General features: G+C 45.0%; 6 protein-coding genes and 1 long non-coding RNA gene across 7 annotated transcripts in view; 5 read left to right on the top strand and 2 right to left on the bottom strand.

Moving 5' to 3' along the window:
- LOC114688511 (cancer/testis antigen 55-like) overlaps nt 1-8,166 on the top strand; it is an 8,181-nt gene extending 15 nt beyond the window's left edge. The window contains exons 1-5 of the mRNA XM_028863091.2: nt 1-318; nt 1,162-1,346; nt 6,063-6,207; nt 7,050-7,162; nt 7,903-8,166. The exon at nt 1-318 is cut by the window's left edge and continues 15 nt beyond it. Of these exons, the coding sequence (XP_028718924.1) occupies nt 237-318; nt 1,162-1,346; nt 6,063-6,207; nt 7,050-7,162; nt 7,903-8,109 (732 nt within the window). The 5' untranslated portion in view covers nt 1-236 and the 3' untranslated portion in view covers nt 8,110-8,166. The remainder of the gene's footprint in view (nt 319-1,161; nt 1,347-6,062; nt 6,208-7,049; nt 7,163-7,902) is intronic.
- A 12,135-nt stretch (nt 8,167-20,301) lies between these two features.
- Nucleotides 20,302-22,162, top strand: LOC114688512 (mRNA decay activator protein ZFP36L3-like). Its single transcript, XM_037199153.1, has 2 exons — nt 20,302-21,475; nt 21,902-22,162. Exons 1-2 carry the CDS (start codon nt 20,623-20,625, stop codon nt 22,120-22,122), a joined length of 1,074 nt encoding a protein of 357 aa, XP_037055048.1. The 5' UTR covers nt 20,302-20,622; the 3' UTR covers nt 22,123-22,162.
- A 17,939-nt stretch (nt 22,163-40,101) lies between these two features.
- On the top strand, nt 40,102-54,346 carry LOC114688513 (synaptonemal complex protein 3-like). The gene is made up of 9 exons (XM_037199218.1): nt 40,102-40,241; nt 45,733-45,872; nt 46,481-46,544; nt 46,802-46,836; nt 49,064-49,181; nt 50,996-51,095; nt 51,522-51,620; nt 53,804-53,908; nt 54,031-54,346. The coding sequence occupies exons 2-8, from the start codon at nt 45,746-45,748 to the stop codon at nt 53,885-53,887; spliced, it is 627 nt and encodes a 208-aa protein (XP_037055113.1). The 5' UTR covers nt 40,102-40,241; nt 45,733-45,745; the 3' UTR covers nt 53,888-53,908; nt 54,031-54,346.
- A 4,077-nt stretch (nt 54,347-58,423) lies between these two features.
- LOC114688514 (cancer/testis antigen 55-like) lies at nt 58,424-73,375 on the bottom strand. The gene is made up of 5 exons (XM_037198805.1): nt 73,165-73,375; nt 64,940-65,001; nt 63,283-63,424; nt 59,937-60,049; nt 58,424-59,171 (listed from the first exon to the last, which is right to left on the bottom strand). Exons 1-5 carry the CDS (start codon nt 73,253-73,255, stop codon nt 58,980-58,982), a joined length of 600 nt encoding a protein of 199 aa, XP_037054700.1. The 5' UTR covers nt 73,256-73,375; the 3' UTR covers nt 58,424-58,979.
- A 9,360-nt stretch (nt 73,376-82,735) lies between these two features.
- LOC114688515 (small integral membrane protein 10-like protein 2A) lies at nt 82,736-83,095 on the top strand. Its single transcript, XM_028863096.2, has one exon. It carries the CDS (start codon nt 82,805-82,807, stop codon nt 83,039-83,041), a length of 237 nt encoding a protein of 78 aa, XP_028718929.1. The 5' UTR covers nt 82,736-82,804; the 3' UTR covers nt 83,042-83,095.
- A 1,309-nt stretch (nt 83,096-84,404) lies between these two features.
- LOC114688516 lies at nt 84,405-108,481 on the top strand. The gene is made up of 3 exons (XR_003733791.2): nt 84,405-85,856; nt 86,163-86,273; nt 108,280-108,481. It is a non-coding gene; the product is annotated as an uncharacterized LOC114688516 (long non-coding RNA).
- Nucleotides 108,482-111,768: 3,287 nt separating this feature from the next.
- On the bottom strand, nt 111,769-118,902 carry LOC114688509 (cancer/testis antigen 55-like). Its single transcript, XM_028863089.2, has 5 exons — nt 118,644-118,902; nt 116,938-117,122; nt 115,072-115,213; nt 112,774-112,895; nt 111,769-112,040 (listed from the first exon to the last, which is right to left on the bottom strand). Exons 1-5 carry the CDS (start codon nt 118,783-118,785, stop codon nt 111,834-111,836), a joined length of 798 nt encoding a protein of 265 aa, XP_028718922.1. The 5' UTR covers nt 118,786-118,902; the 3' UTR covers nt 111,769-111,833.
- Between the last annotated feature and the right edge of the window lie 23,018 nt (nt 118,903-141,920).

The following is a 141,920-nucleotide window of genomic DNA, read 5'->3' as shown; positions in this document are numbered from 1 at the left end:
TCTCATTGGCTGGGCAGTAGAAAGAGGTGGACTCTCCCTGGGAGCTTGAAGGGAGCTGCCAGAAGCCAGGGTGGTTCCCTGTCCCTGCCCATTTCAGAGGGCTGCCCTTTAGCTGGTCACTACCATCTCACAGAGGCTGGAGAAGATAAGTGGGGCCAGATCCTGAGATTCATAACATCAGGCTCAGTGATTCATTCGCAAGCCTCGGCATTGCCCAGGCTGGTGGTGACACCAGTATGCAGAGACTTTGGCAACGAATTTCAGCTATCTTTCAGTGGAAGACAGAGTCTGAAAAAACACCACAGGAAAAATCTGAAGGTATGCCTCTTGGAGTCCCCTCATTCTTCACTCAAGGAGACTCCTCAGAAAAGGGTCTCTCTCTCCACCATGAGGTGTTGTGGGACCCAGATGGCGGGAGGGACCGGCCGCCATCCTGAGTGGCTGTTGACCATGAGGGTGTCCCTGAGTTCCCAAGAGTTAGGCCAACACTGAACTGTGCCCCAAGCTCCCTTGGTGAGCCAAAGCAGGAGGGTGTTTGGACCAACTCAAAGAACACGTGACACAAGTGTTTGCGGGATGTACTGTCTCTGCCTTTCCCCTTACAAGAAGCCTTTGTGTATTCCCCAGAGAAGGGAACATCTCACTGGAGACTGAATTTGGCCTTGTTTCCCATGCACACAAGTATCTGAAGCCAGGAGGCAGAGTCAGTCTAAGGAAGGTACCACGAAGGAAGGTGGCCGGTTGTCCCAGCAGGATACTGGAGCCAGTTCCCAAAACATTACTTACCCATTATGCTCATGAAGAATAAAAGACAATTTGGAAACATGTCCTTACATCTGCACATATCTTTTAATGCTTGGTCAGAAATTAGAGCGTTGGTTATGCATTTGCTGCTGCTGCTGAGGCAGCATATACCAGCAATAATGGGAGTTTAAAGAGGCTTCCTGAGCAGGACTTGTACTCTTACTGGGACAGGCCACCCACAGATGCCGTGGAGGTGACATTCAGTGGTCACAATCTTAGGGCCCAGGAATGGTTGTTATGGTCAGAGAAGTGATGATATGTGCTCACATCTACACAGGGGCTCAGAGTAGGACTTCTGTGTAGAGACGGATTGCATTTGATATGAACCATTGTGACCTTAGTTTATCTGTGTCATAGATATCTCCAAGTTGAAGACTGTCAGAGGAATTGTGACCACCCTGTGTACCGACTATGGCTGGATTAATGAATCTATCTTTTTCAATACTGACATGTTGTGTGTCAAAGTCCCACTGAACACTGGGACAAGAGTCATTGCTCTCGTGGAAGAAAACGAAACAACTCATATCCAAAAAGCAATCAAGGTATGCCTGACTTCACCCAGAGTCTCTTGGTGTATTATTTACTTCTCTGTTGCTGTGATAAAATACCATGATGAGAGCAACTTAAGGAAGTGTGTTTATTTGTTCTTATGGTTCTAGAAAAATGAGTGAGTCCATCAAGGCAGGTAGGGACGGTAGGCAGCAAGCAGCAGGTATGGTAACAGAAGCAGGAAGCTGAGAGCTTACCTCTTCAAATGCAGTCTCAAAGCAAAGAGACACAACTAGAAATGTTGCTAGTCTTTACATTTTCAAACCTGCTTGCAATAAATTCACACCTCTTAAACCTCCCCAAACAGTCCCTCCATAGGGACCAAGTTTTCAAACACCTTGAGTCTATTGGGGCCATTCTCATTCAAAACACTGTGTGTGATGGGAATGGTGGTGCGGACTCAGGAAGGAGAGGAAGGCAATTTTCTCAGTTCAAGGCCAGCCTGACCTATATAGTGAGTTCCAGGACAGCCAGAGTTACATGGTGAAAACCCGTTTTTCCAAAAAGATTCAGAAAAGAGAAAGGAGTGGATGGAGGCCTGATTGGAAGGGGAGGAAGGAGGGGAAACTGTGGTCATGATATTATATATGAGAGGAAAAAAGAAAAGTGTGATACTATCATGCATTTTAGTAACACTTTGATCAAATTACATTGTAAATATGAATAAAAAATTAGAGATGTACAGTTTCTTGCTGAAAATACACAAAAGGGTTTCCTTGCTTTTCTTTTTAGACCATAAACGTAATAACCTTAAAACTTCCCTTCTATGTAAAAATAAAATTTTCACCAAAAAAAGATTAAGAAAATGTTGATGTATGGTCAAAGTTGACATCCCACTTCTCTGAGCTTAGTGGATTTGATGTTCTAGAATTTGAATGCAGTGATGCCTATTCTGTTTCTAAATATTTTGTATCAGTTCTCTTAATATTTGAAAAACATGGAAATGATTCTGTATAATCCTGCAACTTCCATCATATAGTGGCCAGCCATTTTCTATTCAGTATCCAAACTAGAAGAATTGATATGACAAAGACTGTATTGTTCACACTCTTTTCTATGTCAATTGAAGTGTATGTGTTTATTTACTTTAATTTTTTAGATTTCTTTTTATTATGTCATGTGCATGAGTGTTTTGCCTGCGTGTACATCTGTGTACCACGTGTGTTCCTGCTGCCTGAGGAGGTGCTGAGCCTCCATGTGGGTTCTGTAATCATCACTTCCGTTCAACTCTTTACATATTGATGGCTATTGTCAAATTACTCTTACTTATCTTGTTCCTATTGAGAGTCTCAACAGCAGGCCACAGAAGATACCTTTGCCAGTATTGGAAAACACTGGAAGACTGTTATTGTAAAATCATGGTAAAATTGAAAACTGGAAGCAGGCTCCTGATCTTATTTTGAATTTTTTATCATCTTAATGATAAAGTTATCATTTTCACTTCTTGTTCTTCTCAAACATAGATCCATCCTAGACCTTTCCACATTTGTAAGAATATATTTACTAGGAAAATAGGAATGTGTTCTCCCACTGGTTTTTTTTAAAACTTACAGTTTTTTGTTTTTCAAATATTTTAAAAATATCAAAAATATTATGTCATTAATGTACTCTTTCAGGAACATAGGTGAACAGATGTGTCTTTCACAATGTCAGAATTTATTGAATAACAATAAATTCATAAGACACAGTAGTTTTTTTTCTTTTTTTTTTTAGATTTATTTATTTATTATGTATACAGTAAGCCTGCAGGCCAGAAGAAGGCACCAGATCTCATTATTGATGGTGGTGAGCCACCATGTGGTTGCTGGGAATTGAACTCAGGACCCCTGGAAGAGCAGCCAGTGCTCTTAACCTCTGAGCCATCTCTCCAGCCCAACACAGTAGTTTTAATGGCAGCAATTTGCAAGAAAATCCTGCTTACTTTGGTAATCTGGACAAGATTACATGGTTTTTTTTTTTTATTTCAGTCTTAATTGCTATTCCTAATTCTCATATAACACACCACAATCAATATGTAAGTGCACAGAAAATACAGGTTACATGATGAGTACAACTGGTTAAAGAGGCTGGAGCAGAGTTTCAGGAGGTTTCAAATGGATGGATAAAATGTAAATGGAGTGGGGTCACAAAAGCCAGTAAATGAGTTGAAGACAGCCCTGGTTCCACTGTTAGGAGTCCCACAAAAGGACCAAGCTACACAACTGTAACATACGTGCACAGTGCCTACATTAGTCCCACGCAGGCTCCCTGGTTGTCGGGTCAGTCTCTGTGAGCCCCTATGAGCCCAGGTTAGTTGATTCTGTGAGTTTTCTTGTGGTGTCCTTGACCCCTCTGGCTCCTACAATCCTTTCTACTCCTCTTCTGCAGGATTCCCTGAACTCTACCTCATGTTGGGCTGTGGGTCTGCATCTGTTTTTCCATCAGTTGCTGGATGAAGCCTCTCTGGTGACAATTGGGCTAGGCACCAATCTGGTCACAGAAGATGGCCAGTTCAGGCTACGTTATCTGCTATTGCTTAAGAGGCTTAGTTGGGGTCATCCTTGTAGAATCCTGGGAGATTCCCTTGTGCCAGGATTTTACCTGACCCCCAAATGCACCTCCCTTTCCAGGTATCACTTTTAGTGTAAATGTACCATATTTTCTTTATCCATTCCTTAGTTGAGGGACATCTGGATTGTTTCTAGGTTCTGGCTGTTATGAATAAAGCTACTATGAACGTAGTTGAGCATGTGTCTTTGTGGTAGGATGGAGAATCATTTGGATTTATGCCCAAGAGTAGTGGAGCTGACCTCCAAACTGGTTGTAGAAAGTTTGCACTCACACTAGCAATGGAGGAGTGTTCCCCTTGCACCACATGCTCTCCAGAGTGAGCTGTCCTTTGTGTTTTTTATCTTAGTCATTCCGACAGGTGTAAGATGGAATCTCAGAGTCATTTTGATTTGCATTTTTCTGATGGCTAAGGATATTGGACATCTTTTTACGTTTTTCTCGGCCATTTGAGATCCTTGTGTTGAGAACTCTGTTTAGATCTGTACCCCATGTTTTTAATTGGATGATTATTTGGTTTGTTGATATCTAGGTTCTTGAGTTCTTTATATAGTTTGGAAAACTGCCCTCTGTCAGAGGTGGGGTTAGTGAAGATCTTTTTCCATTCTGTAGGCTGCTGTTTTGTCCTATTGATGGTGTCTTTTGCCTTACAGAAACATTTCAATTCCATAAGATCCCATTTGTTAAATGTTGATCTTGGTGCCTGCAAGATGGGTGTTCTGTTCAGGAAGTTGTCTCCTGTGCCAGTACCTTCAAGATTATTTCCCACTTTCTCTTCTGATTCTTTCTCCCGCCTTACTACATGGGCAGATGCTTAGTCTTACTGCAACTAGATATGCCAAGTTTTGTTGATACTCATGGGAGGCCTGCCCTTTTGTGAAAAGAAACAGATGAGTGAATTGGGGGAGGGCAGAGGGGAGGTGGAGGGAGGGACTGGGAGGAGAGGAGAGAGGGGAAACTGAGGTCAGGATGTAAAATAAATTTAAAAAAATAATTTTTCAAAAATGTAAATACAGTCTTTATTGGTAAGAATAGAAACTGAAACATGCTTTAGTGAAGGAGTTGTTTTTGTGCTATCAATTGTTGTGGACCAGGGAGTTTTCATCAAAAATACAGATGTATGTCCAGATGCAGAGGCAAAAAACAGAATATTCGCCAGGTTCAAGAGTGGAAAGACTGAAAGAAGACACCGAGGGTAATCAGAGGGGCTGGAAAAGGCAGATAAGTAGGCCTTATCACCAGCAAGGTCTGAGCTCAGCTGAGGATGCAGGGACTTTGTTTGGTTGTTTGTCCATGTCCATCCTTGGCTAACACATCAAGTGTCAGTTAACAGGTGAGTGGGGGCAATTGCCACCATAGTGATAGGTGTACACTTTGTTCTGTGGTTCAAATGGAGGGAGTTCCACCTTTCCTTTGCTCAGGTGTGTGTGATAAGTTCCTGGGCTTGGTTTTCCTTTGCAATCTCTTGTGATGGGGGTTATTTCTTCCACTTAATCTCCTGCTTCAGCACCCATGTCCAGATAGGGAAAAACATGTTCTCCCTCCTTGTTCTCCAAAATTGTTCTGCTCATTCTTGTCTCTGTCAACTTTATTCTGCTCCACTCCCATCTCCCAGCTAACCCATTTCTCTTCCTTCAAATACCCTGCAAAGCCCATTTCCTCAAATTACACCACCAATGTCAGTCTAAAAATTAATTTGAGTTACAGCCATGACTACACCTTGTTTAGAAGTATATTTTACACTATTGGATTTTGAGTTCCTGATAAGCAAGAGCCCTGTCTTTCTAAGGTCAGAAGGTGAGTTTGTGAGAGCATTAAACATAGGTGTGAAATTCACAGTTGCAAGGCACTTGCAATCCATGGAGCAAGCACAGACACAATTGATGTCATCATCTCAGGTCCATGGTGTATCATTAATGGGAAATGTATGGGCTAGGTTTGAGAACAGTTGCTTAAAAGATCTGCCACAGGAGTGCTATTTTGGCATGACTAATAAAGTCCATGTCTCTGACAAGGAGTCCTATGTCCTGCAAACACCCTTACAACTCTGTTAGGTCACCTCGTTGAAATGCTGTAGTTTTCATGGGGATTCCTTGGTAACTGTACAGTCTCCTGCCTGTAATTTTTATTTTATCTTCAACCACCGTCTCCTTCTCTTATAGGTGAAAACCATGACTGACCCTGTTGATGGTACTGAGCAATCAGAACTTGACAGAGAACTTTGTATTAAGTGTGTCACCTCGGTCACACAGGACAGCATCTATATTGACAAGGAAACTTCTTTCCCTGTCCATCTCTTTTCTGGAGGTAAGATTTATAGTTTTAAAAGCAAAGAGCAAGAGTGTGGGAAGTGTCCTTGAAATTGAAAGTGGGGTACAATTAAAATGGGGAAATGGGCAATATTTTAAATATCACATAGCGGTCCTGTCCCCCAGTGCCATTCATCATGCATCCATGTGGTTTTCACTACTCAATTGATTGGTTTGGCTGTTTTGATTTCTCATACAGGGTTCCTCTAAGTTATCTGAAACTCACTATGCATCTGAGAATTGTTCATGAACTTAGCAAACCCATCCCTGACTCTTCTGAGTGCTGAGGTCATAATCTTTCTGCCACTGCATCAGGATACATGCAAAATATCATCAATGATAACATCACACAAGTATAAGAGATTTATTTTGAAAATACATCCACCATTTCAGAGCAAAGGTGCAGATAGGCCTCTTTCTTTCTGTGTCCTCGTTCCAGAATATTCATCAGATAGGGTCTCATATTTTGTCCCTAGCCTAGGTACCAAGGTTGAAGCATGTGATCCTACTGTGTACCTGGCTTCCATCCCCAAACGAGATCTCAAAATGACCACTTGATGAGAAAATCCAGTACTCCTAGCTGTAACTTTCACTCTGAGAATCACAGTTTTTAGTTATCCATGTCTGTGAATAAATCATTGTAGAAGAACCAGTGTATAAAGGGCCTTAAGCGTCCCTTCCTGTAGGAAGATATTTGAGATGTCTGTGTAAGTATTTAGAAAAGTTACTTTACATTCAGGAAATGTTTGTCAGCATATTGCGGTGATGAAGGGTCTTAGGTATTGTGACATGACCTGAGTGCCATAATATTTACACTTCTAATGTTCTTGGTTGTTTTAGAATTCATGCCTTACAAAGGAGACTTGTTGCTGGTTGAGTATTCCATGAAGCCAGGCACTTCAAACATGAACATCCACACCGTGAGCCCCTTAAGCTCCCAGAATATGGATGAGGTAATTTGCTTCCATGTTGACCTTGTCATGGGTAGGTAGTTGCCTATACTTCCTTCCTGGTTACTTTTTTGCCCAGGATTTTGTTTGGTATGTTTGCTAGTGTATTCCCTGCCAAAGTGGACAAACTCACTGATTGAAAAGGAAATAAGCAGAAAGTAATGTAGAATATACACATTGTTAACTCCCAGCTTTTGTGCTTTACTTGACATTAGGGTGTTCTGTGAAAAACAGTTCAAATGTGTCTTGGCTGTGAGGCCATTGTGGGGAAACTTTGAGTGCACTGGGTTTGAGGTGTTCAGCCTGCTTATAAGGATGGGTAAGACCTTGTCTAGTACAGCCTGAGAATAAGATGTAAAGTCAGGGAGGTAGAGTAGTGAGGCCACATTGTGTAGCATGAAGATCATGTCTTCTCATCACAGGAGACAGAGTGTGAGGCCATATTGAATAACCTAAAGGGCATGTCTTCTCATCACAGGAGATAGATGTGGGTCCATATTGGGTAGCATGAAGGGCATGTCTTCTCATAAGTCACCCAATGTTTGTCTTATTTCTGTGTTTAATAGGAGTGAGGTGGAATGGTGACTCATTGTGTTGACACAGTACCCATGCATTCCCTGTGTGTCAAGGATGAGAATCAGTGATGGAGTGAAGGACCTGCTGAGTAGAGCCAAGGGGTTGTTGAGGGCCATCTGTGGTGGGTTATGCTTCTCCATACTCATTGCCTTCATTTCTCATCGTAGGTCTGTGTTACCAGTACTGATGGAAAAACTGGAGTGGTGGAATCCTGTATCTTTTTCACTGTGGATTCCCTCCAGAAGCCTACTGATTATACTCCAGGATTGTATGACATCGTGAATGTGGTTGCTGTGGACAGCATTCAACCACACTGTTCTTGGAGAGCGGTATCAATGACCCCAGTGGAAATGTATATTGACCAAGCCTTGTAATTCACAATTATTTCTAAGGCTCTGGGTTAATAAAACACAATGAGCATGTAATCCAAAGAATTGAACTATGACTCTTCTTTTAAACATCCTGGTGATTTCATTAGGAACATGAACTCATTTTAGGAAGGTACCTTGTTAATTCAAAACCATGCCCTATTGGAACATGATTTTAGCAAAGAAATAGTCCTGCCCTTAGGGTAGATGCATCATTTTCTATAAGCAGGAGCAGCTTCTGTGTTGCCAGTGTCCTTGTGGGCCATTAAGCAGCATGGAGAAGCAAAGCATTTAACTCAAGGTTCCAGGAGTGAGCAGGCGAATGTGACCAGGTTGGATTTAACATTACAGCAAGCCTTCTAGCTTGAGTCTCTCTATGCCTTTCCAAAGTTTTTTTCTCTACAATATCTTTTATTTCCTACCAGCTATTCCATTTGTTAAACTTAGTGTTTATCTTCGGATCCTCTTCCTGTGATAATATACCAAACATGCAAGTGCAGAGAAATGAAAGACCAGACTCAGGTCTACTTCAAACAGAAAGATGAGAGTACACTTTTAGTAGTCTGAGAGGTGGCACCTCCCAAAGTCCTTCCTATACTGAGGAGGACGTTCTGTGAAGTTAACTGGCCCTCCTTCAACATTTCCTGCCCTTTAGAAGGAATCCTGGACCTTTCCAACATCTACAGAGTGAAGGATGCCTGCACTGGGTTGCCAGGCCACCTGGACCAGTTTCCTTACATCAATACCTGGTGTAGTCTGGCCCTCTACCCACAAGACAGAGTTCAATTCCATGCCTCTTGGGTATCCACTGCCGTCCTGATCTCTAAGAGAGTTTCAACCCTGAAAAAGCCACCTATCTTCCAGTTAGAGGATCAAGATTTGGAACTTCCACCATCTACCCCTCCTCCTGAGGGTGGCCATCCCCATGCTCAGAATTCAGAACAAAGTGCCAATGTCTGCTTTGTATCCTGACTTCCCATCTGATGGCTCATGCCACAGCTGCCATTGGCCCCTTTTCCACAGACCGCTGGAGGGTATCCTCCACCTCAGTTTGCTTAAGGTCCAGGTCCCTGAAGGCTTCCCAGTGACCAGCCATTGTGTGACCTGTGCCTGTGGTGTCAAACTCCATGGCCAGCCAACCTCCAGGAGGACCGGATTCTCAGACCAGACACAGTTCATTATATTTATCAGCCATTCACCACTACAGATCTCCTGAACTAGTGACATCACACCCCACCATACTTAGAGCAGCCACAAGTTATGATCAAGTGTTGTAGAATATTATTTTGAGGTGTGTTACTTTTGTTTATGTTGCATTTGTTTTAACTCTGAAGCTGTGTTACTGTGCCTATCTAAAACACCTGGTGGTCTAATAAAAAGCTGACCGGCCAATAACTAGGCAGGAGAAAGGATAGGCGGGGCTGGCAGGCAGAGAGAATAAATAGAAGGAGAAAATCTGGGAGAAAAAGAAGAAAGACCAAGAGAACAAGGAGAGGAGGGTGTTGGGGCCAGGTCAGCCCCAGCCACCCAGCCAGCCATGGAGTAAGAGTGAAAGTAAGATATACGAGAAGAAAAGAAAAAAGCCCAGAGGGAAAAGGTAGATGGGATAATTTAAGTTAAAAGCTGGCTAAAAACAAGTCAAGCTAAGGCAGTACATTTAAAAGTAAGAAAAAGCCTCTGTATTTATGTGGGAACTGGGTGGTGGGCCCCCAAAAGAGTAGAAAAATCAACCAACAGCAATCAACCCCATGTCTACCATTATGCACAGCCACTAACTTACTTGGGACAACTGCCAACAGCTCCTGATTGCCCTTTTTACCTCCAGAGAAAAGAGTGTAGGGTCTACTAGGCAGCGCCTGCCTGGCTGGTCATTCAGGCATCACAAACACTAGTAACCTGAAGTGATTTGCCTACACCTTCCTTCCTGATAAGTGTCCCAAATGTAACCCCAACACACCAGAGGTCCTCCAGGCACTTCTAAGAATGATGAAAGTCAGGCTGGAGGAGTTCAGAATGGAGACTGTGGAGTCACAATCTTGGTCAAAATTTGAAAGGTCACTCAGTGCTCTGATGATTCCCTGCACCAATTGTATGACCAGCTCTGTGACAGTTAAAGACAGTACACCCCTTTTGACCCAGAGGCCCCTGTGCACTGGACAGTGGTCAACACAGCTTTTGCTCAACAGTTGATAACAGATGTTCACTGGAAGCTCCAAATGCAAGAGGGATTTTACAGGGATACATCCTGGGCAATTTATAGACATCACCATCAAAGTGGGTGTTAACTGGGAAAAGGCTGCAAAAAATGATGGTGCTCACATTGGGGACTAGAGAAAATTCAGCTTCCCCGAAATTCCTGCAACAGTTGGTTTCCATATGAAGGTTAAAATAACAGGTTTCTTTTCTGATAGCAGACATGAAAATTAAGATGAACAAAAATGAAAATAAAATTCTTACAGTCATTATGAGGTAATATGTTATTTTATTTTACTTATTTTTATTGAAAATAGATTCTTCTTGGCAAAGACCAACATAGCCAGGAGACTCTCTGCCTTCAAGATGCCTGGGTGAAGGAGCCAGTGATGGTGGTGTCTGGGCCTTGCTATAATTATGCCCATAGCCAGCCCTTACAGCAAGTCCGCAGTTTTGATCAACCAGGCCACACCCACCCTACAACTACCCAGTGCCTGTGCAAGATAATGGGAACATGCCTGATGTACCCAGCCACTCCCAGGACCCTCAGGCCCATACCTAGAAAGGCTGAAGAACCTGCAAATAATCCTGCTGATGGATGAGGACCCTTCCTTGTTGCCCCCCAATAAAAATGTGAAAAACAACTCCCCCCAAAAGGAAAGAAAATAGATTCTCCTCTCATACAATAAATCTCGTCCACAGTTTCCCTTCCTCCTTTCCTCTCAGCTCCCCACCACCTCCCCTCTCCTCTAGATCCACTCCCACTCTGTCTCACATAAGAAAAGATCAGATCTGCAAGAGACAACAAAACAAGATACAATAAGACCAGGCAGAAGCCCTCACACCGAAGCTGGACAAGGCAACCCAACAGAAGGAAAAGAGTCATAGGAGATTATTTTAATTTTTTAAAATTTATTGCCAGGTGGTGGTGGTGTACACCTTTAATCCCAGCACTTGGGAAGCAGAGACAAGTGAATCTCCGAGTTCGAGGCCAGCCTGTTTATAGAGTGAGTTCCAGGATGGCTGGGGCCACACAGAGAAACCCTGTTTGAAAAGCAAAAAAAGAAAATTACGTTTTGTGTGTATGGGTGTTTTGCATGCATGTATTTAGGAGTACCAAATGTGTGCCTGGTATCCTCCAAAGAGGCCAGAAGAGGGCACCAAATCCCTTTAGACCCTATAGTACAGGGGAATAATTTTATGATTCACAGTAGTTTTCTTTAAAACACATAGGGGCGAATACTCAGCATACAGAACTACAAATCAGCTGATGATGTAGCTCAGTGGTAGAGTGCAGTGTAAAAAACATGAGTTTGTTCTTCAGTGGTGAAAAATCAGCAATAAGCACCACAAATCCAAAGTTGATTTATGCAACTCACACAGTTAAGTCTGAACTGTAAAGTGAGCAAAAAACCCAATTAGGAGTTTTGAGAAAACAGGAACAAAGTCCGTCACTAACATTTTGCGAGCCTAATCTTAGGAGTGATTGGAGAAATACAAGCAAACAATGGCAGTAACAACAACAAAACTCACAGGGAGGGGCTAGGGAGATGGCTCTTTTGGCAAAGTTCTCGCCTTGCAAGCATATGGACTTAAAGTGGGAGCCCTAGAATCCACTTTAAAAATCCAGGTTGGCAGGCCAATGCTGGGTAGGTGGAGACAGGCAGAGAGATCCCTGGAGCTTGCTGGCTAGCCAGGAGAGTGGAACTGGTGACCTGCAGGTTCAGTGAGACCCTGTCTCAAGATTTAAGATGGAGAATGATGAGGCTATCCATGATTACCGCCTACACACACACACACACACACACACACACACACACACACACACACAGAGAGAGAGAGAGAGAGAGAGAGAGAGAGAGAGAGAGAGAGAGAGAGAGAGAGAGAGCACATATATGTACTCATAGGAACATGTGGGCACACATACTCATAATTCAGAATTATTTTTTACTTAGTGGGAAAAGTCACGTCTTTTCTCATTAGGATGCTGCAAAATCATCAGAATGTCATTTTTTTCTTAATCAACTTGTAAAATTAAAGTAGTCCCTGTAAAAAGTATGTCAGTTATTTTCTTTTTCTGGACACAAAGGGTACAAAAAGGGCCATTAAAATTATTTCCTTTTTTGGTGATTATACTATAATTACATAACTTCCCCCTTCCTTTTCCTCCCAATGTACCATCCCATAGAGCTCTCTTTGCTCTTTTCAAAGTTTAGCCTTTTTTTTTTTTTAACAGAGAACAAGTAGGAAAACAGTGAAAGCAAACAGCTTTTGGAGAAATGCCCTCGCTCACATAAAGTGCATACAAGACTGGTCTGGAAAAATGGCTCAGCTGCTAAGAGCACTTATTGCTCTTGCAGAGGACTCCGGTTCAAAGCTCCCGAATGATGGTCAGAACAGCTTCTTTATTAACCAATGGTATTCACAGACCATCCCACAGCACTAAACATTTTCTGAAGCATCAAAAATTTTATGAACTGCTATACTTACTGATGAAAATGTCCCACAGAAACATCTATAAAAAATGTGCTTTTCTGATTGGTTGATAAATAAAAAGTTGATTGGCCAGTAGCCAGTCAGGAAGTATAGGCGGGACAAGCAGACAAGGAGAATTCTGGGAGGAGGAAGGCTGAATCAGTAGTAACCAGACAGACACAGAGTCGGTAAGATGACAAGGTAGACCTGAGAAAAGGTACCAAGTTATGTGGCTAAACATAGATAAGAATTATGGGTTAATTTAAGTGTAAGAGCTAGTCAGTAATAAGCCTGAGCTAATGGCCATACGGTTTGTAATTAATATAAGCCTCTGTATGTTTATTTGGATCTGAGCGGCTGTGGACTGGGCAGGGCAGAGGAAAACTTCCATCTACCATAAAGTTTTGTAGTAATTAGTCAAGACATGAAATGGTAAATTGGGAATTTGACCTTAAATGTACTTCCTAGTTTATTAACACTTTATTCTGTTTAACTAAGCATAACAAGTCTGTATATCATTTCTGCAGAATCTTTCATCTTTGTATCCTTGGGATTTGTTTAGTAAGAAGTGTCTTTCTGTTTTAGAGTTTGGAGAACTCAGAGAAGAGCAGCTATGATCTGCTTACTAATGCAGAAAGTGAACTTAAAAAAATTTCAGTGTTTCAAGGCAAACTCATGAAGCAAACTCTAAAGTACACTTTGTCTTGTAAAACTTCAGACTAATGAAAGCATGAGTAACAGTAAACTAAAAATGAGATAACTGTTGCTGTCTCCTTCTAGGAGTGATTGCAATTATTTGGCTCTTCAATTTTTATTCTGAAGATTCTTTTAAGAAGGAACTTGAGTCAGAGTAATGAGACATAATTACAATGTTAGCTAAGGGCTATGTCTTTAGAATAGAAATAGTTTACATTGTAGTTCTTAATAATTAACTTGTTTCAGTGCAAGAGCCTCTTCATATTAACTTCCAAATAAAATCTAAATGACTATGTAAGTAGCAAATACTCCTTTGTACAGAACTTCCACACACTATTGTAGTGATTTTTTCCTTTCTAATACTGTTAATTAATTTTTATCAATAAAGATTAAATTTATATTTTGACATCAGTGTTTTATCAGTTCCCAAAGGTACGTGATACAAGTGTAGAAGGTTACATTGGTTTGATTTGATTTGATCTTGAGATATGCACTTATTGTATTGTGTGTTGTCCAGGAGGGTCTATAATGTCTAGGCTCAAGGTGATCTCAGAGTCCTATGTAGGTACTGTGAGATATATGTGTCTACATTGTTCTTAAGAAAAAAAAATTCCCTCTCTTTGACTGGACTCCTGGAGCTTGACCTGGTGTTTGGCTATGGATCTGTGCATCTGTTTCCATGAGTTACTGGATGAAAGCTCTATGATGACAGTTAGGGTATTCCCTGATCTTATTACTGGGGTAGGCCAGCTCAGGTACCCTCTCTACTATTGCTAGTAGTCTAAGCTGGGGTCATCCTTGTGGATTCCTGGGAACTTCTCTAGCACCAGATTTCTCCCTGTCCCCATAATGTCTCCCTCTATCATGGTATCTCTTTCACTGTTCTCCCACTCTATCCCTATGTGAAAAGAAAAGAAAAAAAATCCCACAAAATCTATCTTATAAACACTATATATTTGCTTACTTACCACAGCCTGCTCTGAGAAATGAAAATGTTTCCTGTTCAGTTATAAAAATTCATTAAAAGAATGCACATTTGTGTCTTGGAACAAACTAAACTGCTAACATGGTTAATGCAAGTAACAAAATTTATAAATATTGGGCTCTGTTTTCAGATAAATGACAACTACCCTTACTTAATGATTAAGAATACTTCACATGTGTCTTCGAACATTAATGGCTTAGAATGGTTTTTATTTTGATGTTCAGCAAATATATAGAAGCCTGATTTTTATATTCATTTCTAAGCTGTTAATTTTTATTTCTCATTTAAAACGTTCATAATTATACATAAAAAGGGATGAAAATTTGTTTTACCAAATATTGAGTATTTAAACATTTCTTTGAAATCAGTCAAACTTACTATTTTTCTAAAATTCCCTTCAGTGACTTAATCATTCACAATAAGACATCAAGTCTTTTCCTTGACTGCTGTCCACCTTATTTTTTGAGATAGAGTTTCTCACTGAACTTGGAGCTGGCTGTTTCAGCTCCACTGGCACTCCACTGGCGTCTGTCCATCTCCATTCCTCCAAGGCTAGGGTTACAGATGAGTGCTGGCACACTTAGCACTTTACTGAACGTGGGGTCCATGCTGGAAAATATAAAAATATGTTTTTAATGAACAGTGACAGTCTCTCCAGTTGTTATAAAAATAATACCCTATTTTATGCCATGAACTACAAACTACAAGCTTGCTTTTCTGCTTGCAATAGCGTCTGTCTCTCTTTGCCCTTTGATGCACATACATCTACAACCTTGCTTCAGTGGCTCTAGTATCATTCATTTAATGGGCTCACCAGAATTTCTCCAGACAAAGTCCTAGCTTTTAAAAATTTAAGCTATTCAAACTTCCTTGTTAATTATACCATACAAATGAAAGTTCTAGGGTAGCCAATAGTGGATTAAGAAAATGTCAACTCAGACTGCCAAGAAATAATTTTTAAAGAGAGAAGGTGGACATAGACATGGAATTTTGATTGAAGAAAAAATAAATCATAAACATGTAAATAATAAAGTAAATACATATAGTAAATATATAACAGTGAATGAGTTAATAAACATCTCTGATTGTTTCTGTTATTTTGGAAAACAATGACTAATGTAAGAATTAAATGGCATCTTTTAATGTTATGTAGCTGTCTCCCCAGAACTGAAACATTCCTTCCTGTAGGGAGGATGGCAGATCCTGCAACTCAGAACTAAAGAAAACTTACAAGTTTGGGGAAGCTCAGAAAGTGATAAGGTTTTCAGGGGCCCTCCCAAAGGGTGGGAAGAGATTATCCGGTGGGGCTGCCTGCAGGGTGAGAAGAAAGCTCCTGGGGACACAGCTTTTGTGAGTCAACACTCATGCTGGGGTGGGCTTCTCTCTGATGCAGCTGCATTTGGAGTCATTCATGTTCCTGTAAGAAACCCCAAGAAATCTTTGGTTCACAAGGGTAAACTTAGAACTGTTTCTGTCACTGATACCCTGTTTGGAGTAAACAGGCAGCTAACTGGTCCTGTTTTGAAACTTTCTATTAGCACTCTTTACTATCTGTGGATAAGATGCATAACTAATACTTGCTAGTACTGATCTGGCCCTGCTTTGTGGGTCCAGCCCCCTCATTCTGAGATCCACTGTATTCACCTAATTCACTTGGGCCAGACTTACTTGGACCCTGCTTTAATTTTTTTATTTTTTGGTTTTTCAAGACAGGGTTTCTGTGTAACAGCCCTGGCTGTCCTGGAACTTGCTCTGTAAACCAGGTTGGCCTGGAACTCACAGAAATTCGCCTACTTCTGCCTCCTGAGTGCTGGGATTAAAGGCATGTGCCACCACCTCCCCTCCGGGTGATACTGCTTTATTTATCACACCCATTTCTCATACCAAGGAAAGGTCTTGGGGCCCTGAGAGCATAACAAAATCACCTATTCCATCTGCCAACATGGAGACACTATACATGTATTGATCCACAGTGCATTCCAACAAAGGAAGGATTGGAGGTTCAGTGCCATCCCCCAGGTCAAGGGACAAATGATCCAAAAGATACACCTCTCTAACCTAACCTAGGACAACCAGTGTCAATAAATACTTTCATGTGTGTGTGCAACCATAGTTTATGATCAACTTTGTTGAGCCATTGGGAGGACTATGTTAGGAGTGGGCATACAGGCTATATGATAATTACATGTGTGAGCGGCCCTCAATTCAGGCCAGATGCACCCCTACTGCCCATTTTCACTGTCCCTACTGGGTACATTTCATGAGCACCTGGCCGGGAAAGTACAAAATGGTACTCCTTCAAAAGGAGGCTGCTGCAGCAGACTGTCAACTAGAGACCCAGTAACCTTGTTAATTTCAGTATCCTTACCTAAGAAAACTGGCTGGCAGATTGGAACAGGGCATGGACATAGAGCCTGTTATATTTCAAGAGTTTCTATCATCCATAAAGCCAAATCCAGGCCCTCTATTCTTTTTATGAGGAAATAAAAAGTAGCCCACTCTCCATCCCTACTATAACAAGAAACCTGTTTTTGGTCCTGGCAGAGACTATAGCCAGGCTCTAAAGGGCTCTTCTGGCCGTGTATGTGAGGAAATTGATATGGGAGATCAATGGCCTTGAGAAACTAAAGAATTGGATTCCTGCAAGCTTTATAATGAGACAGGATACTCCAGTCCTGCTGCTGGGGTTTGGCTCCTTAAAACTTCAATTATTGGAGCTGGGTATGGTGGTGCATGCCTTTAATCCTACTACCCCTGAGGCAGAGGCCTCCTGTGGGTTTGAGGCCAGCCCAGTCAACACAGCGAGTTCCAGGCCATTCAGAGCCACATAATGAGACCCTGTCTCAAAAAACAAGGGGAGCGGGAGGAGGGATGAGAGGGGAATCTGTGGTTGGTATGTGGAATGAATAAAAAATTCTTAAATAAATAAAAACAAAACAAAACTTCAATTATTGGGGAAAACAGCCCAGATTATACTTCCCCCAAACTGATTAGGATCATGTGTTGGGGCCTCTCACTACAGCTTTCTTCCTGCTCCCACTTACCAGAGGGGACCATTTGGAATTCTCAGTATTCAAGGAAAGAGAGACTCAAAGTAAATGGCATGCCCTACAAATTGTCAACTAGGAAGATAATGAATGGCTGAGTGTGAAATCCATTATTATGGTCCAGCTACTTGCAGAGGATGGGCCCTGAGGGTACCCTACTCCCATGTATATGTTAAGCCGTATTATCAGGGTGCAGGTTGTTGTTGAAAATATAGCTAATAAAACTGCAAAGGCCTTTAATATACTCTTGTCTGGCAGCTTCCTGGGAGAACTGAACATTCCACCCTGCAGGAAGCTCCTTAAGCAAGGAGGTTAACAACTCAAAAGAGCTCCAGGAAGCTCCTTAAGCAGGGAGGTAAACAACTCAAAAGAGCTCCCAGAAGTCCCCCAAACCGACCACACTCACTAGGCCCCTCCCTGCCAGAGGAAAGACTAAAAGCTGCGAGGAGTCCTTTGGAGATGAAAGGAAGCTGAGCTGCGAAGAAGAAGACTCTCAGAGGAGACCAGACCAGCTGCCTGGAAGATGTAGCAACTAGCCAAGCTGGAGCTGCCTTGCCTGGAAGAGGTTTCCACCAACTGAGGCGCCTGGAAAAGGCATTTTCCATCCTGCTGAGCTGCCTGCAGGCTGTGCAGTGTGCTCCAGGTTCTCCCCGGCTGGGGTGGACTCCGGTGAGGCAGCTGGCTTTGAGTCATTTCTACTCCTGTAAGTAACCCCTCACCTGTATTCCTGTAAGTAACCCCAATAATAATCACTGGATCACCAGGATGGACTTTGGTGGTATCTGTAGTTTAAATCTGTTATGGGCTCCCTATTTGGGGTGAATAAACACGTGCGTTTTGTCTCCCCAGGAAATGTTTTTTATCAGAAAACATATAATAGCCATGCTATTTAAGTACGCAGTTTGCCCCCCCCCCTTTTTTTTTCTGAGCATAAATACATTTTGCTCTGCTTGGAAAATCAAACACCAGAATCAGTTCAGTCCTACGATATGGATTCCAGGGTTCAAACTCAGGTTATCAGTTTGGTGGCAAGTACCCACTGAATCATTTAGTCAGCCCTAATTCTACCATTTTGAATGCATGTAGCTAAAAATCGGCCTTTATTATTACAAATTATGTATTTGTTTATTGTGTGTGTCGGAAAACAACCCGGTGAAATTATCCTCCTTTTCTCCTATGTGAGTTCAGGGCTTGGACTCCACTTGTTAGGCAGGGAGCAAAACCCTTTTACTTGGTAAGCCTCCTTGCTGTCATAATTTCACCACCTCGAACGCATACAACAGAAAACAGCTTCAAAATTCAAAGTACATATATTTAATTTGTGTGTGTGTGTGTGTTCTCATGCCACAGTGCACGGGTGTGGAGGTCAGTCAAAGTGCAGAGGCTGATTCTCTCCTTCCACTCTTTGGATACTGGGGATCAAACTATAAGGTCTTTGGGCTTAGCAGCAAGCACGAATACACACTGAGCCATCTGGTGTTTTTTTTTTTTTTTTTTTTTTTTGCGGGGTGGTGGGGGTGGGGGTGGGGTGGGGTGGTGGGTGGGTGGGTGGTGGTTTCAAGACAGGGTTTCACTATGTAACAGCCTAGGCTGTTCTGGAACTAGCTCTTTAGACCAGGCTGGCCTTGAGCTCACAGAGACTGAGAGCCATTTTGATAACTCGAATTCTACCACCTTGAATGCATGCAACAGAAAAATGACTTTACATTTTCTATTTTTTTGGGTGGGTGGGGGGCACGTGCCTCTTGCCACTGCACAGGCCTGGTAGTCAAAAGAGAATTTAGAGGAGTCGGTTCTCTCATACCACATGGGTTCAGGGACTCCAGGTCAGGTCATCAGGTTTGGCTGCAATTGTCTTTTTTACCTGCTCAGCCACCTCGCTAGCCCTAATTCCACCTCGTTGAAAAATGTAACCCCAGGCCGGGCGGTAGTGGTGCACGCCTTTAGTCTCAGCACTCGGGAGGCAGAGGCAGGCGGATCTCTGTGAGTTCGAGGCCAGCCTGGGCTACCAAGTGAGTCCCAGGAAAGGCACAAAGCTACACAGAGAAACCCTGTCTCGAAAAATCAAAAAAAAAAAAAGAAAGAAAGAAAGAAAGAAAAAGAAAAGAAAGAAAAATGTAACCCCAACATGGCTTTATTTATCTATTTAGTGTCTTTTTACCTGCTCAGCCACCTCACTAGCCCTAATTCCACCTCGTTGAAAAATGTAACCCCAACATGGCTTTATTTATTTATTTATTTATTTATTTAGTCTGTGTGTTTGTATGTGGGCACAAGGGCATGCTGATGGTAGTGTGGACGTCAGAGGACAACTTTCAGAAATCAGTTTACACTGTGTGGGTTCTGGACTCAAATTTAAGTTGTCAGGTTTAGTGGCAAGCCCCTTTACCCACTGAACCATCTCAAAGACCATAATTCCTCCTCGAATGAATACAACAAAAATGTCTAATTTTTTTAAAAAAAAATTACATTTGTCTGTTGGGGTGTGAGTGGTGGTGGATTATGCTCACATGCCGTGACACACATATGAAAGTCTGAACAAGTGGAAGAAATCAGTTCTCTTTCCACGGTGTGGGTTCCGGGCTTCAGCTTGGCGATAAGTCTGTACTGGCCCAATGTGGGTGGTGGGGTAGGGGGTGGGGGTGGGGGTGTAGACAAGAGGGCTCTTTACTAAAAGATGAGGGTTGTGGGTTTATTTGGAGTCTAGTTGCTTAAATATTAGAAGGACAAACGCAAAACCTTTAGGCTGAGTAGAACGGAGCCCTCCCCCTGTCACGAGGTCCGGGAAAGAGGACTGCAGCGCTTTTGGGCGCGGCTTCTGAGTTCCAGCAGTTTGAGCGCCCCAGGGGGCGTGAGTCACTCAACAGAGTGCGGAGCCAGGAGCAAGTCGCTAAGATCTCAGCTACTCCTCATCACTCTCCAGTTGGTGGCGTATCCGCGCGTCTTACGCGGAGCCCATGCTGCTTCCTTTTTTCATCGGCCCTCCCGCGGGGATACCAACAAACTTTTGGCACCTCTTGCCCCTCATGCTGGCGCTTTTTGTTTCGTGTTTTGAGTTGTTTTTGCTGGTTCTGCCACAAAGATTCTTGGCGCCCCCCTTCTTGTGTGGAACCCTAAAAGACCATGACAACACTTCTGTGGACCTTCTACAGTATGGACTTAATGCGCAGGAACCAGATGTCTCTGCCCGGCTACTGCCTGAACGGCGCGCTCCACGCTAATGGAGCTCCTTCCAGCTCTAGCTTCATGCCTGGCTTCATCCCACCACCTTCATCCAGTAACCCCCAAATGCTCCAGCACCTGCCTCCCAGAGCCTTCAGCAGCCCCCCCAACTTTCCGACCGGGACTAACAGCCGCCGCCGTAATGGCCAGTTGGGGGCAACCGGCACAGCGCTCCGGGAGCCCTCAGGCGCCTACGCTGTGCGGCAGTTCCACCCAGCGAACAGACAGCATAGCCTGCAGCAGCGGCTGCCTCCGCAGCAGAAGGCGAGTAGCTCTAGCTCCACGGTCACTTCGGAGCGCTACAAGACCGAGCTGTGTCGGCCCTTTGAAGAAAGCGGCACTTGCAGGTATGGCCACAAGTGCCAGTTCGCACATGGCTCCCGAGAGCTGCGTACCCTGTCAAGGCACCCCAAGTACAAGACGGAGCCTTGTCGCACCTTCCACAGCAGTGGCTTCTGCCCCTATGGCACTCGCTGCCACTTCATCCATAACGGGAGTGGGCGACAAATTGTGCCTTCCGAGAGCCCTTCCGAGAGCTCTTCCGGGGAGCCGTGCTCCGCCGATGACTTCAACAGGGAGTCAGAGCCGGGATCGCAGACCCCAGAGCCGGGATCGCAGACCCCAGAGCCGGGATCGCAGACCCCAGAGCCGGGATCGCAGACCGTCAGCTCTGTCAACTCTTCGGGTTTACCATCCCGTCAAGACCAACTTCTTGAGGCGCCTCCGCTGCTCAACGACCAGATAGTGAGCTCAGGTATGACTCTGCCCTTATCGTACCCTGCAGCCACTGTCCCTGCGACATGCTGTATCGCTGTGGCTTCGGGTTCTGCGGCTGCTTCTACGGCTGCTATGTTCTCCCTCAGTGGTGGGGTCCCGTATAATACCTGTGCCAACAATACCCAAGTCTTTGGCCAGGGATTGGGGGGCTACGTTGTGCCTGTGGCATTCCAGCCCCACAACTTCGCTAATGCGAATGCCACCGCCTACTGTCGGAGCCAGCAGCAGGGTCTGGTGGCTCCCACGCAATTCCCGATGCCTGCCGCGGCGCCTCCAGCCACTATCTTATCCCCGAGTGCCCTTGCCCCCATGGCTGCTGCCGTCTTAGTCACCCCTGGCACTGCCACAGCCACTACAGTTGCCCCTGCTGCAACTGTAGCTGCCAACACCACCTCTGCCACAGGTCCTGTGCCGCACTTGGGCCTCCAACCGCCAGACGCCCAGTCCGAGACACTAGAGATTGACATGCTCATCAGCAGCCTGGATTCCCTGTTGGGCACCAACAGCTTCGACAGCCTTCTGAGTTACTCTAGCTCCAGCAGCCTGAGTGGCTCTGCAACTCCCAGAACCAATCCCAGCCGTCGTCTGCCCATCTTCAGTCGCCTCTCAGACTCTGATAAATGAGGCAAAAAAAAAAAAAAAGGCGCCAGTGATGAGGGAGAGACGATACAGGGATGAGGGGGAGGGATGACAAAGCCACAGGCAGATTTGAGGGGCTCCCTGAAAGCTTGCACTTGAACTCTATGTTGGGAGAGACCCCATCCCTCTGTTTCGGTTTTCTTGTTTGGGTTTTTTATTATTATTATTTTCATTGTTATTAGGGAATTTAATTCTTGTTGAAAACAAAAGGCAAGAAACTGTGTTGAGCAATGTGCAGTTGTAGCGCAGATAAAACAAATAAAAACCCATACACTTTTTTTAGGTCTCAGTTTGAGACAGTGTGAAAAAACATCAGCCTAGTACCATTTTTTTTTTCTCTTGAAAGCTTTAGGTGCATCCTAGATGTGGGAATTTTTACCTTGAAGGGAATGACTCAATATTTGTCTCAGACAAGTGCTAGTAAACCAGCTGGCGACCACCTTGCCATACTTTTAGAATCCATTATTTTTGCCAAGAATATGCCTTGATAGTAACCTTAGCTCCTCTGTAGTCTGTGGTTGTTTTTGTAGATTTTAGAAAACAATAAATGTCTTGCAGGTGAGAAAAGCTTGCCTTCCAAAAATTGAGAATGGCTTTATTGCCACCACTTAATGGATGAATAGCTTAAGACTATTTCCTCTGCTTTCTGGAAGCCCTGGGAAGAGGTTCGTTTAAATTGTTGGAGAATAACTGCTTAGGTTTTAGGTGTTTTGAGTTGATTTGCACTGCTGTGCCACAAGTCAATATGAAGAAAACCATTTGTTTGTAGTCTTGTTAGGAGTGTATGCTGAGAGTTCTGTTCATGCTGTGATTATTTAGCTGATGAAAAGCATATATGCATTTTTTCTTATGTTATATTATGATTACCATCATTAACTGGTAAAATGTGAGGAGTATGTACTTATATCATAGTCATATATATCTTTTGTAACCTCACTTGATAATTTTACTGGAAATAAACAAAAAAAAATAGTTTATTAAATGCATTCTTTCAAAATCTCATATGTGTGTAATGATTCTGCTTATTCTCCCCCTCCCCCTCCCTTATCTCCTCCCAACCTTGTCGGGACCCCCCCACACAGGTCCCTTCCCCATGTCCATGTATTTCTGTTTGGCTTTGTGATACAGTGAGTTTAGTTAGGGTTCTCCCTGTGGTTACACATCTGATGATACTGACCCTTCCCCCTCTCTTAGACTCATTCACGAGCTAATAGTACAGCTCAAAGAAGTAGGACCCCACAAACCCCCACCCATTAACTTAAGATATTGTACCATTTCGTTAATTTCCTTCCATGTCTATATAAATGTCAAAATAACACATGATTTTAAAGAAAGTTATTTATTTGTGGGGTGAGAGTGTGTGGAGGTCAGAAGACCACAAAGACTATTTGTGAAAATAAGTTCTCTCCTTCCACTACTTGGGTCTTGGGGATTGAACTCTGGTCATCAGGCTTGCCAGCAAGTGCCTTTATCCACAGTTAAATAAAGACAATAACCATTTCTGGTCCTTAAGGTTCTTGTGACTACTGAATGAGACAGCCGTGTCATCTGTTTCAGCTGTGGGTGACTTGTCCAAGTAAGAATGCAAATGTGGGCTGGAGAGATGGCTCAATAGTTAAGAACACTGGCTAATTTTCCCCAATACCCTGTTTCTGTTCTCAGCATGTGTACAGTGGCTTCCAAAGGTCTGTAACTAGTTCAGGAGATCAGATGCCCTCTTTTGCCCTCCACCTTTACCTGTTGAGCCATCTCATCAGTCCTCATTTTTCTCTTTTAATGCAGGAATTAAAAATAATTTGAGCCGGGCGGTGGTGGCGCACGCCTTTAGTCCCAGCACTCGGGAGGCAGAGGCAGGCGGATCTCTGTGAGTTCGAGGCCAGCCTGGGCTACCAAGTGAGTCCCAGGAAAGGCACAAAGCTACACAGAGAAACCCTGTCTCAAAAAAAAATAATAATTTGAGAGCTGAAACAACCTCGATAGTGAGACAGGAGCCAGGGGCTATGGGCTAAAGCTATGGCTTCTGTAATCTGCCAGGGGCAGCATCGACCCTAGAGATCAGGGTACAGCTTCTCCTGCTCTTGCCTCCTACTGAATGACTACTACTCTGAAATCTGCTACAACTATTCCTACAGAGGCCTGCAAGATTGCCTACTGATGTGACTTCACACCTTTTACCAGGAAGGCCAGAGACAGTAGTAGCTTCTCACCCCCAAGCGACTGCAAATTCATCGGGACCTGGTTGCTGGCTGGCTCTGTCTACTATAGTTAGAATATCATCCCTCTGGGGCTAAGCAACCAAGTGTGTATAAAAGCTTCACAGAGTGTAGGCTTTCAGTTCTCACCACTGGCTGTAAATACTCACGCTATTCCTCTTCATGGTGGTACTCTTAACCAGCTTGGTATTTGTCAGCTACCAAGGTGGGATGGGTATAGAGGACCCTAAGGAGATGGGGCTCTGCTTGTGAAGGCCAACATTCTTGTACTAGTCTCATTCACAATCTCTTGGGTCATCTTTTGGTTCAAGTATCTGCCCAAGGACCTTAGCCTTGGGCTCCACAGGAAATAGGAAGTAGGAGGCATAGTCAGTGGTGGCATCTGGTAGCACTAGGAGAAAACATGTTTTGGGCAGTATACTAGACTCTCTGCTTGGCCCAAGAGGACATCTGACTCAGCACCTTCCAGGTTCTCCTCTCTGTCCCTTCAATACAGGGATGCTTGCAATGCACACACAACTGGCCGAATGTCCATTACAGAAGCTTGGTCTCTCCGTGTTCATCTCTTTCCCACTTGATTAAAGAGGGAAATAGAGGAGGCAAGGATGCTATTGGGGTGTCCCTTTCAGGACACTTCAACTTTATCTTCCCACCCCCATCTCTACCTCAAACATGGCCATTTTGGCTATTCAGGCTAGCCAGCTTGGTCTAGAAATCTCTGTCTCAGCCTCCTGAGTCCTGAGATTACAGATGGGGCCACAATGCCCACATGACTTACATGGAGACTGGGGATCTGAACTCTAGTCTTTACACGTACTCATCAGGTGCTTTGTTATTTTCCCAGGCCCTGATTCAAGATGTTAGAATGTGAAAGAAGTAATGATTTTCAATCATTTAAATGCATATGGTAGTGTCCTAATATAAAATTGGCTGATAATTCATTCTGCCTTTGGCTACAAAGATATATATGCTTTATATTTTTTTCATTAAAATAATATGAGCCAATGGTGGTGGCGCACACCTTTAATCCCAGCACTCAGGAGGCAGAGGCAGGCAGATCTCTGAGCTCAAGACCAGCCTGGTCTACAGAGCAAGTTCCAGGACTGCTATGGCTACAAGGAGAAACCCTGTCTCAAAAAAAAAAAAATTAATACTATTATGAATTCTAAAGAAAGAAAATGGCATTCTGAGGCCTGACTCTAGACACATTCAATTAAGAACTCTAGAGGTGGAGACCATGTTTACAAGTTATCTGGGAGGTTTTGCTGACTGCTAATGTTAAGGAAAACATTGATACAAATAATACAGAAAATCCCAGGTGGTGAAGCTTTTGGATACTGGTGGGATAGGGAGAACCTGCCAATGAGGTAGAAAGAAGAAATAACTAATAAAGCAAGACACAGAATGCATGGTAGTGGAAGATAGACATGCATGGGTAGAAATAGTGCAGTGTGGTAAGAATTCTTTCAAGTACAGAATACTCTAGAAGCCTCATGCTATGGTTAAAGGAAACAAGAATGAAAGGATCTCCTAGACACAGGGGAAAATATCTTGCGAGTTCTTACCATATGTGGTGAAGGCCCACAGCTAAGACTGTACAAAACACAGTTCCAGTCTGTAAGGAAGCCCAGACTAGCCTGTTGGCAATGGTGAACACTGACTGGAGAACAAGTAGATACTCAGCTATCACATTTGCTGAGTTAAATGGTAATGTTAGCCTTCATTTTCCTAGTAAAGCTCTGGTCCTCTGAGTTTCACTGACATCTAGACTGTTCTACTTGCCCCTTTATCTCTACACTGGGAAGAATGGCCTTTAGTTCATTAAACAAGCCAGATAGGGACATGGTTTATGGCCTATGACTTTACTTTTCTCTGACTCATTCTTCCTTACCTATTCAACTGGCTTGTTTCTAGAACACTTTGTTTGCTTCTTTGTTAAAAATGCCACTCTGTCAGTAAGGCCATCTCTAAAGGCCTTTCTGATCTCCCTATCCCAAACTTTCACGGCTGTGCCAAGCCCTGTACACGACTTGGTGGGTGGGCAAAGTTTGCAGAGAAGGTTCTGTGTAGATTGATGTCTCACCTTCATTTCTTTAAGTGTGCTTTTATGTCTTTTCACTAGCTTTTTTAAACCTGTAAGGCTCTCAAAGTTTAACATTATATCAGCAATGTAATGAAACCTTTTCACAGAGAGTGGATGGGATACCAAAGCAAGTTCCAGGGTCACTATCCCATAACAAAGACCACCTAAGAGAAGTATTCAGAAAGTTCATTCAAAGTGAATGAAAATTAGTTTGGAGAATTAGCAACTAATGGAATACTTAAATAATATATTAGAAAGGTTCAACACAGGATGGAAAGTTTCCATCACTTTTATCAGTTATTTTATCAAAAGAGTGATATTAGGTACAGCAGCATGGATAGGCCAAAGCACCTTATTTAGCTCTGTATAACTGATTTTACAGTTATACATTCTCAAGAGAAACTCTCCAAAGAGGGTATGTGGTGTGTGTCCCAGCAACAGTTCATTCCCAGTACATTCTCTTGCAGGGGAGAACTGTGCACTATAGCATATAATTGGGGGTGACTGCTCACCCCTGAACCAAACCTAGTAGTTTTCATATGCACTATTCTATTCTTATATTCAACTTCTGCCTGTTTCTCCCAATGCTTTTAGGGGTTACTGTAGATTAAAGTCCATTTGACTCCAGTGTTTATAAAAACCCAAGTGTTTTTCACAATTAGCAAGGGACCAAAAAAATTAGCAATTCTCTGAGCTTCTGGTTGCTATATATGGCTACCCTCACTTTTGGGTCACTTTGGCCACCCTACTAGAGAAGGAGCTGGTACGTTTCTCATCCCAGGAAATTTCTTTAATCTTTAGTAGGAGGGAACCACATGTATACCCCTGGCTTAGCATCCCTTCTTTTACCCTTTTGACGAGCTGCCATTGGGTGCCTCAAAGCCTTCCAAACACTCTCAAGCACAGAATTTAGTTTTCCATCAGTTTTACCCTAGGAACTCTAGATCAACATAAATCTTGCCACCCTTTATTTTCAGTAACCTGCACAGTAGGTCCCATAGTTTACTTTTTTTTGTTGTTTACTCCCTCCGGTATGCTTCGGTATGTTGTGAACCCCATTCAAATGTCAATCTATGTCATTAAGATCTGAAATAGCCTCTTATACCTTACAAAGATCATGTCTAATCATCAATATCACACCCCCTGTCTTAGTTAGGGTTTCTATTGCTGCATTGAAACCCTATGACCAAAAAGCAGGTTGGGAAGGAAAGAAATTATTTGGCCTACACTTCCACATCATTGTTCATTACTAAAGGAAGTCAGGACAGGAACTCAAATAGGGCAGTGTCATGGGGGCAGGAGTTGATGTAGAGGCTATGGAGGAACACTGCTTACCGGCTTGCTCCCCATGGCATGCTCAGCCTGCTTTCTTATAGAACCCAGGACCACCAGCCCAGGGATGACACCACCCACCATGGCCTGAGCCCTCTCCTATCAATTACTAATTAAGAAAATGATCTACAGGCTTGCCTACAGCCTGAGCTTATGGGGATGTTTTCTTGATTGAGGTCTCCTCCTCTCAGATGACTTTAGCTTGTGTCAAGTTGACATAAAACTAGCCAGCACATCCCCTCTGCCTAAGGCTCAGAGACAGTCATGGAAGAGATGGCAAAAAGATTGTAGAGGTAGAGGTCAGGGAGGAGTAGGACAAAACAGTATCTTGTGGACATGACAAAACAACATACTCACGTATTCACAAAAGCTGTGGTTGCCTGCATAAGCATTCATAAAATCAAGCCAGTCAACATTCCACTACGGTTGCAGCAAGCTCATGAGCCACTGCCCCCAGCTGAGGACCTATTGACAGTTGATAGCTGTTAGAGAAGAGAGAAAGAATTTTCTTTAAGGATGTGGCCCCTAGTAGGTCAATCATGCTCTAGTGGATGTTCCTATACCCATGGGTATACGGGGAACACAAATTAGATTCACTGTGTTATTCACATTAGGAGGGTAACTGGATTTAATTTTTTCAAAAGTAGACATGAAGTTGGGAGGGGTTAAAAAGATAGGGGATGGACCAGGAGAGAGTTAGGGGGAAGAATGGGGTTGAATATGACCAAAATATATTGGAATTTATGAAATTTTCAAAAATTAATAACACATTATACTAAAAAAGATTACAACCTATGATGGGGCAGAGCAAAGCCAGTAACGATCTTCACCAGTGCTAAGTCCCTTGCTGAACCAGTCTTTCTTCCTTCTCCAATGAACAGTCTGTACAGCCTCTCCAACCGGGCAGACGAAATCACTTTCTTCAATAATGCTTGCACTGGCTTCATTTGTCCTCCTGTCCCTGATGTTAGTGGGAAACTCAGCTAGTGAAAACCAAGCGTCACTAGAAGGTTATATACGCCAGGGATTTCTTTCCTTCATGTTGTCTCAGGTTATAAAACCTTTGTCTTGGGGAGGTTTTAGTTATATTACTCAGTTTTTCTATTTCCACATCATTCAGACTGATTCCATCCATCCTTATGTCCCATACCCGAAAGAGAGAGATTACAAGAGGCCTTTTCATTGTTTTTTTTTTCTTTTAAATCTTCCCTAAAGAAAGCAGTTCAGAGGTAGAGAACACTCTGAACTGGCCCTTTATCAAGGCCGTGTCTGCACACTGAATCTTCAATTTTTACTTCCTTGATGGTAAAGGTTAAAACTAAGGAATGTCTTCTGTCACTTCTAGCTTGTTTCCCCGTCTCTACCGTCTAATTCTTCTCACGGGTCCCAAGTTTTCGATCTCCAGGAGTGTTCTTCAGCACAGATCCATTTGGCACCACCATTCCTTTGAGTGCCACCAATTTGAAGAAATGGCAAGTTGACACCTCCATATCATCTCCCCACCTCACTTTTCCTGCCAAATCAGAATAATATGTCTTCGCCCTGTTGCAATTCCTCCCTTAACCAGGGCAGCTTCTTTCTGGGCAGAGAATGTTGTTTGATGGGGTGGTGATAGGTACTGAATGGAAAGTGTCACATAATAAAATTTAGGAAGTATGTGGGTATTATAAAAGCAGAGAATTAGGGCTGGAGAGATGGCTCAGCCATTAAAGACTAGGCTCACAACCAAAAAATAAAAGCAGAGAATTTATTCTGTGGCTAAATAGAACAGATATCTGGGTATAATGAACTGTTCTGTTACATAGTCTTTCATAGCCAGAATTGACATAAAAGCTTTAATAAACATTGGATATTTCTAGCCACTGCCTCTCCACCCAAAGGAAGGCTAAGTAGGGATGTTCTCTACTATGACTTGTACAAAGCTGACTGCTTGAAAATCTACTCCTGGTAAAGCACCCAGGAAAGAATTAGCTACAAAAGCTCCTCTCCTTCTGCTGGAACAGTTGAGAAATTTTATCATCACAGGCCTGATACTGTGCCACTCCATGAAATTCAGTACTATTAGTAGTCCGCTGGACTTCTGGTTCCCAAACTCCCCTTTCAGCATCTGGTGAGAAAAATTGCTCAGGACCTCAAAACAGAACTGAACTTTGAGGCCTATCTGGAACATCTTTGGAATTTACCAACCTGTGTGCTACCTGGGCCAAACATGTAACAATCATGCCAAAAAGCCATTGAGTTAGCATGCTATGTATGTAGTGAATGTCTCAAGAATCCGCTATGAAGGGAAAAGTTTCATTCTCATACTTTTTCCTTGGCTTGTTATCAGTAGTTCTGAATGTTAGATATTCCCCCCACCTCTACCCCACGGGGTCAAAAGATACATACACGTATGATTTGCTGGGTGAAAAAGAGGAGAGGGAGATCAGCAGCAGTTCCCCTCTTTGGGGTTTGTAAGAATCTTTAATATAAATGCTGAGTGTAAAGAATGAATGCAAGTCAGAATGTTACAGCGAACGTTTCTGCTGTTCAGTTTGATAGCTATTAGAAAGAAACCTATGGGCTAGAGACCTGGCTCGGTGGTTAAGAGCACTAGCTGGTCTCCCAACATTCGTATGGTGGCTCACAACTATTTATAACCACAGTCCCAGGGAATCCAATGCCCTCTTCTGACCTCCACAGGCTCCAGGCTCTCACGTGGTGCACATATGTACATGCAGACAAAACACCTGTACACATAAAATAAACAAATCTAAACAAATAAATAAATAAACCTGTGAAATTTTTCTGGACAGTGCCAGCATGTGGATTTTACAATAACAAACTTTTTATTGATAACAAATAAATAGTGCTTATCATATAGTAGATGCCATTCACTCACTGTATTTTTTTCTTAGTTGTGCCACATGCAAATACATAATTTTACTGTTGTTTGTCTTCTGTGCTGGTCCTATGAGTCTGTTATTAACCTACATTAAGGGTTGGAGAAATGGCTCGGCAGTCAAGAGCACTGCTGGTCTCGCGGTGATGCCTGGGGCCAGCTCTCAGCACCCACATGGTAGCTCACAGCCATGCCTAACTCTAGTTCTGGGTAATCCAGTGCTCTCATCTGACCTTTGTGGCCCTCAGGTACACAAGCGGCACTCAGACATGCAGGCGGGCAAAACACTCATACGAACAAAACAAAATAAAGAAATCTTTATGACAATAAAATCCACTGATTAAATTTATATGTCTAAAAAGAGAATGGACAACTGTGGAAGGAATGCAGTGGGCAAGTCTCAGAGAAAGAGAAGTGTTCCTCTGAGAAGGGTTGGATCCTTTTCTTACAGTTGAGTAAATTTATCTGCCCTTACCTCTTCCGTTTGAGCAGGATATTATTAACAGAGTTCAAGGAGGCAGCTCACTATTTGGGGATAATAACATTTACAATGTTATGTCCTTCATGAGACTCTATTTAGGGTGAGACACCAGGACCAATTAGAAGCTAGACTCTAATTGTCTAAGGCATCCAGATCATTAGGTAGGCTCCAAGCAGTTACGGTCTAGAAAATGGGAAATTTTGCTTTTTATTTTTGGCCTTTTTGCCTCTACAGAATCTATACCTAACTAGAAATATGATAGTGATCACAATAGACAACAGAATCATAAAACATTCATAGACTAATTTATCTAACGATATTATTAGCACAGAAGTAAGGAGTAAGCTGCCTTCGGATCCTTTAAAGCCGTGAAGTAATTAGTTCCAGTGAAATTCTATAGCAGACCAGAATGGGCCTTAATCTATTTGGGCTAATATACCAGAATATGTGAGACTGGATAGTGTTTGAAGAATAGAAATTTCTTTCATTGTATACCTGGGGTCTGAGGATTCTAAACTGAATTTACTAGCAGTACAGTTGTCTATTAAGGGCTGCTCTGCTTCTAACACAACACCTTCAATAAGGCGCCTTCTGGAGTGGAGGAAAATCCAGTTTTCAAATGCCAGAGGCAGAATGGTAAAGTAATGGTTTCCCCGCATCGAGCTTTGTCTAAGCTCAACTTAGTCCCAGTCACAAAGGTTCTACCCTCATGTTAAATCATTCCTCAAAGGACCCAGTTCTTCATACCATTACATTTCTGGCTAAGTTTCAACACAAATCGGGGAGGGGACAAAACCTGTAGCAATGTATGCTACAGAAGAAGGAATGTTGCCCATGCTGCCTAGTCCTAGCATGAAGTCCCTCCCCAAGCCCACAAGGCCTGCAGGGAGACTTTCAAAATGACTGGCTTAGCCCGGCGGTGGTGACACATGCCTTTAATCCCAGCACTTGGGAGGCAAAAGCAAGCAGTTTGAGGCCAGCCTGGTCTACAGAACAAGTTCTAGAACAGCCAGGGCTACACAGAGAAACCCTGTCCCAAAAAAAATGAAACACTAACCAAAACAAAACAAAAACAAAATGACTGTCTTGACCAAGACTTGCTTTTTATCAATGAGGACACCCAAAGCTAAGGTGATATAACCTACTCCTGGTTTTATAGCCTGTTAGAAGGAGAGAATGAGGTGAGAATTCAGATCCCCCCACCCACCCTATGTGTTTCTTCAGGATTATTTGTGAAGTTATTTCCAAATATACCCAAAAAAAAAGCATGCAAATAATGACTCAGGGAATAGGATTAGAAAATAAAGTGTAACCGCTCCTGAGATAAATAATTCTGGGGAAAAAAACTTTGCCAATTTAATACCCTCTAATTCATTTACTGAGGTCACCAAAAATTCTAGTAACCAAGCTGGCATCAAACAGGATATAAAATAGCAAGATGCTCTGTGTTGTGTGCCTCATGAGAAACAGAATCAAAACCAGCAAACTAACTTCAGTTGCTCTTCCAAATAACTTCTGTGACCAAAGTGGTCTACTCCAGGAATTCCAGGCTGGCTGACCACCTAGAAACCACTGGAATATTTTCACATCAGCAATATTAATAATTTAATATCAATACCAGGGTTTATGGCCTCCATTCAGCTATATAAGTTCTATGATAGTGAGTAACTAAGTTTTGGGATGAGGGACAGGACTCGAGAGGGACACTGAGACACTTACTGGGAAGTAAGTTGTTTATTTTAAAAGTTATTAATACCATGGAAAGACAGATAGGCAACAGTATGGTAGGAGAGTTCAGGGCCCTAGCACTAGAGACAGACAACATGGCAGGTACTCTGAAGAGAGGAAATCAGGGCACACATGGCAGATGTGTAAGTCTTATACATTTTAGAGGATGAGGGAGGTTTCACAGTACAGGCCTATAGCCCAGCTCTCTGGTTCCCGTGCAGGAGGCAAGGAACAGGTAGGCAGGAGGATAGGTAGCCACTATAACGCCCTTTAATGTAAACTCACTTCTCCAGATGAGAGATTTTGGCATGTATAAGTTTGTTACAAAAAGATTATGTCTCCTGAGATGCCTGCCTATATCTACAAAAGGGGAAAGGCTATGCTAGGTATTGTGGCCTGAGCAGTAGCTGGATTCTAACATCATATTCTTTTGATAACAATTTATTCTCTGGTCACTATGTACTTGTAAATTACAGAGTGAGCTTATACTAATTCTTTTTAATTAATCTATCTATTTTACACCCCAGCTGCAGTCTCTCCCCACTCCCCTCCCAGTCCCTCTACCCCTATTGCCACTTCTCATCCCCAGTCCTCCTCCTCTTCTGTCTCCATCCAGGGTAAGTATCAATAAAACATGGCATATCAAGTTGCAATAAAACTAAACACCTCCCCATGTATTAAGACTGGGCAAGGTGACCCAGTATGAGGAATAGGGTCCCAAAAGTTGGCACAAGAGTCAGAGACAGCCCTTGCTTTGACTGTGTAGGAGTCCCATAAGAAGACCAAGCTACACAACTGTAACTTACATGCAGAGGGCCTAGATCAATCCCTTGCAAGCTCTCTGGTTGGAGGATTAGTCTCTGTGAGCCCCTATGAGCCCAGGTTAGTTGATTCTGCGAGCCGCTTTCTTGTGGTGTCCTTGACCCCTCTAACTCATACATTCCTTTCTCCCCCTCCTTCTCTTCCAGATTCCTGAACTCCGCCTAATGTTTGGCTGTGGGTCTCTGAATCTGCCTCCATCAGTTGCTGGATGATGTGCCTCTCTGATGACAACTGGGCCAGGCACCAATCTATTCACAGAAGATGGCTATTTCAGGCTACTTATCCACTATTGCTAGGAGTCCAAGCTAGGGTTCTCCCCACAGACTTGAGTTTATGCTAATTTATGATAGCCTGTTTGGAGTTGTATAGAACTGTATGGAAACTATAGTGATCAATCGACTTTGAATCTATTTGGAATTATTACATTTTCTTCCTTCACCCTTAGTCTCTTGTGCTCTTCCTTCCCAACATGTACCTGCCCCAAATTCTTCCACAAAGTAGATATCAAGAAAGGGTATCTTGCTATTGGTAAGGTGGCAACTCAAGAATACACCAGTGATGGGCTGGAAAGATGCTTCAGGGGTTAAAAGCACTGGCTGCTCTTCCAAAGGACCCAGGCTCAATTCACAGCAGCCACATGGCAGCTCACAACTGTCTATAACTCCAGTTCCAGGGGATCTGTCACTCTTTGCACAGACATACATGCAGGTAAAATACTACTGCACGGGGCCAGGCAGTGGTGGCGCACGCCTTTAATCCCAGCACTAGAGAGGCAGAGGCAGGCGGATCTCTGTGAGTTCGAGGCCAGCCTGGTCTACAAAGCAAGTTCCAGGAAAGGTGCAAAGCTACACAGAGAAACCCTGTCTTGAAAAACCAAAAAAAAAAAAAAGTTTGACAATGTAAAAATACTAATGCACATAAAAATAAGTAAGTCTTTAAAAAAAAAAAAAAAGAATACACCAGTATTCTCAACCAATCCATGAAGTGGACTTCAAGGAACATGCCCCTTAAGGGACTCAAAGAGATCCTGAAGTTTGCCATGAAAGAGATGAGAACACTAGACATGTGCAAGAAAGCCAGTTGAGACAAGGAATTAAAGAATATTCCATGAAACTGAATGAAGATATAGTTTGACATGTTGTATATACACTCTTACTTTTTATATACTTTCAAAAAGCTAGGGTCCATATGAATTGAAATAAACCTCTGATTGTCAAAGTCATAAAATCCAAATCTGATGATGGAATGAAAGTGTAAAGTTAAAAAGAAACATTCAAGCCTGATAGTCAGTGGTGGCCAGAATTCGGGAGGCAGAGGCAGGTGGATCTTTGTGAGCTCAAGGCCAGCCTGGTCTACAGAGTGAGTTCCAGGACAGCCAGAGCTACACAGAGAAACCCTGTCTTGGAAAATAAAAAAATAAATAAATAAAAGAAACATTTGAAAACATAAACTTAATACACTACAAATCACTTCTTGAAGATTCAAAAGTAGCTTTGATTTAGTGGAAAGATATCCCTTATTTATCATTAATATATTCAAAACAATATCATGCTTCCCTAGGTTAGTTTATAAAATTAACATAATCCCCAATAAAAAAATATTTTTCCTAGAAAGAGAGAAACACAACATGACACTAAACACCATAATTTTGAAATTGTGCAAATAGGTTAACACTGAAAACAAACAGTTATTGGAACTGCCCTGGCATTCATTTGAACATATTTAGAGTCTCTACTGTTTTAACAGTGGTTCTGTTACATGAATAGATCAAGGGGATTCAATACTTGACAAATTGATCACGGAAACACAGTGCACAATAAAGGTGGCATCTTTTTGTGTATTAAGTATGTACAAATTTGTGTATTAAGTGTGTATTATGTGTATATGTGGAGTCCAGAAGTCAAGTGTTGTTTCCCAGGAACAATGTCTACATTTTTTTTTGAGAAAGGACTTCCCACAGGCCTTGGGTTACCAAAGCAAGGTCACCCGGTTGCCTAGAGACCCAAGGAATCTTCCCATCCCCACCTTCTCTGTGCTGTGATTACAAACACAGGCATTGTCTGGCATATTTACTTGGCTTCTAAGGCTAGAATTCAGGTCTTCATGCTCATATGGTAAGGACTTTACTGACTGGGCCATCTCCTCAGCCCTGTAAAGAGATCAGTTAAATCAATAGGGTAACGATAGTCTTGGTAGTAAGGCATGCTGTGATTATTAAATGAGATCCTCGTACTATAGGAAAATGTTGTCTGCCTTACAGTGTTTGCATTCCTCTGTCAGGAGTAAATGAGACAAGGAAGCAAGGAAAGAAGATAGGTACTCAAACACAAAAACTGCAATTCTTGGTGGCTGGAAAAATTCCATTGTGGTAAGAGATAAATGTATTAAGTCAGTCTCAAGAGAAGAAATATTGCATGTTCCCCAGTATCTGTGGGTCTTAGACATCATGAATCCATAAAATCATGTATGCACACACAATAAGAAAGTGGGAGAAAGACTAGAGGCTATAAGGGGATCTAATGGGGGAAGGAGGCTCAGAAGAGGAATAGTTGGGTGTGAAGGGGAATATGCTCAAAGTGTATAACATACATCTGTAAAATGGCTTTGTGTAATCTAGTATAATAAAATTAAGTGAAATAAAATAAAGACCTCCATTTCTAAAATAAAATTAAACATCCAAAAGGTATATAAGGAAGGTAAATAAAGAGAAAAATAAGGGGCAAGATTCACAATTAAAATATAAAAAGCCTCAATATAGAAAACCTCAAGGAACCAGGCAGTGGTGGTGCACACCTTTAATCCCAGCACTCGGAAGGCAGAGGCAGTCAGACCTCTGAGTTTGAGACCAGCCCGGTCTACAGAGCAAGTTCCAGGATAGTCAAGGCTGTTAATCAGAGAAACCCTGTCTCAAAAAAAAGTAATAATAATAAATAAAAAATAAAAAAAAACCTGGAGGAAAGAAAAAGGAGCAAGCAATTCAGAACTTTAATTCCAAACTAAGCAAAACAAAATAAGAGAAAATATCCATCTGGTCTCTGTCACACATATAGGCACAAAATGATGAACAAATCTAGCAATGTGCAATCAGTTTGCTTTAACCGTAGGAAAATAAATAAATTTTACTCAGCACACTAGCAACTTATATGGAAAAAAACATATGATCATCCAAATACATATAGAAATACAATTTAGTGAGTTGTAATATAATTCTGAATTAAAACACAACAAAAGAACAAGCAAAAGTCTCATAGCAAATTAGAAGCAGTAAACATTCAAAGGGGGAAACTACCAAAGACCTACACAAGGCCTCATCATCAACAGGAAACACAGAACATGTCCTTTTTTTTTTTTTTTTTTTTTTTTTCAATATGAGATTTCTCTGAGTAGCCCTGGCTGTCCTGGAACTTGCTCTATAGACCAGGTTGTCCTTGAACTCACAGAGATCTGCCTGCCTCTGCCTCCTGAGTGCTGGGATTAAAGGAATGTGCTACAATGCCCAGACATAAGTATGTTCTTAACAATGGGTTTAAAAAGAATCATCAGGACCTGCCTGGACTGAGTCTACCAGGTTGATTGCAGTCCTTGGGGGAGGATTTGCCCTGGAGAAGGTGGGAATGGGGGTTAGGCTGGGGGTAAGGGGAGGGTGTGGGAGGGGGAGAATAGGGAACCCGTGGCTGATATGTAGAACTAGATGGTATTGTAAAATAAAATAAATAAATAAATAAATAAATAAATAAATAAATAAATAAAAAGAATCATCAAATATTGATAAACTAGTAGTTCATACTAAAGCACCTAGTCCATACAATCAAAGGGGAAGGGGAGTAAGAATTGAAAAGCAAGAAAGAAAAATGCCATTGTTTGCAAATAATATCATTGTTAAATACCTACATTTCCTACAGTAATTTACAGATTAAAGAAAATCCTCATCTTAATAACATGGCATTCTACAGAAAACTAGAAAAACATTGCCCTAGCTGGGCGGTGGTGCCGCACACCTTTAACCCCAGCACTCGGGAGGCAGAGCCAGGCAGATCTCTATGAGTTTGAGGCCAGCCTGGTCTAAAGCGTGAGATCCAGGACAGGCTCCAAAACTACACAGAGAAACCCTGTCTCGGACAAAAAAAACAAAAAGCAAAACAAAACAAAAACCATTGCCCTAAACAGTCTCTCAAACAAGATATGTAAGAACTGCCAAAGAAAATGTTCAAAGCATACTGTTCAAAGAGACAGTAATCAAGTTATCAGATGATAACATAAAGAATACAAACACCAGGGTTAGAGAGATGGCTGAGTGGCTAACAGCACTTACTACTTTTGCAGAGCACAGGGGTTTGATTCTCAGCACCCATGTGGTGACTCAGTCATTTGTAATTTCAGTCCCTGTGGATTTGACCTCTGTGAGCATCAGGCCCTTATGTGGTGCACATACACACATGTAAGCAAAATACATACACATATAAAATAGAAAAATAAATCTAGTACAAATTTTTAAATTTTTAAAGAAAATCACAAACACCAGTGGGAAAGAATAGACAATCACCTAAAGAAAGTATAATGGCCTCCAAATTAACTTGTGCTCAGTGATGCAAGTGCTTACCTAGCATGCCCCCAAAATGGATTTGCTCACAAGCACTGCAAGAAAACAGAAATAAGAACTATTCATCAGTAAGAAGTATAATAGCAACCAATTTTTAAATACAAAAAACACAAACAGGTATTTTGAGGAAATAGGTAAGCACATGGCCACTACAAGTTTTTAGAACCAAAAGTGTGCATGATTAGAGAAATATAAAAGACTCCAAGAAATATCATTTCCCCATACATTTAAATAGCAAAATTAAGAAATCTGACAATACCAAGTGAGCATGAGTTACACATAACAGAAGTGTTCTGATTTTTTTAAGTTATGTTCATTCTTCATTTATCCTTATTTCAAAGTGTGTGTGTGTGTGTGTGTGTGTGTGTGTGGTGTGTGTGTGTGTGTGTGTGTGCTAACTGAGTGTTTAGGATAGGGGTTTCTTAAAGACAAAAAGCACATCCTGGTGCCTTGCTCAGCCGCTGGCGCTGGCGAGTGGGAGTCCAGGTGGGGGTTGCTGCAAGCAATCAGTTTGACAGAAGCTAAGATAAGCCTTAGCTGGGAGGGGAGGTTTGCACAAGCATCAGTTTACCAGAAGCTGCATTAGCTGTGGCATCTTGACCTCGGGTTCCTAGAACAGAGTTGGATAATTTTTCACAGGATTCACCATCAAGGAGATCAAAGTCTGGTCGTCTCTCGTAGGCTTTGTGTAGTATGCTAGAGGCTGCAGTTAATTCAAAGAGACTGGATCCTAACACTTAGGGAACTCTCAGGAGCAGGGAAGAGTGTACCAGCTAGAGAGGACTTCTAGGGGTGCACCATCTGAGATAGTCCAGGGCCCCGGGAATATCCTTCTCTGACTGAAGGATATTCTCTGACTGAAGGTGCTCTGAAGGCACCCCAACACCACTACCCAAAAGGAAAAAGGGTATTGTTTGGTCTGAACATGTCCAGAGGTAAGTTTAGTCTGTAGGAGGTGCCCAAATTATTTGACCCAGCCAGGCTGCCCAGAGAAACCCCAAACCTGTACCTGTTCTTTTATCCCTGCTGGAGGAAATTGACCTTCCTCGCCCCTCCTGTGCCAGAGTGCTCACTTCGGCTCCCTTGGTGGCTTGACTACTACTCGTGGTCCCAATGTCGTGATCCTGTTCTCTGTGTGGAAGTGGGGAGGGGCCCGACTTCTCATCAGAGCCATCTAAGCAGAGTACACGCAGGGAGGAGGAAATAGTTCCCTGCGCTGCCCTAAACTGCTAGTTGAGCCCAGGGAAGGGGGATGTAGTTCTTCCAGTTGTGCCAAGGGGAAAAGCGTGAAGTTCAGTTCCTTCCCTATTCATAGTTTATGTCGTCTTCTCTACCAGTGACTTGTACAATTGGAAGACCCAAAACCTGTCCATTTTCAGAGAAGCCGCAGGCCTGTTAGAAATTGTTTTAAGGTAAAAGTTTCTACTGTCAGTACCTGAGTTTGATCCCAGAGACCCAAATGATGGACAGAAAGGAGTGACTCCACCGAGTTATTCTCTAACCTTCACACAGTGCTGTTCTATGTCCCACTCACAAATAAATGTAACTTTTTGAAAAGATTCTAATGGGCTGGTTAACGGCCCACATTAGTGCACCCCAACTTGTCCCATAAGACCCAAGCCCCTCCCCTTGTGTGCTTGCCTTACCCTGCCCCCACCCACAATCCCCCCCTTGCACATGGGGCCTGCCTCTTGCACATAAAGCCCAGCCTCTCACACTAGCAGGCACCACCCATACCCAAGCCCCACCCATCAAGGCGCCTCCCCACCACAGGATGCCCCGCCCCCATCAGCATTTCTGCCGCTCTGGAAAGAGCCTAGCAGCCCTTACACGCATGCTCACAGCGTTTAGCCAATCAACGAAGCTCCTGGTTGAGCCGGCTCCGGTTTAAATTCCGTTACCTCAGAAGCAGAGCTGTTGGCTGAAGCAGACTGGAGTTGTGAATGTGGTCACTTGTTGCAACGGTAAACCTGGTTCAGCCAAGGGGCTTAGTTCAGGTGTGAGGAGGGGAGGAGTGTAGGGGGAGGAGTGTGAGAAGGAAGGAGTATAAGGAGGGGAGGAGTGTGTCCTCTCTAGGGAGGCCGGGTCCATTTTACCTGGGAGGCAAATGCCCATTGGCATTCCCGGGGCCCCTGACAGTAAAATGGAGGAGGGGTGAACGCCGTCGGGGCCTCTGACAGTAAAATGGAGGAGGCGGTGAACGCCGTCAAGGCCCCTGACAGTAAAATGGAGGAGGCAGTGAACGCCGTCAAGGCCCCTGACAGTAAAATGGAGGAAGGGTGAACCCGTCAGGCCCCTGATAGTAAAATGGAGGAGGGGTGAACCCCGTCAGGGCCCCTGACAGTAAAATGGAGGAGGGGTGAACCCCGTCAAGGCCCCTGACAGTAAAATGGAGGAGGCGGTGAACGCCGTCAAGGCCCCTGACAGTAAAATGGAGGAGGCGGTGAACCCGTCAAGGCCCCTGACAGTAAAATGGAGGAGGGTGAACCCCGTGGGGCCCTGACAGTAAAATGGAGGAGGGGTGAACCCTGTCAAGGCCCTGACAGTAAAATGGAGGAGGGGTGAACCCGTCGGGGCCCCTGACAGTAAAATGGAGGAGGGGTGAACGCCGTCAAGGGCCCCTGACAGTAAAATGGAGGAGGCGGTGAACGCCGTCAGGCCCCTGACAGTAAAATGGAGGAGGGGTGAACCCCGTTGGGGCCCCTGACAGTAAAATGGAGGAGGCGGTGAACCCCGTCGCGGCCCCTGATAGTAAAATGGAGGAAGGTGAACCCCGTCGGGGCCTCTGACAGTAAAATGGAGGAAGGGTGAACCCCGTCGGGGCCCCTGACAGTAAAATGGAGGAAGGGTGAACCCCGTCGGGGCCCTGACAGTAAAATGGAGGAGGGGTGAACCCGTCGGGGCCCTGACAGTAAAATGGAGGAGGGTGAACCCGTCAAGGCCCTGACAGTAAAATGGAGGAGGCGGTGAACGCCGTCAAGGCCTCTGACAGTAAAATGGAGGAGGGGTGAACCCCGTCGGGGCCCCTGACAGTAAAATGGAGGAGGCGGTGAACGCCGTCAAGGCCCCTGACAGTAAAATGGAGGAGGCGGTGAACGCCGTCGGGGCCCCTGACAGTAAAATGGAGGAGGCGGTGAACCCCGTCGCGGCCCCTGATAGTAAAATGGAGGAAGGGTGAACCCCGTCGGGGCCTCTGACAGTAAAATGGAGGAAGGGTGAACCCCGTCGGGGCCTCTGACAGTAAAATGGAGGAGGGGTGAACCCCGTCGCGGGCCCTGATAGTAAAATGGAGGAGGCGGTGAACCCCGTCGCGGCCCCTGATAGTAAAATGGAGGAGGCGGTGAACCCCGTCGGGGCCTCTGACAGTAAAATGGAGGAAGGGTGAACCCCGTCGGGGCCTCTGACAGTAAAATGGAGGAAGGGTGAACCCCGTCGGGGCCCCTGACAGTAAAATGGAGGAAGGGTGAGCCCTGTCGGGGCCCCTGATAGTAAAATGGAGGAGGGGTGAACCCCGTCGGGGCCCCTGATAGTAAAATGGAGGAGGCGGTGAACCCCGTCGGGGCCCCTGATAGTAAAATGGAGGTGGTGACCTTGCGGAGTACTGGGCCTTGAGCAGGCTAAAGCTTAGGTGAAAGGAAGGAAAACTTGGAGGATCGGGAGGTCCCCGCCAATGCCAACTCGAAGCGGGGAGGGTCAGGGGGTCTAGGAGCAAAGAGCAGCTAGATTGAGGATGAAGAGGGAGGGGGGCTGGAAGCCAGTTGATATTCCACTGGGGCTAAGGGTGACAAGGAGCCAGGGGAGTGGTTAGGAGCAAGGAGGAAATTGGGGATGCGGAGGAGGCTTGAGGATCTAGGAAGAAATACAGTGAGGAGGATTTGGGGAGGGGAAAGGAGAGGCTGGCTGTCCAAACTGGAGAGGGAGGGTAAAGAGGAGTTAAGGAGGGACTAGAGAGGAGGAGCTGGGGAATGATGGAACAGAGGAGCTGGGGAGAGGCTAGGGATGAGGAAGATCTGGGAAGGGGTGAGCAGGGAGGAGGAAATAGGGAATGAGGTATGGTGGAGGTGGGGAAGGGCTAGGGTTCAGGAGCTAGGGAGGGGTTGGGAAAGAGGAGGAACCTGGTAGACAATAGGAGAAAGTTAGGGGTAAACGGGGACTGGGGGTTAGGAACTGATAGAGGTTAGGGGTGATGAGGAGCTAGAGGGTGGGGAGGAGCTAGGAGCTAGGAGGAGCATAAGAATGACCTGGGGAAGAGTGAGGAGCGAGGAGGAAATGGGTGCTGAAGAGTTGGGGAGGGGTATGGAGGAGCAGGGGAAGGCAGAAGACAGGCTGAGAATGAGTTGAAGTTTGGAAGGAACTAGATGTGAGCAGGAGCTGTGGAGGGGCTAGAAGTAATGAATATGAGCTGGGAAGGGATTAAGAATAATGAAGATTCCAGGAGGGTGAGGAGGCTTTGGGAAAGAGCGAGGGATTGCTGCATAGGGGTGGGCAGTGGCTAGATGTTAGCAAGTCCTGGGGAAGAGTTAGAGGAGAAGAGGAGCTGGGGAAGTTCCGGAGGTGAGGAGGATCTAGAGACAGGCTGAGATGAGCTGGGGAAGCGATGGGGAAGAGGAGGAACTGGGGAGCAGCTAGACAGGAGGAAATGGGGAGGAACTAGAGATGAGAGATGAGATGGAGTGAGGAGGAACTGGGGAGCCTCTGGAAGCAAGGAGGAGCTGGGAGGGACTAGAGGTGAGGAACTGAGGAGAGAAGCTAGGAGTGAGGAGGGGCTAGAGGTGAGGAGTTGAAGAAGGCTTAGGACTGGTGAACACCTGAGGAGGTGTGAGGAGCAAGAAGGAAATCAGGGAGGAAGAGCTGGAAAAGTGTGAGGAGTAGCTAGAGAGGGTTCAGGAGGTGCTGTGGGTGAGTTGAAGCTGGGGAGAGTCCAGGAGGAAGGAGAAGCTAAGGGGTGAGGAGGATCTGGGTTGAGGTTGGAAGGAAGGATGAGCTGGGGAGGGTTTCAGGAAAAAGAAAGGATATGGCTTGAGCAGGAATTGGGAAGGAGTGAGAAGTTGCTGGGGAGTGACCCGTTGAAACTGAGAAGGGGCTAGAAACAAGGAACAGTCAGGGCTGAGGCAGAGCTGGCCAGAGGTTATGGGTGAAGAGAAGCTGGGAAGAGGTAAGAAGCAAGGAGGAACTTGGGGTGAGGTCCTGGGGAGGTGTGAGGAGTAAGAAACAAATAGGGGTTGAACAGTTGGGGAGGAGTGAGGAGGAGCTGGGTGTCAGTTGAAGCCAATTGGGAGTTAGGGGTGAGGATGAGCTTTGGAGGGGCTGAGGCGAGGAGCTGGGCAGATGAAAGAAACAAGGAGGAACTAGATGTTGGGGAGGAGCTGGGGTAATAAGTAAGTAGGGTTAGGGGATAGGAGAAGCTGGGAGGACATGGGATGAGGAATAACTGGGGAGGAACTAGAAGCAAGGGAATTGGCTATTGGTGAAGATGAGCTAGAAGGTTAGGAGGAGATGGGGAGAAGTTCTGGGTAAGGAGGAGCTGGGCGAATGTTAGGAGCAAGAAGGAGCTATGATGTGAGGATGATCTTGGGAGGGACTGTAGGTGAGAAGATGCTGAGGAAGTATGGGGACCAAGGAGGGAATGAGATGAGGAGGGGCTTGGGGAGTTGAAGCTCAGGAAGGGGGTCAGGATCTGGGCAGGTCTTGGGGATTAGGTGCTAGGAGTGGTTTCCTGGGAGGAGGACCTGAACAGGGGATAAGGATGAGGAGGAGCTTTGGCGGGACTAGGGGAGGAGCTGAGATAGGGTGAGGAGGAACTGAGGAGCAGATAGAAGCAAAGAACTGGGGGTGAAGAAAAGCCATGGAGAGGTTACTGGGGAAGAGGAAAAACTGGGGAGTATATGAGGTGAGGTGGAACTGGGGAGAGGGTAGGAATAAGGAAGATAGTTAGGGAGAGCTTGTAGGTTAAGAGAGCTGGGAAGAGGTTATCAGGATGGAGTCTCTGGGGAGGGGCTGGGGCAAGGAGAATGGAGGGCAATGACAGGCTAGACTGAGTATGGATTGTAAGTCGTTAGAAGTAGTGAAGAAGAACTGAGGGACTGAAAGGCATGTAGGAGCTAGAGACAAGGAAGAACTCAGTGTGAGGAAGGAGCTAGGGGCAAATAGGGAATGTGGGGCCCCAGAGCTACTGTGGTTAAGAGATAGAGAGCTAGGAATGGCAAGGGGCCCAGGGCAGCAGAGGTTCTGGGGGCCATGGTAGAGCTGGGGAGCTGGCATGGTGAGGAGGAGAAAGGGGTCCTCAGTAGGGTCTGAAAGGCCAGGAATGGCCTGGGGGCCATCTCTGTATTTCTGGGGTCAGCCCCAGATCCATTAGAAATAACCTGAGGACCCTTCTTCATTTTCCTCCACTATTATGTAAGTTTGTTCAGTACTATATGGATGTTGTGGTAGGAAGGAGAGCAGTTGGAGGCCAAAATGGGAGAGGCACGGAAGCACAGGAGGAACTAGAAGGAGATAGACAGTAGGGAGTGAGTGAGGAGAGCATGGCCTAGAACACGAAAGAGAGGGAGAAGCAAAGCTCTTACTGTATAGCCAAGATGAATTAAAACTGATGATGCTCTGTTCTAAACTTCTTGCATATTGGGATCACAGGCGTATATCACCACATTGAGCTTTTTCTGTGTTTTGTTTTTGTAAGAAAGGATCTTACTTTGTAGCCCAGGCTGACTTAGCTTGGTTTAGCCTTAAACTTTCAATCTTTGGTATCTCAAATACTAAGACTGCTCCCACAACCCCAAGTGGTAGGGTTGTGCTGTGGATGGAACCTAGGACTTCTTAAATGCCAGGCATGAACTGCACCTGTGGGCTATATCCCCAGCATTATACAATTTTACCTTTTAAGATTTATGTGCTAGGAGGAGATTTTGGCATGCTTGTGGTCTATTTTGCCAGCAGTATAGATTTTACTTTGAAAATGACATACAACCATACATATTTGTTAAAATTCATTAAGAACTGGCAAAAATGAGACCAGAATTCAATTCATCGAGTGGATAGGTGCAAACATTTGTAGTCAAGGTTAAACCACCCTTGTTTTAACTTCTTTTTTTCTTTTTTCTTTCTTTTTTTTTTTTTGGTTTTTTTTTTTTTTTGAGACAGGGTTTCTCTGTGTAGCTTTGCGCCTTTCCTGGAACTTGCTTTGGAGACCAGGCTGGTCTATGATCCACCTGCCTCTGCCTCCTGAGTGCTTGGATTAAAGGCTTGTGCCATCACCGCCCAGCTTAACTTCTTTTTTACATTGCCAATTGCCAAACTTTTTGCTTTGGATCCAATAAATCAAGAAAACTGTTAGCAGTTTATTCAAATAAGACCATCTTGATTGTATATGATAATTTTCTCAGTTTATTTAAACAATGCCTTTGAATTCAGATGGTTTGAGAGATTTGTTTTTCTTCTTGTGCTTTAAAACAGAAAATATACAGTTATGTTTCCCTATCCACGAAGGGATTCTGAAGAGCCTGAAAGCACACCAGTGGAGGAAGAGCCCTCAGTTTATAACTTTGAGGATGATGATCAAGACCTCGGTGCTTCACAGCAGAGTGATATTCAAGGTAGAAGATGTCAAATGGTGGGGGCCGGCAAGCTGGCTCAGGGGTAAAAATATTTGCCATGCAAGCTAGAAGACCTGAGTTTGATCCCCAGAACCCACACAGTAGAAGGAAAGAAATCTACCCCAGGAAGCTGTCCTCTGACCTCCACACTGATGTGTGCATACTAATAATAATACTAATAATAACATAAAAACTAAAGGTATCAAATTTTGAGTGTTGATAATGTCCACCAGTTCTTTTGTTTTGAATCTAATACACTTAAAATTTGTTAATTTATTCTGTGTACTTTACTCTCATCTGATCTCCATATCCCCATATCGAAGTTCTAGAAATGCATGTAGCGTCTCTTTGAAGTCTTAACATGGTGATCAATAAATAGTATATAACTTGCTATGTAATCTTATCCCAAAAAGACTTCAAAATTTTTCCTACAAAAGGTCATGAATCATGATTTAACTTCATCTAACCTTCAAAGAAAATTTTGTATTTATATATCTACTACAAAAGCTTAAGTTGTCAAAATGTCTGAAAGAAACTCAAATATGCTATTTTGTTGCAATTTGTTAAAATAATCATATTTAATTTAATTTTTTTTTTCTTGTCAACAGTACAGAGTTCAGCAAGTGATTCACAAGGGAAGAAAAGTCCTATAGAACTGTTTGTAGATGTGGGGTAATATATTAAAAATGTTTGTCTATTGAATAATGTACTTTAAGAAATGTTTGTTTTGTTTATTGTAACAGCTAGTATATATAAAATACTTGATATTTGCTATTTCTTCCAAACTATTATATCTTACAAATCCTTAATTAAACAGTGTTTGTCATTATGTTTGATATACAACAGGGGTTTTGTGAATATTTGGGAAATACTCTATTACTGAACTTCAGTGCTAGCTTTAATATTTTTAAAATGTGATTTCTTCATAGGGAAAAGGTAGAGGTTGTTCTTGGAAAAATTGGAGGTATGTTTTTGGAGATATTTATATTTTTATAAAATTGTTTAAAACCACATAATAATTTACATAAAATATGTGTTAACCAGTATACTATACGCCTCCTCATTTATACTATGTGCTTTATTCTCATTTAAAAGATTTTTATAAATATTAGTGATTTAGCATCATAGATATTCTTCCTTATAGTTTTCCATGATGAGAGAAGTAAAAATGATGCTTTTAGACATAGGTGACTTCAATGGAATTTCAGAAGAAGAAATAGGAAAAGCTTTTATACTTCTTTGAACAGACTAAGTGGTGTACTATTTCTATATGTCAGTTTTCTTTTACTCTTTATATCAGTTTTTTATTCAATTTATTTCCTAATATTTATACTGTATTCCTTTCTTTAGGGTAGGCAGTATAAAATTGAAGCTTCTAATATAACTCCTTGTTACTGTTTTCATTCTAATAAATTATAATCTAAGGTGAAAATTGGATAGCCAATAGGTTTAAAATCTGAACCTAAAAACCTTGTTTTAAGAAATATGTTAAGGATAACTTACATGAGCTTTCTTAGGGATAATATTCACTTTTATTTGTTTACTTGTTTGTTTTGAGAAAGTCTCACATGGAACACAGCTTGGCATTAACGCTGTAGATAACTTGACTTAACCTCACAGGTGCTGGGATTACAGGGACAGACAAATCCAACCAAGGAGACAGTACTGTTTTAAAAGAGTTAATAGAGGCTGGAGAGATGGCTCAGTAGTTAAGAGCACTGGCTGATCTTCCAAAGGAATCCAGTTCGATACCCAGCACCCCCAAGGCGATCCAGTGCTGCCTTTTGGCCTCAGTGGGAACCAGGCTCGTGGTGCACAGACCTAGATGAAAACATAACACCCCCCACACATAGCACCTACGAAAACAGTTAATATTAGGCTCCTTTAAGCATTACTCTTATAATCAACTTCTTTGAAAGATGTCCTTCCTGTATTTAGTGGTGTCAAGATATATGTTTTATAATCTGTTGTTTCACTGTATTATAACTGCTGAGATAGTCTCTTTCATATATTTCACATATTTATCTCTTTCATTTATTTATTATATGAAACAATTTTATTTAGCTGCAGAAACTATAAATTATTTCTATAATAGAAATTTGTTATGGTTATTGAAAGTAATTGATAAAAAGAATCTTTTTTCTTACTGAGACACAGTCTCACTATGTAGCTCTAGATGGCCGGGAAATTGGTACGCAGGCCAGGCTAGCCACAAATTCACAGAGAACTGCCTGCCTTTGCCTCTCTAGTGCTGGAATTAGTAGTGTGTGCTGTCATTTTTTGCTACTACAGACTATTTGAAATTTAAATTTTTATATGAACTGCTTGCTGTACATAGTGGTAAAAATCCCTATAAAGGCTTAATGAAATGTAAATGATAACCAAAGCATACCAAAGAAGATATGCTAGGCAAGTGCTTACCAACTGAACTATATCCCCAGCTTCTCATTCACTATCTCTTTCACAAATAGTTTTAATAATTTAATTAACTTTTTTAGATTATATTTTTAATATGCTATTTTATTTCATGCTTTCTAACAAGAATTCAGGCAAATGTACCCTTCCAGTGTAGAGTGTTTTATAAATTTTGAAATAGTTAGCCTTTATTTAATTATTTTCTCATAGATAAAGTCTACACTTTCCCCTTTGTTTTGTTTATTAGTTCATTTGTGTCATCTCTAAAAACATCTTCAGGCGCACACCTTTAATCCCAGCACTCGGGAAGCAGAGCCAGGTGGATCTCTGTGAGTTCGAGGCCAGCCTGGGCTACCAAGTGAGTTCCAGGAAAGGCTCAAAGCTACACAGAGAAACCCTGTCTCGAAAAAAAAAAAAAACAATAAATAAATAAATAATAAATAAATAAATAAATAAATACATCTTCAGTTAGGAAAATCCTGATTGCCATATGGTTATTCAAAATGTTTGGGACTAGAAATATTTCAGATTTCAGAGTTTTGGATTTGGAATATTTTCATAAAATTTGCTGATTGCACAGACCTGGTCAGAAAATCCAAAATCCTAGATGTTCAAAATATGAAAGTTGTATCATATTGATGCTATTTTTAAATTTAATTTTAAATGTTTCTGTTATTGATGAATAAACATTATTCAAATTTATAATTACTTGAATAAGTGGGAACAAATAATTTGCTTCAACACTGAATTCTAATTAACATTAATTTTTAATATAGCTGACATTAACCGTGCTCTTAATGCTAAGAGACAAAGAATGGAAACAGATATCAAAGAGTCTTCTGAAGGAATTGACCAGAAAATGAAACAAACTTGGAACTCATATGAAGACGCATTGTAAGGTTTTTTCTTTTTCTTTTTTCTTAAAAACCATGTTTGTACCTATTCTTAATATATATTGATGTAAATTACTTAAGAAAAATGCTGTCATCTTCTGTTTGAGTCTCTAGTAAAAATATTTGACTTGAGTTTTCTCTAGGCAGGTGCTTCTGTGACCTCCTGCCTCTATAGAGCTGCTTCATAGAAGCCAGTGAAGATTATGTTTTTCTCCTTTAAGTAACAATTGAGGAGGTTTATTACTTCTTCGGTATTTTATATTCAGTCTTGAAATTAGTGGAATAAAGTTTAGATGAATAGAATCTAATAATTGTTAGATAGTTAACCACGGCTACTGATGTAGAAAAAGGTCAATTTGAATATGTTAAACACTTAGCTCTTGCTTTGTACTAAATTGTGGCTGTGCCAAAATGGGGAGTGGGGAACTTAGTGAGATATTTTTGCTTGTAAATTGTAGCACAAATCTTAAATGTTCTTATTAATAAAAACAAACCTGAAACCAGGTATTGGGGTGAATGCTGGAAGATCAGAGAAGCAGGTTAGCCACAGCCACCTCACCTCGCCAATTCCTCAGCTGATCCTGTTTCCTCAGACTGGAAGCTTCTGAGTCCTCATCCAAATGGATCTCAGCTGAACTTTGCTGCTCAAAGCCTAAAAGCTTAACCAGCCTCTAGTTCCTGGTCCTCACACCTTATATACCTTCCTGCTTCCTGCCATCATTTCCTGGGATTAAATGCCTGGCTGTTTCCAATGTGGCTTTGAACTCACAGAGATTCGGATGGATCTCTGCCTCCAGAATGCTAGGATTAAAGGTGTGTGTGCCCAGATTGCAAGCCCAGTGCCACTTTGAGATCTTTGGCAGCAATTAACCATGCAGCTCACACATGATTGAGCCAGTATGATAATGAGTATTCAGAGACAGATAATGCCTGGGGGGCACTCACCAACCTAAGACAGAGCACCTGTGTGGCCTGGGCAGGCATCTCCATGACGGGTAAGGTGACCTGCTGATGTCCCACACAACCCAAGTCAGAAGCTCATTTTTTAATAAAAGGGGGACCTGCAGGGCCCTGGCCCCCGTTTTGGGTAACTGTTGCCTTGCTTGCGGACCTTGACCTTCATATCCTCCCAATGCTAATTCCCTGCCAGGTTCCACCCTCCTGAATGCTTAAGGGAAGTTCCTTGTCTGTGTATCCTGAATAATGGGCGTTAACAGCTTAGATGCAAGATTGTAAAACATCAGTATCGAACTTCTGCCCTCCAGGGTCCTCCCATTGTGCTGTAAACCTGTAATTAAGACCTCCTACCCCCTTCAAGAAATGACATTCGACATTTAAAATATATATATATATAGCGTGTGTGTGTGTGTGTGTGTGTGTGTGTGTGTGTGTGTGTGTGTGCCACCTTCTGGCCTCTGTATCTAGTGGCTGTTCTGTTCTCTGACCCCAGATAAGTTTATTAGGGTGCACAACATTTTGGGGAACACAATATCACCACAGTAAATCACTTAATATTTTTAAGACTCTATATTCAGTAGAAAACAATGAAAAACTATTTGGAGATAATATTATTTTGAAAATAGATATGTATGATAAAACTTCCATAGTTTTCAAAAGCCATTGTAAGAGAGGGGACTTTAATGTTAAGAAAAAGTACTTCTGGAATCAGTAAAAATCTAATTTCACTTCTGAGTTTTCCATCATACTATTTAAACTGCTATTACTTTTTATGCTATGATGGTGTATCAATTCAATTTTTTTTATTGAATGTTGTTTTCATGCTAGTATAATAAGTAACATCATTATGTTTTACAGGGCAAAGCTTAATGAAGAATCTGCTCAGTCATTTATGGATCTGTTTGAGCAATGGAATTTGGATTTGCAGAACTTGAAAGAAAAACAGAAAAAAATAATGGTTGGTATCACAATTATAATTAATCTACTATAAATAAATCTCAAGAATAGAGAAGCCATTATTGCGTTAATTGCGTAAAACAAACCCAGGCTTGTCTAGAGACTGAGATTTCCAAAAGTAAAAGATGTCTTGAAAATAATTGCCTATTTTATGGCCTGTAACTTTAAGAGCTAATGAAGGAGGTTCATAACATGTTAGTGATAAAAGCATAATTTAAACTTATGCATAATGGTTATTAAAGAAAATTATTAAAGGCAGTCATTTTAAAATGTTTTTTCTGAGTTTAAAATATAATTTTTTTCTAAATTTAAAATTTTAGAGATTAAGCTGTAGCTCAGGACAGTGTATGCCTTGCATGTATGAGGCCCACAACAACAACCAACTTTTACCCAACTCTTAATATAGTTTTTCCTTTTGTATTTGTAGAATGATTTTCAACAAGAAGTAAGGATGTTTCAACAATATAGGTTTGTTCAGAACCAGAGACTGAGAACAATTAAACAAGTACATGAACAGTTCTTAAAGGTATGTTATGTGATAACAATATGGTCTTAAATATATAATGCACATTTTTCCTTACAAGAATAAGGTCATTTCCATTTTGAATTGATGTGGTAATTAGAGATGTAGCATTCTAATGGTTTTATGGTGCTTATTCAAGACAGAAGATAGTAAATTGTGAATTTTCCATAGCTATATACTTCACATGTATTAATAGTCATACTTCAAGTTTACTCATTGCTCTTTGTTTAACTGGAAAGAGAAAGTCTACATATCATTTCTATCATCTTTGTAATCTTACTATATATTAAATAGGAAAGGCTCAAAAGAAATACTTTTTAAAGATTTAGGGCAAAGGATCCCCTGGAACTAGAGTTACAGAAAGTTGTGTGCTGCCTTGTAGGTGCCAGGAATCAAACCCAGGTCTTCTGGGAGTGCACCCAGTGCTGTTCCCTACTGAGTCCTCTCTCCAGCCTCAGGAAGGACCCAAATTAAATTAAACTTTGTTTGGAAATTCAGTAGGCAAGTATTTTCTAGCATGTCAGTTTTTAGAATTATTCCAGTGGCTAAAATAACTTTATCAATTTATAGCCATGTTAGCCCAGAATAATAAAGATTCAAATTTCTTCCTTGAGAATTAAGTATATGCTAGTAAGCTGATATCTAAACAATAGTTTTAAAATAAATATTTTAAAGAACCTTAAAATAATTTCTACACAAAGTTATTTTATATGTTTTCCAAATACAGCTCCTGCCTGTTTGCTCTAATATTCCCCCAAAACAGTTTGTTATTTAGTACTAATAAAGGTATCTCCTATATAATATCACCAAACATTACAATTAGTGAGGAACTTTAGTATAATTTTAAATTTCTCCATAGCCTTTGTTTTCACATTCGGTTATTACTAGAATTTTACCATTTAATTTCCATAATGCTTAGTTGTTTCTTTAACTCCTATTGCTGAGATCTTAGCTTATAGTATTTGATATTCTCATCATCCTTTGCTTCTACTATGAAAGCTGTTTCCCCTGTTCTTCAGTCCATCCTTCATAGGTCTCGCCATGTTGTATTTTTAAAACATGTTTTTCTTCCTGTGATCTAATAACTTTCAGTTGTGTATTCTGAAAAACACCATGCCATGAATCTCTTGAAGTTACCTTTATTCTAACTGTCCATTAATATACCTCTCTACATAATTGTTTTCTCTGAATCTGCTGTCTGGTTATACTCTTCCCCTAAGATATTTTTAATTCCTTTTCATTTATTATAAAATTGATTCCTTTGTCAAGTAAACTGTAAGCATTTCCCACTTTCTACTTTATATTTACAGAAAGCTATATTTTCATTCCCAATATAAAGTTGTTGTGTTATTTTTATTTAAATGTTTATTTTTCTGGAAATAAAGAGTGATTGTGTATTATCCTCTTGTTTTTTCCATAGCCCTTTTGTACTTGTCATTTGGTTGGTGATGGATAACTCATTAGAAAATGATTAGGAAAGATTTAAACTATCATTTTTAAATGGATAGCACATTCATACAATAGTAGTGCTGAAGATGGATGGACAGTTGGAGGGTAGCCTGGTCAATAAAATGAGATACTGTTACAAAACAAAAATACAAAAATATAAATTTTGCTATTAACGATCTGAAAAATGATCTCATACTATAGATTATTTTTCCCTTTTTTTAATTCATTGTCACATCATGTTACATTGACTTTTTGTCTTAAGTAGATTGTAGCCTTATGTTTGAGAAAATTACTAGAAATGTTCACAGTTGTAATGTTTGCTTAGGAGACCCTGTGGTCTTTCTATTTCTATATTTTTCATTTTCTTTTTTTGTAAGAGAAAGTGTCTATATTGCACATGCTAGCCTTCAGGCTCAGTCCTCCCAATGGTACTTGCCAAGTTTTTGATACTGTAAGCCCAACTCTCCCCTCTCCTGGTTCTGGCTTGACCTTAACATTCACTAAAACTATTTCTTGAGCAAAGTGTACCACTGTATCTTCTATAATTATATTTGATTGATGTCTGAATTATTTTGCATCTTAACAGTAGGAATTTGGATCTTTGTGTATTAGAATTTTTTGACTTGAAATAATGTATATTACTTAGATATTTAAAATTCTCTTTAAATTTTATTTTTAAATTTAGAACTTGAGATGAAAAATAATGTCATAGGACTAAACTAGCCTTTTATGTTTAGAATTTGGAAGAGTTGGAGAAGGAGAATGACAATATGCTTCTTGGTATCCAAAATGAAATTAAAGAACAACTGAATAAGCTGTGAAGAAAAATTATCAAAGAATCTGTAAGTTGAATATCAAGTTGGAAAGATGAATTAGTGAAAGCACAGAAATATTTTATTTTCTGATGTATGAATGACACTGAACTAAGAAATAAACCTGTTTACTATCTCTTTTCCTTGAACAGCAGCAGCAAGAGATGGTTAATGTTCGACAGTCTCTTCAATCCATGCTGTTTTGATGGGAAGAATATTTGGAGAAGGAACCTAAACCTAAATGATACAGTTCAAATGCCAGCTAAGAGTCATGCTTTAAGATCAATTCTAGTTTAAATGGCAAGGTCTTTAGTCATTAGCTTGTTTACCTTGTCCTACTTTATTTTTAATAAAATCCAGTTATGTCAGTATCAACTATGCCTGTATGTCAAGGTTTTAATTCTTTTGTTACAGTGAATTTTTCTTTATGAAATTGTTAATATTTTCAATAAAAATGATTTGTTTGGATATTGACTTTAGTATTTAGTATATCAGTCCCAAAGGTACAAAGGTCAGGTATAGAAAGTTATGTTGGTTTTATTTCATCTTTCTGACAGGGTCTTATCACGTTTGCCATGAAGGTGTCTAACACTGAACTAAAAAACAAGCTCAAATATAAGTTCAGGTGATCCTTGCACCTCACCCTCTAAAGTACCTGAGACAGAAGGTGGGTACAACTATTCCTAGTTTACATTGTTATTTAAGGAGAAACCCCTCCAATCAATTTTCCATACTGAACTGAACTGCATAGCCCATTCTAAGAACACGTGTTAAAGGTCTTGTGTTCACATCTTGGAGTTAAACAGTTAAGACAGTAATCCAGCTGCGAATTTATACTAGGTTTTGTTTTCGTTTGTTGAGACAAGGTCTTGCTATGCAGACTTCCAGGCCTGCAACTTGCTATGTAGAACAAGTTGGCCTCGAATTCAGAGGTTCGACTGCCTCTGCTTCCCAAGTGCTGGGATTAAAGGCGTGTACCATCATGCCCTGCCTGTTTACTAGTTTTAAGACATTCAAGAATTTCATTTCCACAGGGCATCAAATGTCATTGGGATTGGTCTGCAGTTAAATGGCACATGTCCTTAGTAATGATTAGGAGTATATCATGGGGGCAGGGTGGTGCACGCCTTACTCCCAACACTCACTTAGGAGGCAGAGGCATGCAGATCTCTGAGTATGAGGCCAGCTTGATCTATCTAAGCAATTTCCAGGCTAGCCAGGACAACAGAGTAAAACTCGATGTCTCAAAAAAAAAAAAAAAACCCATGAAAAACAAAAACAAAACAAAACATATTATGAGTATAGCTACTTTTCATTGTTTAAGGATGTTACATCTATCTTCAAAAATAAATTTCCTTCAAAGTCTCAAATATTAATGTTAACAAATGTCTGGAAGTTTTGTTTTTAGATTTATTATCAAACATAAATAGCTTAATAACTTGCCTTTTTAAATGCATTTTGAGCTGGGCAGTGGTGGCACACACCTTTAATCGAAGCTCTCAGGAGGCAGAGCCTGGCAGATCTCTGAGTTTGAGACCAACCTGGTCTACAGAATAAGTTCCAGGACAGCCAGGGCTACACAGAGAAACCCTGTCTTGAAAAACCAAAAAAGAAAAAAAAAGTATATTTTTACAGAGAAACTTAAAAAATGTGATTTTTAAAAATGTGAAACTTGAGACATACGTTAATGTTTAAACAAAAACCCATTAGAGGGAAAGCAACAATTATTTCATTTTCATGTTTATTTTTTTCCTATATAACCCATCCTCATCTTAAAGTGAATGTTCTCCAACTTATAACACACACACACACACACACACACACAAACATGTTATCCTTTTCTAAACTAGTGTAGTCTATATAGGAATAGTCTTTCACCATTAGTGCATAATTAGATTAAGAGGGCAGTTTAATTCCTTTTTCTGTGGTACTGGGATCCATCCAATATCTTGTCTCCCTCTTGTTACTGGAGGGAATCTCTCGGATCACCCGTGACAAAAAGGCCAGGTTCTTTTCATCTCTAATAAAGATTTGAGCAAGACACATGGTAGTAATAATTAATGTCTGGATTTATTAGAAGTACAATAAAGGCATAAAATATGCTGCATAGAACAGAAATGGACCTGAATAAGTGTGGGGCTCAAGAGCCCCATTTTATGTGTCCAGGTGCTTTTTATTGGAAAGTAAAGGTTCTCTGAAAGGGTGGATTCTTTGCTGGCTGTTTAGGTGATTAATGTCCTTTGCTGGAAGGGTTTTGTACAATCCTTGGGGCAGTCAAAGGGATGTTATTTTTTTCAGTTACTGTAATCTCCTTATGACTCACAGTCATATGTGTCTGACCCTATTTTCCTGCCTCATTTTTCACTGCTGTATTTCCCTCATGAAATAGGAATCTTAAATACTTATCAAATTTCAAAGGAGTCTTTTTCTCAAGTTTTACTAATATTTACAGAAGTCAAATAAGTACTTTAGAGTGGTTTTTGTGTACTTAATTAATGTAAGCATGTTTTTCTTCTTAAGGTATATTATCATTCTCCACTATGCATATATAAAGTACATGCTTGTTACTCTCCCTAATTTATCAACTGACTATGGCATATGGTAGTCCATGTCTTTGAAAATACTCTTTCTTCAGTAAGCCCACCTTCCTCTTTTCCTCTGTTTTCTTTTCTTTTTTTTAAGTTTTTTGCTTTTGTTTTTCAAGACAGGATTTCTCTGTGTAATAGCCTTGGCTCTGTAGACGAGGCTGGCCTTGAACTCACAGAGATCCGCCTGTCTCTGCCTCCCAAGTGCTGGAATTAAGGGTGTGCACCACCTGGCTCCTTTGTGTTTTCTTAAACGCCAACTTTTAAAAAGCCGGGGTTAATGATATTGCTGCAATGTAAATGGCCAGTTGTTATCTGTGTAGCCAAAAATTCAGTCTTAAATCTCCAAACCATCCAAAAGAGCAATTTAGGGAGTAGCTAAATAAAGGGACACATATTATGTAGTACATTATACTGGTTCAAGATAGAGGTGAAAGTACCTTGGTGTGAATAGCTTAAAGCCGAATAGAACACTCATTCACTAATGTAATAAATGGGATACACAAATTTCCAGCCTGTACAGAAGAACAAAACTCATCCCACCAAGGGAGCATAATATGATTGTTTTTACCATAACACTTAAAATATTTTTACGAATTATTTGAGATTTTCCTACAGTGTATTTTGATTATGCTCACCACCACTCCTTCCCCTAACTTCTCTCAGATCCATCCCTATCCCCATATTCCCCTCAACTTCATACTCTCTCTTTTTTAAATAACCAGTTCGACCCAATTTGTGCAGCCCATATACTCCTGGGTGTAGGGCCATTCATTGGGACATGCTTGACCCACCAGGGGCCACATCACTTCACTGTGATTTCTACAAGGTGTAGGGCTGCTTAAAAATGACAATCACAGGGACCTGGAGCTTTCGGAGTGTCCACTTGCCTTCCTCTCCTATATTATGGCTCCTGGGGTCAGAAACAAAAGAGACAAGTGACATGAGTCAGGTTCCATTAAAACTTGTACATGGGTGCTTTTGATTTTATTCCAATGCCTAGGTCACTGTCTGATATATAACACAGTTACTTAGAATTTACTTTGACTGAACCAGTTCACTCTTGTGGTCTTAATTGTAAAGTGGAGTAAAATCCACAGGGCCGTGGGGAGTGCATAGTAGTTTCTCCTTGGGACTGCCAGCTCACAAATAAGGACACAGAGACTTTGCATTAATTATGAAAATTGGCCTTGAGTTGAGGCTTGTTTCCACCTAGCTCTTATAACTTAATTAACCCATTATTTTTTTAATCTACATTCTGTCATGTGGCTCTTTACCTTTCCTCAGTTTGGCATGTCCAACTTACTCCAAGTCTGCTAGCAATATCTGAGCACCTAGATTCCTCCAATTTTCTCTCTCTACCAGGAAGTCCTGCGTATCCTCTCTTGCCTAGATATTGGCTGTTCAGCTTTTTATTAAACCAACCAGGTGCCTTAGGCAGAGACACATCTTTACAGTGTACAAAAAGATTATCCCACAACAGAGTGCCTACTAGAAACGTAAGGCAAATTCATAATCAAACTTATTCAGGGCCAGTGGCATAGGGTAGAATGTGAACTCTTAGGACAGTGTTAGAGCTCACCAGTACTTTCCAGTGATACTTCACACTGATACATGCTTCGCAATAGTACAGTCACCTGGGTACATGCTGTTAAGAAAAACCAAGTAATCTCATGGAATCTTAGAAGCAGCCTCTAGCTTGAGTAAGCCATGTCCCCTTCCTTCATGGTGCTTTGGATTTGTTCCAATTCTTGTCTGTGGATAGGCTGCACCTCTCCCACAAATGAGATCATGGAAGCTGATTCACACCCCATACAGCAATGTTTTTGTTTCAAAAAAACAGCAAGTAAACAACTAATAGCATACGTAACAATTTCATTCCTAGATACTGAACAGCAAGTAAAAAGTATTGCTGCTCAGACAACTCATTTATTATTATTAAAGTTAATAATATGCGGTCTGCTCCAACTATCAGACACTGGCTGAGAAGCTAATGGATAAGCAAAAACCCTGTATGTATGAATCTAGCATTCTAACATGGAAGGATGGGCTCTATTAGATTGGTGTTAAATTTAACAAACTGAGTAGGCAGTGGGAAATTAAAAGTGCTATGGAAAAAGTAAGCATTGTACACAGCATAAGGGGAATCAGAATTGAAGGCATCTGTGTCTTTAAATTATACACATTCACTTACTGGCCTCCCTCTGCATGTTACTCAAAGGACAAACAAGGCCACCAGCAGCACATAATACATTCCTGACCATGGAAAACAGAATTTAACCTAATATGAAGTGTTGTTCCTTTGCTGTACACAAAAGCCAGTTTGGGTATGTCTCTGAATAGATCAGGCACCTTCCTAAAGTGAGTCCATACTTCCAACAAAATTACCAGGGTGTTTTCAAGTAAAAACATATTTAACATACATTTTGGCTTACTAATTCAAACTATTGCATTAAAGTAGGCCCTTCACTACACTTAGAAATAACACTGAAGAAGAAATACAAAAGGCTTGGTTCCTATGTTCCTTGTACTGGGGCCATTACGACTGCTCTCCACAAATACTGAGACTGAATGCTTTGCACAGCAACCACATTGACAATATCATCTGGTTGAGGCACATATCCAGAAGGAAGTTTAAGAGAATCCAAGGTGAAAAAGATGGTGTCTTCCAGCACCCCAGTTCTTCCATCTACTCTGGTAACACAAACCTGGGATGAGAAATGGCAGCAATGAGTGGAGAAATCATGGTCACAGACTCTGCCCCTTTTCTCTCTGGCTCTAGCCAGCAGACCCCTTCACCCCATCATAGATTCCCACCCTACGTTACACAATAGCAACATCTAGGTGCTGTGTAAGCACACCCCTGTCCAGATCCAACCTTAGGCCAATGAAAGCAGTCCCTGAGGATGAGCACCAGGTCTCTGCTGAGAGAATTTTGTTTTAAATATTACCCACAACGACTGTTCACTTCCAGTTAAGACCGACTGTTTGAAAAACAAAGAGTGAGAAAGGAATGTGTTGTTAAGTGGACTATCATTTTTCCTCTACTTAGTCGGTTGCATTAGAAGCACATTCCTTCATTTTTCTTATGGTACAAAATGAGTACAAGCCAACTTGTTTTCAGTTTTTACTACCCATATCATACCCACATACCACGGAGGGGTTTAAGTGACACTCCACTCATTTTTCTTAACAATTCCAAGAAACCTCATCACTGTTTTTCTAGTTTTGTTGCTCTGACCACATTTTGATGCCTCCCAGATAAACTGTATACACTTCAATTTTCATCATATGTACTACATTCTTATCATTTCCATTCAGAATGACAGTATTTTTAATAAGAACAGAAGCTCATTTTGGTAAAGCTATTATTTGAGATTTCCTAACACTTGTAATATAATCCTGAGCAGCAAAAATGATCACTAAATGAAAGCTAAGCAGAGGACACAAAGGAAGTACAGCACATGAACTACCTCATTTACATGATGGTGTTTCAGAGGCTTCATCAAGATGGCCTTTCTGCTCTGTGTGTCTCGCTGCTCAGAAAACTCAATTTCAACCAGGTCACCCTTATAAGGTTCAAAATCTGTAACAGTCATGGGAGAAAATCAAGTTAGAGGGGTATCTTATTTGGGGAATATGACATTTCACCATTTACTGTGAAGTTATCCCTGACACAGTTTCTATTGCGTCTAAAGTACATTTTTAACATTTAGAACCCCAGGGCTGGACAGATGGTCCAGAGATTTTACTGCTGTTGCAAAGGACTCAGGTTCAGCTCCCAGTACCCACAGCCACCTGTGGCTTATCTGTGCTCTCCTCTAGTATCTCTGCAGGTGCCCCTACACACACACATACACGTGGTGTACACAAATGCACACATACAAAATAAATAAAAATAGACACAATTTTTGTAAAAGGTAAGGGCTGAAGAGATGGTTCTGCAGTCAAAGGCAGTTACTGTTTTCTTTCATTTCTTTCTTTCTTTTTTTTTAAACAAATGGTTTCTCTGTGTAACCTTGGTTGTCCTGGAACTCTCTCTGTAGACCAGGCTGACCTCGAACTCACAGAGACCTGCCTGCCTCTGCCTCCCGAGTGATGGGTTTAAAGGCGTGCACCACCAACACCCGGCTGTACTTGCTGTTCTTGCAGGGGACCTGGGTTCAGTGTTCAGCAACCTCATGGAGACTACAGCTGCCTGTAACTCCAGCTCCAGGGCCTCTGTAGGAACCAGGCATTCAAGCAGTGGTATATACATACACTCAGGCATAACACTCACATATGTACCATTTACAAGAAAACACAGTACCAAAACAAAGTGAGGTAGTGAAATCTGTCTAACGAACAGGAAGGAAAGAACATATTCATTCCTCAGTATAGGGCAAAACTACAGGATTTGCCTTCTTTTAGTGTCTCATTAAAGAAATTATTGAGGCTGTAGCTTACTTAGCATGTGATTTGATTTCTAGCAACACACAATAATAATAAGGAACTGTTTGCTATTTTCACTGGGTTTCATAAGTATTAATAGCACTTATTATGATAATTTTATATATGCCTGGCTAGGGCCTTTAAGATTTGTTTCCAGTGCTAGTGATCAGCAAAACTTCTTTTTTAGCCACTGTCTTTCTTACCCTAAAAAAGTCTGCTAATATATGACTAACTCCATTTCACAAAGGTAGATCTCCCCACTTATGCCTTGGGACCTATCCTCTATTTATAGCTCAGGGACTTCACTTCATCATTTCTTCCTGCTCTCTTCAGCACCTTTAGTCATATCCTTTGCACTACAAACCTGTGCAAGTTCTTTCCACTCTGAGAAGAGTATTTCTAGCATCCTTCCTGTAGTTGATGACTTCCTGTTTAGTAAAGTAACAGGCTAATCAATTATCTTTAGAACTTAGCAATCACAGGGACCCTTTCCTCTGAAATGTGAGAATTTCTGGGGAAACATGTTGTAAAATTCTAGACACCACCAAACAGTCATCGTGGGAGGGTTCCTGAGATAACAACCAAGATCAAGTTCAGGTTCTTACATTCAAGAAAGGTTAGGTAGAAAGCAGCTCTGTATACTGGGACAATATCACTCTTTTTATCCAAGTTAAATGGCACCTGATTAAGCTACAGTGAGTAAAATTTGTTTTTACTTCCATTCATCTTTCAAAATCCAGCCTGGTACCTGGAAAGCTGATGAAGGAAGATGTCATGAGTTTAGAAGTTTGAGACAAAACTAGGCAATATAGGAAGTCCCTGTCTCAAGGTGGGAGGAAGCCTTATAATAATAAAGGTATCAAGTTTACATTTCATTAGATTTGCATTTCATTATGCATCAAACTATTATTTTTCATTTTGTTTTCGTCCTCCAACTTAATCGTTAAAGGCGCAGACACTGAACAGCAAGGTATAAAGTCCAGCCTGAACAGTGCACAGCCCAGTCAGCCTTCTCGAATTTCCACCATCACTGCCGTTCTTACAGCTTTGCCACTGTTGCTTTGCATCCAGACTTTTTTTTTCTTTTTGGTTTTTTCAAGACAGGGTTTCTCTGTGTAGTCTTGGTGCCTGTCCTGGATCTCGCTCTGTAGACCTGGCTGGCCTTGAACTCACAGAGATCTGCCTGCCTCTGCCTCCGGAGTGCTGGGATTAAAGGCGTGCGCCGCCGCCGCCGCCGCCGCCGCCGCCGCCGCCGCGCCGCCCACCACCCAGCTCATCCAGAGTATTTTAATGGAGTCACTTGTCTGTCTCTCCCAATACTATGAGCTCTCTTTTTTTTATAAAGATTTAATGAAGCCTTCTATATTTTGTCTTCTGCCCTCAATATTTAGAACTCTCAACTGAGCCAAATAAAAGTCCAATAGTCTCTTTAAATTAACACCATTGCTTTAGATATGAAACAATAAATACAAATAGACTGAATACACACACACAGAGAGAGAGAGAGAGAGAGAGAGAGAGAGAGAGAGAGAGAGAGAGAGAGAAAGAGAGGTAGGGAGGGAGGGAGAGAGGGCTTTTTCTGAGCCTTATTTTAAAGCACTTGAAGTATTATGAAATATCTTTTCACTCATGTAATAGTGTTAGAATAGAAATTAAATACCTACAAAATTAAAAAGTTGCACAAATATTAGTGTACCCAAATAAATTAAAATGTAACAAATTGGGCCGGGCGGTGGTGGCGCACACCTTTAATCCCAGCACTCGGGAGGCAGAGCCAGGCGGATCTCTGTGAGTTCAAGGACAGCCTGGGCTACCAAGTGAGCTCCAGGAAAGGCGCAAAGCTACGCAGAGAAACCCTGTCTCGAAAAACCAAAAAAAAAAAAAAAAAAGTAACAAATTATAGTATGAGATTTTTTTGATGTCCCTTGCTGTACCTTATTTTCAAACTCCAACATTCCACTTCAAATATTGAAGTGCCACTGATAAGAGCCAAGTATCGGATTGGGAACACAGCTCAGTAGTACAGACCTTGCCTAACAAGCACGGGGCTGAGTTCAATACATCCAAAGACCCAAGTGTACTGCAGTCTTAGATGTAATACAAAATCCTCTTGTCAAATTAGCATGTTCCAAATTTGAAGATATTCCTTAGTCCAACTCATAATACTTCAAATGAGTGACACCTAATTTTAAATTTAAAAATACAAGCTGGATGATGGTGTATGCTTTTAATCCCAGCACTCAGGCAGGAGGCAGAGGCAGGCAAATCTCTGTGGGTTCAAGACCAGCCTGGTCTACAGAGCAAGTTCCAGGACAGCTAGGTTACACAGAGAAATTCTGTCTCAAAGGAACCAGAAAATAAGTAAATAAATAAAAATGTGAAGTGTACCTTTACAGACAATGTCTAGAGAGAAAAATAGTTCGTGATTAATATGGTCAGCATCATCTATTAGAGAGGTGATACAGTCAAGTGACATTGTCATGTGAGATGCTGACGGGTCATCACCATGGCCATCACAGTAAGCATCCACCTGGAAAATAGTAAATAAACAAATAAATAAAGTAAAAATGGTTACTTCAAACAAACTGAAGTTAAAAATTTTGAATTCTACCCTAAAAATCTATTCAATAATTAAAATAATGATCATAGACAACTGGCACATAAATTGGCATGTGCTGATGGAATGATGCTTGAGCTTCGTATCATTTTTACTGTAGTTTTAGAGTAGATTAGAAAAACTGAGAAGAAAATAGAGTTGCCACAATTTTCACTAATCAATCTTTAGCTTCTCTTATCATTAGCATCTTGCATTGGTATGCCACATTGATTGCAATTGATAAGCCAGCATCAATACAGAAAAAGGAGGGAAATAAACGCTAAGATTCCAGAACAGAGCATCTAGGGAGACAAAAGAATGTCAAGATAAATTTGAGAAAATAAATCTAGAGGTATATACCACCTTAAATACTATCAGTCTCATGTGATCTTGGAAGCTAAGCAGGGTCAGGCTGACTTTCCCATGACAGGGAAGAAAACAACCAAGGCTGGAGGGTCTAAAAATCACAGTTAAGTTAGGACTGTATCTAAAGTAAAAAAAAAAAAAAAAGGAGGGGGAGGGTATCTAAATTCTCATTTCTTAGGATTATAATCATCTTTACCTGATGTTTTGTTTTTCTCATTACAAAAACAAGGTATGTTCAGCATATAAAATGTAAAAAATAGAAAAGCAAGAAAATTATACATAATTCCGAAATCATTTTCCTATGCAATAACCACTGGCCATGTTCTCATGAAGTGACCAAGATAACAACATCTTGCCCTGACTCCATTTTGTGTCTGCTCAGGCCATTTTCAATCCCTAATTAACTGAACAGTCACATCAATCTTGGCCACACATTAGGGACTTTCTATGACCTTCACCATTGCCTGGATGTATAACCAAAATTTCTATTTAATGCATAACCAAAACTAATATAATAAGGTCCCCCTGACCTATACCTGACAATGGTATCACTGTGGTTTTTTGCCTTTATAAACTCTGTACCCCTGAGCTTCAGGCCAAGAGTTCTTTATGGCAAGAGTCTGCTCTCCATTGTCAGCTACTAAAGGACTCCCATGTGGCTTTACATGTGTAGTGGTCTGTAACTTTCTTCCCTAGACTATAACACTCATACCTACCTTGTTCCAGATTATTTACCTATACACTATTTTAAAGGAAAATGTAATATTACACATGTGTAGTAAATATATAACCAAATGAGCACAAATAAGTCAGTTTGCTTTAACTTTTTAAAAGATAACATGACATTCCACAAAAAGGAAATGTCATACTTTAGTGGCTCCATTCCACACAGTTGGACATACAACTTATAATCTAATACACTACCTATTTGCCTAATATATACATGTAGGATTAGCACTCAGGAGCAGAATTTCATGCTCAAAATTTTCCAGTGAGAGCTCCCACAGCTGCTAGCCCACGCTATGAGCATCTAGTGTCCCTGGGCTTTATTGTTTCCTGATCCAGCTCAGGTCCTGCTCTCACATCTGCTGTGGCTCCTGAAGCCTGCAGAGCCCCTGAGTGCCCTGGTAGGGAGTGATACCCTGCTGAAGGGAAGAGGAAAAGCAAGCAATGCTGTTGGAAAGCCACCAAGGAAGCTGTGCTGAGGCTGCTATGGTGAGCCATGCAGGGCCAACGACAGTCTGCGATCTCAAGGACGCCCGTGTGACCTGGGACAGCAAACTAGACTTTGTTACCTTGCAAACATGGGCGTCTTGCTCTTTTATCAGGTCCTCTGAATGAGGAAGAGAACACCAGTGCACAGACCCAGCACCGCCCTACTCCTCACTCATCTCTGCCCCTCTGACCCCCAGCCTCGGGCTTCACCCAGAGCTCAAGCTGCTCTCTCCATCCTGGGGCAACAGTTTATGCTGCAGATTGGCCAGAATGCACCCAGCTGGATTTGTCCTGCCTCTTGAAGAGTTCCCTGGGGCATGGAATGAACTGGGAAAATTAAGGAGACTACTTGCATGAACTTGTACCTGAACTGATTTGGTCTGTGGGACATAATGTGTTTGCGTTGTTTAAGAGATCCATATGTTGTTTTTTTTGCAAATGACTTTTCCCTCAGTTCCCGTATTTATTGTTTCCTTTTTAATTGTTTTAATTTTTATTTATTCTTCTCTCATGCAATACATCCCGACCACAGCCTTCCCTCCCTCCACTCCTCCCAGCTTTCCACACCCCTTGTGCCTAGTCTTATTGTAAATGACTCCTATTGTAGCTATTTCCTCCAAATTGTCCAGAGTTCCAGGGGGGCAGCTTTTAGAAGTCATCACCAATGAATGCTAGGGTGCACTGTTTGGTGACAGAGCTGACTTTAAGTCACCTGTTGTCTTATAACCAATCCCCCTGTAAGACTCCAATAAGTTCACTATATACCCAAGTTAGACCTGGGTAGAAACACTGGTCTGTTTTGGTGCCCTGTCTGGAGTGAGTGGACTTCTGTTGCTATGTTCCTAGGAAAAGGCAAGTAAGAGTGATTGAATCCATGCTCAAATGTGACGGTCTAGAAGGAGAAACTGTTGATTTATCCTGTCCTTGTGGTGTGTGTGTGTGTGTGTGTGTGTGTGTGTGTGTGTGTGTGTGTGTGTGTTTTCTGGGAAGCGGTGGCTGGGAGATGTTCATGCCTGTATGCGTGGAAGTCGGAGGCCCACACTGGGATCTTTTTCAATTGTTCTCCACTTTATTTTTCAAGATAGCCTCTCTCACCCAACCAGAACGCCATGACTGCCTAGACTGGCTGGCCAGCAGGCTCTAGGAACTCTCCTGTCTCTGCTCTTCAGCACTGGGACTAAAGGTCATGCTGCTGCAGCCAGCTTTTAACTGGGTGCTGGCTCAGGTCTTCACGTTATGCAGCAAGCACTTCTCAGAGTGACCCATGGCCCTGCTTCTTACTCTCATGGAAGCTGATGGCACTTTAGTGAGGTTTAAAGATTTAATGGCGTTTTCATCCTCCAAATGTAGCTACAGGCATAACACGTTGTAAAGGAGTAACTGAAATTGTGGTGTTCCTGATTTATGGGGCCTTATTAATTAAATTTGGTCTTGGGGGGCATAAATGAATGAAATTTGATTCATATAAATTCATTTTCATGTTTCTAATTTTGAAAACCCCAGTTTCTCCCTCTATGTAACTTCCATCTCCAGCTGTCAATACCAACTTCCTCATGGTTAGTTATTTATTCTGTTTTATCCATAAACGAAGCAACAGGCTCGCATACTCTGTGGGTAATCCAGTGCACCCTCTGACCTCTCAGTGCCCTGTCTCCAACTAACAGGAAGCCCTACTACATGTGGAAGCCTGGCTGGCTTTTCACTTAGATGGCTAGAAATGGCAAGGATTGACAATACTTCCACTCTTGCCGGCCCTGACAAATAGGGAGTTTCACATCCCGCTGCTGATGGTATCAATGAGTACACTAATAACAATAAGCTTAATTCAGATACACAGACTGAAGTGTAAATACCCGAACTGGGGAGCTAGATACAGATTCTGGGAATCTGAAAATGTTTGCAACTTGGAGAACTCCATGGTAAGTAAATCATACTTCAATAAAGCTATTTAAAAAAAATGATTAAAGTACATGTCTTTTCACATAGTAACTACTTATCAAATAGCACATATCCATTATTTGCATTATAGGAAAAAGTTACAGAATAATATACATTCTAATAGTCATTGTTAAAAACTGAGGAATAGATAACACAATTTATACTTTTCTAAATAAATACTAATACAAAAATATAACAGATATCCTATACAGTCCTCTAAGTTAGACCAGCTTCCATCCACAGCAACATGCCTATTAAAGAGGGGCTGACGAAATAGAAGCCAGAAATAAGAAAGTACCCAGAATGTACAACTCTTACTGTGATTGCATTAGATCCGTGAGTGATTTGGTCTACTTCCGTAAGGGCAGGAGCCTCTGGTTTAACTTGCAGAGGTTCATTGCCTGGCATGACACCAGCATTGAAGAGGATGCGCTCATGAATGCAACCATAGTCACTGCAGGACCCTGTCGCAACTCCCCGCATGGTTTGTGCGTCATCTAAATGATGAGTAAGAAAAAAATATATGTGTGTAAATTATTCTCAAGCACAAACACACACTACAAAAGAAAGCTGTGATGATACCAACTTCTAAGTCTAGAAGTAAAGTGATTTTGATTTGAGATAGTGAGAGGACCAAACAGCCATACAGGCTGTCAGTCTTCTCTCAGAGGTCAGGCCTCAGTTTCAGTTTCCTGAGACTTGAGCAAGCAGTTTCTGGGAGGGCCGAGAACAAAAGACCTAGTCCTTCCAGTAGCTCCCTTTCTGCACGTACTCTGACCGTTCAAGGTTCAGCCAGTTGTTTACTGTCTGGAACCCCTCACCAACTTAGAGCTACGTGCATGGGTCAATGGGAACGTGCAAGGCCAGCCAGCCTCCATGGCAGCTCAAGGACAAAGCCTGGGACTTGTCCAGGCCTGCCCAAAAATGATAACTGTAACCCCCAACCATTAAATTCAAAGTTTACACACCCTCATCCAATCACATGATGCAAAGACTTGTACCAACCACCCTGCTTGCGGTTTTTCCCTTTAAAAACCCCTCACCCCGAGAACTCAGGGCCGTCCTCCTCCACCCGCTGGGTCGGAGTGTTGGACATGGACCAAGCCCCGGCTTGCTTGTTATCAATAAACCCCTGTGTGTTTTGCATCAGGTATCAACCCTGTGATGGTCTTGCTCGGGGGTCTCGAGACACGGGCACAACAATAGGAATTAGGTTAGTAAGCAATGATTAAGTATGCAAGATTCTGGAGGGAGATTGGCTAGGTTTACATCCTGGTTGCATGGACGTTGTATGTGTGTTTTCTTTTGTTTGTTCGATCTGGGTATCAGGGTCTGAGTTCTGCTGGGCCACAAACCAGATGGGCACTCTTTGCTGCTTGCCTACCTGACTTGTCTGTAGCACGGACATGATACTAGAGCTTCTTTTGTGAGGATGCTTGTGAACAGTAATGATATTTTCAGGCCTTAAAGCCAGAATCTTTGGCGAGGCGATGGTGGTGCATGCCTTAATCCCAGCACTCAGGAGGCAAAGGCAGGCGGATCTCTGTGAGTTCGAGGCCAGCCTGCTCTACAGAGTGAGTTCCAGGATAGGCTCCAGAACTACACAGAGAAACCCTGTCTCAAGAAAAAAAAAAAAAAGCCAGAGCCTTTGAATATAAATTATAGTTAATTAGAATTGATACAATTAATTAGAATTGACATAATTTAGAGGAGGGATGCCATTCAACCCAGCCATTTCAAACTATTTACTGGACTCTAACTAATGAAATACATACTCTTAAAATAATCCATTGTACAAGTAATCAGTGGCAGAATCCAGGGCATGTATTTAGGGATACAAAGTGAGCAAGTAAACTTTGATTCCTATCTTCTTATTGACCACAGATATATGATTCACTTGCTTGGTTCCTATTATAGGTTGGTTTTAAATGCCATCTATAAGCTAACGTATTAAAAGCTTGATCCCTGCCAGATTGTGGAGGTGCACGCTTTTAATCCCAGCACTTGGGAGGCAGAGACAGGTGGATCTCTGTGAGTTTGAAGCAGGGAGCAGTGTTCAAAAGTGAAGCCTTTGGATTAGGAAAGCCATGACCTCATTTGCTGAGTAATTCTATTTATGAATTCATATACCTTGGTGAATTGGGAGGATGAAGGGCTTTGTTATGAAATTTATCTTTTTCTCTCCTTCCTGCCTGTCCTGAGTTGAACAACTCTGATCTACTACATCTTCCCACCAGGATGTTCTGTCTTGCCAGAATTCCAGAAACACAGTCAAGTAACTACTGACAGAACACTCTGAAAGTGTGAGCCCCAAGAAGCCTTTCTTCTTCTAAGTTAATTTGTCTCAGGCATTTTATCATAGTAACAGAAAGTTGGTTAATAGATACAAACATGTGCTCAGTTAAGAGACAAAATGAACGGGCTGGCAAAATGGCTCATTGGGTAGAGTTGCTTGCTCCCAGGCCTGATACCTGGATTGGATTCCTTGATCCTTCAAAATGGCAGGAGAGAACTGACTCCTACAAGTTGTCCTCTGACCTTCTGACATGTGCTGTTGCATAACTGTACACACACACACACACACACACACACACACACACACACACACACAGACAGACACCACAAAGAAAAGAAAAAAAGATAAGTTCTTATGATAAAATAAAATCACCACCAAAGTAGAAGATCCACTACTACGGTAAAAACAAAAGGAATTTTCCTGTAACCTACAGTAAACTAAAGCAGGAAAAATTGTGAGTCGATGGTAACCTCACTTACATAGGAATACATAATCTATAATTTTTTTTTTCTCGAGACAGGGTTTCTCTGTGTAAGCTTTTCGCCTTTCCTGGAATTCGCTCTGTAGACCAGGCTGGCCTCGAACTCACAGAGATCCGCCTGCCTCTGCTTCCCGAGTACTGGGATTAAAGGCGTACGCCACCACCGCCCAGCTAAAAATTTTTTTAAAGTTCAAAAAAAAAAAAAAAAAGAAACACAGACACCTCCTCTCTCATACCTCCACCCTTTCTCTCACTTCCTAACTCTGCCTTCTTTGTTTAAAAATTAATTAGCCAGGCAGTGATGATGCACGCCTTTAATCCCAGCACTTGGGAGGGTCTCTGAGTTCGAGACCAGCCTATAGAGTAAGTGCCAGGACAGCAGGACTGTTACACAGAGAAACCCTGTCTTGAAAAACAAAACAAAAACAAACAAACAAACAAAACACCCAATTAACCCATGCCGGGCGGTGGTGGTGCACTCCTTTAATCCCAGGACTCGGGAGGCGGAGGCAGGCAGATCTCTGTGAGTTCAGAGCGAGATCCCGGACAGGCACCAAAACTACAGAGAGACCCTGTTTCAAAAACTTATTGAATTAATTCTTTAAGAATTTCCTCAACAAATGGTGCTGGCATAACTGGATGTCAATATGTAAAAGATTACAAATAGATCCATATCTGTCACCATGCACAAAACTCAAGTCCAAGTGGATCAAAGACCTGAACATAAATCCAGTTACACTAAACTTAATAGAAAAGAAAGTAGGAAGCACTCTTAAATGCACTGGCACCGGAGACCATTTCCTAAATAAAACACCAACAGCACAGACCCTGAGCACAACAATTAATAAATGGGACCTCTCGAAACTGAGAAGTTTTTGCAGGGCAAAAGACACAATCAATAAGACAAAAAGACAGCCAACAGAATGGGAAAAGATCTTCACCAACCCCACATCTGACAGAGGATTGATCTCCACAATATATAAAGAACTCAAGAAACTAGACATCAAAGCACTGAACAGTCCAATTAAAAAATGGGCTAAAGAGCTAAACAGAGAATTCACAAAACAAGAACTACAAATGGCTGAAAGACATTTAAAGAAATGCTCAACATCCTTAATCATCAGAGAAATGCAAATCAAAACGACTCTGAGATACCACCTTACACCTGTCAGAATGGCTACGATCAAAAACACCAATGACAGTCAATGTTGGAGAGGATGTGGAGCAAAGGGAACACTCCTCCACTGTTGGTGGGAATGTAAACTTGTACAACCACTGTGGAAATCAGTATGGCGGTTTCTCAGAAAATTAGGAATCAAACTACCTCAAGACCCAGCCATCCCACTTTTGGGCATATACCCAAGGAATGCTGATTCATACCATAATGATACATGCTCAGCTATGTTCATAGCAGCACTATTTGTAATAGCCAGAACCTGGAAACAACCTAGATGCCCATCAACGGAAGAATGGATGGAAAAAATGTGGTACATATACACAATGGAGTACTACTCAGCAGAGAAAAACAATGAAAGCATGAAATTTGCAGGCAAATGGATGGAACTAGAAAAAATCATCCTGAGTGAGGTAACCCAAACCCAGAAAGACAGTCATGGTATGTACTCACTCATAAGTGGATTCTAGATATAAAATAAAGAACAATCAGACCACAGCCCATAGAACCATGGAGGCTATATATATATATAGCATGGAGGTCCCTAGGACGACTGTGGCTTATAATAAATTTCGGTTTTCTCAATTATTGAAAAAAAAATAGCCAAACGAATGGAAACACATGAACTATGAACCAAAGGCTGAGGGGCCCCCAGCTGGATCAGGCCCTCTGAATAGGTGAGACAGTTGATTGGCTTGATCAGTTTGGGAGGCATCTAGGCAGTGGGACCAAGTCCTGTGCTCATTGCATGAGTTGGCTGTTTGAAACCTGGAGCTTATGCAGGGACACTTGGCTTAGTCTGGGAGGAAGGGACCGGACCTGCCTGGACTGAGTCTACCAGGTTGATCGCAGTCCTGGGGGAGGCTTTGCCCTGGAGGAAGTGGGAATGGAGGGTAGGCTGGGGGTAAGGGGAGGGGGGCAGGAGGGGGGAGAATAGGGGAACCCGTGGCTGATATGTAGAACTCAATGGTATTGTAAAATAAAATAAATAAAATTAAAAAAAAAAAGAATTTCCTACAATATATTTGGGCCCTATTGACACAGCCCACTTGCTCCGGTTCCTCCCAGATTCACCCCACCTCCCCGGTCACCCAGTACAGTAGTCTCTCCCTGGGTTTCTTTTCAGGCCATCAAGTCCAACCTGTGTTGCCCAAATACTCTTTGGTCTAGTGCCTGCCTTGGAGTGTGGTCGGCCTATCAGTGGTCACCTCCTTAGAGAAAAGGGGCTCTCCCTCGCCCAGCAACTATCAATACTGAAATGGCTTCTCACCCCTCAAACACCCTGCCTTCTTTGTCTTTTGTCATACTTTGTCCTTTCTATTTCAGAGATTTTTGGTTTTTTTTTTTTGTTTGTTTCTTTGTTTTTTAAGACAGGGTTTCTCTGTGTAACAGCCCTGCCTTTCCTGGAACTCACTCGGTAGACCAGCGTGGCCTTGAACTCACAGAGATCTGCCTGCCTCTGCCTCACGAGTGCTGGGATTAAAGGCGTGCGCCACCACGGCCTGGCTTATTTTAATTTTTTTAAAAGAAAAATTGTGTGTGTGTGTGTGTGTTTGCGCATGTGTGTACACACACGTGCCTGAGTGTATGTATGTGTACCGCATGCCCTTGGAGGACAGACTACTTTGGAACCCAGAGAACTAGTTATAGGCAGTTGTGAGTAGCAATGTGGGTGCTGGGAACTGAACCCGGGTCATCTAAAAATCAAAAATGCTCTTAACTACTCTCTGTAGTCCCCATTATTTTGCCTTTGTCATTATTTTCTCTTTGCCTTTTGTCATTCCTTTTGGCAGGAAAGTTCTAGAGTGAATCTGTGCAAGACGATCCAGCGGGCGGCGGCGGAGGGCACGGAGTAAGGCTGGGGATGCCCCACTGCTACAAAATGGCGCTACAAAACCGGGCGGTGGTGGCGCATGCCTTTAATCTCAGCACTCGGGAGGCAGAGCCAGGCGGATCTCTGTGAGTTCAAGGCCAGCCTGGTCTACAGAGCGAGATCCAGGACAGGCACCAAAACTAAACAGAGAAACCCTGTCTCAAAAAAAAAATAAATAAATAAAATAAAATAAAAAAATAAAAACAAACAAACAAAAAAAGATGGCGCCAAGTAAGCCATGGAGAAGTTTTCTAAGTTCTTCAGACTCCAGATGGAGATGGGACATACCTCTAAGAGAAGGTCTCTTTGGGGAAAAAAATTAGGGCAGTACCTTGCAAGAGCCTCCGCTTCTGGTCTCTCTCTTCCTCTGGGTCCGCTTTCCTCCGAAAGAAGGCACGAAATCTGGAAATTAGCCGGTGCATGGTTTGTTGTCTGAGCAAGCTTGAGCACCAAGTGGTACCAGGAGTGAGGCTTCCTGCTGTCTAGTTCTCTGTCTCCCAGGAGAAGCCTTATCACAGGCGCGCTCTCAGAGGCTAGTCTACTGTTCTTTGTACATCCCCTCTAGGCTCTGACTGTGGCAAGACTGCCACGTGTGGAGCACGGGCGTACCCGCTCAACCAGCCAATAGGAGTGTAGATTACTCAGAGAAGGCTACGAGTTGTGGGAAGTTGGAAGGCCGGACTACACAGTTTATCCTATCGCGTAGAGCTGGGATCAATCTAAAATAGCCTCCACCCGTACACTTTTATGTGGTTTGTTGTGGTGGTTATTGTTGTTTTGTTTTTGAAATAGGATTTCACTCCAACCCAGGCTACCTCAAACTCGTGGCAATCTTCTTGTCTCAGCTTCCTTTTCTTTTTTATTTCTTTTTGTTTGTTTGTTTTGCTTTTTTGAGACAGGGTTTCTCTGTGTAACAGCTCTGGCTGTCTTGGGACTCACTCTGTAGACCAGGCTGCCCTCGAACTCACAGAGATTCTCCTGCCTCTGCCTCCTGAGTGCTGTGATTAAAGGATATCTCAGCAGTTGTTTAACTTGAACTGTTTAGGGGGCCCGCAGGCAGTGGAATCAGGATCCATCCTTGGTGCATGGGCGGGCTCTTTTGAGCCCAGTGCCTATGGTGGGAGACATTACACAGCCTTGGTGTAGGGGGAGGGGCTTGGACCTGCCTCAATTGAATGTAGCCGGCTCTGCTGACTCCCCATGGGAGACTTTGCCTTGGAGGAGGCTGGAATGGGGGGTGAGTTGGGTGGGAAGGAGGGAGGAGAGGGGGATCTTGGTATGTAAAATGAACAGAAAATTTCTTAATAAACAAAACAACAACAAAAAATAAATAAAAGTCAAGATGTTTATATTTAAAAAAAGATAAATAAAGGATGTCTCAGCTTCCTGAATGCTCGGATTACAAACACGAGCTATCACATTCTACTGGACCATTTCTGCTAGAGGAAAATACAGGAAACAAACATTACTGTTTTTTACAGAAACAAATTATTGCTCTAAATTGTTAAAAAAAAAAAAAAAGCAATAATTTCCCGACAGAAGCACTGGAAACAAAAGCAAGAATGAGGAAATGGAATCACACTGGGAATCTATTTCAGAGGATGACTGGATAAACACAATTTGTCATGTGCCTCTCTCCCCCAGCCAAGTAGTGTGCTGCAAGGAAAGAAGGCCAAGGGGAAAGGTGAGCCCAGCGTCTGCTGTTAGGAGGCCAAAAAGATGGAGAATCCTCCATCTGAGGAGAAAAAAACCAAGAACTTACGACACTGCACAGGACATGCCTCTCAAAGGAGACCTTATCTGCTTTTTCAGATGTCCCTGCTACATCCCAGCTGTGGGGGTCAGAAAGTGCTGCTTGGATTAACCAGACCATCAAAACGGCTCCTGCTATGCTCAAATTCACCCCCAAGTACAGGTTAGATCCCACATAACCAACAGAGCGCTCGTGGTCTTCCTGCCTTCCTTATGTCTCAAGATAGGGGTCCCTTATTGCATCATCAAGAGGAAGGCCAGGTGGGGCAGCTGGTCCACAGAACAGGAAGACATGTACCACCATTGCCTTAACACAGATTAACTTGAAAGACAAAGGAGCTCTGTTTAAGCTGGTAGAAGGTCTGAGGACCATTACAATAAATGGCACAACGACATCTGACAACCCAAATCTGTGGCTAGAGAACTTGCCGCTAAACCGAGTTAAACCGGGTGGTGGTGGTGCACGCCTTTAATCCCAGTACTCAGGAGGCAGAGCCAGGCAGATCTCTGTGAGTTCAAGGCCAGCCTGGTCTACAGAGCGAGATCCAGGACAGGCACCAAAACTACACAGAGAAACCCTGTCTCGAAAAACCAAAATAAAATAAACCGAGTTAAATGCACATTGCTGAGTTTTCTTCTCCTTCTGATTTTTTTTTGTTGTTGTTGTTATTTTTGTCTTTCAAGACAGGGTTTCTCTGTGTAGCCCTGGCGTCCTGGAACTCACTCTGTAGACCAAACTGGCCTTAAACTCAGAGATCCACCTGCCTCTGCTTCCCTACTTCTGCAATTAAAGGCCTGCCCCACCACTACCCGGCCTGAGTTTTCTGTATATAAATATAATATAGTTTTTTCATTCCAAATATGTCATGTGTGTCTAACAGTGGGGTATTAGTCAGCCATAAAATTGATAAAGCTCCAGGCAGTGGTGGTGCACGCCTTTAATCCCAGCACTCAAGAGGCAGAGGCAGGCAGATCTCTGTGAGTTTGAGGTCAGCTGGTCTACAAAGTGAGTTCCAGGACAACCAGGGCTACACAGAGAAACCCTGTTTCGAAAAGCCAAAAAGCAAAACAAAACAAAAAAACCAAAGCAAACAAAAAAACTTAACTACACTGACGTGCTATGTCATATCTATTTAAAAATGTTTGTGATTTTTAAAAATGATAAGGAGTAACAAGTGTTGTCAAGGTTATAAAGCAATTACAATGCTCACACACTGTGAGTGAGCTTGTTGAAGTGCCACACCAAGTAAAGCAACCTCTCTCCCTGGGCCGTTCCTCAGAAAGCTAAGTGGAGAGGGATCACATGCTCTGATGATTTCGAGACTAGATACCTAGCCAAGAGACTGCCAGTAGATGTCCACATATTCATACCTTTTCACACATACATCATAGAAGATGGACTAAACTTTGAACATTTGTTCTACGTGAAATACTGAATATTACATCAGGCATGGTTGCACATTCTTGTGATCCCAATACTTGGGAGGTGGAGGCAGGAAGAATGCTGATAAAAGATTGCTGAGAGTCTGAGGCCAGCGTGCAATATATTAGGAGTACAAGGGGAGGGAGAGACACGGTTTGCCTTTTTTCTTTCTTTTTCCTTTTTTATTTCTTTTTCATTTTTCTTTCTTTTCTTCATTCTTTCTTTCTTTTCTTTTTTTTTTTTTTGTGGCAGTCCTTCTGGATCACCAGTACTGGGATAACAGGTCCAGTTTGAATTGTATGCTTTAAAAAGATGGATTTTACACTATGTGAATTATATGTTGTCATAGACACTGTTCCGTTGCTGTGCAGAGACACCATGACCAAGGCAACTCTTACAAAAGAAAGCACTTAATTGGGGGCTTGATTATAGTTTCAGAGGCTTAGTCCATTATCATCATGGCAGGGAGCATGGCAGCAGGCAGATGTGGTGATAGAGAAGCAGCTAAGAACTACATCCTGATCTGTAAGAGTAGTGGGGCAGGACTGGGCCTGATGTTGGTTTCTGAAACCTCAGAGTCCAACCCCAGTGACACATTTTCTCCAATAAGGCCACACCTATTACATCAAGACCATACCTCCTAATCCTTCTAATCCTTCTCAAATAAGGCAACTCCTTGGTGACTAAGCAGTCAATATATGAGCATATGGGGGTCATTCTTAATCAAACTGCCACAAATGTCATTAAAGCTGTTATTTTGCCAGGTGGTGGTGACGCACGCCTTTAATCTCAGCACTTGGGAGGCAAAGGTAGGTGGATCTCTGTGAGGTTGAGGCCAGCGTCTACAAATAGAGCTCCAGGACAGCTAGGGTTGTTACACAGAGAAACCCTTTCTCGGAAAACCAAAAAGAGCTGTTATTTTTATCATAAACATTATGATTTGCTATTTCCTAAAAGCAAATATCTAGATGGAAGAAAATAAAACCAGCAGCCTATATAATACATATGTGGTAGTACAATGTCACTTTGCACATGCCTTCTTTTTAAAAAATTAGATTGATTTATTTTATGTGTATGGATGATTTGCCTGCAGGTATGTCTGTGTACCACATGCACGCCTGGTGCCCTTGGAGTCCAGAAGAAGACACTGGATTCCCTGGAACTTGAGTTAGATAGTTGTAAGCTGCCATATGGGTGCTCTTAACGGCTGAGACATTTTTTCCCAGCCTCTTGATGCCTTTCTTTTAAACAATTCTTAATAAAGTGGAATATATATATATATATACACACACACAGAGGTAATTCATACTGGGAACATATTCACAAAGAGCGATGAAAATGAAAGTCCATTGTTAAGAGAACATACAATAAGGATGTAGGAGTATTCCTTGAATAATCTGAAAGTCTATATATGTTAGACAAGGAGTAATCAACTGTTGTGCTAAAATTGGAATTTAGACTACTGGAGTAAGACTGCCATCGGAGGCAGCAAAATGGCTGGGGGGAGTGGGGGAGAAGTTCGCCATCAAGCCGATGACCTGAGCTCAACCCCTGAAATCACAGTGGAAAGAGAGAATAGTCTTTCAAATATGTATGCGCATATACTCAACAATAGAATTAAACAGAGCTAAGAAAACCTTAAAATTACAAAACAAAAGTTAATGCCTGTCTTTTTTTTTTTTTTTTTTTTTTGGATTTTTCGAGACAGGGTTTCTCTGTTAGCTTTGCCCTTTCTGGAGCTCACTTGTAGCCAGCTGCCTCGAATCACAGAATCCGCCTGGCTCTGCTCCGATGCTGGATAAAGCGTGCGCACACGGCTAAGCCTGTCTTAAGAGACAATAAAGTTTCTGTCAATAATTCTAGGGCCAACTGGGAATATATCATTGGTTAAGGATCTCATGGCAATAAGTTGTGCATGGTGGGAGACATTAAACTGTATGATCGGAATTATCCTTTCGAGTTCCAGAATTTGATAGTTTCATGTTCAAGTTCTACAATTTACTGTCATTATCAAATTACTCATAGGCTTTGAAAAAGATATGTTTGTTTGTAGGAAGAATACTGTGAATCCAAGAATAAGTAAATTGAACTGAGGCATGTAACTTAGTGGTAGAGAGCTTTGGCTAGCATTCGGGGATCCTAGGTTTAATCCCTGGTATTGAAGGGAAAAATAAGTGGGTAAAAGGTGCTTGCCGCAAGCCAGACAACCTAAGTTTGATCTCTGAACCCACATAGTGGGAAGATAGGAGCAACTCCTCAAAACACTTTTAATCCCAGCACTCGGGAGGCAGAGCCAAAAGCGTGCACCACTACTGCCCAGCACCGAGAGCAGTTCTTTATCATTGAGCACTTCTTCAAGATCAGAAAAAATGTGTAACAACAGGACATAATATACACTTTTCCATTCACAACTGATTTCTTAAAATTGCAAATGAAGGTGGCAGCAGTTATTATACAGATAGAAGTCAGTGGTGATGGGCCACAACAGGCAAACTGTTCAATAATTATTTTTATTTTTAGACAGTGTGTGTAGACCCCTCACACACACCAGCCTGGAATTTACCAAGTTCTGCCTGCGTCTGCTTCCCAAATACTGCGGTTAAAAATATGTGCCATCATACCCTGATGTGTAATAATTTTTAAAATGGAGCAGTGTTTTAATCACATGTTCCCCTATGATTTAATTATTAGTGTATAAATAAAAGGTCTATAATAATAAATGCTTTTGAAATATACTTTAGTGTTTGTAGGGTCTGAGAGAATAAAAATATGAACTATAAAGGAACTGAATCATACACTGGTTGAGGCTGTTGCTTTAAATGTCACTAGGTTTGATTTACTTGATTTGGTTGAATCTTGGGAGATGGGTTACAAGGTATTATTTCACAGAACAAAGCTGTTTTAGAGCTATCACTAGTTGTCATTACTGGTCTTTTCATTAGACCCTTAAAAAGTGAAACATGTTTTCTCATATTTAGCGACAAGTCCCTTTCTACTGCATGTTTTTCTGAATGTTCTTTGCTGACATTCTGCAGGTGTTCGCTTGAACCTGCAGCTGCAGGGCAAACTGCATTTCACTAAACACAATTCCTAAGTTGTTGGGCAGGACAGGGCAGTGAAACCTGGACACAGTGGGGCTAAACATTCATGGGAACACCATGTGATTGAAGATTTTTTTTTTCAAGACAGAGTTTCTCTGTGTAGCTTTGCACCTTTCCTGGAACTCACTTGGTAGCCCAGGCTGGCCTCGAACTCACAGAGATCCGCCTGCCTCTGCCTCCTGAGTGCTGGGATTAAAGGCGTGCGCCACCACCGCCCGGCGTGATTGAGGATTTTTGTCTGTTTTCTTCGAAACGTAACCTTTTTGAAAATATTTGGTGTTTTATTCTAGTTGGGATGGTTTTTTTAGATTTATTTATTGAAATTTTATTGTACTTGTCCTTAGTTAATGACCACCAGTTATATCCATGTTTGTTCGTTTTTAATGACTGAATACTATTCTGTGCTGTGTGGGGACCACACTTTGTTTATCCGTTCATGAGCTGATGAACACTTCGGTTTTTTGTTTTTTGGTTTTTTTTTTTTCTGTTTCTTGGCTAATTGTTAACCATGCTGTGCTAAGTAAATATTTTAAGTTACTTAATAAGTTTTGAAGTTAGGTTTTTTTTTTTCGAGACAGGGTTTTCTTTGTAGCTTTGTGCTTTTCTTGGAACTCACTCTGTAGCCCAGGCTGGCATCAAACTCACAGAGATCCGCCTGCCTCTGACTCCTGAGTGCTGGGAGTAAAGGTGTGCGCCACCACCGCCCGACTTGAAGTGAGTTTTTAATCCACTCTGACAATCTCTGTCTTCTAAGCAACCTGTTTAGACCACTTAAATTAAAAGAATGCTGGATATGATGATGGTGTATGCCTTGTATCCTCAGGATACAACAGGATATCCTCAGGATAACACTCAGGAGGCAGATGGGTTTTTCTGAGCTTGAGACCAGCCTGGTCCTCATAGAGAATTACAGGCCAGCCAGGACTGCAGAGTGAGACCCTGTCTCAAAAGTAAAATCAAAATGAGTGTTGGTGGGATTTGAATAAGACATGTCTGTAGCAACGCCTGCGTTACTACTCGGTCACCATGTCTGAGTGAGGGGCTGAGGATTAAAAAGAGAGACAAGCCAGCCGGTCATTCGTTTCAGTAGAAGGCCCTTTATTGAAGGAGGGAGGAGGCCTTAAATACAGGCTTACAGCACAGTGGAAGAACCTGGGAGGGCAAAAGTTCACTACAGATGTTTTACATTCTAGCATTACACCAATGTGCAGGATACGCAAACAAGGAACCTCCTGTAAGCTGTTTAGGAGGAATGAAACCCGCAGGGAATTAGCATAGGGAGGACATCTGATCAAAGTCAGCAAGCAAGGCGACAGCTACTCAAGGAACAGGGGTCAGGGTCCAACACATGTCTCTTAATTCTGTTTCTTTCTCCTGTTCCTATTTTCTTCCCCTCCTGTGGATTACATGAAAACTTTTAAAATTTCATTGTGATTTATCTGTACTGCTATATAATACATTTAATATAGTCAATTTTAGTGTCTGTTGCAGGTATTACAAAATACATATTAACTTCTCACACTCCACTGACATTGACATTTTAAATTATGTCCAGCAGTATAGAAATCTCACTCCTTTTAGGTCTGCTTAACTTCTTTTTAAAAATACGTTTTCAAGTATTTCAGCTGCAGAAGGAGAGAATTATGCTAGATGGCATTTATTTTTTTGAGGTTTCCACTCTCAAACATACTTTTAAAAACATGTAAGGGAGCTGGAGAAATAGCTCAGCAGTTAAGAGTGCTTACCAGTCTTCACTAGGACCCAGGTGTGATTCCAAGAACCCACATTAGTGCACTCACAACCACCTCTACCTCCAGTGCCAGGGGTTCGGACATCCTCCGGCCTCCATCAGCATGCCTCCACTGGCACTAGAAACACACATGGTACACAATAATCTCACACAGGTGCACACACATAAAACTAAATAAACCTAAAAATAAATAAATAAATAAATAAATAAATAAATAAATAAACCTTAAAAACACACGAGAGTCCATTCTACTCATCCTTAGTTTTACTCATTTTTATGTTTTCTTTTTTATTCATAGAATGACATTATTCTTTTGACATTTTAAGGGTGTTTCTGCTGTTCACAAATTCTCCTAATCTTTTTTTTTCATGACTGTTTATATTTCCCCTTAATTCTGAAAGGATCTATTAATGAATGGAGAATTTGTGTTTGGGAACAGATGGAAAAGTGGATCGTGGATCAGTCCTGTTGTATTATCTCTTTAATGTTTCAGGTTTCCCCTTAAAAAGCAAAACAAAACAAAATCTCGACCACATAAATAGGACAATGATCCAAGCATGTGTGAATGTTCTGGTCCTGTAAACAGTTGGACAGGAAGTCATAGAGCTATTAAAATGTGACGGTGAACAGTCATTTTGAGAGGAATACTCAAGTATAACTTCCTTGTAAAACCTTAAAAGGCAATAAGGTGACTGTTTTTAAACTTACAACCTTAGGGAAGGATGAGGATTTCTTGCTTCATTAAATATATAGGGCTTTCTCGATATTTAGTTTAGTTTACATAACATAAAATTAGGTGAAAAAAATAAGAGCATTTAAGCACACTAGTGTGTTAGGGGTCATAAACAAGTAGCTAATGTAAATTCAAGACAAACTTGTTCAGTAACCAGGATAAACAGTTTAAAAGAGGCATTCTTGCCGGGCAGTGGTGGCACACGCCTTTAGTCCCAGCACTCAGGAGGCAGAGGCAGGCGGATCTCCGTGAGTTCGAGGCCAGCCTGGACTACCAAGTGAGTTCCAGGAAAGGCACAAAGCTACACAGAGAAACCCTGTCTCGAAAAACCAACACACACACACACACACACACACACACACACACACACACACACACACAAAAAAAAAAAAAAAAAAAAAAAAAAAAAAAAGAGGCTTTCTTAGAAATCCAGGAACTATGTTGAAATTTGCTAACAAAGGAATACACAGCACCAGTAAATATAATAGAAAAAAATAACCGAATATGGGTTTGGTAGCACTCCATGGTAGGGTTGCAATTCTATTTGAATTCAAGAAAGGTACAGTGTTTGGCTGACCACATATCCTGAGGAGACTGTGGAAGAAGGATGAAGGTGTGCGTAGGCCGGGGCTTCTGGATATGGTTTATGTACAACATCAGCAAAATGGTCAAAACCTGCTAAACCTCCATTATCCTAGGAGATTCACAGGAGCAAACTCTGGCACTGGCACCTACTAAACCACTTGGTCCTTGGGCATAGGCACTGAGCAACCAGAAAGGATGGGGACATGAACTCACAACTGTGTGGGACTGGATCACACCGGTTTAGTGAGGGGGGGGCTAAGTTCAAACAGAGACCTGCCACGAGAAACCACGGGCGGGGCCCCTAAACCAGCAGCTCCAGGCCTGGGCCTCAGGGTTCAGGGGGACAGGCTCTTTACTGGATCTCTGAGACTAGTCTGCAAGCATGCTGCGGGGTCTCCATCTCCATCATTCCAGAGTCTGCGGCGAGTAGGCGGAGCTGAGCAGCTGCAGGTCTGGCGGGAGGGCGCGAATCCACTGAAGCTGCAGGGTGGTGGGTGGAGCACTAAAGGCTTCAGGGACCCCGGACCCCGAGGGCAGGGCTTTGGACCGTGGGGGGAGGGGTGGGGGGTTGGGGCCGCGTGGCACACTGGGCTGGCTCTGCTGCAGGTGAGCGGATGAGCCAGGCCGATGGCGGTGACTACAGCCCTGTCTGCTGCAGCGGCGGCTGCGGCCCTATCAGGCCTGGCAATGCGACTGTCGCGTTGGGCGGCGACACGCGGCTCCTACAGCGCCTTCTGCAAGGGGCTCACGCGCACGCTGCTCACCTTCTTCGACCTGGCCTGGCGGCTGCGCGTGAACTTCCCTTACTTCTACATGGTGGCCTCGGTGATGCTCAATGTCCGCCTGCAGGTGCGGATCGAGTGAGCCATCGCCCGGCACCACGGCGGCCCCTCGGGCGGAGGGCGCCACCCGCGCCACCCGCGCCACCCGCGCCAGGCGGCCGCGGGAAGGACCGTGGGGCCGCGCAGTGCCCAGAGACCGCGGCGGGGGGCGCTGGCGGGACGGCCCGGGCCCCTCCATTTTAGGCCTCCTCCGCGGAGGACCCAAGGTACCATATCCCATACCGCAAAAAAACCTTCACAGCCGAGTCCTTTTCCACTGCATCCAGAGAATCACCAGAGTCTGGCAAACCTGTTGCCTCCCATTGGCCAGAAAGGGGGAACACTCGAAAGAGGGGATGCTACGGCAGGATTTACCAGGCCCTGTGCGGGAAGGTAGGTGCAGACAGGTTGGAATGGAGGCTGTGGGTATGACTTGTTTGTGGGAACAGGGAATACACCATGGCACACATGCTGCTTAGCCAAGCTTGGAAACTGAAAAGGTAGGCGAGGCTGTTCCCTGCTGGTGGTTCCATGATTGGGTATTGGGCGGCCATAGCATCTTGGAGGGCCAGCTCATCACCAACACACAGACAGGAAGCCCCTCCCACCCACCTTCCAGGTCTCAAGTCCCTTTTTTTTTTTTTTTTTTTTTTTTTTTTGTAAAAGCCTCCTGAGATGTAACCTGAACCCTGAATGGGACAGGATTGGGCCAGTGAGCCACCAGGAAGGTCCCATGAGGAGTAAAGATTTGTCCATTGATCCTTACCTGTTGGGTGGTCAGATAAAAAGGACAGTTCTTTTCTGAACCAAACCTCAGGTCTGTCCCCTTCTTTGCATGGAGACCCAAGGATAGTCTCTGCAGCTCTGCACAGCCCTCCTCCAAACTGCTCCTGCACTGTTGGGGATTGGGCAGGGTCTGGCCTCTGCCTGCTCCTCCTGCCCTCCCTCTTGGTCTCCTAACCCGGTCTGGGGCATTCCTCAGGCTCTGCATCTGCAGACAGGAAAGAACAGGAAGTATTCCTCCCTGTCTGCCCGGCTCCCTGCAGCCCCTGAGATGACACTCTCCAGACCCAGAAGCCCATCTACCAGCCATAGGCAGCCTGGCAGCTGTGTACCACAGGATCTGGGGAAGGGGAAGGACTCCAGGAGCAGGCAGCTGCTGTCAGAATAAGGTAGAGAAGGAGAGTGCACAGGAGGCCAGCTCTGAAGTCTCCCTCTTTTTTATTTCAGGTCTTGCTCTTCTAGGTGATGGCTCACCACTTCTGAGATCATTTCAAGATGGATCCCTACATGGAGATGCCTGCTGCTGTTCCTGTAGCAGCCCAGGGAGCAGCTGAGTGAAGAGCCTACCTAGAAGAGGAAAGGCCCTTCTGGTAGAGGCCTAGAGGGGTGGCGTGGCTGGGTCTTCTGGCCCTTCCATAGAAAATATGCCAGTGTACCTTGGGCACTGATATCTCCTAGCAACACTGTGAGGGAGATGTCTTCTCCCACCTCATGAACTCAGTGGGGCTCAATGAAAGGCGTGGGATTTGCCCTTGTTATACACAGAATAGTGGGGAGCTCAGCCTGCCCTAGACCTCCATTCCCCCACCTCCTCTGCAGTCTTCTTTGGGGTTGGGAGGGAGTAGAGAGCTGCCAGGGGACCTAGGGGGAAAGAGAGACCATGGGGTAGGGAAGCTGGGCATCTACCTTTCCTTGGAGTGGTCTGGAAGACAGGCCAGTAGTTGAGTTCATGAACAGAGAGGAAGGTTCGAGAACTTCCTGAAATGTCTAGTCCTCCCTACCTCTCTGGTGCTTGACCAAGGGCTCCTGAGCAGGTGTGTTCTAGTGGACTGCAAATGTGGTTCATGGGAGGTTGAGGAACTACGGGCTGAAACCCATGGTCTGTATGGCCCTGTTTTTCTGTTCCCAGGCTTGCAGCCCCATTCCTAGCATCACATGGGAAAAATCTCCTCCAGATAGGCTGAGGATAGTCTGTCAGGAGGCCCTGCATAGGCTAGAGTCTCCAAATGCCCAAGGACAGCCCAAGGGATACTTTTACTACTTATCCAACACTCCCCCAGCTTTTCTATGCTGGTGTCTCAAGGTCCGTGCATTCCATTCCTGATGCAGAAACCTTCAGCATGCCAGCCAGCCCCAGGGACAGAGACCCAAATGAAGATCTGTCTCAGCTGAAGGACACAAGCTGAAAGGTGGCTGCCACATGCTCTCTGCTGTTTGCCACAGCCCAGGACCCGATGGCTTCCTTCTGCCAAGTCTCCCTGAGTAGTCTGTATATGTATGTTTGAATGCATGTGTGCACGCCTGTGTGTAAACTTGTGTGATGGAGATGGAGCTGTTGGGTAGGGACAAGAGCTCCTGGGAATCTCCTGTTTTCTCTGTACAGGAGGGATCATGGACTACTTGGAGAAATGGGTATGGAGTCTGAGGCCCTGCCTTCTTAGACCTCCCAGTCCAGGGAAGCCCCTCCCTGCTCATGCTCAGGCACGGACTGTGGTGTGAGGTCAGAGGCACTGGCATTGGACTGGATTCTGGGCCCAGTGGCGTCAGTCAGGAGACGGGGATAGAAGGAGGACTCAGCTTTGTGTTCGTGTCCCATTGTGGCCCTGAGTAGTCTGAGCTTCTGCGTCCCCCCCCCCCCTGGGCTACTTTTGTTCCTCCATGGTGCCCTTGCTGTGTGATGGGGTGGTGATGCACTTTATTTCCTTGCAGTCTGCATTGCAGGCAGCGGAGCATCAATCAGTTCGGAGACTTGGCCTGGATGAGCACGCATTTCCTTGTGTGATGAACTCTGCATTGCCAGTGTTGTCTGGTCAGAGATGGAGTTCCGATGCTGTCACTTGTTGTTGTCTCCCAAAGTGAGAAGAAAATCCTTGGGTTCAGTACACCAAATACCGTCTGCACGCCTCCTGTTTTTCTTGGGTGCCATACCGTACCCGGGTGGGGAAGTGGCGGGGTATGGGACAGCAAGCCCAGAGGGTCATCCAGAGCTGAGCAGGGAAAGGGCAGCTTCAGAGCCTCCTTCTAGACTGTCCTTGACAGGACCACCACCCTCCGCTCCCCCTGCACCAAGGGGGGACAGTCAAGCTGGCCCCGAAGGTGGCCGTTATTCCTGTCCAGTATTCAGAGAAAGAAGCTGAAGCAAAGGTTCTCTTTCATTCCAGGTCTGGCCTCAGTGAGTTTAATTCCAGTTGAACCTCGAGAGGGAGGCGAAATGAAACAGCGCTCTGCAGGCCACTCTGTGACGCCCAGAGACCCCTCTGCAGTAGCAGGCGGTAAAGCCCTCACTGCCGTTTGGGCAGCAGCTTGGGAGGGACTTGTGAGAAGATAGACCACCCACCACATGCTGGAGCTGCATGCCTGCTTTTCTATCATGGCTTTATCTCGGTTCTCTCAGAGCTCCATTCTGAGAGGTCACCAGAGAAGCCAAAAACACTAGTGCTGGGGTGAGGGGGGCCTTGGAAAGAGGACAGTGGAGAGGGAGCTGGGAGAGGTCAGATAGCAAGGTGGTAAGACACTCCTCTGTGAGGGCTGGGAAAGAAGCAGTCAGGAGGCCAGGAAAGGCAACATGAAGCTCAAATGCATTGCGGGGGACTAGAGAAAGTCAGGAAGGTTTTCTGAGGAGATATAAAAAAAAAAAGCCAAGGAGCAAAAGAAGAGCCTCAGAAGTGCTGTAGAGTAGGACGGGGGGTGCTAGGGTGCTGTAGAGCATGAGAGGTGATTCTGGGGTGCTGTAGAGAAGGACAGGAAACTTCAGGGTGCTATAGAGCAGTACACGGGGTTCAGAGGTGCTGTAGATCAGTACGGGAGTATCTGAAGAGTTGTAGAACATGACAGAAGACTCGGGTGCTGGAGAGCAGGACAGAAGACTCTGGGGTGCTGGGGAGCAGGACAGGGGCTCTGGGGTGTTGTAGAGCAGTACAGGAGATTCTGGGGTGCTCTAGAGCCGGACAGCTGGCTCTGGGGTGCTGGAGAGTAGGACAGGGGCCTTTGGGGTCTTGTAGCGGCGGACAGGAGAGTCGTGGGGCATTGTAGAGCAGGACAGTGGGCTCTGGGGTGCTATAGAGCAGGGCAGGGGGTCTGGGGTGCTGTAGAATGGGACAGGGTGCTCTGGGGTGCTGTAGAGAAGGACAGGAGATTCTCGGGTGCTGTAGAGAAGAACAGGAGATTCTGGGGTGCTTTAGAGCAGGATGAGATGCTCTGTGGTGCTTTAGAGCACGACAGGGGGCTCTGGGGTGCTGGAGAGTAGGACAGGGTCCTTTGGGGTGTTGTAGCAGCGGACAGGGAAGTCGTGGGGCATTGTAGAGCAGGACAGTGGGCTCTGGGGTTTTGTAGACCAGGACAGGAGCCCCAGGGGTACTGTAAAGCAGTCAGGGTTCTCTGGGGTGCTGTAGAGCAGGACAGGGGTGTCTGAGGTGCTGTAGAGCAGGACAGGGAGTTCTGGGGTGCTTTGGAGCAGGACAGGGTGCTCTGGGGTGTTGTAGAGCAGTACAGGAGATTCTGGGGTGCTTTATAGCATGACAGAGGTTTCTGGGGTGCAGTAGAGCAGGACAGGGCACTCGGGGATGCTGTATAGCAATACAGGAAAATCTGGGGTGCTCTAGAGCAGACAGTGGGCTCTGGGGTGCTGTAGAGCAGGACAGGGGGCTCTGGGTTTCTGTAGAGCAGGACAGGGGGTTCTGGGGTGCTGTAGAGCAGGACAGGGGGCTCTGGGGTGCTGTAGAGGAGATTCTGAGATGTAGAGCAGGACAGGGGATATATTGCTACAGAGCTGGACAAGGGTCTCTGGGGTGCTGTAGAGCAGGACAAGAGACTCTGGGGTGCTGTAGAGCAGGACCTGGGTGTCTGGGGTGCTGTAGACCAGGACCTGAGGCTCTGGGTTGCTGTAGAGCAGGACAGGTGCCCCAGGGGTGCTGTAGAGCAGACAGGGGGCTCTGGGGTGCTGTAGACCAGGACCTGGGGCTCTGGGTTGCTGTAGAGCTGTAGAGGAGGCTCTGGGTTGCTGTAGAGCAGGACAGGGGGCTCTGGGGTGCTGTAGAGCAGTACTTGGTGCTCTGGGGTGCTGGAGAGCAGGACAGGGGGTTGTGGGGGTGCTGTAGGGCAGTACAGGAGATTCTGGGATGGTGTACAGAAGGACAGTGCGTCTGGGGTGCTGTAGACCAACACAGGGGGGCCTTGGGTTGTTGTAGAGCAGGACAGGCACTCTGGGGTGCTGTAGAGCAAAACAGGAGTCTGGGGTGTTGTTGAGCAGGACAGTGCGCTCTAGAATGCTGTAGAGCAGTCCAGGAGATTCTGCGGTAGTGGAGAGCAGGACAGGGGTTTCTGGGGTGTTGTAGAGCAGGACTGGGGTCTGTGGGTTGCAGGACAGGAAAGTCTTGGGTGGTGTAGAGAAGGATGGAAGTCTGGGGTGCTGTAAAGCAGTACAGGGTGACTGGGTGCTGCAGAGCCAGACAGAGGGCTTTGGGGGTGTTGTAGAGCAAGACAGGGGTCTGTGGGATGCTGTAGAGCAGTACAGGTGATTGTGGGGTGCTGAAGAGCAGGATAGGGCGGTCTGGGATCTGTATTGCAGGATTGGATGCTCTGGGGAAATTTAGAGCAGGACAGTGTGCTCCTGGGAGCTGTAGAGCAGGACGAGAGACTCTGGGGTGCTTTCGAGCAGGACCGGCTGCTCTGGGGTGCTATAGAGCAGGACATGGTTTTCTGGGGTGCTGTAGAGCAGGATAGAGGCTCTGGGGTCCTGTATAGCAGGACAGGGCGTTCTAGGGTGCTGTACAGCCGGAAAGGGGGCTCTGCGATGTAGAGCAGGACATGGGTCTCTGGGGTGCTGTAGAGCAAGACAGGGGGTCTGGGGTGCTGTAGAGCAGTACTAGGTGCTCTTTGGTTCTGGAGAGCGGGTCAGGGGGCTGTGGGGTGTTGTAGAGCTGGACAGGGGGGTCTGGGGTGTTGTAGAGCAGAACAGGGGGATATGGGGTGCTGTAGAGCAGAACAAGGGCCCCAGGGGTGCTGTAGATCAGTACTAGGTGCTCTGGTGTGCTGGAGAGCCTGACAGGGGGTTGTAGGGTGCTGTAGAGCAGGACAGGAGATGCTGGGGTGCTGTAGAGTAGTCAGGGGTCTTTGTGGTGCTGTAGCACAGGACAAGGGCTCTGGGGTGCTGTAGATCAGAACTAGGTGCTCTGGGATGCTGTAGAGAAGGAAAGTGGGGTCTGGGGTGCTGTAGAGTAGTCAGAAGGCTCTGGGATGCTCTAGAGCAGGACTGGGGGCTCTGGGGTGCTGTAGTGCTAGCAGAACATGGGTCTCTCGGGTGTTGTAATGCAGGACAGGCAGCTCTATGGTGTTGTAGAGCAGGAAGTGGTCTCTGGGGTGCTGCAGAGCAGGACAGGGGGCTCTGGGGTGCTGCAGAGCAGGACAGGGGGCTCTGGGGTGCTGCAGAGCAGGACAGGGGGGTCTGGGGTGCTGTAGAGCAGTACTAGGTGCTCTAGGGTGCTGGAGTGCAGGACAGAGTCTCTGGGGTGCTGTAGAATCGGACAGGGGGCTCTGGGGTGTTTTAGAGCAGGACTGGGGCTCTGCGGTGCTGTGGAATAGAACAGGGGACTCTGGGGTGCTGTAGAGCTTGACAGGGGGTTTTGGGGTGCTGTAGGGCAGGACCTTGGTATCTGGGATACTGTACGCTGGACAGGGGGGTTCTGGGGTGCTGTAGAGCAGGACGGGGATGTGGGGTGCTGTAGAGCAGGATAGGAGATTCTCGGGTGCTTTAGAGCAGGACAGCGCGCTCTGGGGTGCAGTAGAGCAGGACATGGCGGTCTGGGATGCTGTATAGCAGTACAGGAGAATCTGGGGTTTTCTAGAATCAGACAGGGGGCTCTGGGGTGAGGTAGAGCAGGACAGGAGATTCTGGGGTTCTCTAGTGCTGGACAGGGGGTTCTGGGGTGCTGTATAGCAGTACAGGAAATCCTGGGGTGCTGAAGAGAAGACAGGAGTTCTGGGATGCTGTAGAGCAGGATGAGATGCTCTGGGGTGCTTTAGAGCAGGACAGAAGGCTCTGGGGTGCTGTAGAGCCGGACAGGGGGAGCTGGGGTGCTGTAGAGCAGGACAGGGGCTCTGGGGTGCTATAGAGCAGTACTAGGTGCTCTGGGGTGTTGGAGAGCAGGACAGGGGCCTTTGGGGTGTTTTAGAGCATGACAGGGGGCTCTAGGGTGCCGTAGAGCAGGACAATGGGGTCTGGGATGCTGTAGAGTTGGACTGGGGGTCGGGGTGCTGTAGAGATGGACAGGGGCCTCTGGGGTGCTGTAGAGCTGGACAGGAGATTCGGGGGTGCTGTAGAGCAGAACAGGGGTGTCTGGGGTGCTTTAGAGCAGGACAGTGGGCTCTGTGGTGCTTTAGTGCAGGACAGGGTGGTCTGGGGTGTTGTAGACCAGTACTAGGTGCTCTGAGGTGCTGAAGAGCTGTACAGGGGGTTTTGGGGTGCTGTAGAGCAGAACAGGGGATATGGGGTGCTTTAGAGTAGAAAAGGGGACTCTGGGGTGTTGTGGAGCAGGACAGGTGGGTCTGGGATGCTTTAGAGCAGTATTAGGTGCTCTGGGGTGCTAGACGGCAGGATAGGGTGCCTTGGGGTACTGTAGAGACAGACAGGGGGCTCTGGGATGCTTTAGAGCAGGGCAAGGGGGTCTGGGGAGCTGTAGAGCAGGACTGGGCACTCTGGGATGCTGTGGAGCAGGACAGGAGAATCTGGGGTGCTCTAGAGCCAGACAGGGTGTTCTGGGGTGCCATAGAGAAGAACAGGAGATTCTGGGGTGCTGTAGTGCAAGACAGGGGGTCTGGGGTGCTGTAAAGCAAGACAGGGTTTTCTGGGGTGCTGTAGAGCAGTGCAGGAGAATTGGGGGTGCTCTAGAGCGAGACAGGGTATTATGGGGTGCCATTGAGGACAGGAGATTCTGGGCTACTGTAGAGCAAGTTGGGGTCTTGGGTGCTGTAAAACATGACAAGGGGCCTAAAGGGTGTTTTAGAGCAGGACAGGGGTCTCTGGGGTGCTGTAGAGCAGGACAGGAGAATATGGGGTGCTTTAGAGACAGACAAGCAGCTCTGGGGTGCTATAGAGACAGACAGGGGGCACTGGGGTGCTGAAGAGCAGGACAGGATGCTCTGGGGTGCTGTAGAGAAGGACAGGAGATTCGGGGGTGCTGTAGAGCAGGACAGGGTGGTCTGGGGTGCTTTAGAGCAGGACAGGGGTCTTTGAGGTGCTTTAGTGCCCGACAGGGGGGTCTGGGGTGTTGTAGACCAGTACTAGATGCTCTAGGGTGCTGAAGAGCTGTACAGGGGGTTTTGGGGTGCTGTAGAGCAGAACAGGGGACTCGGGTGTTGTAGAGCAGGACAGGTGGGTCTGGGATGCTTTAGAGCAGTATTAGGTTCTCTGGGGTGCTATAGAGCAGGACAGAAGATTCTGGGGTCCTTTTGAGTACCACAGGTGGCTGTGGGGTGCCGTAGAGCAGGACAGGGGGTCTGCGGTGCTGTAGAGCAGGATGAGATGCTCTGGGGTCCTTTAGAGCCAGACAGGTGTCTCTGGGGTGCTGTAGAACAGGACAGGGTGCTTTGGGATGCTGTAGAGCAGGATGAGATGCTCTGCGTTGCTTTAGCGCAGGACAGAGAGCACTGGGGTGCTTTAAAGCAGAACTTGGGTTTCTGGGGTGCTGTTTAGCAGGACAGGGGTCTCTGGGGTGCTGGAGAGGAGTACCAGGTGCTCTGGGGTGCAGTAGAGCATGACGGGGGCTCTAGGATACTGTATAGCAGTACAGGAGAATCTGGGCTTCTCTAGAGCCGGACAGGGTCTCTGGGGTGAGGTAGAGCAGGATAGGAGATTCCAGGGTGCTATAGAGCAGCACAGGAGATTCTGGGGTGCTGTAGAGCAGTACAGGGTAGTCTGGGGTACTTTAGAACAGGATGAGATGCTCTGGGGTGATGTAGAGCACCACAGGGTGCTCTGGGGGTGATGTAGAGCATTCAGGGTCGTCTGGGTAGCTGTAGAGCAGGACAGTGGGGTCTGGGTTTATGTAGAGCAATACGGGGGCTCTGGGGTGTTGTAGAGACGGACACGAGATTTTGGGGTGCTTTAGATCATGACAGGGGGCTCTGGGGTGCAGTAGAGCAAGACAGGGCAGTCTGGGGTGATGTAGGGCAGGACAGGGTGCTCTGGGGTGCTGTATAGCAGTGCAGGAGATTCTGGGGTGCTCTAGAGCCAGACAGGGGTATCTGGGGTGCTGTAGAGCTGTAGAGTAGATTCTGGGGTATTGTAGAGCAGGACAGGGGGTCTGGGGTGCTATAGAGGACAGGTTGGTCTGGGGTGCTGTAGAGCAGGACAGGTGCCCCAGGGGTGCTGGAGAGCATTCAGGGGGCTCTGGGGTGCTGTAGAGCAGGACATGGTCACTGGGGTGTTGTAGAGCCGGAATAGAGGCTCTAGGGTGCTATAGAGCTGTACAGGAGATTCTGGGGTGCTATAGAGCCAGAAGGGGGCTCTGGAGTGCTGTCAAGCCAGACAGGGGTGTCTGGCGTGGTGTAGAGCAGGACCTGGGTCTCTGGGGTGCTGTAGAGCAGGACAGGGTGTCTGGAGTGCTGTAGAGCAGGACAGGAGAAGCTGGGGTGCTCTAGTGCCAGACAGGGGGCTCAGCGGTGCTGTAGAACAGGATGGAAGCATCTGAAGTGTTTTAGAGTGGGACAGTGTGCTCTGGGGTGCTGTAGAGCAGGACGAGATGCTCTAGGTTTCTTTAGAGCAGGACAGGCGGCTGGCTCTGGGTTTCTGTAGAGCAGGACAGGGGGCTCTGGGGTGCTGTAGAGCATGACGGGGCTCTGGGGTGCCGTTGAGCAGGTTAGGGGGTTCTGGGGTGCTGTAGAGCAGGACAGGGGGTCTGTGGTGCCGTAGATCATGACATGGGTCTCTGGGGTGCTGTACAGCAGTACTAGGTTCTCTGGGTGCTGGAGAACAGGACTGGGGCCTCTGGGGTGCTATAGAGCAGGACAGGAGACTCCGGAGTGCTGTAAACCTTGGAGAATGTCCAGGAATCTGAGAAAGACAGAAATCTCACCAGATGCCCAAGAGTCTCTTGAGAACTGTAGGACACTAGGGAGGCCTGAAGGCTGGGGAGGAGGGCAGAAGTCTGGCGTAGAATACGGGAAACTCAGGGGATGTACGATTCTGGGAAGGGTAACAACAGGCTGGGGAGATGGTAGGATGGGGGATGATAGGTGGATTGGGGTTCCAGAAGACCCTACAATGGGCAGGAGGCTTGAGGAAAGGTTGGGTTGTGGGGAGGGTCATAGAGTGGGTCTGAAGTCCAGAGAGGCAGGCAGGAGGCTGAAGGGAAAGCAGCAGGCAGAGCTAGGGGATAGTACGCTAGGGAGGGCAGAAGGCCTGGACTGAGGGCCGTGCTCCCGAGGGAAGGTGGTGTCTGCAGAGCAACATGGAACACTGAGAAAGGGGAGCTGGGGAGGAAGCCGGCAGGCTCATGGGACCGGGCAGGGCAGAAGGGGTGCTGCAGGACAGGCTGAAGGCGAGAGTGGGAGGCGGGAGAGGGCAGAAGGGTAGGGAGGTGGCAGGAAGCTGAGAAGGAACACAGCAGAGTAAGGGGGTGGCAGGAGGCCAGTGAGGACAGCCTGGTGATGAGGAAGCCAGGTGTCATGGAGGCCATGAGGCTGGGTTGGGGTAAGAGGAGGGCTGGATGAAGGAGGGAAAAGGCTGGAACTGAGGAGCAGGCTGGAACAGTTGGAAGCTGGGAAGGGACTGGGGAGACTTGAGGGGGGAGGGTCCAAGAGGCTGGGGAGGAGAACAGAAGGCCATGGGGAAGGACAGGTGGGGAAGGAGGGCAGAACAAGGAAGGATGTGAGAGGCAGAAGACTGGGAAGGGACGGGGGAGACTTGGGAGGAGGGAGGAGGCAAGGGCTCAGGCTGGTGAGGAGAGTCAGAGGGTGGTGGAGGGCCAGAGGGTGGGTGGGGAGGGCAGGAGAAAGCTCTGGGAGAGCTGAAGGACACCAGGGAAGAGAGAGGACTCAAGGGGATCTGGGAGCTGGGCAGGAGGCTGGTGTGTAGGGCAGGGGCTTCAGGGTGGAAGGTAGAAAGTGGGGGGACAGGACTCTGGGGCGGGGAGTTGGAGACCAAGAATGCTGGAGAAGAGAAGTGAGGACTCGATGGCTCTAGAAGACTGGGGAGGGTCATAGACAAAGCCAAATGGGGGAAAGTAGAGGGCCACGCCTGGAGAGGATCATGGGAGGGGGGGTGGGAAGCAGGATGAGGAAGGCCAGGGAGCAGGCCAGAAGACTGGGACAAACACTGGAGGGTGAAGAGGAGGGCAGAGGAATGGAAAGGACATGGGTACTAGGAAGAGTCCAAGAGCCTGGGCCGAAGGACACAACCCTGGCACAAAATGAACAGGAGCCTGGGCAGTTCGGAAGGTATAGGAGGATTCATGTACACACAGCAGACTGGAGAGGAGGGGGAGATGATGAGATGGATGGTCCCCTCCCTGGGGAAGAAGACACGAGACTAGAATGAAGGTGAAGAAGAGAGAGAAGGCTAGCAGGGCTTAGAAGGGCAGAGAGGACAGGACCCAGGAGGAGAACAGGAGCTATGGAGACAGGAGGAGGCCAAGGAAGGAACAGAGTGAGGAAGAGGAAGGGCACATGCTTGGCAGGACAGATGGACAGGGATGCAGCAGAGAGGAGAATCAAAAGGATTGGAGCAAATGACAACAGGAGAGTTCAAATCCTGTACAAGGAGGTTGGGAGTCAGAGGAAGGCAAGCTGTATGCCGCAGAGAGACTCATGTGCCAGAGAGGGTGGGCAATAGGCTGGGTTGTGTAAGAAGGGTGAAGATGAGGGGTGGAGAAGAAGGATGAAGACAGGGATACCTGTGTGCACCAAGAATCAACCAAAACCTGGCATCAGCAGGAAGCATGGGGTGAGTCCAGCTTAATCTCTGCAGAGCAGGACTGGCTCATATCTATGGCAAGATGGCTGGAAGGGGCAGAAAGCTAGGCAGGAGGACAGGACGATGTGCAGGCGATCAGGAGGCAATGTGTGCGGGAAGGAGAGTGAGGATGTAGGTGGGAGAATGAAGTTTGTGATAGGAGGCCTGGGTTTGACTGGAGGCTGAGGCATCAGGGTGAACAGTGAAAAAGAAAACGCCTCAGGCAGGGTTGAAGGCTCACAGAAAGGTGGGGCAGCTGTACAAGAGTGGGCTGGAAAACCGGCCCACAATTTCAGATAGGCCAGCAGAGTCAGGGCGGAACAATCTGTCTCTGCACTCAGGACAAAGGTCTCCTCTTCCACAGTCCGGAGGTTCGATGCCACTCTCCCACATGGGGTGCACAATGTCTGCAACTCCATTCTTCTTCCTTATCCTGGGACCAGGGATGCAGTTGCTGCTCAGAACACACACACAGGCATTCACAGAAAATTTGTAATGAATCTTGAGAGAGGGGTTTTACTAACAGGGAAGAGTTTAGCCTACTCCTGTGATAGGTGGAGAACCGAGTACTGGGGGAGGTTCTGGTGAGGATGGGATTCTAAATAGGGTTTAGAGGGGTGTCTGGGGGTAGGAGTTGGAATAGAGAGAAAGGAGTAAGGGGCAGGCTACAGAGCTATGACAGGGGAAAGGCTTAGACTAGGGAGAAGGGAAGGAGCCCATAGAGCAGACTTTCAGGGTCAGAGCATGAAGTGGAGTCTATGCAGTTGGGCAAAGAAGTCTTGTGTTGAGGTCAAGTTGTCTGTTAGTAGGTCAAGAAACTGTAGCGCGAGCTGGGGTTGGTGGTGGACATCTTTAATACCAGCACTCAGGAGGAGGAGGCAAAAGGATCTCTGAGTTTTAGGCCAGCCTGGTCTACAGAGCATTTCAGTACAGCCATGGGTACACAGAGAAAGCCTATCTCTAAAAAAAAAAAATAAATAAGCATAGTAATAAGCAGCAGCAGAGAGGCAGGAGGGCAGGAGGGCAGGAGACTGCGGCTGAGTGTAGCAGGTTTCAGGATGGCCCTAGGGACATGGGCAGATTAGTAGCCTGTGGAGGAGGATACCAAGAGAGTTGTGGGCAGGGAATGAAGGGTAGATGCTCCTGAGGTGCTTTAGAGGATTGGGAAGACAGACGATGTTGAGGTTATGAGGCTAAAAGAGAGGAGAATGAGGATAAGAATAAGCAGATGCCTGGGGACTGTGTTAGTTGGACCACAAGGAGGAGGGCAGGAGATGGATTCCAAGAAACTAAGGAAGAATGCAGGAAGGGACTGGGTGAGCAGATGTCAGGAATGGGGCAGGAGGTTGGAAGTGATGGCAGAAGTCTGGAAGGTTGGAAATGCTGTCTCGTGGGGTAGGAATCTCAAGAATGGGTAGGAGTCTTGGGAAAGTGAGAAGAATGGAAGGGAAGGGAGTTCCTGGAGAGACTAGGACACCGAGTTCCAGAAACAGTTCCAGAGAGACTAGAACACCGAGTTCCAGAAACAGTCCCAGGGAGACTAGAACACTGAGTTCCAGAAATAGTCCCAGGGAGACTAGAACACCGAGTTCCAGAAACAGTCCCAGAGAGAATAGAACACCGAGTTCCAGGAGCAGTCCCTGAGAGACTAGAACACTGAGTTCCAGAAACAGTTCCCGAGAGACTAGGACACCGAGTTCCAGAAACAGTCCCGAGAGACTAGAACACCGAGTTCCAGAAACAGTTCAAGAGATGCTAGGACACCGAGTTCCAGAAACAGTCCCAAAGAGACTAGGACACCGAGTTCCAGAAACAGTTCCAGAGATACTAGAACACCGAGTTCCAGAAACAGTTCCAGAGATACTAGAACACCGAGTTCCAGAAACAGTCCCCGAGAGACTAGAACACCGAGTTCCAGAAACAGTTCAAGAGATGCTAGGACACCGAGTTCCAGAAACAGTCCCCGAGAGACTAGAACACTGAGTTCCAGAAATAGTCCCAGGGAGACTAGAACACTGAGTTCCAGAAACAGTCCCCGAGAGACTAGGACACCGAGTTCCAGAAACAGTCCCCGAGAGACTAGAACACCGAGTTCCAGAAATAGTCCCAGGGAGACTACAACACTGAGTTCCAGAAACAGTCCCAGAGAGACTAGAACACTGAGTTCCAGAAACAGTCCCAGAGAGACTAGGACACTGAGTTCCAGGCCATGAAGATCTAGTGGAGGATTAGCCAGTGGAGGGCAGAAATGTAGGGAGGAGGTTGTTTGCCTAGGGACATGGTAGCTGGCTAGGTAATGGCCAATATTTGGCTTGAAATGTTGGAGGCTCAGAGTCACAGAGCAAATGGCTGGGGAGAAGGGATGGGCCTCCAGAGTCATAGCTCAAAGGAGGAAGTAAGGCAGAATTCTAGGTAGCAGACTGTGTAGGGAGACCAGGAAGAGGGAAGGCGTCTGGGAATTACGGCATCACTGCTCAGGACAGGAGTCCAGGAGAAGATAGGTTATTGAATGGGAGGGTAGCAGGCTAGGCCGATGACAGTGTTCAGGTGAGCATAGGTCCCTCAGTGGGGGACAAGTTTCTGGGGCCTTAGGCATCTGTGAGGAAGAGCAGGCTTTGGCAGAAGCCTGGAAGCCTGGTTGGAAATTAAGAGACTGTCCAGGAACACAGCGCTGTTGAAGAGGACAGGACACTTACAGGGAAGACAAAAGCCTGGGGGTTGAGGCAGGAGGTCAGAGAGACATAGGAAGCCTGGGTGGCCAGGACAGGGTAGTATGCAAGGGCCAGGGAGGAGAGGAGAAGGGAGAGTAGGGGACTAGAGATAAGGGGCTGAGTGTAGAGATGTATCGGAATATCAAGAGGACAGGCTACCACAACGAGGAGAGTCTAGGAGATGGGAAGCAATCAGAGCGGGGGAGTTTTGATGTTCTACATGTATGATAGAAGTCTTGGAGGAAAACACGCTGCATGTTTCAGAAGGGGTCAGGAACCAGAGAGGGTTGGCACTAAGCTGGTTTATAAGAAGGATGCAGATGAGGGATACTGAGGAGTTTTCCAGGAATGGTCAAAGCGGGGAGGAGCAGGAAGCTTGAGACAAGAGACCAGGGAGCTCTCTGTAGGAGATGAGGAGGCCACATGGATGGGAGCGTGGCAGGAAACAGCAGAGGCCTAGGCAGGAGGACTGGAGTATGTGAAAGCAAGCAGGAAGCAATGAGGGAGGGAAGGACAAGTAGGATTTAGCCTGGAGGCTGAGTGAATCAGGGTGAACAGTGGAGGAAAAGACACGTAGCAGAGCAGGCAGAGGTTCATGGACAAATTGGAGCCTGTTGTATCTGCTCAAGAATAGGGCCACCATTCCAGATAGACCAGGAGGTTCCAGACTTGACATCTGGTTCTGCACTCAGGACAACTCTGCTCCTCCACAGGCCCAAAGTTTGATTCGAAGGATCCACACGCGGCTCACAACATTGTGCTACTTCAGTCCCAGAGGACGAGTGATGTCTTTCTTATACACTATCCTAAGATCATGCACACAGGCAAAGTGGCCACTGAAGGAAAATTCATGATTTTTAAAAGTAAGGAAATTTGCTGGGCGGTGGCGGCGCACGCCTTTAATCCCAGCACTCAGGAGGCAGAGGCAGGCGGATCTCTGTGAGTTCAAGACCAGACTGGTCTACAAAGCGAGATCCAGGACAGGCACCAAAACCACACAGAGAAACTGTCTCGAAAAAAACAAAACAAAACAAAACAAAACAAAACAAAACAAAAGAGTGAGAAATTTTTACTTATAAGGAAGAGTCTAGTTTAGGCCTCATTGGAATGAGGAGCTGTTGTATGGTGGTATTTTAAAAAGCAGATAGAGGAGGACCTAGAGAAGGAGCAAGAAGAGTAAGTCTTGGACAGTTTAGAATGTTATGGGAACCTAATAAGCCTAGAGTGGGCAAGAGAAGTTGCCTGTGGATGAGAGGCCTCCAGAGACAAGGCATGAATTTTAGATGCTTGGGTTTGGACAAAGAAATACTCCGAGGGAGGTAAGATGCCCCTTGTTAAATCTAGAAGCTATAAAGGGGCACAAAGTCTGGGCAGGAGGACAGGGGAATTGGCGTGAAGGTGGTAGACTCCAGGAGGTCCTGAGGGTCAAGGGGAGGTGAGTGGACTGGGGGAGATATCAGGAGTGTTGTAGGCTGGGCATGAGGACTAAATGTTCCTGAGGATTGTACGAGGCTGTGGGAAGACAGAGATGGTGAGGAGAGGCTAACAGAGAGAAGAATCCGAATCAGAATAGGGAAGAGCAGAAGCTTTGGAACATGTTAGCAGGTGGATGGGGAGGAGGCAGGGGAAGCAGGGATTGTAAGAAACTAAAGGGGAACGCAGGAGGAATGGGCGTGAGCTGGTGTCCTTGGTAGGACTGGGAGATTGGAAGTGATGGCAGAAGTCTGGAAGTCTGGAAATGTTCAGTCTCAGGGTGGGATGCTTGATAGAGGGTAGGATTCCTGGGCAAGTGAGAAGGCTGGGAGGATGCATGTGGAGCGTGGGACACTGTTCCAAAAGCAGTCCCAGGCTGTCTAGGATTCTAGGTATCAGCCTAGGAAGATCCAGTTTCGAATTAAGAGTCAGAGGGCAGAAAGGAATAAAGTAGGTCAGCTGGCTATGGCTGCCTGGGTAAAGACCAGCATCTGGGCTGAAATGTCAGGGCTCAGTGGTATGAGAACCAATGGCTGTGGTGGAGGCTACGGTTTCGGGACTTGTTGGTCAGAGGCTGAGGGAAGGCCGAAGTGTAGGCGTCAGGGCTGTGTAGGCCAACCTCAAAGGAGGACAGAAGTCTGGTGAGGATGGCAAGACTACTCAGGAGAACGGAAGGCTCAGCGTATGCCTAGGAGGCCAGAGGAGAGGAGTGTTTAGACAGGGATCAGAGCAGACTGGAAGGATAACACTGTGGCCCGTGTGCGTGAAGGTTACCAAAATGGAGGGCAAGAGAGTAGGGGCTGTGGAGGCTGGGGGATGTACAGTGAGCTCATGGGAGTGTAGAATCTGGAGGACAACTCAGAAACTGCCTGAGGGAACAATGCTGCTGAGGCAGTCAGTCACAGGACAGAAGACTGGGGAATGAGGCAGGAGATTCAGACACTGGAAGGCCTGAAGGGAAGCAAGGCCCAGGCCAGGGAGCCGAAGAGAAGGCTGATAGAAAAGGAGATGGCTAGGGGAGGGCCGAGTGCTGGAGAAGACGGCAGCTGCACGCGGGGCAATCGAGGTGGACGGAGCAGAGTACCGAATGTCAGGGGAGTCCAGGCGGTTCACAAGGAGTGGGGGAGTCTTTGGGGAAGCCGGGATCAGATGTTGTAGGGTGGATTGCTTAGGTTATCTCAGGGTAACCAGGAAGATTGTGCAGTAGGCTGGAGTAGGAAAGAAGGATGGGAATGGGGGCTGCAGGGGAGAGCCCCAGCCTTGGGGGAGAATGAGCAGGAAGCCTGAGAGGCAGGAGGGACATGGTGGCTAGAAAGGAGGACAGGAGTACGTGGAGCACTATAGGATGACCAGGAAGATGGGCAGTAGAGTAGAAGGCCTGAGGTTTGGCAAGAGGCTGAGGAGGAGGGACAGGAGCACGGGGAGGGGGGGAAAGGAGCTGGGACTGAAGAAGAAGCCTCACGGAAAGAAGACTGCATAAAAGGGCCAGACGGTCAGATGTGCTAGGAGAGTCTCATGCTGGAAACCTGGCTCAGAAGTTAGGACCACATCTGCTCCTCCAGAGGCCCAAGGTCCAGTTCCGTGGACCCACAAGGGGTCTCCAACCCACTGGTGTCTCCAGTCCTAGGGGCCTCTATGTCATCTTCCAGGCTCTCCTGGGACCAGCAGTGTACCTGTACTCAGAACACAGGCACGTGGAGAGCTACTCCCAGAACCTTTTTAGTATCTTTAAAGACGAGGCAGTTTTTAGTAGCAGGGAAGATGGTGCTTTACTGGAGTGAGAGTTGGAGCACTGAATAATGGAGGGATGCTCTGGTATAGAGCAGCAAGATAAACAGGGACTGGAAAAAGATGTGAGGATGATAGGAGCCTTGGGAGGAGATTAGGAAGCCAAATGCAGCTTAGAGTGCCGTGCGAGGGTGATAAGGCCAGACTTGGGACAGGGGAAGGTGCCTGTAGAGGAGGATTTCAGGGTCAGAGCATGCTCAGGGGGAGCAAGATGTCTAGGGGGAGGGCAAGACACTGGAAAGGAGAACAAGAAGAGGGGAGGTTCAGGAGGAGGGTACCTGGTGGCAGCAGGTTCCTGTGTGCAACAGTAGGGGGTCAGATGGGCTGAGGGGGGCACAGCAGGAGGCTGGAAGGCTGAGGATGGGGGCCAAATGATCTGGAAGAGGGTAGGGGGCTGTGGGAGGGCAGAAGGATGATGAGGTCAGGGGGCAAAGGGCGTGTCACAGGAGGATGGTGGGGAGGACATGAGACAGCAGTAGAAGAAGAAGCTGAGGAGGAGTGCAAGAGGGCCAGAGGTTGAGCAAGTGTCCCGAGGAGGGGCAAGAGGCTGGAGGCGATGGCAGAGGTCTGGAGGATTGGAGATGCCGGTGCTGGAGCAGGATGATCAGGGAATGGTGGGAGATGGGGCGGCGGCGGGGAGGGGGGGGAGTGACAGGAAAGACAACGGGAAAGATTGGGGACGCAGGAGCAGCCAGCCCCAAGGTGCACAGGAATCCGATGGTGGGTTGGGAGATGAAGGCCGAAGACTAGGCGGGAGGTCAGGTGAGAGCAGAGTGTCTGGCTGGTCAAAGGACAAAGTCCGGAGGGAGTTTTTAGCAGGCTGAGGGCCAGGGGAGGGTATGGCTGGGGAGGAGACGGAGATAAGGCAGCTGTCCAGGCATCTGGACTGGGTAGGGAGGCTGCAAAGGAGGGCAGAAGCCTGCGGAGGGTGGGAAGTTTCTGCTCAGGACAACAGGAAGCTCAGGGGCAGCTTATGAGACCAGAGGAGGTCAGCATGTTGAGAGAGAGGGTAGTAGACTGGAAGTGAGAGGAGCACCCCACTTTGGAGGGGAGAAGGCTGGAGGCTTTGGTGGCTGCAAGGAGGTGGAGGGAGTTCCCAGGAGGGTGGAAGCCTGCATGGAGAGCCCTGGGCAGATGAACGACTGGGAGTAAGGAAGTTTAGGGAGACACTGAAAGGTTGGAGGGCAGAACAGGGAAGATGGCAGGAGCCAGGAAGGAGAAGAGAAGGCTGATGCCTAAGGGAGGGCAGTGCTAGAGGGCAGCAACAGACACAAGTGTCAAAGGGGGCAGAGGTCATGAGGGCAGGGAAGGTCAAATGTTATACCAGGAGGCGAGCAGTCTGAAGAGAAAGCAGGATTGGATTCTCCTGGGAGGATATTGAAGCAGAGAAATTAGCCACCGGGCTAGAGTGGAAAGGAAGACTGGGCATGAAGGATGGAGGAAAGAGCGGCAGCCTGGAAGAAAGCTGTGGAGGAAAGCCTGGGAAGGCGACAGCAGGCTCTGCAGGGTGGGCGGAGGCTCAGATGGACCGCAGCATGCAGGAGAGACAGAAAGAAGGCCAGAGAGGAGGGCGGGTGGATGCCGAGGTCGGCACAAGGCACTCTGGGAAGTAGGGGGAGGCATGGGCAGGAGAATGCGGGGTTTAGGAGGCCCTGGTTGGCAGGCTGAGGAGGTCAGCTAGTACAGGGGAGGTGAAGAGAGTTTGGGGGGGGGCAGAAAGCTCATGGGAAGGTGGGCTCCAGCTACAAGAAAGGGCTGCAGGATAGAGCCAAAAGCAACTGGAAGAGTTTGGGGCTGCAGACATGGCCCTGCAGTCAGGACAACTCTGTGCTCCTTTAGAGAACACAGGTTTGATTCAAAGCACCCGCATGGAGGAGGCGCACAGTCATCTTTGACTCCGCTTCCAGGGATCCGATGCTGTCTTCTCACCTCTCCTGGACCATGTCTGCATTTGGTGTTCAGAACACATGCAAGCAAAGCCTCCATCCACAGAAAGCTTTTCTATGAAGTCTTTAGCATGGGGAATTGTTAATAATGGGGAAGAGATTAGTTTACTCCAGCCATGGTTGAAGCACACAGTACAGGAAGGAGGATCTGGTGTAGGGTGCGACACCAAGCAAGGCACAGAGGAGGGCATGGGAAGGGAGCGGGCTGAGGAGGGCAGGGAATCAAGGGCGGCTTAAGATACTGGGCAAGGAAAAGCCCACGCTAGCGAAGAGGGCCGCTGTCTCTGAAGGGGGATGTCAGTATCAGGGCATGGGTTGGAGGCTCACGAAGAGCCCAAGGGCTTAGGAGGAGCTCAAGAGACTCACTCCATAGTCAGGAGCGGGGTGGGGTGGGGTGGGGTGGGGGGGGGTGGGGTGGGGCGGCACAAAGACTGGCTAGGAGGAGCAGAGACTCGGGTTAGGGCAGCAGGCTGCAAGAGATCCTGAGGTGTACGGGGATATGAGAAGACCTAGGACAGCAGGAGGATTGAATGCCGGCGGTTTAGGGATGGGTCTGAACGATCTGGCGGAGGATAGAAGGATGTGGGAGGACAGGAGGACGATGATGTTGTGTCTAGAAAGGTGGCAAAGGAGTGTAGGAGAGGATGGAGGTGTGGGCAGGATGTGTCTGGAAGATTGGCAATCTCGGGGCTGGGATCAGGAGGCTCAATAGTGGGTCACAGTCTGGCCCTCGTGAGAAGGCTTGGAACAAGGGAAAAAAGTTCCCTGAAAGAGTAGAATATTGAGGACCGGAAGAGTTCCCAGGGGGTGTAGGGTTCTGGAGGTGAGGTTAGGATGGTCCAGTGGAGGCTTAGAAGACAGAGAGCAGAAGGCTAAAGAGGTCAAGTTGCTAAGGAAAGGGTAGCCGGCTGGGGAGTGGCAAAAATCAGAGGTGAAATGTCAGAGGCTGAGGTTCAAGAGAACAAACGGCAGGAGAGGAGGGCAGGAGGCCCAGGACTGGTGACCAGGAGTCTGAAATAAGGCAGAAGCCTAGGTATCCGAGCCCGTAGGGAGACCGGAAAGGAGGACAGAAGTCCTAGGGGAATGGCAGGAAGTAGGGGAATGATTCAGAAACTGTTCTAGGACACAGTGCTCTTAAGGAGCATGAGGCAGTCACACAGAGGCCAAAAGACTGGGGAGCAAGACAAAAGAGCCGGGGAGGACCACAGGACAGGGGGAAGAATAAAATGTCAATGTAGGAGTTGGAGGCAAGTGGAGGGCCACGCCCTGGAGAGGAGATGGCATGCTGGGCAGCAGCTAACAGGAGGACCAAGAGAAGAGAGGGCTGAAGGCCGGGGTGATGCAGTGTTTGACCAGGAAACGAGTCTGAGGGGAAGGTGGGATTAGATGCTCCTGGGATGTTAGGCACTGGGCTGATGTAGGACAGAATGGAAATAAGAGCTGAAGAGAAGGATCCCTACTACCAGCCCTGGGGAGAGTGAGAATCTGGGGAGGAGGACAGGGAGCCCGAGCAGAGGCCAAGAGGCTTTTAGCAAGATGGAGAAGGCTCTGATGCATGGTAGGATGGCAGGAGGGACAGAATGGAGGCTAGGGAGAAGGACAGGTGGATGTGGAGGTAAGCAGGAGGCACTGTGGGAGGGAAGGAGGGTGAGAAGAATTCAGGGTGTGGCAGGAGGCTGAGGAGATCAGGATGAACTGGGGAAGAGAAGACAGGTTTGAGGGAGGGCAGAAGGCTCAGAGAAAAGTGCGAGCCCACTGGAGGAAAATGGGCTTTAGTATAGGGTCACAAGTTCAGATAATGGGGAGAGTCTGAGGCTAGACACGTCTGTCTCAGCACTCAGGACAACTGTCTGCTCCTCAGTAGGCTGGAAATTTGAGTTTGAAGTACCCACATGACCTCACAACAATCTACAACTCTTGTCCTAGGGGATCCCATGTTCTTTCTGAGCTATCTAGGATCGGGAGTGCACTTGCCAAAGGCCACACACAGGCCAAAGGCCAGACAGCCACTCACGGAAAACTGTAATCATTTTTAAGAGTGGATAATTTTTACTAATAGAGAAGATTATAGATTGTGCATATGATGGTTGGCGAACTGAGTACTGGAAAGAGGCTCTGATGAGGATGGGGTCCTAAATAGGGTTTCGAGGAAGATCTGGGGAAGGTGGGAGTCTGGGGGAGAGCGGAGGAAGTCGAGGGAAGCTTGAGATGCAATGTGAGGGCAATGAGTCAGAGAGGGAGATCGCGGGAATGGGGAGGCTAAGACCTGGTGATTTGGAGTGTCAAAAAGCAGTTTATTGACAGGAAATGCAGTGACTATCCAAGGGCACAGTGGTGCTAAGGAGGACAGGACACTCACCAGGACCACAAAAGACTGGGAAGTACAGCAGGAAGTTCAGAGAGACTTGAGGTTAGGAGGGCAGAAGGGCTGGGACTATGGAGAAGAAAAGATTGTGGAACAGTAGGAGGCTGGGCTGGGGCAGAATGCAGGACATGAGGGCCGCGTGCTCCCAGGTCAGCAGGAGTCTGGGAGTGCAAGAGAGGAGGTCAAGCGGATGAAAGTGACTAATACCAGGGGGATTCTGGTGTTGTACAAAGAGGTTAGGAATCTGAGAGGAAGGCCAAATGCGTGCTGTGGAGAGGATCGTGAACCAGTGACGGTGGGCACTGTGGGTTGAGTAAGAAGGATGAAAATAAGGGACAGAGAGAAGGGTCCCTGCATGCAGGAAGAGTCAAAACATGGGATGGTCGGGAAGCCTGGGAAGGGGCCAGTATGCTCTCTCTCCCCGAGGGAGGGGAGTGGCTCATAGGTGCGGTAAAGTGGCTGGAAGCGACAGAAATCTAGGCAGGAGGACAGGACGATGTGCGGGCAATCAGGAGGCAATGTGTGAGGGAAGGAGAGTGAGGATAGTCAGGAGGATGAGGGGGATGATGGGAGGCCTGGGTTTGACTGGAGGGGATCAGGTGAACAGTGGAGGATAAGACACATGTCCATGAGGGCAGAAGGCTCGGAGAAAAGTGTGAACCTGCTATAGGAAAGTGGGCTGGAGAACAGAGACACACAAGTTCAGTTAGCCTAGTAGACTCTGGAGCTAGACATCTGTCCCCGCACTCAGGACAGCTGCCTGCTCCTTCACACGCCCAAAGTTTGATGCCAAACATGCTCATGGGGCCCATGATGGTCTGCACCTCCATTCCCAGAGCAATTCAAGCACCCTTCTGCCCTATTCTGGGACCAGGCATGCAGCTGATGCTTAGAACATACACACAGGTGAAACAGTCAGTCATTCATGGAAAATTTGTAATGATTCTAGAGAGTGGCGTTTTTACCTGTTAGGGAAGTTTTAGCCTACACCTGCTATAGGTAGAGAACCAAGTACTGGGGGAGGTTCTGGTGAGGGTGGGATTCTAAATAGGGTTTAGAGGGGGATCTGCCAGAGATAGGAGACTTGGAGAGAAGGGAGGAAGTCAAGGGCAGCTTAGGAGCCAATACTACAGCAATGAGCCTAGCTTAAGGTGGAGGGAAGGTGCCTGTGGGGGAGGATTGGGAGTTGGGGTGGAATTCAGGCTCAGATCCTAGATATGAGGCTCCTTAGTGGGCAAAGATATCTGCGGAAGAGGGTAAGATGCCTGTAATTAAGTCCAGAATCTGGAGGGGTGCAAAGTCTTCACAAGGGGGGAGAAGGCTCAGAGTGCAGGTAACAGACCTCAGGAGGTCTGAGTGACAATTAAGTGAGTAGACTGGGAAGGCTATAGGAGTGTAGGAGGCTGGGTCTGGGGGCCCAGTGCTGCTGAGGAGGATGCGCAGCTCTGGGGAGGCAGGAGGAGGGTGAATACAGAGTATGACGACGAGGGAAGAGAATGAGCATGGGGAAAAGCAGAATCCTGGGGAACAGGATAGGGAGGTGTGGGAAGGGGCAGAAGACAGTGGAACTGCAGGAGACTGAGGCAGAATGCAGGAGGGACAGAGCAGATATCGGGGAGAGCCAGGAGTTTGGACGTGGTGGCAGGAGGCTGGGAGGTTGGAGATGCTGGGAATGTGAGCACAGGATGCTAAGATAGGGCCTTGGTTTAGGGCATAGGAGGAGGCGGGGGGGGGGGGAGTTTCTGGGGGAGATTAGGACTCTGGGGTCTCGAAGCAGTCCCGGAGGCTTAGGAATCCGGGTACAAGGCAGGGAGGATCCAGTTGAGACTAAGCAGGCATATGGAAGATGGAAAGAGGTCATTTGACTTAAGACAATGTAGCTGTCTAGGTGAAGGCCAACTTCTGGGTTGAAAGGTGGGAGGCTCGGGGCAAGAGAACAAATGACTGAGAGAGGAGGAGAGAAGAAAAAGGACCTGGGTCCGAGGCTCATATAAGTTCAAAATCTAGGTATCAGGATTGTTAAGGGGGGCCATAAAGGAGGGGAGAAGTCTCAGGAGGATGGCAAGGCTCTGCTCAGGACAGGAGCCCCAGAGTGTGCCTAGGAGTCCAGAGTAAGGCAGGATTTTGAGGGAGACAGTCCTAGGCTAAAGGAGGTCCCTGCAGTGGAGGACAAGTGTTTAAGAGCTTAGCAGTCTGTGTGGAAGAGCCGGCTTTTGAGAGGAACTCCAAAGCCTGGGTACAATTTCAGAGCTCTTCCAGGGCATTGTGCTGCCCTTGAGGGCAGGGCACTCAGCAGGGGGGGCAAAAGGTAAGGCCTGGGGCTCAGGATGAGATAGATGGGGAGGAGCACGGAGGTGGAGGGGGCAGAGGCTCTACAGGAGAAGAGAGGCCTATGGGAGAGTAGGCTAAGGGAAGGAGGGGGCTGCAGAGAGGACCACAGGGCTGGCAGTTTGTCAGTACAGGGCGGCAGCAGAGAGGAGGAGCAAGGGGATCCGAAAGAAGGTGGCCACTGGAGTCAAGTGTCGCCAGAGTCTGGGAGAAGGCAGGATTAGGGTTGCATTGGGGCGGCAGGGCATCATAGCACCTGGGGTGGGAGGAGTCAGTGCTTGGCTTCAGAGCCCGCAAGCTAAGCCCGACCAGGTGGGCACGGGGAGTTGGGAAGTGGCTTTGATGAATGGTAGGACTGCACGAGAGGCAGGAAGGCTAGGATGGAGGACAAGGACCTGTGTAATCCAGCAGGAGGCATAAGTAAAGTCAAGGAGGTGGAGGATGTATGCGGGAGGCTGGGGAGGAAATGAACAAGTGAAGACACGGCTGAAATGAAGACCACTGAGCGGGAGGACCGAAGCCCATGGAAAGGTTGGAGCCGGGGAGAAAAGAAAGCTGCGGAGTAGTGCCAAAACTTCTGACAGTCGGGGGAAACCTGGGACCAGAAAAATGCCTCAGCAGTTAGGAAACCTTGTCTGCTCTACAGGACCCAGGTTCAAGTCCATGCCCTCGTCAGAGTCCTGGGCAGCAGCCCTTATGCCTTCCTCTGGTCTCCCCTAGGGCCAGGCAAGCGCTTTGTGTAAGGATTCCATCAGCCTGCGACAGCATCCCAGCCTGAAAAGCAGACTTGCCATCCACTCTCTCTCCCTATTCTCTCTGTCCTCTGCGCGGTCCGCGGTCCCGCAGTCGTGGTCTCTCTCTCTCTCTCTGTCTGTCTGTCTCTCTGTCTCCCTCTGTCTCTCTCTCTCTCTCCTTCCTCCTAATAAAGCTCTAAAAAGGCACCCATGGCTCGTGATTTCTTGTGTGGTGGCATCCAGCGCTCTCTTCTGCCGCCATGGCCAGTGCAATAGGCATGGCCGGCCAGGAGCGCCACTATAAGCCTTCACGTTTGTCTTCAGAACGTTCACAAGGCCAAAGTGCCTTTCAGGTGGGGTGGAAAGTTCCGATAGACGGGGACGTGATAAACAGAACAAAGGTGTGGATGAGGTAATGAGCTGGATGAGTAAGAGGCCTCCTGAGGATCTTGAGGGGGATCTGTACCTTGAGGAGGAAACAGGCTGCTCATCGGGAGCTTGCGAAACGCACAAAGGACAATGTGTAGGAGAGGACTGGTGACTAAGGGAGCAGGCTCAGGAACGCGGGGAGACTAGGGAGGGCAGAAGCCTGGAGACCACGGCAGCGTGAAAACAAAGGAGACAGCGGGCTGGGGAGGGCAGGAAAGCAGAAGCTGTCACCAGAGTGGGGGATGGGCTGGCTAAGAGGGTGGGGCGACAACAGGAGATTCAGGGGGCTGTAGGAACCTGGACCCTGACTAGCTGGGAACTTTGGGCGGGGACCTTGCAAAGCCTCTACTTGACTCTCAAGATGGCTGGAACATAAAGTGCTGAAGGAAAATCACTTAGAGCATGGGATACTAGAGGGTGGAGGAGGGTGGGAAAGAGGCTCACTGGGAAGGTTAGAGGTGGTGTGGAGGGCAGGAAGTTTCAGGAAGCTTTGGAAAGCCTAAGGAGGAATGCCAGAGTGGTTAGGATAGGTTAGGAGGCTGGTGGAAGTCAAGAGGCTGAGAGGGAACACAGAAGCCTGGAGAAGAGGCAGGGAGTCTGGGAGGGCAAATCTGAGTGAAAGGCTCAGTTGGAGGGTAAATCTCCTGTGAGGACTAGGTGTGGGGCTGGAGGCTGTGGGAGCAAGCAGGCCTACTGTTTTTGGCTAGATAGGCCCTCAGGAGGTTCGGGCATTCTTGATATAATGGGAGGACATAGGCCTAGGTAGGACAGCTGGAGGCTGAGAATGACAGAATTCTGGGAAAGGCTCTGAGGTGTTGGTCACAAGGTTCAAGGGGGATGTTAGGAGACTAGTGAACAGCAGAAGTCTGTAGAGGACCACAGGATCTAGAATGGAAAGTTTGAAGGCTGGGGGCTCCAGAAAGTGAGGGCCTTTGGGGAGAGGGCCTGATGATTAGCGTAAGCCCAGAGAGTCAAAGGTGTACAGGAAGTAAAAGACCAGTGGGGTGAGGGGGGCACAAAGATGAGTCTCAGAGTGCTTGGGTGGAGGAGGCTGGGAAGGAAGGGAGCTGGGAGCCTTGTGCTGGGTGCAACTGACAGAAGTTTTCTGTCAAAAGCCAGTGTCTGGCAGAGGGCAGAGGACTCCGGTAGTACAGGAGCCTGTGGACGAGGCCGGAAGTTGACTAAGGAGAGCAGAAGCCTTGGGGTATGATGTGAGCATGAGAGAGTACAGATGATCTCAGAGTGGGACAGGAGTCTCGAACTAATGGGGCGTGCCTGGGGGAGGAAAGAAAGTTGGAGAGAGGTAAAGAGGGTCATGTGGATCAGTGCGGGAGGGAGTCAAGTGGACATGGGAGGGCAGGAGGCCTAGGGAGGAATGGAAGCTGGCTTCAGGAGAGTTGTTCGAGCTAGATGTTAGGAGTCTGAGGAGTCTGAATGCTGTTCAAGGAAGGGTAAGAAAGTAGGGAGCTGGGAATCAGTCTGGGGGACTCTAGGAGGGTGTTTATCGTGAAAGTAGGCACTGGGGTTTGGAGAAGACAGGGCAGGGTGAAAGGCTCAGGAGGAGTGCCAGACACGGGGCGAGGGGCCAGAGTTCAAGGGACAGGAAGGGGCTTGGGAGCAGGTTCACAGCGAGTGTAGGAGGCTTCGGGATGTTTAGGTGTATGGACAGGATTGTAGGCTTAGGAGTAAGGCAGGGCTTCCATGGGGGAGGGCAGGAGACTCATAGCATGGGGCTATGCTGGAAGGTAGACGGTTTTAAGGGAGAGCAGGAAGCTGGGAGAAGTTGTCAGAAGGCTTAGAAAGTCGGGCTGTCAAGGGAGGGCCAGAATGCAGGCTAGGTGGGCAGGGCGGGGCGGGGCAGGAGGATTTGGGGGTAAAAATCCTGTAGGAGACTAGGGGATGACAGCGGTAGTGAGGAGGGGGGACAATGGCTGGAGAGCAGCGGGGCAGTAGGGGGTCAAGAAGGGCAGGAAGTTCAGGGAATGATGCAGTCTATGGGTTAGGAAGTCACATAGGAGGGCAAAGAGTCAAGCGGAGGAAAGGCTCCTGGGGAACACAGCTGGAGGATGGGGAAGAAGCCAGGAGCCTGGGGATAAAGGTTGAAGACTGGGTGGATAGAAGAATGGGTGTCAGGAGTGAGAAAGGCCAGAGGCCCTGGAGAAGCCAGCGAAGAAATGGATGCACAAAGAGAGCCATCATTTCCTAAGTAGGAGGCGTCCTGGAGCACTCAGAGTTACGTCCAGCCTGGATGTAGGGGTTCAGGTCACACTCACTGATTGTCACCAAGAACTCTCTAGGGGTCAGAGCACCTTGAGAAGAACAGAAGTCCAGCAGCCCTGGTGGTGGGTCATTTGTGCCATCTGCCAGCAGTAACATACCCCTGAGTCCCTGGGTTCCACTATTTCAGTCCCACTCATCCCACCGGATCCCTGATGTCCTACCCACTCGGCAGGTTCACAGGGTCCCACAAACCTCGGGGCCAGACCGGTATTTTTGTGTGAAGCGTCAACTATGTGCTAGTGGGATGCTGAACAATTCTATTCCTGGGGACTGGACGGTCAGTTAACCATGGGTGAACACTACTGCTGCTCTTAACATTCATTAATTAAAATTAATATTGTGAACTCTGTCCTTCTGAACTCCCATTGAAGAGTTTGCTATGATTAGAACACTTAGAGTCTAGCATGGGAAGACAGGCCACAGGCAAACAATAAATGTAACAGACTGAGTAGGTGTGGGAGATGAAAAATGCTGTGGGCAAATGACCAACACCTCCCCCACGAGGAGACTCCAAATTAAACCCATGCAGCATCTGGCCATGGTGCTTCCAGTCAAATGCTTTGCCCTACACGTTAGTTACTGGACAAACCAGCCCCACTGGCAGCAGACGGTCCACTGCTGGTCTCAGAAGTGGGGACTTCAGCTCAGGTCATACGCCGATATTGTTGGCAGCAAGAGGCAGCTTGAGCATGTGTTCCAAAGGATAAAGCCCTGCCCACAGTGAGCGCATGCTTCCTGGAGATAGATCTAAGCAGGAGAGAGGCCATAACATAAGCGTGTGTATTAACTGAGGCCCCCCACTTCTTGTAGGAGTAACTGGAAGAGGGATTCTCAGGGCCCTAGCCTGTACAGATTGTTCACTGGCGTCATGGAGACTGCTCTCCAGTTGTAGTTGGGCCGGATGCTCTGCACTACCACCACGTCGACAACATGGCCTACGAGAGGGGTGTAGCCCACGGGGCACTTCAGTGAGTGGAAGGTGAAAAAGATGGTGTGATTCAGCACTCCTTGTCGTTTGTGGATACTAGTCACGCAGACCTGTCAAGAGAAAGCATGGCAGTGAGTGTGGGAAAACTGGGTCCCTAGGCAGCCTCTGTCCCTCCACATTCTAGCTCTAAACACTTGTTGACCCACTGTGTCGCTGTGTCCTGTCCTGCCTTCTACACTGCCAACACTAGGGTGTGTGTCACCTACTTCCTTCCCCGGCTCCAACCTCACACCAATTTAAGAGGAGAGTCTTCTGGTGGTCTGTCCTGCTGGTGAGAGACCACGTCCTAAATATTAGTCACCAGTGGCCATTAGCCCCTGTGGTTAATGTGGACAGATCAAGGATTGACTGAAAAGGAAAAACAGCAGGAAGTGGACTATTACCACCCCTGTACCCCGGCACTCGTCAAGCACATGACGTCATCTGTACCTTGTTGGAGACTCATTTCAGGCTTGCTGAACCCCAGCCACAGCCCCAGCCCCTGCCCCACTTTGCATTCCAGCTTTTCCAGCAATGTTCTCTGGACTGCTCATCTTTCTTCCAGTTGTGTTTAGAATGTCCCACATGACAGTTCTCGTGGTAAGCCCTGCGACTCAGAATTGAAGTATGTGTATGTTTGTTCTCTGTTACCTTTAGTTACTTCTTTACAAAGTCCTACCATTTAAGTAAATGGGCCAAGGAGATAATTCTTCCATATGTTCCCAGCACACCCTACAGACAGCTAGTCCCAAATACCACCAAAGGAGGCTTGGAAACAAGCCAAGAATATCGAAAAGCAGTTACCTCTTGCAGGCACCTACACTTCGTGGCCTTCAATGAGTGTAATGTGATCTTTGATGGTCCTCGGTCCAAAGAATACTCAATATCTAACCAATCCCCTTCATAAGGCATAAAACCTAAGAGAGCTAAAAAAAAAAAAAAGTTGAAAATTCTACCATCTACTCCAGTCTCATCTTTAGAAGGCTCTGGATGAAAGCAATTACATTTTAACTTTGGTCAAGTAAAATTTCACTGGTTGCATTGACTTGTAATACCATGATAAAGTGAGTCTTAGGTGTAAAGTGCAGGCAGCTTATAAATCTTCCAGCCAGAATTGAAATTGACAATTCTTTTGAGTTTCTTTGATTGGTTGTATTTTTGAGACAGGGCTTCTCTGCTGTCCTGGAACTCCCTTTGTAGCCCAGGCTGGCCTCGAACTCACAGATCTGCTTGCCTCTGCCTCCCGACTGCTGGGATTAAAGGCATTTGCCACCACCGCTAGGCTCAGAAATTGCTAAGTTTTAGACATTGGTTTTGCTCCATCCCCTTAGCCGCCTCAAGTGAGCAAATGGACAATGACATCACAATCCATTTCACTGGGCAGACTGGAGGATTTACTGCCTAACTGGTCACATTCAGAGTGCTCTTTTTGAGACAGGGTCTCAAGTATTCCAGACTGTCTTCAGACAGACTAATTCTCTCTCCCTTTCTCCCTTCTCTCTTTTCTACCTCCCTCTCTGTCTCTTCTCTCTCCTCTCCTCTCCTTCTCTCTCTCTCTCTCTCTCTCTCTCTCTCTCTCTCTCTCTCTCTCTCTCTCTCTCTCCTGTGTCCCCCTCTTCCTCCCTACCTCCCTTTCTCTATATCCCCTTCTTTTCTATCCTTTCTCTCATTCCATCTATCTCCCTCTCCGTCCCTCTCCCTCCCTTCCTGTCTCCCATTTCTCCCACTCTCCCTTTCTCTGTCTCCTCTATCCCTTTCTTGGCCCCTGCTCCCTTCCTCCTTCCCATACACTCTCCCCTTCATTCTCTCTCCCTCCCTTCTCCTCACTGCCTATCTCTCCCTGTCTCCCATGTCTCTCTTCCCTTCCCCTCCCCCATTATCTATCTCCTTCATTCTCTATTGTTTTTTAAAGATTTATTTATCTATTGTGTGTACAGAAGAGGGTGCCAGATCTCATTACAGATGGTTGTGAACCACCATGGGGGTGCTGGGAATTGAACTCAGGACCTCTGGAAGAGCAGTCAGTGTTCTTAACCTCTGAGCCATCTCTCCAGCCCCTTCATTCTCTATTTTTCTCTCTTCTCTACATCTCCTCCCTTTTTACTTCTCCATTTCCCTTTCCCTTTGTCTCTCTCACTCTCTATCTCTCCCCCTCTCACTTTTGCTCTGTCCCTCTCTCTCCCTCCAGCTCTCTCCCCTATTCTATCCCCTCCCCTGTCTCTCTCCTTCCCTCCTCTTTTCCTCTATCACTCTCTCCCTCTCCTTGGCTCACTCTCTCATCTTCCTCTCTCTACACCCCTAAGCCTCTCCCTCCTCTTTTCTTCCCTCTATGTCCTTCTCTCTCTTTGCCTTTCTGTCTCCCTCTCTCAGTCCCTCTCTCTACATGCCTCTCACTATTTCCCTCCTCAAATCATTTCTTTCCTCTCTCACTGCCTCTTTCTCTCCCGTCTCATTTCCCTCCTCCTCTCTTGCTTTCTCCCCGCTCTCATTTTATCCCTCACCCTGTCTCTCTAGCGCTCTGCCTCTCTGTATAGACACAGGGGTGGTAGGAACCAGACTCAGGGTTTCTGCAGAGAAGTATGAGCTCTTACCACCTGCTCCATCTTTCTGACCACAGCACATCTTAATGTTTTGAAAAATGCTTTCTCTGTGACTCAGAAACATCTGTAACTCCAGGTCCAGGGGATCCAACACTCTCTTCCCAACTCTGTAGGCAACTGTACTCACGTACACAGATGAAAACACAGGCACACACACACACACACACACAATTTTTAAAAAACGTTAAAAAGTGTAAAGATTTGTATGCACTTGTAATAATTTTCGCTATCAGAGTTAAATACCCACATGAATGAAAATGTTGTCCACATTTTACTCTCTGCATTCAACTAATGAATGACACCTAGCACTTGGTAAATGAGAGTGTGATGTTTCCGAGTGTTACCTGTTCCTAGCTGCATTGCACTTTACTTTCCGCGCCCAAGATCATTCACAAATAACAAAGAATCCCTGAGTGCAGCAGAGTGTGCTGTAGCCAAACCAATGTCAGCACTGATCCCTCAAAATGTTAAACAGGACCCGTCGTTAAAGTAGCAACCGAACCTTTAGAAATGCTGTCCATATAGAAGTAGTATTCATCCGCTAGGCAGATATTATCTTTCCTCACTTGGGAAACACACACGGATAATTCATGGATCTTGGAATATGGTTCTCTAGGCCTGTTCTCTTCGATTAAAACACATACCTACAAGATGGGGAAGCAGCAATAAAAACATGATCAAAAATCAAAATGGAAGCGTGGATGTCTAAAACACTGCCTGTGGAAGGGCTGAGCTAGGAAAGGCCCTGAGGGAATCGAAGATTCCAGATTTAAGACATCCTCCTTTGTTGCAAACAGCTTGGCTCATTGGGAAGTCTTTCTCCATAGGGCTCTTTCCAGCTGTCATTACCAATTCCATGATTATTTCCCTCAACTTGGCTTTCTTGAGGAATGAAATACCAAGAACTTGTCTATTCACTACCACCCTGTTAGTCTCTAGGTAGATGATCCACTGCACCACAGACCTGTCTGTGCCCAGATGCCACACAACTTGATAGCCATAGTGCCCAATGATCCTACCAGAAACCTCACATCCAGGACCCATTATCATAATTCCCATTCCCTTAATACAACAGGGAAAGCAGACAGATTCAGTTGTTTGTGAGGACGGTAGAAGCAGTCTTTCAATACAATATAGGCACAAAGGTTTCTCCACTTTGTGGGAAGGGAAAACAGTGAGATATTCATCCTTCTCTGTGTGTGCATATAGTTGACCACAGTCTTGTTGATGTTCAGATGTAAATAAACTCTGATAGGAAAAAGGACCGTAGTACATGGGTGAGTTAGGTATTAGTGTAAAACTCTCTGTGTATTCCTACTGAACACATGGGCAAGAAGAGCTGTATTTAACACTGATCGTCAAAAGGTCAAAAAGGTGGTGATGGGAAAATGGGCCACAAAGCCTTCCTGTGTTCCTTTTCTCAAGAGTCCAATTTGCTTGCTATGCAAACAGTAACAATGTCCCTGATTGAAAGAAAATGAAAATGTAAGAAAAAAAAAAATGGATGTGTTCTCCTGAAGACCACCAGTTCCCAAGAAAATTTTCAGGCTGCTTTTCCCTTCTAAGATTTGCAAGGCTTTGGATGTTCAGAGCCCTTCCTTGCAAGTACCGTGAAAGAGAGTCTGGTGCTAGGAGATCAATTAGTATGGCAATGTTAGCAGGTAATTTCATCAAATCTCTTCTCTGTGCTATAGTTCATGACTCTCTAAATTTACAACTCAGGGATCTCACAGCCCCAATGGGAGAAGCCAGTGGATTGTCAGTGTTACTTCAGTAAGTGTTTTCTGAAAGACAAACACACACAGCATTTGAGATAACACTTCCACTTTTGTGAATGCATCCTTGAACACACATATTTTACCTGACAAAACACAGTTGCAAGATGCTTTTGTGTCTAATGCTTATCACTGTTGATCCTTCTGTTTGAACACTGGGACAACATAGGATTTTACAATGTAAAACATCGAACTCGGGGGTGGATATGGTAGCATAGACTCCATGCTCCATAGTCTGAGGGTGGAGGATTCCAGGAGTACCTGGACACCTAGGCAGTACAGTGACACACACCCCCATACTTGTTCTCTCTCTCATTCTGTCTCTCTCTCTCTCTCATACACACAAAGACACACACACACACACACACACACACACACACAGAGAGAGAGAGAGAGAGACAGACAGACAGACAGACAGAGACAGAGAGACAGAGAGAGGGAAATAAAGAAGAGCCTGCAGCTGCAGGGGACTTTGAATTTCATGACAGCCACTATATGGGCGCTGGAGAGGTTAGTTTATGTTAGTTTAAATGGCAATAGCAAGGTTGAAGGCTCCATGGGAAATGAGTCTTCCCAACCTATGCTAAGCTTACTTCGGTTGCTCTCAAGTCATATGATAGTGGATCTTCCTCCACAAATGCAAGGACTGTATCTCCGACTTGCACACTCAAAGAGTCGATCATAGCATCAATGCTGAAGAAGACACAGTTCTCGATCCAGCCATAGTCGTCCCCACAGCTTGTCACAATACCCTTCACAATCTTGGTGTTGGGTTCCCCTGTGGATGGGGACACGGCAGGTGTCATCAATTAATCTCAGATTCAAAATCCCACTCCAAAGAATCCTCCCCCAAGATGACATGGTACACAAAAACGTCCTTCTTCAAATAGAATGCTTCTAGTTTGAGGAGCCCATGCAAGGGGCTGGAAGCATGAGGGGGACCTCTGCAAGATTCTGGAGGCAGAATGTCCAGGTTCAAATCCTGCCATGCTCTACACAGGAGGACCCTGGTTAAGGGCAAGAGTTGGAAACTAGATAGCCTTGGTTATAACCACAGTGTCCTTCATTCATGGTCTGTCCCCAGTACTTTTCTTGTCCTCTCTGACCATGTTGCGCAATTATGTCTCCTGATGTCTGTTGTGCACATTAACTGGTACAAATAGGTCAACCTCGTACAACTGTGAGTGTCCTGTACACCTTAGAGTTCAAGGTCCATGGGTGGACATTCTTTCCAGGACCACAATTACTGGAAAGTGTTGTCTAATAAGTCACCACAGTGAGAGAGAGCCTGTGGAGAGTTTAAAGACTCATCAGAGACAGGCCTGTGGGCACAAGTCTGTAAAGCCAGCTACTTGGGAGAATGACAGAGAAGAATCAAAGGTTCAAGGCCTTCCTAAGCTGCAAATCAAGTCCCAGGCCATGCTGGGCAACACAGTGCGTCCTTCAGTTAGAATTCCAATGTGAGGAAAGGACCGGGTTCAAGTTCAGGTGCACAATGCCTGCCTATCATACAGAAGACCTTAGGCTCCAGCCCAGCACTCCATCCAGACAATTCATAGAATGGATTTGGTTTCTAGACAGGCCCTGGGCTCATTCAATATGCAGCTTAGGTTGGCATCAAATTCTGACCCTCCTGCCCTCACAAAAGGCTGAAGGATAGGCATGGCAAGACTGAGGCTTCCCTTGAAGGATTGCTCATTAATATTAAGCACATGCTTTGCACGTAGAAAGAGCAGACACAAGTTCGAATGACTTCAGAGCTTGGATGCCATTCACCTCAGTAAAGCTTCTTACATTGTCCTAGATTCCCACCCACGCACAGGTCTTCACCCATTCTGCTTGAGTGTACGCTAAATGTGAGATTCGAGTTGCAGAAAACAGAGTGATCATCATTAAATCATGCCCCTGCTCTCCCCCACTTGGCAAAGAACTGGGACTGACTCCCTTCTTGCCTCAAATACAAGCCAGGATGAGAACCAAGACTGAATCTGAATTCACGATCAAATGTGGGTGCCTTCCTGCTCCCAGAAGTAGAAGAAAGGCTTTGGGGGACCTTTTCTGTCCCAGCTGGTGTGAACTGGCCAAAATGCTTCTGGCAAAGGTCCACCAAGAGGATCTGGTACACGGATCAATGTTCACCTAACTCACGGGTACCTGGGGACACCCTTCCAGTCAACAGCCACTGAGGACAGCTGCAGACCTCTCCTGATCTTTTGCCCCCTCTGCTCACAGCTGAGGAAAGCCTTTCTGAGGTGTCTCCTGCAGTGAAGTTTGGGCACCGAGGGTACCCGGGGAGTACCTTCCAGACGTTCCCAGTTTCTTTCAACAGAATCAATCTTCCATTGCAAGAAGTAACCTATGCTTCGGAACAGCCTGCTGATACCACAGTCGGAGCATTCACTGTAATAGCAGCATGAAGGCCTAGACCTTGTGATCCCCATGGTGTTATCTCCTGATTTTCTGCCTCATTCCTGGGAGATGGTACCAGATGGCTACTGGGCAGCCCTCAGGACTCTCAGGCTCATCCTACCACCCCGGCAGCTGGGCAGAATTTTGGTCCATAGCCTCTCCAGAGAGCCTGGGAACCAGCTGGCATTGTTCCACCCACCAACCAATGAGAGCCCTGTGTGTGCTCACAATGCCCCACTGGCCAATGGCAGGCACTGAGAGAGAAAACACAGATTCTCCTGCTCATTATGCCTCTACAATAGGACCATCATGGAAATGTACTGACCTGTGAATGCTGGACTGCTTTGTTTTGTATGGTTGTTTACTCTTTTGGGGCCCACCACAAACTCCCAAATAAATCACATATGAAAGCTTATTCGTAATTATGAATGCCTGGCCTTAGTTTGGCTTGTTTCTTACCAGTTTCCTTTTTCTTTAAATCTTACACTTACTCAGGGGCTTGCTGTGTAGCTGGGTGGCTGGTCCCTGATGTCCTCCTCCTTCTCTGGCTCCAGGATCTCCCCTCCCAGGATTCTACTTCTATATATTCTCTCTGCCTGCCTGCCCTACCTATCCTTTTTCACATAGGCACAGTAACAGAGTTTCACAGAGTTGAACAAATAAAACACACACACACACACACACACACACACACACACCACACACACCAAAAACAAAAACAAAAAAACCATCTTAAAATAATGTTCTACTGCACTGGGCTAGTCCAAGAATGGTTGGAAAGTTATTATTGCAATGTTTCCTGGGAAGACCAGAGCTCTGGCATAGGTGCTGTGGGAGAAAGGTGTCCCTGGGGGCACACACATTTTCCAATGTGCACTCAGCGTAAAGATGGGCCGATAAGTGGTTAGATGGTTTTGAACAGAGTCTGTGGTGGTGGCAGCTGTAGTGGTGGGGTTCATGTGACCAAGGGACAGTTTGGCAAGGTAGTGTTCATGAAGGTGTGTGGCTCCAGGAAGTAATTCACTTAGGAGCCTTGTAGGGTGCCTGGGATCATGGTCCTGTGAGTAGGTCACATCTGAGCCATGGACAACATTGGCCATTTAAGCTGGAGCTGCTCTGATGGAGAGCAGTCGTGATTATCATAGAACCCCTAATTCTCATTGCTACCAGCCATTCACTGTTAGCCTTAGTATGCAAGAAACCTGATGTGCAGTTTACCTTTCCTCATTTGGTTACCAAGTCCTTGGGGGCCACAGACTCAGCTAAACTTCGAATTAGTGAATAAAATAGGCAATTGTCTTTGACCTGTGACTTAATTTTCTTGTACCTGAGGAAAGCCCACCTGATGCAAAGGTTGACAAAAAGGAGTAAAACACCTCCAGTGGAAGGTCCTCAGAGGAAAGCTAACACATAAACAACGTTTGGGAATGAGGCTTATTATACTAGCAGGACTTCAAGGACGTGACCAAGTGTCGTGGTGGAAAGGAGAGCATTAGACAGAAGAAAACATAAGAGAGAGAATAACATTATCCTTTACTTTAAAGCTAATATGCACTTATGAATGAGTACATACCATGTTTGTCTTTCTACGTCTGGGTTACCTGGCTCAAGATGATTTTTTCTAGTTCTGTGCATTTGCCTGAGAATTTCATGAGGTCATTGTTTTTAATAGCTGACTAATACGCCATTGTGTAAATGTATCACATTTTCTTTATCCATTCTTCTGTTGAGGGGCATCTAGGTTGTTCCATTTCTGGCTATTAGGAATAAAGCTGCTATGAACATGGTTGAGCATGTGTCCTTGTGATATGATTGAGAATTCTTTGGGTGTATGCCCAAGATGGTATAGCTAGTCTTGAGGTAGATTGATTCCCAGTTTGTTAGAAACTGCCATACTGACATCCAAAGTGGCTGTAGGAAGTTTGCACTCCCATAAACAAGGGAGGAGTGTTCCACTTGCTCCATATCCTCGCCAGCATGAGCTGTCGTTTGTGTTTTTTACCTTAGCCATTCTGACAGGTGAAAGATGGAATCTAAGAATCATTTTAATTTGCATTTCCTTGATGCTAAGTATATTAAACATTTCTTTAAGTGCTTCTTGGTCATTTGACATAAGATGTAAAGCAAAGGATAATCATGCTACAATCCATAGACCCAGAGTAGCTAAATATCAAGAACTACTCAAGAGGGGATACATGGAACTCTCTGGAGAGGGGAAATAGAATAGATTTCCTAGGTGCCTGGGGACATGTGTGCATGGGAACAGGGGGGATCAGGTGGGAAAGACAACTGGAACTGAGGGGCTCTCCAGGGGTGAGATGGAAACCTAGTGCAATGAAATGGAAACAAACTCCCAGGAATCTGCTAGGGTTATCCTGGGGAAGAGTGTTAGGATCCTGTACATGCGAAGGTCGGGGATCTTGCATCTTACATTATCAACACTAGCAACTACATACCCGCAGTGTGGTCACACAATCCCTGCCTTAAAAAGCCAGACATGGACCCCTACCCCTCTCTCTGTGTTCTCTTTCTGTTCACTCTCTGCCCTCTGCTCTGTTCTGCTCTGCTCCACCCCACAGACCTGGATCCCTTCTTTCTTCCCCCCTTTCCCTCCTAATAAAGCTCTAGAAAGCACCATTGGGTTCTGTCGTGACCGTGAACTTTCCATGTGGTAACCAGTGCGTCAACAACCACCAGCACCAGCACCATGTAAGTATCAAAAAGTCCTAGGAATGTAGGACATGGAGTCTGAACCAAACATCTTCTGTAACCAGGAAAGGCTTCCAGTGGAGGGATTGGGACACCAACCCAGCCACAAAGCCTTTGACCTACACTCTGCCCTGCCTGTAAGATGTGCTGGGGTAAATGTGGGGCAGAACTTCTGGGAGTGGCCAATGTATAGTCCAACTTGAGACCCATGACACATGAAGGAGCCTACACCTGACACACTGCGGGGAGGACCAGGAACCCGAGGCAGAATAGCACAGAGACCTAGGATAGAAATATATGACCTGCAATATAAAAAAAAAAAAAAGTCAGTGAAATGGATGCTATCCTCTTCGACTGAAGCCTAGCATTATCATCATCATCATCACCAGAGAGGCTTCACCCAGCACTGATGGGGGCAAATGCAGAGATCCACAGCCAAACATTAGGCAGAGCTCAGAAGTCCTGCTGAAGAGGAGGAGGAAGGAGTGTGGGGCCAGAGGTGTCAAGGACATCCCAAGAAAATGGCCCACAGAATCAACTAACCTGGACTTTAGGGGCTCACAGAGACTAAACCAACAACCAGGGAGCCTGCATAAATCTGACATAGGTCTCTGCCTATATGTTACAGTTGTGCAGCTTGGTGTTCTTGTAGACAACTAACAGTGGGAACAGGGGCTGTTTCTGACTCTTGGCCTGCTTTTGGCACCCTTTTCCTCCTCCTGGGTTGTCTCTTTCAGCCTTGATGTTAGGGGAATGTGCCTGGTCTTGTTGTACGTGATTTGCCATATTTAGTTGATAAACCAGAGGAGACTTTCACAGAGCAGCCTTCATCTCCAGACTGACTCCGCTAACACTCTCCCAGTGGAAGATCTGATCAGACACCAGAAGAAATTCAAAGTCTGACCTTAGAACGATTGAACAGTGGCAAGAAAGTGTCACATCACGTGAGTTCAGGGTCACTTATGTGACTGGAAGCATGTGGAAGTCAGGTGCCATAATTGACAGATCTCAAGCGTCAAGAAATACTGCTCCTTTTTTAAATTTAACATAATTTCTTTTTTGACTCTTTGGGAATTTCACAGCATGCACCCCAGTTCCACTCACCTCCCGGTCCCTTCATATCCTCCCGTCCACCCATTTAGTGGCCTCCCAAGAATGAAAACAAAACAAAACAAAAAAATCAAACCAAGACAAAACAAGCAACCAAGGGGACAAACAAACAAACAAACAAAAAGAAAAAAAAACAAAATGCAACAACAAAAATACTCTCTTCAGTGCTCCATCTTTCCTGCCTCTCCAACACCTCTTCATTTGTCCTGGTGGCCTTGGAGCCTCGGTGTGTCACACAGTATATATATAGCCTTTTGTCCAATCAGCTTTACTTGCGAATGTTCATTGCCATGAGTCCCTGGTGTGGTTCAAGGCCTCTGGTTTCTGGCACACCATCATCACTGGTTCCTCACCGGAACTCCTCTTGGATACCCTGTGACCTCTCCGAGTAATGGAGGTATTGATGTTATCATTCCACAGGAGCAGTCCCTTCACAAGCTCCAGCAGGTCCTGGATGGGGTAGATGTAAGGGTGAGCCAACCCCAGGCCCAGCTGTGGGCCTGTGTGGTAGCTGAGCTAGTCATTCCAGGCCATCAGGCCACCACCCTCAGGCAAGGGCGGAGCCAGGTCCCCTATGACCATGCCATCAAAGTGAACTCTCCTCTACAGGTGGTGAGGGCTGGGGCCCTCTCTGCTGAGCACAAGGGGAGGGGGGCAGCTCTCCTAATGCAATGTCCAGTGAGGAGCAGAGCCCGATATGTTAGGGCCAGAGAAGGACAGAGCTGGCTCATCATGCCCCTCTGACTCCATCACCCGTGATTCCCATGCCCCCTGAGGTGACATGGGCTACAGACATCAACACTGGAGACCCCATTTGCAGCAGGACCACAGACCCAGACATGGTCCTCAGCAGCAATTGGGTCGGGATGACATCTTGGCTCCTGGTGGAAACACAGACTATCCGGACCAGGATGGCTCTGGTGACAGCATGCCCCATCCCCCACATCAACAGGGCACAGGTTTTGGCCCTGACCCTGGGCTTCCAGGTAACCTTTGTTGCAAGTATGTCCCCAGCTACAGCAGGACAACAGACCCAGACACCGTCCTTGGCAGCATCCAGGTCTGGATATCACCATGGCTCCAGGTGGCAGTGAACACCACTCAGATCTACAGGGCCCCAGAGGCAACATGGTCCTCAGACACTAACATGGCCACAGATCTCATGCATCCACATGGTCTTCCACAGCCACAGGAACCTCGGATGTCAACAGAAACCCTGGCTGCTATAGGGCCCCGGACCCAGTCATGGCCCTCTGCTATAGCTCCAGCCATGGCATCAGGTAGGAGCAGTAGGTGCCATTTAGATCTGGATGGCCTGGGATGCAGCATGACCCTAGACACCAACACGGTCCCAGGTACCTGAAGAAGCCCCAGACAACCATGGAGCTCTCCTTTGCAACAGGGCCACAGATGTCGCCTCTGCTAGTGGCTGCTGATTGGCCTGGGACCCAGAGACCAGCCCTTGGCAGCAGCTTGGGCCTGGACAACTGTGGCAGTACAGGTCACCAAGATAAGCACGGCTCTGGCACAACGGTCTTTGGACACCCACGTGGGCATTGCCCGCAGCCCCAGACACTGGGCATCCTGTGACCTGTAATGGCAACATGGGACATTATTGCTTCTTAACTGTGGCAGAGAGAGTTGCAGGAGGTGTGGCCTGATTTAGGCTTTGGGACCAGGTCCAGCAGTGGAGGTCCATGTTCTAACACAGGGTCTCAAGCATCTTTCACCACATACGACTGACCATTAGAACCAGGAGGTCACTCTACCCATCTCACCTAAATGCCCAGCACAGACACAAGCTGATCACTGTCACTCTTGACTCGTCCTCTCCCACAGCTGCTGAAGAGGCCATGGCTCCTCAGGGAATCATTACTTTGTCATGTTGGGAAATGTCACCATCCCTTCCCACATTTATCTCAGAAACATGTCTCTTTTCCCTTGACCCATATATGCGCTGCTGAACAACGCTACACTGAAAAGGATGTAAAAACCCTCTGTGTGGTGGCAGAACCCACAAATGGAGGAAGGGGAGAGACAATCTGTCCACCAGGTTCAAGTGAGGGCTGTCAGTTTGGGTCTAGTGGCCGTAAAACACAAGGGCTCCAAGTGCCCGCCTCAGGAAGACCTGACGCATGGTTAAGCGCACACCAGGATGTCTGTGGTCCCTGCCTTCACTTTGCCCCTCTCCCCTTCACTGTGGGTCACTTGTTTACTTCCTTGTAGAGACGTGTTACTCACTCACAGAGTGTCTCTCCTGAGATCTGTGATGCCTGACCTGTGTCATTCCTGTATAAGGTTGAAGGTACAGAGCTGAGTCACTGTCCTCAGGCTCCAGTCACCTGGAATTGCGGACAAAGGCAGGCTTTCCTGTAGGACAGACTACCCCCAAGATGTGAACAACTATGGGTGACAGACGGTCTACACCCTGGCACAGACCATTTACAGGAACCAGATTGGACCTCTCCAGTGAGATTAGGAGAGTCATGCTTTCTCCTAGATCTGGGCCTGGCATTCACATGGGACCCGCTGCCTCATGCACCACACTGCCTCACTTGCTACTGGCATGCTGCCTTTTCCTCAAACGTGGGCACGCACGCACGCACGTGTGCGCTCACACACACTCACACACCAGGCTCACATTCTCGCCACAGAAGAGGCAGTGATGCCCCGCTCCCCCCCCCCCCACAACCTCTGCCCCTGGAGCCTGCCTGGGTCTCAGGGCCTCTCCAAGGGCTCCACAGAAGTCCCTAGGGCCCTGATATGGAACTGAACCAAGAAGTGCCACCAAGCCGTTCTCAGGAGGATCACGGAACGTGGTCACGAGCACACCCACTCTCCCTGGCCTGAAGAGCCTTCTGGAACAACCAAAGGCGCCATTCTACTCCTAACGTACATGGAAATCAGCAGCCAGCCACTCCCAGGACTTCTCCCCCTCCCCTATATGTACTACTCCATGTCATTTCTCCTCCACACTGGTCAATCTCAGGAATGCTGCATGCCCCGCCCGGGACACCCTGAACTGGGCTCACAGCCTCTTCTTGTAACACTCCACGGGTGAGCCTGAGGTGGGACCCGAACACACATCCTTCAGAGGCCCACTTCAAGGAGCCATTCAGGAGGCAGAGAGGGTACTGAGGGCTGGGAGAAGAGCTGGTGGGTAGGAGTGGCACCCCAGAACTATCCTCAGGAAGTAGTCAGCACTATGGGAAGAATGCCTGCCTCCAGGGAAGTTGACACCAGAAGAATCAGACTGGCCACAACAGCAGAACTGTGTACAGAGACCACGGACACAGATGTGCCTTTTCAAGTCCCACACGGTGAAAAGAGATGTCAGGACAAGCAGAGCAAGGACCCCAGTGCATGCACTACTAGTCAGGTCTAGGAGGCTATACACACAAGGGCTGAGGTGTACATCATACAAGATTTCCAGGCACTCCCGGGAGAACTCCAAGGCTCTCCCCATCCTTGTGAAATCAGTCTCACCAAGAAGGGCCCCCCAATGCTCACTACAGCCTTGTCTTTGCAGTTTCCACACTTCTGCCTCCTGCCCTGTGTTCTGGACTTAGGCAGTGCCCAGAGCAGAGCAAGGGCCTAGGAGTACCCAGGCTAGCTAGGGATTCCTGCTCAAGCTGTGGAAGGTCATGGGGAACTCCCGGAGAGCACTTCCCAGGTCTGCCTGTCTTCACCACAGGAGGTGGACACAGTGGTGCTTACACCACCTCACAGCTCCTGATCAGGCTGAACGCCACAGGCTCCTCGGTCCCCCCTCCCTGACATTTCCACACTTATCAAAGCAACAGTCCATACTTCCTAGCTGGATCCTCTGTACCCCGGCTCTCAGATGAAGCAAGCTGTCACACCCCATTTGTCATTGCAGCATTGTGTTTCCTTCCCACTCACTCCTGCCTGGTGATCCAAGACTTCCAGCGAGTGGTCTGCTGATGTCAGCTTGGGACCAGGGCAGGAAGCATGAGGGCTGTGACAGGGGCAGCTATTCCAACAGCTTAGGTCAAATCTCATTTCTGTGTAGTCCTACACCACAAGGATGAGGTGTAGATGTTTTTTTAAGAGAGAGGAGGTGCTGGGCATTAGCCAAAAATGAACTGGAGAGGTGCCTGTGTCCTTTTCATTTCTGAACAAACTAAAACCAAAGAACGATTAGACAAGAAGATGAGGGACATTTGCACCCCAGGTAGTCACCAGAGGACCCACGGATGTTTGGAGATGGCCAAGCCACTTTGTCAACCAGATGCCACCCTGTAGACCAACCTTCAGTGTAGGTTGGACAGACTTTGGGGAGGACATTCGAGGCAGCATGAGCTTCACTGTTTTGTAGTGAGCTGGGCGATCTGCACGCTCTGTGGGCTTCACTTCCTGGGTCTATGAAATGATGCACACTTGTAAATTACCATGTGCTGGGTTTTCACGGCTCTGGGGAGAAACAGCAACAAACCAGTGACTAAGAAAATGGGCAGATGCACCCTGAGTTCTGCTGGCTCAAACCCAGGTGTTCATAGCATTTTCCTGCCTCTCAAAGCTCTAGGAGACTGTCCTTCCTTGTCTCTTCTACCATCTGCTGGCTGCAGCTGTGTTGTGCATCTGGCAACACAGGATCTTCCCACTCCTGTGAGTCTCTGAATTTGCTAATCTTTCCCATCCCTTTTAGTGTTTCTTCCAAAACAATTCATATGCATTTGAGTGAGCTTGACTGGCAGACGCCAGAAGAGGGGTCAGAAGCTCTGGAGCTGGAGTCACAAGACGGGTCATCCATCGATATGAGCACTGGAACCAGATTCCTGATCTCTGACAAGCCTAAGGTGCTCGGTCCATATCCACTGCCCCTGACTTTGGTGTTTTTCTCAGAATTCAAGTCCAATGGATTTAGGACCTCCTCAAATATACTGTGGTCTTATTTGAACTTAAATTAATTTACATGTGCGCGCGCGCGCGCGCGCACACACGCACACACACACACACACACACACACACACACACACATTTACAAGAACTTTATTTCCAATACAGGGCATATGCTCCTATTACAGACTGGCATAGACTGGGGCACACTGTACTGTCCCAGTAAGTGCAGTGCCTGTCACATGATGTGGTCAGTAAAGAGATGTTACACTTTTTAGCTATTAGCTTTCTTTGAAGCTATCCACACTGAGGCTCAGGGACATCCAAAGGGAAACACTATGACAGGGCTCCAGAGCACGAGTTCCATCATTAAACAGATCACTTCTGCCCTTTGAGAAGAAACTGTGGGAAATGGAGAGAGGCCTCATCAGTGAAGAACACTGACTGCTCATCCTGAAAACCTGGGTTGGACTTCAGCTCTCACAGGGAGCCTCACAACACTCACTTAACTCCAGAACCAGGCATCTGCCTCTCTCCTCTGGCCTCTATATTCACAGCATTCGTGTGATGCCAAGCAGGTCATGCAAAGACCCACACACCTACATGCTGCATGGCAGGCCATGTGTTGATCTTCCCCTTACCATTCATCTAGGATGAGGGCCCACCATCAAGGAGAAGAGCTTGCTCACATCTCTATTGCTGATGTTTTCTGCCTTACCCTTCCCAGAGTCAGAGAGTTCCTCACAACACCTCTGTTTTCTGGCATGTATATTTGCATATTGGTAACCTTCACACAGTGGCCAAGAGAATCACTTTCCCTGGGAAGCTATTCAGATGCCTGCAACCTTTCTCATGGTGGCAAATGGTTCAGCCTCAGGAATCATCAATCATGCCAGAACATTCGGGATGCTCTAATCTAATTATCGTGTGTGTCCAGCCTCTGAGAATCAAGGACCATTTCCAATGCAAGGGACAGACTGAAGACATGAGGAGAACAGGGATTCCTCTAGAGCACTAGAATGTTTCAGGGGGCAGATCACCTAGGAACATGCCAGAAGCGTCTTACACCAGCCTGATGTGCAGCAGAGGCCTCAAAGGCAGCATCATGCCCTTCCATAGTTTGCTTTAAACTTCAAAACCTGTAGCAAAGATCCCTCTGTTGGTGAGAGTCTTGGTACTGTTTGTGTAGTCAGGAACTCAAAAACCTTTCACCAGCATCAGCTGTCCCATCAGCCTCTTTCTGGCTCTAGGGACATCGATGTCACAATAAAAAACAAAACAAAACACACACACACACACACACACACACACACACACACACACACACATGAATAGGATTGTTTCATGAAGTGCAAACAGAGTCATTTATAAGGGTTTTTGGTACCTTTTCTCAAAATGACTTCCCTTGAACTAGAGGTATTTGACAGTGGCTACATCACTTGCTTGATCGTGCAAGGCCTTGGGTTCCAGCCCTTTATATCATCCCTGAAATAAAGAAAAAGGATCCTGATTCTACAAACAAGAGCAAGAACTACACTACATTCTCCTATAGCTTTCCACCCTTTGGTTGGAAACCTGGAGTTCAACAAATCTGCTCTTAAGTCAAATTTGTGTATAAGCTGATTGTGTGCATGAATCCCACCTTGCTTACAAAATCATCTACTAATACACATTTAAACTCTTTTCACTTCAGAGGTCTTAGTGGCCACTTGCCCATTTCCGCATCAACATCTGTAGGGGTATGCAGGTTGCCTGCCTCTGAACAAACAGTCCAGTAGTTGCACTATGGTTAACCTTATGAAAACATAAAACAGTAACAGAGTTTGCTTGGTTGCTTGGCCTGTGTCCTTCTTTATGGGCTACTTTTATGACAGTCTCCCTTAGCTAAGCCTAAATGCAAAGTCACCATGTATCCAAGTTTCTTGACAGTTCCTGTGACACTGAGACTTGCCAACCTGAAGGGAATCCCTCATTCCATCCTGCAGGGACACTCCTTAGGCAGGAAGGTAAACAGTTCAAAATAGCTTCAGGCAGTCCCTGAAACTGATCAGACTCACTAGGCCCTTCCTTGCCAGAGTAAGCAATAAGAAGCTGAGCATCCCTTACTGACAAGCCAAGCTGCCAAGAAGACTCTCAGACCAGACCAGCTGCCTGGAAGAAGCAGAGCTGCCTGTAAGAGGTTTAGACCAGCTGAGGCTCCTGGAAAGGAGACTCTCCAACCTGTTGAACTGTTGGAAGACTGTGCAGTGTGCTCCAGGCTCCCAGCTTTGTGAGCTGTTACCTGTGCTTGGGTGGACTTTGGTGATGCAGCTTTGAGACTTTTCTGCTCCTGTAAGTAAGCCCTCACCCATATTCCTGTAAGTAACCCTAATAAAACTCACTGAATCACCAGGATGGCCTTTGTGGTACCCCTACTTTGATCTGTCTTGCTGCTCTACCCAGGAATAGTGTCATACAGCACCAAGGATGACTTTGTACTTAACCTCCTGATGACTATGACTACAGCTGTACATCACCCAGCCTGAAGTAAATATTGAGGTTGACTCCAGTGCTTGGGGCATACCAGGCAAGCATTCTACCAACTGTATACACCCTCAGGACACTGACAGTTTTCTGACATGGGTATATTATTTAACATTCCCATCACCCCTTAAAAACATTGGAACGTCTCATTGATTTATTTATTTGTTTGTTCACTTCGTTCGTTTGTTCATTCATTCATTCATTAACTTATTTATTGCTCAGCATTAGTATGGCATATTAGTTTTAACTAATCTTGATAAGTATACAAAAACCTACTTTATTTTGGTTTTGCCTATCATCTTCCTCATGACAAAAGATGCTAAAATTCTTTATACAGTTTCTTTGTCCAGTTGAGTTTTGTGATTTTTAAAATGCCCACTCAAATATCTTGCCTATTTTAAAAAGATTTATTTTATGTTAGTTATGTAGAGTGTTGTGACTGTACGTGTGCTCACCAATGCAGTACCAGTGATGACGAGCAGAGGGCGGAGGGAGGAGCTCCAGGGAGGTTGTATTGCAAGCTAACGGTATTCTGGGTGCTAAGCAAACTCTGGACTTTTGCAGGCCTTGATTTGTTTCTATTATGCTTGATCTTTTTCTCATTGATTTCTATCTGACTTTTACATTTGAATTATTGATCTGTATCAACTGCAGGGATGAGCGGTATTCCCCGCATGCTTATGTGGTGCTGTGAACATGCCCACCTGCTCTTTGCTCTCCTTTTCCTACCCTCACCATGATCCTCTTCACTACTACTGCCTCTTCTCTCATTATGTCTGTTTCTTTTCCTTTAAGTCTTCATATTTGAGGGAAAGTATGCAATACTTGTTTTTTCTGCATCTCTTCTTGTGGTTTCTGTTACAAACCTCTTCCACATATGATCCCTTCTGTGGTCATGGGATTGGTGAGTGGCTGTACTCATCCTCTTTCCACATTTTCTTGAATTCATGGACTTTCACCTGTGGTATCATTGGAATTTAATCTTCAGTTCCTTTCAGCATACTCAATTCATCCCTCTTGTCATTAGTTCGAGTCATTTCTCTCCCTTAATGCAAACACCATTATCTCATTTTTGTTCTATTTTATTTTTTATGTATTTTTGAAGTTTTGAAACCAGGTTTTATTTTCGACCACTGGTGCATGTTATGGAGACAAGGCTGACCCCAAACTAGCCCAGAAGCTCCTGCTTCAGACTCCAAGGGCTGGGTTGCACATGAGGACAACACACCCGATATGTTTATATTTATTACAGCACAGTTGATTCTCCTATGTAGAGAATTTTCTAATATGTACATAATGACATTTTTCTCCTTCCTAAGCCTTCTCACTTCATTTCTGTCTCTTGCTTTATTTTACTACCTCCCCTGTGGCTTTAAATACACACCTTCATGGCAAGCAAAAGCTTGTGTCTGTTCCCACAGAACCATTTCCAGCATTGCCCTGTTAAGGGAGATCCTGCATTGTTCTGCAGCAGCTGGTTGGATTCTATTGTGTTAGCACCTGGGCCTTGATCTGCCTTTTGTGACCGCTACCTTTTATGTCTGGTACCTTCTGTTGGAAGTATGTGAATCTTATCTGGCAGTTTTCTAAAGGTTCAAAGCCTATGCAAAACCTAGTAACAGGATAACTCAGCAAAGTAAGATGTCCTGTGACTTTGCAATTGCTCTGACTTTTGTCTCTTTGAGGAGCTTTAAATAAGAGGCTTTGGTGTATGGAAACTGATTTGCTAAAGGTGTGAGTTGTGTAACAATAAAAAATCCTTTTGAAAAGGTGAGTCAGTCAGTTCACCAGAGGCTGACTGCCCTGCTGTCTCAAGAAGGCTAGAATTCATTCAAGAGTGCTTCTGTTTCTTCTCTCCATGGACCCACGTCAACCCAACACTGGACACATTTCATGCTCCAAATTGGGCTTGAAGAACAGGGGATTCTGGACACTTTTAAAAATTATTTATTTATTAAAATTTTTTCCATCTTACATAGCAACCACCGATCCACCTCTCATCTCTCTTTCCAATCTGATCGCCCACCTCCTGCCTTCCCTTTCCCTGACCCAAACCCCATTCCCTCCTCCAAAAGGGTAAGTCCCCCCATGGAGGGATAGCAAAGCCTGGTACATTCAGTGAGGCAGGACCATGCCCCTCCCTGCTGCATCAAGGGTGTACTACCATAGGTAATGGGCTCCAGAAAGCCAGATCTCGCACCAGGGATGGATCCTAATTCTACTGCCAGGGCCTCGCAAGCAGAGCCAGCTACACAACTCTCTCCTGTATGCAGAGGATCTAGCTCTTTCCCATGCAGGTGCCACAGCTGTCGGTCTAAAGTTCATGGGTTCCCTTGAGTTTGGGTCAGTTGTCTCTGTAGATTTCCCATCATGATCTTGATGCCCTTGCTCCTAGAATCCCTCTTCCCTCTCTTCGACTGGATTCCCAGAGTTTGTTCTGGTGCGTCTCTGTGGATCTTTGCATCTGCTTCCACCAATTACTGGATGAAGGACACTCTTAAGGACTAGAGGAAAGTTTGATCTCCTGGTAAGAGGACTTCAGGATTGGCAGGATCATGGAGAATTTAAACTCCACATCTCAGGAGCAACATTATGTATAGTTGCTAAGATGCTTGTTAAAAGAAAAGGTAGTAACTGCATAATTTTTACAAATATTAAATATAGGAATAGAATGGCTTCTGAGACAAAGAATAAAGGAAATCAAGGAAAAAGGCCCTTCTCAGTAGAGAAAAGTGAACGAAAGGAAATCTTACCAAAAGAGAACAAGAAAGGAAAGGAAATTTCTCCATGGAAAAAGGAGAAAAATTTAATCAAGAAAAAAGGATTTTTCCAGTGAAAAGGGGGAAAATATTGAATCAAGGCCTAAAAATTAAAAGAGCCCATAAACAAATTTAAAGGAAAGAAAAAAGCCTCTTCCTAATAGAAATAGAGGAAGAAAAAGGCTCTTTCTGATATAAGAAATTGAGAATAGCTAAAACTTAGAGCTCCCCCCCTCTCTCTGGGGCTACCCTTTGCCTGGCAGCTCTTTGAGGAATAGGCCTGCCAGCACAAAGCAGCAGCATCTGAATTACAGAGAATGGCAAGGGGGCCTCACTGCTGCAGCCTGAGCACCCACAGCCAGCCCAGAGCTTAGAATTTTCTTGTTTGTTTGTTTAACTTTGGTTTAAATGTTTTCTTGTTTTCCCCTTAGAATGGGAATAACTCAATAGCTAAGGTCCCTTCATGGGAAATGATTTTTATTTTTCCCTAATAGTGGAAATAGCTCATTATCAATGGTCCCTTCATAGGAAAAAGAAAAATTTAAAACAAGCCCAACATCTGGTTAAAAAACAAAAACAAAAACAAAAACAAAACAATAACAACAACAACAACAACAAAAAAGGCAGTTAGAGCATAAAGTATTAAGCCAATTGCTGTTTGAATTTCTAGAGATATTAATTATTCATTGTATGGGAGATGTTCTCTTCTCTTGATTGTCTAATTAATGTTTAAATGAATGTTTAAATTTCATAGTAAATGAACTAAACAAAATTCATGATTTTAAACTATATTACCGGGTATATTCTTGTCTGTTTATGATTCCTGAAAATTTGGCTCTGCTCTTTAGGTTGCTTTCTAGAAATTCTTGGTTAAATTCTATAAAAATATAACACTCGAAACAGATTGGGTTGTTAGCTTATAAAATAATATGGTTACTAAGGTAAAAGTTCATAAAAAGTAATCTCTTACTGATAAAGAGCTTACAAAAATTATTTTTCACTGAATAAAATACAGGTAAATTGTTCCACACTGTTAATAATTGACTAGTTACTTTAACATGTTACTTGGGATCTATAAAAAAAGGATCCCCTTCTTAAAATTTTATAAATATACTCCAGAGTATTACCTAAAGTTACCTCTTAAAATCCATAGAGGTTGCTTCTAATACTTTTGTAGATGGCTTATGTAAAAAAGGACTATGCAAATAGAAGCTGGTGATAGAATTGGTCAATTGTTATTACTCCCATATTTTAAAGGTAAAGCAGCTTCTAATATGTAGAACAAGAGGTTTGGGAAATACTGGAAAGGAAATATATTGACAAGCTGTTATTAATGATGAGAGGCCACAGCTAAAATTACAAGTAAATGGCATCGAGATTTCAGGCCTACTAGACACTAAAGCTGATGTATCTACAATTTCTCAAGAATCTTGGGATCCCAACTGGCATTTACAAGAAGGCTCCACTCTATTTGTAGGCATTGGAATCTCATCTCAGATAAAACAGAGTGTAGAGTGGATTAGATGTATATGGCCTGAAGGACAAATAGGGATGTTAAAGCCTTATGTGGCTGATATACAGCAATGAGTTTATGGGGGAGAGATCTGTTACAGCAATGGGGAGCTCAAATGAATATTGCTTTGATTTCAAAACCATTCATAAAATGATGTTTAAAATGAGATATGTTCCTGAAAAAGTTATTTAAAAAATTATCAAGGAAAATCACAGACTATACAAGCTGTCCAGTGTCAGCACAAAATAGGAATTTGCTATCCAAATTTGGAGTAGGGGCCACTGCTAACAACCCAACTGCTCTGCTTTTAAAACGGGTAACTCATAAGCCTGTATGGATGGAGCAATGGCCCTTGACTAAAAAAAATTACTGGAGCTTGAACAACTAGTTAAAAAAACAAATGATAAGCACATTGAGGAAACTACTAGTCCTTAGAATTTGCCTATATTTGTAATAATAAAAGAAATCTGAAAAATGGAGAATATTAACTGAATTATAAGCTATAAAGAAGATAATTCAACCTATAGGATCTTTACACCCTGGAATTCCTTTATCCTCTTTATTACCTAAAGATTAGCCTATTATAGTTATTGTACAAGGTTGTTTCTTCACTATCCCTTTACAAGAACAATATAGAGAAAAATTTGCTTTTACACTGCCTACTCATAATAATGCCTAGCCTGTGAATGATAGAAAATACTTCCTTAAAAATGTTAAACAGTCCAACTTTATGTCAATATTTTGTTCAACAACCACTGGAAATGGTTAGTAAACAATTTCCTCAATCTATTATTTATCATTATATGGATGATATTTTATTGACTGCTTCTGATATAGATATCTTAAGAAAAAAATTTAATGTGGTACAGAAAATTTTACCCTGTTGGGTGATTACAAATTTCTTCTGAAAAAAATACAAAGAGGAGATTCTCTTAATTATTTAGGCTTTAAATTACGTAAACAGAATCGAGCCACAAAAGGTACAGATTAGAAGAGATCAATTACATACTTTCAATGATTTTCAAAATTTATTGGGTGATATTAACTGGTTACAGCCTACCATTGTATTGTCTACTCAAAAATTAAGTAATTTGTTTCAAATTTAGCAAGATGACTCAGATTTGAACAGTCTAAGACAATTAACAGCTGAAGTTGAAAGGAAATTAGCCCAAGTAGAACAAAAATTACAAAATGTCAATGTGGATTGGTTAGATCTCACAACTTACTGTATTTTCATAATTTTACCTTCAATCATTCCCCTACTGGATTCATTATGCAGAGGGGGGTATAATATTTTAGAATGGATTTTCCTAGCTCACAAAGTAAAAAGTTAAAATCCTATATAAAAAAAGGTTTCTGGCAGGGTGGTGGTGACACACGCCTTTAATCCCAGCACTCGGGAGGCAGAGGCAGGCGGATCTCTGTGAGATCAAGGCCAGCCTGGGCTACCAAGTGAGTTCCAGGAAAGGCACAAAGCTACACAGAGAAACCCTGTCTCGAAAACCAAAAAAAAAAAAAAAAGATTTCTGAATTAATTATAAAGATAAGACTTTGTCACTTATCAGGAATAGATCCAGCTGAGATTGTAATACCCTATACTAATGCTGAAATTGTACAATTATTGGTGATTAATGATTGACAAAGAGCTTGTAATAATTTCTTTAAAATAATTAACAACAAATATCCAAAAAGTAAGCAACTTTGGTTTATAAAAAGAACTGAATGGATTCTTCCCTGCATAGTGAAAAGAACAACTATTTCTGAGGCTCTTACTCTTTAAACTGATGCAAATAAATTAGAAATGGCTGGTTATAGAGCAGGAAACATCAGTAAAATAATACAAAGTCTATATGATTCAGTTCAAAAAGCAGAGTTATATGCCATCCTGATGGTTTTATTAGACTTTAATGAATCTCTTAATATAATTACTGATTCTCAATATGCAGAAAGGGTTGTATTACATACAGACACTGCTGAACTTATTCCTAGTAATTCACAATTGACTTTGCTATTCATGCAACTGATACAAGCAATCTGGGACAGAAATTACCACTACATATCACTCATATTTGGTCTCATACTGGGTTGCATGGGCCATCAGCAAAGGGATATGAAGAAATTGATTGATTGCTGACAGAAAATGTGTTGTAAGCTTCAAATTTCATAAGAAACATCATGTTAATAGTAGGGATTAAAGATAGTCCTTTCCATTACATGGCAACAAGCTAAGGAAATTATAAAAAACAAAACAAAACAAAAAGACAAAACCTGTCCTGCTAGTTCTTTGTATAATCAAGTTCCATTACCTGCAGGAACTAATCCTAAGGGTACACAAAGTAATGAAATTTGGCAAATGGATATATTTCACTTATCAGAATTTGTAAAGTTAAAATTTATTCACCATACTATTGATACATACTCTGAAATTTAATGGGTATCTGCCTTAAGTTCTGAAAAGGTTGATTTTATAATTATACATTTATTAGAAACAATGGCTATAATGGGTATACTGATACAAAAAAAAAAAAAAAAAACTAACAATGCCCCAATTTATGTTTCCAGTAAAATGAAACAATTTTTTCCATGTTACAACATAAAACACATTACAGGGATATCATGTAATCCTACAGGACAAGCAATTGTTGAAAGTTCTAATTGCACTCTAAAGGAGATGCTTGTTAAACAGAAGGTGGATATGAGGACCCCCAGGGATAGACTGCATAATGCTTTACTAACTTTAAATTTTTTAAATGCTAATGAAACCAGGACAAAAGCTGCTGAAAGACATTGGATTATGGAAAGAGCTGCTGAATTGAGTCAGTCCATGTATTATAAAGATATTTTAATATCAAAATAGAATCCAGGGAAAGTGTTAAGATGGAGCAGAGGGTATGATTATATTTCTACAGGAGACAAGAAGTTGTGGATCCCACCAAAATTGATAAAAATGCGGCATGAGCAAGAGGAGTCTCTTGGATGCTTTAGCTGCTGACATGTCTCTGGGGACAAAAAGATACAGAAGGCCTTTGGAACAGACAGCTGATCTTCCCACCTGGGGACAGCGTAAGAATTTGTGTGACAAAGGGAGGCAATAATTCAAATGACTCAGAAACCTCTGAATGTTACGAATATGCTTCTTGCTGTGCTATCTGTGGTAACTATACAGATACCAGGGGCCAACTATACATATTGGGTCTATGTTCCTAATCATCCAGTGAACTTTGCAGTAAGTCAGGGAGATGTGGATGTTTCTGGGGTGATTAATGAATCTTCTTGGCTACCTGGTCCTTATGACAACCAAGGTCCTGCTCAACCAATGGAGGATGGTAAAGAGATTAGAAAATATACTGTGGGAGTACAAGGAATTCCTATTTGTACGGGAAATGGAATTCAATGTCTAAATATAACCTTTCAAGCATAGCTATCTATAGTTAATACTACCCAAGATTATCCTAATAAATTTTATATGCTTCATGCATCTGGTTTTAAAGGACAGGAGATTATTGCTACTAGTTCCATCAATCTACCCTTCTGTGAAATATGGGTTACCAACTAGGAATCTGATTTGGCACATTGGCAACAATGTAAGAGTGAGAAACCTTGAGTGCTAATTTGTAGCATTAATCTTAAAAGGTCTTATTAATAAAAACAAAACCAAAAAAACAAAAAAAAACAAAAACAAAACTTGGGAGCCAGATATTGTGTTGAATGCTGAAAGGTCAGAGAAACAGAACAGGCCACAGCTACCTCACCTTGCCAATTCCTCAGTTGATCCTGTTTCCTCAGACTAGGAGCATCTGTGTCCTTATCCAAATGGATCTCAGCTGAACTGCTGCTCAAAAGACTAAAAAGCTTAACCAGGCTCTAGGTCCTGGTCTTCACGCCTTACATACCTTTCTGCTTCCTGCCATCACTTCCTGGGATTAAAGGCATGAGTCACCATGCCTGGCTGTTTCCAATGTGGCTTTAAACTTAGAGATTCAGATGGATCTCTGCCTTCGGAATGCTAGGATCAAAGGTGTGTGTACCACCATTTTCTGGCCTCTATATCTAGTGGCTGTTCTGTTCTCTGACCCCAGATAAGTTTATTAGAGTGCACAATATATTGGGGAACACAATATCACCACACTAATTAATATCTCCCATGGAGATGTCATTGATTGGAGCCATTGTGTCTCCCCTCAAGGAAAATAATCTCACTCAAAATAAGATGGTAGTGATATAGTTTGAATGGAACTGTAGAAATTAGTTATTTTCTGTTAATGAACCTATCTGGTTCCTATCGGAATGTCAAGTCCTCTCCTGCAATCTGGCAATTCAATTCAGACTAACTTGTGGAAATTAGCAAATGCCTTCTGCCCTCTTAAAGACTGGGAAGGAAAGTTAAACATTAAGGATGATAAATATACTTTGACTTTTAGACTAAAATCAAGGCCATCCTTTTATAGCATGTATACCATTACCTTATTTGCTATTGAAGGGGCCTGTACAAATGGCACCCTAATGATTACAGCATCACTTGTGGATGCTGTACCATTCATACCTGTGTTAATTCTAGCATATGTCTTTAAACTTAACCTCAGAAAGTTTGTATATTCTTAGAGCAAGGCCAGCAATCTGGATAACCGGTGAAATTGTTGAGGCCATGACAAGAGTCACCTGTGATGATCCTGATACAGAAGCTTGTTAAAAGAATATTAAGAACACATTGAATGGTTGGACTGATGGTTGCAGTTATTATGGGAATTATTGCAGTGACTGCTACGACTGCAACAGCTGGACTGGTGCTTCATAAAATCAAACTGCTGAGTTTGTTAGAGACTGGCATAAGCATTACAGAGCTTTGGACTCAATAAGATAAAATAGATAATGAGAAAGTTGGTGAATTAGCTGATTTGAGACAAACTGTTATACTGTTGGGAGATCAGTTAGAAATATTAAAGGAGCAGATAAAATTATAATGTGATTTTATGTTACACCCTATTGTATTATGCCTTTAAAGTTCAAAAAAAACAAGTATGACTGGGAAAAAGTTAAGATGCATTTGATGGTTCACACTGATTCTTCTTAAATGATTTTATGATTTACAGCAAGAAATTAAGGGAACTTTTACAAAATAGTTACCTGATATGATAGGGATGGATGTTATGTTATGGATGTTAAGCCTTCCAATATGATAGCCTCATTCAACCCTGTAAAACACTTTAATAGATTTCTTGTTTTAGCAAGCATTACTCTTGTTCTAACAGTAGTAACCTTATTGACTTTAACATGTATTTTGGCTTACTTACATAAGATTGTAAAACAGAAAGATAGAGAAAAGGCAGTATTTGCTGTATGTAAAGCTACAAAATTTCCAGCATAACTAATTGTTGCCTAAACAAAAATGGGGAGATGTTATAGGAGATCCTGAAGTGTTCTGCAGCTGGTTTGATTCCAGAGTTTTAACACCTGGTTTTGATCTGCCTTTAGTGACTACTTACTGGTTTTCGTGTCCAGTACCTTCTGTTTGAAGTATGTTACCTTCTGTTTGAAGCATGTAAATCTTCACTGAGAGTTTCCTAAAGGTTCCAAATCTACACAAAACTGGTAAACCAGAGGACTCAGCAAAGTGAGATGTCCTGTGACTTTGGAATTGCTCTGACCTTTGTCTCTTTGGGGAGCTTATATGAGAGGTTTTGGTATTTGAAAATTGACTTGCTAAAGGTGTGAATTGTATAACTATAAAAATTCTTTTGCAAAGGTAGAGTCTGTCAGTTCACCAGAGGCTGACTCCCCTGCTGTCTCAGAAGTCTAGAATTCATCCAAGAATGCCTCTGTTTCTGCTTTCCATGGACATGCATAAAATCAATGCCTGATACAACATTTCCCCATAATTTGTCTTGTTCCTTAAAGGTTTTTATAGCTGCACCTCCAAATAATAAAGGTCCATAGAGATGGAGTGATCTCCATGAATGGTTGGTAACCAGTATCAAATTTCTTTCTTAGATATAGAGACAAATTGTATGAACGAGATCCCTATTTTTCTATTTACAATGGAAGGTTACACTGATTGGTATTTGAAACAAGTATCCTGATATAAAACAGACTTTTATACCCATATATTATGGTTTTATTCAGTGTATGGACATGCTATGACAGGTGTGTGTTTGTATGTGTAGGTGCAGTGTATGCCATCTTCCAGTGCCAAACTGTGCTGGCCTCAGAAAATCAGGTGTGGTATGTTCAGTTTGATTGTACGCTCTGGGAGAGGCATGGGAGTTCAGCGCTTAAAGATATCAAGCAAAGAAGAGACACACACTGACCACCTCATAGCATCAGAATTTTGGTGCAGCAGCACCCAGCTCTTGCGTGTTTGATATGGCTTTAAAAATAATATATCACAGAGCCCAGTGTGGCACAAGTGAGCTTGAATTACTAGGATCTCAGAGTTTGAGGAGAAGGATGAGATGTCCTGGGCCATCCTAGGCTACATTATGAAATCTCCTCAAAGGTAAATACCTTTCAGACTCTTTTACTTTTTTTTTTTTTTTTTTTTTTTATTTTTACCAGCTTTGTTTTTTAAGACAGGGTTTCCCTGTGTAGTTTTGGTGCCTGTCCTGAAGCTCACTCTGTAGACCAGACTGACCTCGAACTCAGATATCTGACTGGTTCTGACTCCCAAGTGCAGGTATTAAAGGCATGCACCACCACAGTCCAGCCAGACTCTTTTTATAAATTAAGTATTTTACTGAAGCACTGTGTGTTTAAACTAAACATGTCCTTTATATAATTTTACTTTACTGGTGAATAATAATGTGTTATCCCTGCACTGGATGTTTCATTTTGGAAAACCTCATAGATATCCAGGCCATGAATATCTTTTTGCCAGTACACTTTTATCTCATTACATTAATAATGTACGTACTTTGTGTTTTTTTCCTTGACAATATCTTTGTATGTAGTTCAAGCTGCCATAGAATTCAGTGTGGAGCCCACCCTGGCCTCCTTGCAATGGCTCATCCCTTGCTTCACAAATGTTGAGATTATTGATGAGAGGCCAGGCAGCCTGCTAATGAATTTTTTATAGACAGCCTCAAGAGCTACATTAGTTTCTTAGCCAGCTGGGGCTGCCAGAAGCACAGAACAGAAGGTAGCTGAAAACTATTCTTGACCATGTTGGACACTGAAGGTCTGAGATGAGAATATAGCATCATTAGAGTGTGCTGCATACTATCTTCCTGCCTGGCAGATGGCCTTCTCCCAAGCTGGTATGTCTTCACATGCTTCAGAGACCTCCACTGGGGTTCCTTAGGCTAAAGGCAGGAACTTAATTCATCCTGAGGTTGCCACCCTCAGGATCTCATCTGACTGCCTCCCCCTGAGCACATCTCTTAACACCACCACATTGTCATGCTGACATGAAGCCAGCCAAGCAGAAGTACCAAGGCAAGTGTTGTCTGAAGGGCAACGTGGTGAAGGTTGCATTGCAGTGTATCGAATGCACTCAAGATTACCATACCTGTAAACGTTTGCATTGTGTCAACTGAGTCAGGTGCACGGGACATATTCCACATTTGCATTTAAAAGGTCATGGTACCACCAGGCAAGGAGGAAACACATACACATAGAGGAATAATTCTTGAGCCCCAGGTTGGTATGGGACAGTAGCTGCTGGGTTAACATTTGCAACTCTGCAAGGGGCCTGTAAATT

Source organism: Peromyscus leucopus, chromosome X, assembly GCF_004664715.2.
Source record: "Peromyscus leucopus breed LL Stock chromosome X, UCI_PerLeu_2.1, whole genome shotgun sequence".
In the NCBI taxonomy this organism is placed as follows: Eukaryota; Metazoa; Chordata; class Mammalia; order Rodentia; family Cricetidae; genus Peromyscus; species Peromyscus leucopus.
Note: the sequence above shows the minus strand (reverse complement) of the source record. Positions and strands in the feature narration are given on the sequence as shown.

What these genes read in the sequence shown, in the direction of transcription:
- LOC114688513 (XM_037199218.1), top strand. Translation starts at nt 45,746, where the DNA reads ATGTTTCCCTATCCACGAAGGGATTCTGAAGAGCCTGAAAGCACACCA. An exon ending in TGTTCTTGGAAAAATTGGAG is followed by an intron (nt 46,837 to 49,063) that starts GTATGTTTTTGG and finishes TTTTTAATATAG; the next exon opens with CTGACATTAACCGTGCTCTT. An exon ending in TACATGAACAGTTCTTAAAG is followed by an intron (nt 51,621 to 53,803) that starts GTATGTTATGTG and finishes TTTTATGTTTAG; the next exon opens with AATTTGGAAGAGTTGGAGAA.
- LOC114688515 (XM_028863096.2), top strand. Translation starts at nt 82,805, where the DNA reads ATGGCGGTGACTACAGCCCTGTCTGCTGCAGCGGCGGCTGCGGCCCTA.
- LOC114688509 (XM_028863089.2), bottom strand. Translation starts at nt 118,785, where the DNA reads ATGGGGATCACAAGGTCTAGGCCTTCATGCTGCTATTACAGTGAATGC. An exon ending in ATGACTTGAGAGCAACCGAA is followed by an intron (nt 115,214 to 116,937) that starts GTAAGCTTAGCA and finishes CCCATCTTGTAG; the next exon opens with GTATGTGTTTTAATCGAAGA. An exon ending in TATGGACAGCATTTCTAAAG is followed by an intron (nt 112,896 to 115,071) that starts GTTCGGTTGCTA and finishes TTTTTTTTTTAG; the next exon opens with CTCTCTTAGGTTTTATGCCT.
- LOC114688512 (XM_037199153.1), top strand. Translation starts at nt 20,623, where the DNA reads ATGACAACACTTCTGTGGACCTTCTACAGTATGGACTTAATGCGCAGG. An exon ending in CGACCAGATAGTGAGCTCAG is followed by an intron (nt 21,476 to 21,901) that starts GTATGACTCTGC and finishes CCTCTGCCACAG; the next exon opens with GTCCTGTGCCGCACTTGGGC.
- LOC114688514 (XM_037198805.1), bottom strand. Translation starts at nt 73,255, where the DNA reads ATGCACCGGCTAATTTCCAGATTTCGTGCCTTCTTTCGGAGGAAAGCG. An exon ending in GAAGCGGAGGCTCTTGCAAG is followed by an intron (nt 65,002 to 73,164) that starts GTACTGCCCTAA and finishes TCTTCCCTTCAG; the next exon opens with CAGGGTATCACTCCCTACCA. An exon ending in CTTCAGGAGCCACAGCAGAT is followed by an intron (nt 63,425 to 64,939) that starts GTGAGAGCAGGA and finishes ACTATTTTCCAG; the next exon opens with GTGGATGCTTACTGTGATGG.